The following is a 142,109-nucleotide window of genomic DNA, read 5'->3' as shown; positions in this document are numbered from 1 at the left end:
ATGGTGGTGGTAATGATGACGGTGGAGGTGGTGATGATGACGATGGTGGAGGTGATGATGACGATGGTGGAGGTGATGATGACGATGGTGGAGGTGATGATGACGATGGTGGTGGTGATGATGACGGTGGCGGTGGTGGTGATGATGACGGTGGTGGTGATGATGACGATGGTGGTGGTGGTGATGATGACGATGGTGGTGGTGGTGATGATGACGATGGTGGAGGTGGTGATGATGACGATGGTGGTGGTGATGCAAAGCGGTTGGCTACACTCGCACTTTGATTCCCGCTCACGTCCAACACCGGTGACGATTACCCGAACCGGTCCTGGGACTCCACTTGGGTCGAATCAGCCTCAAATTACTATCTGGTGCGACATGTACACATCTCCACTCGGGAGACAAAGGCGGCCGGGCGCGGTTCTCGACGCCCATCCTCCTCGTGTGCCGTTGCCGAATTCCGGCTAAGGGCACTTGCCCCAACAGTCTGTTAAAGGCTACACGAGGCGTGGATGAGGCGGTGGATCTTTGATCTTAGCTCGTCTCCTCTCGTCCCCCGGCCCGGCTGTTGTCGGAGCCGCGTTGCCGGACACCGCGTGCTGCTGCCGAGCAGGACGACGAGGAGGAAAGAGGTGGTGGTGGTGGTGGTGCGGTGTGTGCCGAGGCTGACGGGTGTTGGATGTGTGGGGGGGGGGGGCGGGGGAGGTTGGACCAGGCGGCAGGGAGCGTGCCAAACATATTGGCGGCGCGGATTAGCGCGCAGTAATAGGCCTATAAACTACAAAACCCGCATTGAATCCCGGGCCCGGCCGGTTCATTATTGGGACTATTATTCCCGAGTGAGAGAAGCGCTTTGGGCCCGCAGCACACACGCGCGGAGACCCACAAAGCCTTGAAAGCGCCCCCCCCCATCCCCCCCCCCCACCTGCCCCACCCCCCCTAATCGGATTAGGCGGCGGGATGGAGCGAAGGGCATTTCGCGCACCCGGGCTGGGGTCGCGTTCGGAGTTTAGATCCCCGGGTCGCAGGGAGGGAGCCCGGGGGAGAGTGGTCGAGTGGCCGAGTGACCGAGTGACTGAGTGGCCGAGTGGTCGAGTGGCCGAGTGGTCGAGTGGCCGAGTGACCGAGTGGTCGAGTGACCGAGTGACCGAGTGACTGAGTGGTCGAGTGGCCGAGTGGTCGAGTGGCCGAGTGACCGAGTGGTCGAGTGACCGAGTGACCGAGTGACTGAGTGGTCGAGTGACCGAGTGGTCGAGTGGCCGAGTGACCGAGTGACTGAGTGGCCGAGTGGTCGAGTGGCCGAGTGACTGAGTGGCCGAGTGACCGAGTGGTCGAGTGGCCGAGTGACTGAGTGGCCGAGTGACCGAGTGACTGAGTGGCCGAGTGACCGAGTGACTGAGTGGCCAAGTGACCGAGTGACCGAGTGGCCGAGTGACCGAGTGGCCGAGTGACCGAGTGGCCGAGTGGCCGAGTGGCCGAGTGACCGAGTGACCGAGCTGACACGGAACCCGCGGTGGGTCTGAACGCCAGCGTCTCCTTATGAATCAATGTGAATGCAGTGATCCCCCAGGTTACGTCTCTCCCCCTCCCTGCACACACTCAAGTCGCTGACAGCATCCATACGTCACTTTCTGGTTATCCGTCGTCGCCTCCACCATCACCAACTACTACCCTGTCGATCGCTTAGATTTCACCTCGTTTCGACATACGTCGTCGCACTTTTACAGGAACGCATCCCCGACGCAATCCGGGGTATTGTCGTACCAATTTGCAGCCCTTTGTCCAACCACTGATGGATGAATGCGTCTCCGACCCGCATCTCCGAGTAGCACGGTTGGCTACGTACGGTGCGAAAGAAGTTCAACATACATACATACATACAGACCCTCCCACCCCCAGTGCAGGTCAAGTGTCCATACTTCACCACGACTGTCAGTTCCCGATTGTTGTAGTGAATAGAAGAGTGGGGGGTGGGGGGTGGGGGGGTGTGGGGAGAGGGAAGGGTGGGGGGAGGAGAGGAGGTCCAGGATCGGTAGAGATATTTCTCACCACACCGATGTCAGCCCCGTGCTCAGGAATCGAACTCAGGAAATCGGGGCCAATTGGGCATGGGCACCCGCAGCTGCTGCTGCTGCTGCTGCTATCGCTGTGGAGCGGAGGGAATCCGCCAGCTAAGCTCGCAATCGCGCGCGCAGTTTGCGAGTTCAAACCCGCCCCGGGTTGGCGGTGGTTCATCCCAGCCGAGCGTCCACCCCTCCGAGGCTGATTCAACAGCGGTTGTGTGGTCCTGTGGTAGGGACTTGCCCCTGTTATGCTAACGTGGAATGCCCACCTCTGACTCTGAGCACCCCCCACCCCACCCCACCCTCGCCACACGCTCGTGTGAGCTGCGAGACCTCCCGATGAGATCATCAACGTTCGCTCTTTCATGGATCTCCGCTACATGAGCGCCCTTCGTGGCGATGACTCCGCCGAGCCGCCTTCCTTGGCCCAGCCGGACTCAGGAGCACCACGTGCCTCACCCACTGCGTGGTGGTGACGTCACCACGGCGTCTGTGCCAGGCCAGGTGCACGTTGAGGCCCGCTGGCAGGAGCTCACGGGGCAGACCCAGGCGCCACGGGTTGACCGACTGACATGACTGGCTGATGCACCACCTTGTGCTCCCCACTGTGCAGACTTGCTGCGTTTTTTTAGCCACCCGGCGCTCTGCTCGTGGTTGTGAGCGCGCCCTCGGTCGCTGTTGGAGGTCGACTGCCTCCGAGTTTCACACACAACACACGTGTTGGTGCATTATAGAAACAACAACAACAATAATAAACATCGGCAGTTCCTATAGAACTGCCATTGCGGTCCCTCTTGACTTTAAACACACGTTTTGAGAAAATGTGGCATCAGCGGCAGCGGCGGTGACGGCGGCGGTGACGACGCAGTGATGATACAAACGGCGTGTGGGCTGGTATCGCCACATTTGGGGCTCGTCAGCGCAGTGAAGTCACCGCTGCAACGTCTGCCTCGGACCAACGGGCACTGGTGACTACGCCGTGCTGATGAGTCCTAACTATGACAGAACCGGCCCATCACGGTGTGTCGATCAACGCATCGCCGCCGCCGTCATTGTCTCGGCATACATTTTGAGAGTGGCCGTAGGCAAAGAGGAATCGCAATGCGATTCTCCAGGAACTGCTGATGGCTTTGTTGCTCATGCGTCTTGTTTTAACCACGTTGTTGACCCCTCTGTTACGATGACGTTAGGGGGGGGTGGGGGGTTTCTCGTCATCTAAAGATTTCACTCGTGTGTCATGGCGCGCCGCCAAATCACTTTCCCGTGGACAGCTCCGTCACAACCCCAATCACGTGACTTTCCGTGTGCGGCCACGCCCACTCTGAACTCCTCCCCTATCTCCCCGCGACCGCCCACTGTGAAAACAGACGCCGCTGCGCACCCGTGCAGCAGCAGCGGCGGCGGCGATGCCCCGGTGCAGCCTCTTCCTCCTCCCTTTCCTCATCTCCCCTGACCCCTCCGCTCCCGTTTCTCCGCAACCTTCGTCACCATTTTCCTTTTCGTTCCCAATTCCTTCCCTTCTCTCTACCCTCTCCCGTTTCTTCCTTTTCCCACAAGGTTACATCCGTGACTCTACCCCCCCACCGCCGCCCCGCCGCCGCCCCCCATTGCCGTTAGGCGTTGCCACCAACGTTGCTGGTGATAACAACAACATCAACAACATCAACGACACGTGTCTAATTCACAGCCACGCGTCAATTCAGTACGGTGTGCCATTCCCCGTGCCGTGTCGGTCGCCAGGGTCGCCTGACCATACTTCGCCACGCCGGAGCGGTTTGCCGTTAGCATCACCGCAGCGTTAGCCACACTCGCCCGAGACAGCGAATTCTGCATTCAGCACCACAGCCTTCCCCTCCTCCTTCCTCCTCCTCATCCTCATCCCTGCCCCCTTTGTCAGTGAGCCCGGCGTCACGCGAGCGCCGCCGCTGTTCGCACGAATGGGTTTCACTGCCCCGCAGCTGCCCACGTGCCTGCCCCGTGTTCCTGCTGGGGGGTGGGGGGGGGGCACCTCGCCTGCCTCAACACCTCATCGCGTCTTCTCCGCCCAGCTCACGACACCTCTCCCCTTCCACCCTCCTCCTCCGCGTCATTTGCACATTCATGAAGTGGGCCGCGTTTCTCCGCTTTCGTGTTTCTCTCCTGACCACCTCCACCATCTCCCTCTCCATCACCTCATCTTCCACCTCTTCATCCTCCTCCAGCACCTCCATCAACCACCTCCTCCACTACCTTCTCCTCCACCACCACCACCTCCTCCTACACCACCACCACCACCACCTCCTCCATCACCTCCACCTCCTCCTACACCACCTCCATCCGCTACCACCTCCTCCTACACCACCACCACCTCCTCCTACACCACCACCACCACCACCTCCTCCATCACCTCCACCTCCTCCTACACCACCTCCATCCGCTACCACCTCCTCCTACACCACCACCACCTCCTCCTACACCACCTCCACCACCACCTCCTCCATCACCTCCACCTCCTCTTCCACTTTCTCCTCCACCACCTCCTCCTCCACCACCTCCTCCTCCACCACCACCTCCTCCACCACCTCCACCACCACCTCCTCCTCCTCCAACACCACCACCTCCTACACCACCACCTCCACCACCTCCTCCACCACCTCCTTCACCACCACCTCCTCCACCACCACCACCACCTCCTCCTACACCACCTCCACCACCTCCTCCTCCTACACCACCTCCATCCACCACCTCCTCCACTACCTTCTCCACAACCACCTCCTCCTACACCACCTCCACCACCACCTCCACCACCACCTCCTCCATCACCTCCACCTCCTCCACCACCACCTCCTCCACCACCACCTCCTCCTCCACCACCTCCTCCTCCACCACCTCCTCCACGCCTCCTCCTCTTCTCTGCTGCTGCTGCTTCTCACCTCGCGTGGCTTCCAGCCACTTTGGAATTCCCTCCTCCCACCACCGTCTCGAACTCCAGGAGCATAAAAACCGTCACGCGGACTCCGCTCATCCTCGCAGCAGCGGCGGCGGCGGCGGCGACGGCGGCGGCGGCGGCTTTTGGGCTCTGGCCTTCGAACGACGGTCGCCGCACACAACGCCTTCGGACGCGCTTCTGCGGCACGCGACATTTCTAGCCGTGCAACCCAACCTGCCTAAATTCCAGCCGCGGCCACCGATTTCGCTCGCAGCGGCAGAGCGCGTGGGGAAAGCGCCCGCCCCCCCCTTACGCAGTGGGCCGGAAGTCACTTTATTTTCGGGGGGGGGGGGGGCTCGCCGTCGAACGGAGGCGGCGGTCACCACGTCGCGCGCTTTCAGACGCGCTGTCCTGCGGCCGTATGGAACGCGCTCTTCCTTCCGATATTAGGAAGCCGCTGGGCGCTCTGCACTTTTAAATGATCTAGATTGAAAACGAATTTCTTGAGAACTGTTTTTTTTTGTGTTCAGTTTGTTGTCCTTCCCCCCCCCCCCACCCCCGCACCGCACCTCCGATTAGCACGATTGGCTACGTACGGCGCGAAAGAAGTTCAACATCCATACAGCTGTAAAGACTGTGTCAGCAAGTCCCGAGGTGAAGACAGGGTGTCAGCGAGGCTGGATGCAAAGAGAAGGCGCCAGCAAGTCTGGAGCATCTTGGTTGGGAAATTCCCCAGAGTGTCCAAAATAAGACAGCTGGGGAAATTCCCCCACGAGGATAAAAGCATGGGCAAGAAGGGATGTTCAGGGCTGTCGAGAGGGACTCGGGCCATTGTCGCTGTCTTCATGTCGTCGCTGTCTGCTCGGTCATACGATCTCCACGTCTGCATTATCCCATGACGACGTGGTCCTAAGCTACGTTACGTGCAATAAAAGAAACCTTTCAAGTTCGAGCCCGGAGTCGTTACGCGTACATGCATACGTCTCTTCAATCCCACGGCTCTCAGCATGCTCTACAGTATTATTTAACAAAAAAATATAGTTTGGCCGGATGGCTGGATGACTGGCTGGCTTGACGTTTTGTGGAGACCCGGTGCTCAGCCAGGAAGGAGGAGCGGGAGGATGATCGGATCCCCGCTCTGTGCCTACGCGATTATCGCGCCCATTGCTTTGGTGTTGCTTTGGCAGCCACTCAGTAAGCCGCTATCGTTGAGGGTATTAGGGTTAAAAATAGGCTGCCCCGTGTAATGTCACACGACATTAAATACACATCGCACAGAGGCCCGGGCCGCGTCGAGCGTCTCGCCACAGCGATGTGGACCTGGTGACCCGAGTTCGATTCCGGGCCACTGCGGTAATATCAGTGGGCGAGTGACATCGGAACTGGCTCTGACTCCCCCCCCGAACCCCGTTCCTCCTCCAACACACCCTCTCAAAGTCAGTGCGCATTCAAATCATCCCGTACTGAGCAGCGCGGACGAACGATGGTCAAACAACCCCCCGCGTGACCGACATGGCAGATGAAGGCCTCCATCCAGCAGTGGATGGACACAGCGCTGTGCCGCGTGTTTGGGCCGAACCCTAACCCGGCTACTCCTTTTTTAACACGTAGGCTTTCGCGATCAATATCATCCATGACGCAGGGGTTTTTTGTGCGGCTTTTCTCTCCAACACACCGGTGTGCTGTACTAGTGCACTGTCTTTACGCCAGTGTGGTGGATTCAAGGGCGCCACCACGGTGCAGAGACAGTGCCGTGTGTGGGGTGGTACTGTACGGCTTGTGCACCAGATCTTATTTATGCACGATGTACTTACAAAAAAAATCCGCAGACTACCTGCTGGATCTCCTCTCTGTTTCAAAGAACAAATTTGACCTCAGGTCTTCGCTCATTTACCAGCTTCACATTCCCTATTGCCGTACAAAAACCGGAGGAAGGGCCTTTGCTATCGATGCCCCCAGGATCTGGAATGCTATTGCCAATAAACTGCAACTTGAATCGCTACCAATGAGATTTTCACTCAAAACTGCTCTAAAGGAGTTGTACACCCCTAGCTGCCACTGCTAATTCAGTGGCCTAAAAAAAATGTTTCGCTCCGGATGACCGCTGCAAAGTATTATCTGTATTTTGATTTAGTGTGCTGATCTTAAAGGTGCATTGAAAAATGTGATACTCCGACTGATGCTCCTGTTGTTGTGGAGTGACTCATGCAGCCAGCTATGGCTCTAGGGTTTGGTGTTACATGTTATTTATGTAGTTTATTGTAAAAAAATTCGGTCACAGTCCCTGTTACATTGCATTTATGGCTTTATTTTGGTGATTTCTAAACGTTTTTTGGTTTGGCCATGTTTTTGTTTATTGTAGTACGGAGTTAGACTGATGGCCTTAATCTAAGTTTTCTTGTTGTTGTTTGACTTGCATCCCACTGGGATTTTTGCACACAGCGTTGATGTACGGTGCTATTTCAGGAATATTTTGATGTTTTTTCCTGGATTTTCTGTTTGCACATGCACAAAATCACTTTAAGATGTTTTCTTGTTCATGTTTTTGTTTTTTTGTTTGTTGCGGTTGCACCCGATTCAAGAGCCGAATGGCTCACAGGGCTATACCAAATAAATTAAACTAATGAAATGAAACCGTAGGGGCGGAGCACAGGCGTCGCTGTGAAGGGGGTCAGACCAGGACGTGACCGCGAGGTGAACCCGGGGGGACACGTGACCGGACGAGAGGTGGTAGGAGGGCCCCAGTCCGGGGTGAGAGGATCACGTGATGGGGATCCAGAGTCCCCACGAGGGTTCTGGAAGGGAGGCGTGGCCAGGGGCGGAGCCAGCCAGGCCAGGGGAGATATAAGCGGGGTCCCGAGAGGGACCGGGGTGGAGCCCTGGGAATTAAGTTGCCGTCCTCGGTCTCCACGTGTGGACCAGGCAGCCCGTTGGCTGTCCGGGTCCGGTTATAGAATAGTCCGCGAGTATTAGTGTAGTTAGCCGTGGTGGTCACCACCCTATGTTATTATCCTGTTGGAGTTACCCGTTGTGTTCAATTAAAGTGTTGCCTCCAAGTACAAGTCTGGGTCTAATTGACGCACTACACTCGTAACGAATTGGCACGTTCTCTTTACGTGACAAACCTTAGTAATTGGCTGTGGCGGGTGGTGGCAGCTTTAACAACACATTTATGTTCATGCGATCTAACTTTTGAAAAAATGGGAACTCCTGCTATTGTTACTGCTGCTACCGCTGATGCTACCACTGATGCTACTGCTGCTACTATTGCCTCTATTGCTGGTGGTGCTGCTGCTGCTGCTAATACTACGCTTGCTACTGCTCCTACTGCTCCTACTGCTGCTCCTGCTGCTCCTGCTGCTGTTGCTTGTTGCTCCTACTGCTGCTACTGCTGCTGTTGCCTATTGCTCCTACTACTGCTCCTGCTTCTACTGCTGCTGCTCCTGATGCTACTGCTGTTGTTGCCTGTTGCTCCTACTGCTGTTACTGCTGCTGTTGCCTGTTGCTCCTACTACTGCTCCTGCTTCTACTGCTGCTGCTCCTGCTGTTACTGCTGCTGTTGCCTGTTGCTCCTACTGCTGCTCCTGCTGCTACTGCTGCTGATGCCTGTTGCTCCTACTGCTACTACGACTGCTACTACTACTGTTGCCACTACTCCTGCTACTACGACTGCTACTATTGCTGGTACTTCTACTAAAGCTGCAACTACTCCTGCTACAACTCCTGCTGCTGTTCCTGCTGCTACTTCTGCTTTTGCCTGTTGCTCCTACTGCTACTAACTCCTGCTGTTACTACTACTGCTGCAACTACTCCTGCTACAACTCCTGCTGCTGCTCCTGCTGCTACTGCTGCTGTTGCCTGTTGCTCCTACTGCTACTAACTCCTGCTGCTACTACTACTGCTGCAACTACTCCTGCTACAACTCTTGGTGCTGTGCTACTTCTGCTGTTGCCTGTTGCTCCTACTGCTACTATGACTGCAGCTACTACTACTCCTGCTGCTACTACTACTGCTGCAACTACTCCTGCTACTACTCCTGCTGCTGTTCCTGCTGCTACTGCTGCTGTTGCCTGTTGCTCCTACTGCTACTACTCCTGCTGCTACTACTACTGCTGCAACTACTCCTGTTACAACTCCTGCTGCTGTTCCTGCTGCTACTTTTGCTGTTGCCTGTTGCTCCTACTGCTACTAACTCCTGCTGCTACTACTACTGCTGCAACTGCTCCTGCTACAACTCTTGGTGCTTTTGATCATGCTTCCCCACGCCGGTGTCCATGGCGGTCTCTGGGGTGGCGTCTGTGGTTGCTGGGGGGCTGCTCAGCCCCCCACCCCCTCCCCTCGCCCCCCTCCCCCCCCGCCCTCTCCCCTCGCCCCCCTCCCCCCATACTCGCTGTGAGCGAGTAGCTACGAAGGCCAGGACGGCACACAAGGCGGCGGCAGCGGCGCCACGCCCGGCCGCCTTTGTCTCCCCGAAATGTTAATGCAAAAACAAAGACAAATATTCCTCCATATAACCTCTACGGCCTGTTGGGGCAAGTGCTGTTAACGAGTGTGTAATGGGGAGCGATAGTGTAGCGGTTAGCGCTACGCTGCGCTACGAACCTGGCGACCCGGGTTCGATTCCCGCTCACAGCCAACACCAGTGACGATTATCTGAACCGGTCCTGGGCCTCCCCTAGGTCGACTCAGCCTCGAATGAGTACCTGGTGCGGTGCGTAAAAAAGATTGCCACTGGGGAGACAAAGGCGGTCGGGCGTGGTGTTCGCCCACCCACCCCCTCGTGTACCGTTCCGGACTTCATAGGTGCTCGCTAACAACACTTGCCCCCTACAGTCTGTTAAGGCTATACGGGGGATCATTGGTTTTTGTTCGTGTGTGTATAATCGTGTGTGTGTGTGCGTTCGTACATGTGTAATCGTGTGTGTGTGTGTGTTCGTGTGTGTATAATCGTGTGTGCGTGTGTTCGTGTGTGTATAATCGTGTGTGTGTTCGTGTGTGTGTAATCGTGTGTGTGTGTGTTCGTGTGTGTATAATCGTGTGTGTCTGTGTGTGTTCGTACGTGTGTAATCGTGTGTGTGTGGTGAGCGCGCTGCGCTACGATTACCGTATATCTGCACCGGTCCTGAACGTGACTCAGCTTCAAATGAGCACCTGGTGAGATGTGTAAACGTCGCCACTGGGAAGACAAAGGCGGTCGGGCGTGGTTGCTGGTCACCCACGCCCTCGTGTACCGTGCCGGCCCTTCATAGGTGCTCGCTAAACAGCACTTTCCCCAATAGTCTGTTAAGGCAACACGGGGAGCCTTTATCTTTGTGTTCGTATGGGGAGAGTGGTAGTGGAACGGATAGCGCGCTGCGCTACAAACCCGGCGACCCGAGTTTGATTTTTGCTCAGGGCCAACAGCGGTGACGATTATTTGAACCGGTCCTGGGCCTTGTCTAGGTCGACTTAGCCTCAAGTACCTGGGGCGGTGTGTAAACATCACAACTGGGGAGACAAAGGCGGCCGGGCGTGGTGCTGGCCACCAAACTCTACCGCGGTGGCCTGGAGATGTTAACTCGCTCGCCTGGTACGCAGGAGGTCGTGGGTCCGATTCCGACCCTGACGCCTGCTGCTGCTGCTGTACATTTAGAGTCTGCGTGTTCTCCACGTGGTCGCGTTGATTTTTCTCCGGCTCCTCCAGTTTTCCCCGACGCATGTAGAATTAACATCGCACCTTTTTAGAGTTTCCTGGCTTCTGCTCTAACATTTCCACGTGTTAAGCCACTCCGTTGAGCGATCATTTGCGGCCAGGTCGCTTCTGATAAAAAGAGCTGTCTCGCTCAGTGGGCCTTTTACCTGGCCAAAATGAAAACAGTAGTTTCGTTTTGAGCTTTAACTCCCTCCGTGCTCACTTAACAGCACTTGCCCGAACAGTCTGCTTGATGCCTCACGGGGCATCTTTATCTTGTGTGTGTGTGTCGCCTATCTCCGCGCGTGTCGGTGCGCGCGATACAACCGCACCCGGGGTCCTGTCGCTGTCGCACGGCGTTAATGGAGCCGGATTAATCCGCGACACCTCCAAGCCGATCGGCGTGCCCGGGCGCCGTGGCGCGGCGTGGGGGCGCCGTTCCGCGGTCTCCCTACGGTGTCGCGTCGCACACAAAGCCATGCATTTAGATGCCGTAAGCTGGGGGACGTGTAAATAGCCTCCGCAACCGCCTCCGCTCGTTACGCATCATCCCTCGGCCGAGTCTCGGCGCCGCCCTTTGCGAGAGGAGGCTGCGATCGCCCTGCCCGTGCTTACGACGGGCAGGGCGAACGCGCTCGCATACACGAACGGAACGGATGCGTTCGTGCACGCGAAACGAGTGGGAATTGTAAATGACATGAAACGTATTCTTGGTGTTTTGACATTATGAGACCTCCTTTGCCAGTAACAAGATATAGTGATCGGTTTTACCCTTTTAACCGGCACAAAAATTATCAGAGTTGTCTCTTTTTGTTTGCATTTTGACTGTTTGTGTTGTGGTTATTGCAGACATGATGCCTTGAATATAGGTGTTAATTTATTTGTGCCAGTTACAAGGGTAAAACCTATTACTGTACCGTATTCTTGGTTCTTTCGTTAAAGTCACGTAGAAGGGGAAACAATAAAATTATACTTTTTTATTGTTTTATTTATTATTTAAGAATATGAATCCCTGCAGTCACGAAAGCTTTAAATCAAGACATGAAGTGTATTGTATTGTTTGGGTCTTTCGGTAAAGTCACGTAGAAGGGAAACAATAAAATAATAATGAAATAATCATAAAAAAATGTATTTTATTGTTTCCCTTCTACGTGGTGACTTTGCCGAAAGAACCAAGAATATGAATCCCTGCAGTCACGAAAGCTTTAAATCAAGACATGAAGTGTATTATATCCTTTGGGTCTTCCGGTAAAGTCACGCAGATATGCCCAAAGAAAATGACAGCAAAATGACTACGACGTTTCGATCGCGACACAAGCGATCGTCATCAGGAGAGAAAAAAGCATAGCTGGAGAGCTGCTGACGCAGGCTGTTTTCAAGGTGTGAAATGGGTGTAGCCCAAGGGTCATAAGCGACGTGGGCGGAAACTAGTGATGTTTAAGTGAGAAATTTGCATGTCAATGTAAGGTCGGAGAGCTACCTTCACGACGACGAAGCTGCAGAGGTGGCCATTGTATTGTGAGAGATTAGCATGTCAGTGTAAGATCGCAGAGCCACCGCCACATCGAGGAAAACGAGAAACGGTGGCTGTGTTAGTGAGATATTGAACCTGTTAATGTAAAGACATTTAACCTCTTAATGTAACACCGGAGTCGAAAATAACTACTAACATCGGCAGGTATGACGGAAACGTCACAGCCAGTTATGACTTAAATTGGTTAATAACGTCCTTCCAATGATTGCTCAGTTTGTACCCATCTTCTCGGTTGAAATTGTGTCTGTGTCTATATATATGGATGGCTTCATGAAGGAATTCGTTCATGAAGCCACCTGCAGTCACGAAAGCTTTAAGTTAAGATGAAGTCCATTTTTTTTATCCGGAGACTGTCCACTGCTGGATGGGTCTCGATAAACGCCCACTGCTGAGTGGATTTCGAAGATCTCTTACTGCTGGATAGATCTGGCTGTCAATGTCCCTGCGTGAAGCCGCGTTGTGCGGCTCACGCGATGTGATGTCACGGTGATTTGGGTCCAATCAGAATTCGAACGAAATCCGTGGACCGTGTCCACTCCATCCCTACTCCCCCACCCGATGGGTTCGGCACCCACTTAGCGGCGCCACTGATCTATCCGGAGATGCCTCGCTCAGCCTCGGGACTCGTTCTACGGAGGGTCCTGCGACATTGACAATGCGTGGCAAATTCAATCGATGGTCGTTTGACCTCTGCGTGCAGTAGGCGACCGGGGAAACCCCCACGTCGCGTGGTACACGTATAGACGTAACAGACTGTTGGGGCAAGTGCGGTTAGCGAGTGACACCTCTGAAGGCCGGCACGGTAAACCAGGGGGTGGGTGGCCAGCACCATTCCCGGCCGCCTTTGTCCCTCCCGCCCCCCCCCCAGTGGCGATGTTTACACACCGCACCAGGTACTCATTTGAGGCACCGGAGTACACACACACACACGAGTACACACACACAGTGTACACACTACACACAGTGTACACACACACAGGAGTACACACACAGTGTACACACAAACACACGAACACACACACACAGAGTACACACACGAGTACACACACACAGGAGTACACACACAGAGTACATACTACACACAGAGTACACACACAGAGTACACACACACACAGTGTACACACTACACACAGTGTACACACTACATACAGTGTACACACTACATACAGAGTACACACACACAGAGTACACACACACAGAGTACACACACACAGAGTACACACACACAGAGTACGCACACACAGAGTACACACACACAGAGTACACACACACAGAGTACACACACACAGAGAGTACACACACGAGTACACGCACACACACACAGGAGTACACACACACACTACACACAGAGTACACACACAGAGTACACACACACACAGTGTACACACTACACACAGTGTACACACTACATACAGAGTACACACACACAGAGTACACACACACAGAGTACACACACACAGAGTACACACACACAGAGTACACACACACAGAGTACACACACACAGAGTACACACACACAGAGTACACACACACAGAGTACACACACACAGAGTACACACACACAGAGTACACACACACAGAGTACACACACACAGAGTACACACACACAGAGTACACACACACAGAGTACACACACACAGAGTACACACACACAGAGTACACACACACAGAGTACACACACACAGAGTACACACTACATACAGTGTACACACACACCGTGTACACACACACCGTGTACACACACACCGTGTACACACACACAGGAGTACACACACACAGGAGTACACACACACACAGTGTACACACTACACACAGTGTACACACTACACACAGAGTACACACTACACACAGTGTACACACTACACACAGAGTACAAAGACCCCCCATATAGCCTTAACAGACTGTAGGGGCAAGTGCTGTTAGCGAGCACCTATGAAGGCCGGAATGGTACACGAGGGGGTGGTTGGCCAGCACCACGCCCGACCGCCTTTGTCTCCCCAGTGGCAATGTTTACACACCGCACCAGGTATTCATTTGAGGCTGAGTCGACCTAGGGGAGGCCCGGGACCGGTTCAGATAATCGTCACTGGTGTTGGCCGTGAGCGGGAATCGAACCCGGGTCGCCAGGTTCATAGCGCAGCGCGTTAACCGCTACACTATCGCTCCCCACAGAGTACACACACACACAGTACACACACAGAGTACACACACACAGAGTACACACACACACAGTGTACACACACACACAGGAGTACACACACCCCGTGTACACACACACAGTGTACACACACACAGAGTACACACACACAGTACACACACAGGAGTACACACACAGAGTATACACACACAGAGTACACACACACAGTGTACACACACACATGAGTACACACACAGAGTACACACACACAGTACACACACACAGAGTACACACACACACAGAGTACACACACACAGAGTATATATACACACAGAATACACACACACAGAGTACACACACACACACAGAGTATACACACACAGAGTATACACACACACAGAGTACACACACACAGAGTACACACACACAGAGTACACACACAGAGTATACACACAGAGTAAACACACACAGAGTACACACACACACACACAGAGTACACACACACACACACACAGAGTACACACTACACACACAGTACACACACACACAGAGTACACACACATACAAAGAGTACACACACAGAGTACACACACACACAGTACACACACACACACAGTACACACACACAGTACACACACACAGAGTACACACACACACAGAGTACACACACAGAGTACACACACACAGTACACACACAGTACACACACACAGAGTACACACACACACAGAGTACACACACACACAGAGTACACACACAGAGTACACACACACAGAGTAAACACACACACACAGTACACACACACACAGAGTATACACACACAGAGTACACACACAGAGTACACACACACAAGGCCCCCGTGCCGGGACGTGCGCGTTAGTTGTTCCCAGCACCCCACTATTAATTACAGGGCACAAAACACGTCGCGTATCCATACGCTGAGCCGCTTAGCAGCATAACCCTATTATTATATTATTATATAAATCCGCGCGGAAAGAAATCCCCTTTGGGAAATCACGCGATGCCGATGTTTCTGTAATCTCCTCCCGTCACTGTGTCTGTGTGTGTGTCATGGCTATCTGGTCTTGTGTGTGTGTGTCATGGCTATCTGGTCTTGTGTGTGTGTGTGATGGCTATCTGGTCTTGTGTGTGTGTCATGGTTATCTGGACTTGTGTGTGTGTCACGGCTATCTGGACTTGTGTGTGTGTGTCACGGCTATCTGGACTTGTGTGTGTGTGTCATGGCTATCTGGACTTGTGTGTGTGTGTGTCATGGCTATCTGGTCTTGTGTGTGTGTGTGTCATGGTTATCTGGACTTGTGTGTGTGTCACGGCTATCTGGACTTGTGTGTGTGTGTGTGTCACGGCTATCTGGACTTGTGTGTGTGTGTCACGGCTATCTGGTCTTGTGTGTGTGTGTGTGTGTCACGGTTATCTGGACTTGTGTGTGTGTCACGGTTATCTGGTCTTGTGTGTGTGTGTGTCACGGCTATCTGGTCTTGTGTGTGTGTGTCATGGCTATCTGGACTTGTGTGTGTGTCATGGCTATCTGGTCGTGTGTGTGTGTCACGGTTATCTGGTCTTGTGTGTGTGTGTGTCACGGCTATCTGGTCTTGTGTGTGTGTGTCACGGCTATCTGGACTTGTGTGTGTGTGTGTCACGGCTATCTGGTCTTGTGTGTGTGTGATGGCTATCTGGACTTGTGTGTGTGTGTCACGGCTATCTGGTCTTGTGTGTGTGTCACGGCTATCTGGACTTGTGTGTGTGTGTCACGGCTATCTGGTCTTGTGTGTGTGTGTGTCATGGCTATCTGGTCTTGTGTGTGTGTGTGTGTGTCATGGCTATCTGGACTTGTGTGTGTGTCACGGCTATCTGGACTTGTGTGTGTGTGTGTCATGGCTATCTGGACTTGTGTGTGTGTGTGTCATGGTTATCTGGTCTTGTGTGTGTGTGTCACGGCTATCTGGACTTGTGTGTGTGTGTGTCACGGCTATCTGGACTTGTGTGTGTGTGTCACGGCTATCTGGTCTTGTGTGTGTGTGTGTGTTACGGCTATCTGGACTTGTGTGTGTGTGTGTGTCACGGCTATCTGGACTTGTGTGTGTGTGTCATGGCTATCTGGACTTGTGTGTGTGTCATGGCTATCTGGTCGTGTGTGTGTGTCACGGTTATCTGGTCTTGTGTGTGTGTGTGTCACGGCTATCTGGTCTTGTGTGTGTGTGTCACGGCTATCTGGACTTGTGTGTGTGTGTGTGTCACGGCTATCTGGTCTTGTGTGTGTGTGATGGCTATCTGGACTTGTGTGTGTGTGTCACGGCTATCTGGTCTTGTGTGTGTGTCACGGCTATCTGGACTTGTGTGTGTGTGTCACGGCTATCTGGTCTTGTGTGTGTGTGTGTCATGGCTATCTGGTCTTGTGTGTGTGTGTGTGTCATGGCTATCTGGACTTGTGTGTGTGTCACGGCTATCTGGACTTGTGTGTGTGTGTGTCATGGCTATCTGGACTTGTGTGTGTGTGTGTCATGGTTATCTGGTCTTGTGTGTGTGTGTCACGGCTATCTGGACTTGTGTGTGTGTGTGTGTCAGGGCTATCTGGACTTGTGTGTGTGTGTCACGGCTATCTGGTCTTGTGTGTGTGTGTGTGTTACGGCTATCTGGACTTGTGTGTGTGTGTGTGTCACGGCTATCTGGACTTGTGTGTGTGTGTCATGGCTATCTGGTCTTGTGTGTGTATGTGATGGCTATCTGGACTTGTGTGTGTGTCACGGTTATCTGGACTTGTGTGTGTGTGTGTGTCACGGCTATCTGGACTTGTGTGTGTGTGTGTCACGGCTATCTGGTCTTGTGTGTGTGTGTGTCATGGCTATCTGGTCTTGTGTGTGTGTGTCACGGCTATCTGGACTTGTGTGTGTGTGTCACGGCTATCTGGACTTGTGTGTGTGTGTGTGTCACGGCTATCTGGACTTGTGTGTGTGATGGCTATCTGGACTTGTGTGTGTGTGTGTCACAGCTATCTGGACGTGTGTGTGTGTGTCATGGCTATCTGGACTTGTGTGTGTGTGTGTCACGGCTATCTGGACTTGTGTGTGTGTGTGTGTCACGGCTATCTGGACTTGTGTGTGTGTGTCACAGCTATCTGGACTTGTGTCTGTGTGTGTGTCACGGCTATCTGGTCGTGAGTGGCCAGGACCACGCGCACATTCTCTCACTCTTTCATACTCTCTCACAATCACTCTCTCACACCCTCACTCACTCACTAACTCTATCTCTCTCTCACTCACTCACACTCTCATTCACTCACTCAATCACTCTCTCACACCCTCACTCGCTCACAAACTCTATCTCTCTCTCTCTCACTCTCCCACTGGCTCACTCTCTCACACTCTCCCACTCACTCTCTCACACTCTCTCACTCGCTCACGAACTCTCTCACACTCTCCCACTCGCTCACACTCTCACACTCGCTCACTAACTCTCTCACACTCTCCCACTCGCTCACACTCTCCCACTCGCTCACACTCTCACACTCACTCTCCCCCACTCGCTCACACTCTCACACTCACTCTCCCACTCACTAACGCTCTCACAATCTCCCACTCTCTCACTAACTCGCTCACTCTCTCCCACTCGCTCACTCTCTCCCACTCGCTCACGAACTCTCTCACACTCTCCTACTGGCTCACACTCTCCCACTCGCTCACGAACTCTCTCACACTCTCCCACCCTCTCACACTCTCCCACTCACTCTCCCACTCGCTCACTAACTCTCTCACACTCTCCCACTCACTCTCTCACACACTCTCCCACTGGCTCACACTCTTCCACACTCTCCCACTGGCTCACACTCTTACACTCTCTCCCACTGGCTCACTCTCTCCCACTCGCTCACACTCTCACACTCACTCTCCCACTCACTAACTCTCTCCCACTCGCTCACTAACTCTCTCTCTCTCACTCTCCCACACACTCTCCCACTCGCTCACACTCTCACACTCACTCTCCCCCACTCGCTCACACTCTCACACTCACTCTCCCACTCACTAACGCTCTCACAATCTCCCACTCTCTCACTAACTCGCTCACTCTCTCCCACTCGCTCACTCTCTCCCACTCGCTCACTCTCTCCCACTCTCTCCCACTCTCTCACTCACTCTCTCACTCGCTCACGAACTCTGTCACACTCTCCCACTGGCTCACACTCTCCCACTCGCTCACGAACTCTCTCACACTCTCCCACCCTCTCACACTCTCCCACTCACTCTCCCACTCGCTCACTAACTCTCTCACACTCTCCCACTCACTCTCTCACACACTCTCCCACTGGCTCACACTCTTCCACACTCTCCCACTGGCTCAGACTCTTACACTCTCTCCCACTGGCTCACTCTCTCCCACTCGCTCACACTCTCACACTCACTCTCCCACTCACTAACTCTCTCCCACTCGCTCACTAACTCTCTCTCTCTCACTCTCCCACACACTCTCCCACTCGCTCACACTCTCACACTCACTCTCCCCCACTCGCTCACACTCTCACACTCACTCTCCCACTCACTAACGCTCTCACAATCTCCCACTCTCTCACTAACTCGCTCACTCTCTCCCACTCGCTCACTCTCTCCCACTCGCTCACTCTCTCCCACTCTCTCCCACTCTCTCACTCACTCTCTCACTCGCTCACGAACTCTGTCACACTCTCCCACTGGCTCACACTCTCCCACTCGCTCACGAACTCTCTCACACTCTCCCACCCTCTCCCACTCTCCCACTCACTCTCCCACTCGCTCACTAACTCTCTCACACTCTCCCACTCACTCTCTCACACACTCTCCCACTGGCTCACACTCTTCCACACTCTCCCACTGGCTCACACTCTTACACTCTCTCCCACTGGCTCACTCTCTCCCACTCGCTCACACTCTCACACTCACTCTCCCACTCACTAACTCTCTCCCACTCGCTCACGAACTCTCTCTCTCTCACTCTCCCACTCACTCTCCCACTCGCTCACACTCTCCCACCCGCTCTCGAACTCTCGCTCTCTCTCTCACTCTCCCACTCACTCTCCCACTCGCTCACGAACTCTCTCACACTCTCCCACTCACTCTCCCACTCTCTCACTAACTCTCCCACTCTCACACTCACTCTCCCACTCGCTCACGAACTCTCTCTCTCTCTCGCTCTCTCACACTCTCACTAACTCTCCCACTCTCTAACTCCCTCTCGCTCTCCCACTCTCTCACTAACTCTCCCACTCTCTCACTAACTCTCCCACTCTCTCACTCACTCTCCCACTCTCTCACTAACTCTCTCTCTCCCACTCTCTCACTAACTCTCCCACTCTCTCACTAACTCTCTCTCTCTCGCTCTCCCACTCTCTCACTAACTCTCCCACTCTCTCACTAACTCTCCCACTCTCTCACTAACTCTCCCACTCTCTCGCTCTCCCACTCTCTCACTAACTCTCCCACTCTCTCACTAACTCTCCCACTCTCTCACTAACTCTCCCACTCTCTCACTAACTCTCCCACTCTCTCACTAACTCTCCCACTCTCACACTAACTCTCCCACTCTCTCTCTCGCTCTCCCACTCTCTCACTAACTCTCCCACTCTCTCACTAACTCTCCCACTCTCTCACTAACTCTCCCACTCTCTAACTCCCACTCTCTCTCGCTCTCCCACTCTCTCACTAACTCTCCCACTCTCTCACTAACTCTCTCCCACTCGCTCACTAACTCTCTCTCTCTCACTCTCCCACACACTCTCCCACTCTCTCACTCACTCTCCCACTCTCTCACTAACTCTCTCTCTCTCACTAACTCTCCCACTCTCTCACTAACTCTTCCACTCTCTCACTCACTCTCCCACTCTCTCACTAACTCTCCCACTCTCTCACTAACTCTCCCACTCTCTCACAAACTCTCCCACTCTCTCACTAACTCTCCCACTCTCCCACTATCTCTCTCGCTCTCTCACTAACTCTCCCACTCTCTCACTAACTCTCCCACTCTCTCACTAACTCTCCCACTCTCTCACTCACTCTCCCACTCTCTCACTAACTCTCTCTCTCCCACTCTCTCACTAACTCTCCCACTCTCTCTCTCGCTCTCCCACTCGCCCGCGACCGCCCGCCACGCCGAGCCGCGTGCGCGCACGCGCCTCTGAACCCCGCGGCTCCGCGGGCCACTTGACCCGGACACGAACATCGCCGGTCGCCGTTTCGCTTGCCACCTCTCAAGTACACAAACCGGGACGCATCGTGGGCAGCAGTACGAAGGATCTCCCGCAACAGCGGACGAGGGGAGGACTACGTGGACACGCAATCGGCTCGAGTGGTCTCGCATCATTGTTATCGGTAGCATTATTACTCGCAGGCATTTGGCGATAACCGAAAGGTTCCAAGGCCCGCTGAAGACTGCACCGAGATTTTTCCCAACACGGCCGTTGAATGATGTTGGCAACCCACCCTGGACAGGTTTCATGTCACGGGTCCGTGACGTTCCCTTCTTGAGCTCAGGGGAGCCCTCGCAGGAGGGTCCTGCCAAGTTTTCGCGGTCGTGCGTGGTCGGTGGTGGTGGGGGTAAGACGATCGCTACGTGTGTACAACTTTAAACGATACAAGTAATTTTTTTGTGTTTAACCGGGGCAAGGCCCGCCGAGCTCCACGGATTTTTTTTTTGTTTAAGACACAAGTGAAAGCTCTACGAAGCGGGATTATCGTCGTCAGGTGGGAATGTACAACCACCACCAGCAGCAGCAGCCAAATGCTCGAAACGCGTGGCGATGTTGATTCTAAATGTGGAGGTCGCAATAACCGGAGGACCCGGAGAAAAAATCCACGCGACCGCGGGGAGAGAGGGAGAGAGAGAGAGAGACAGAGAGACGCAAAATAACATCGATTATGTATAATATTGTTCGCGAAAACCCACGTGTTAGACCATCTCCAGAAGCGACCTGGCCACAAATGAAAGCTCAACGAAGTGGCTTATCACGCGGACATTTATAACAACGAAATCAACTCAAAACGCGCGATGTGTGATTCCCAATATGGAGGGAGAAATTCGAAGGACACGGAGAAAAAAATCCACGCGACCATGGGGGAGAGAGACACGCGAAACTCCAAATATACAGCAGCAGGCGTTAGTGTCGGGATCGAACCCACGACCTCCTGTGCACCAGGCGAGGTAGTTAACATCTCCTAGCCACCGTGATGATGATGATGAGAGAGACACGCAAACTCCAAATATACAGCAGCAGGCGTCAGGGTCGGGATCGAACCCACGACCTCCTGTGCACCAGGCGAGGTAGTTAACATCTCATAGCCACCGTGGCGAGATGTTGACTACCTCGCAACGTGACAACTCACACCACGTCTCCTCCGAAACTCGAGTTGCACTTAAACTCGAATTCTGGGAGGGACGCGTTTACAACTGTGAAGAAGGGCCATTGCCTGACATGTCGCTTAAAATAAAATATGTATTGTAAGGCTGCACACACTGTGTTATTGACGAACGCGTTGAGATGGTTTGTGTTGTCAACTGTATGATTGTTGAACTTCTTTCGCACCGTACGTAGCCAACTGCATCTCCCCGGTGCGCCCCCCCCCCCAACGCGTCTCCCCTGTGCCCCCCTCCCCCGTGTCTCCCCCGTGTCTCCCCTGTACCTCCCCGTGTCTCCCCTCTGTCTCCCCGTGTCTCCCCCGTGTCTCCCCTCTGTCTCCCCGTGTCTCCCTGCGTCTCCTCGTGTCTCTCCGTCCCTCCCCCGTGTCTCCCCTGTGTCTCCCCGCGTCTCCCCCGTGTCTCCCCTGTGTCTCCCCGTGTCTCCCCGCGTCTCCCCTGTGTCTCCCCGTGTCTCCCCGCGTCTCCCCTGTGTCTCCCCGTGTCTCCCCGTGTCTCTCCGTGCCTCCCCTGTGTCTCCCCCGTGTCTCCCCTGTGTCTCCCCCGTGTCTCCCCGCGTCTCCCCGTGTCTCCCCGTGCCTCCCCCGTGTCTCCCCGTGTCTCCTCGTGTCTCTTCGTGCCTCCCCCGTGTCTCCCCTGTGTCTCTCCGTGTCTCCCCGCGTCTCCCCCGTGTCTCCCCCGTGTCTCCCCTGTGTCTTCCCGCGTCTCCCCGTGTCTCCCCGTGCCTCCCCCGTGTCTCCCCGTGTCTCCTTGTGTCTCTTCGTGCCTCCCCCGTGTCTCCCCTGTCTCTCCGTGTCTCCCCGCGTCTCCCCGCGTCTCCCCGTGCCTCCCCCGTGTCTCCCCGTGTCTCCCCGTGTCTCCCCTCTGTCTCCCCCGTGTCTCCCCCGTGTCTCCCCTGTACCTCCCCGTGTCTCCCCTCTGTCTCCCCGCGTCTCCCCCGTGTCTCCCCCGTGTCTCCCCGTGTCTCCTCGTGTCTCTTCGTGCCTCCCCCGTGTCTCCCCTGTGTCTCTCCGTGTCTCCCCGCGTCTCCCCCGTGTCTCCCCCGTGTCTCCCCTGTGTCTTCCCGCGTCTCCCCGTGTCTCCCCGTGCCTCCCCCGTGTCTCCCCGTGTCTCCTTGTGTCTCTTCGTGCCTCCCCCGTGTCTCCCCTGTCTCTCCGTGTCTCCCCGCGTCTCCCCGCGTCTCCCCGTGCCTCCCCCGTGTCTCCCCGTGTCTCCCCGTGTCTCCCCTCTGTCTCCCCCGTGTCTCCCCCGTGTCTCCCCTGTACCTCCCCGTGTCTCCCCTCTGTCTCCCCGCGTCTCCCCCGTGTCTCCCCCGTGTCTCCCCGTGTCTCCCCTGTACCTCCCCGTGTCTCCCCTCTGTCTCCCCGTGTCTCCCCGTGTCTCCCAGTGTCTACCCGTGTCTCCCCGTGTCTCCCCGTGCTTCCCCGCGTCTCCCCGTGTCTCCCCGAGTCTCTCCGTGTCTCCCCGTGTCTCCCCGTGTCTCCCCGCGTCTCCCCGTGTCTCCCCATGTCTCCCCGCGTCTCCCCGTGTCTCCCCGTGTCTCCCCGCGTCTCCCCGTGTCTCCCCGCGTCTCCCCCGTGTCTCCAGCGCGTGTTGCTGTGGTCCCGCTGACCGTGCACCACTGCGAACACAGAAGCAGCAGCATCACCAAATAGTCTGGTCAACTCGTGTGCCATTGTGCCGGCTTTCATAGCAGCATTTGCCCTAACAATCTGTTAAAGGCTATTGGTGGCTCTTTGTCTTCGTGTGTGTGTGTACGGGTGCATTAGCGCTACAATCCTAACCACATGAGTTCCATTCCAGCTCATGTAGCGGCATCAAGCTGGAAAAAAAAACTATTATACGAGCCAATCTCAGACACTCTATAGGTAGACTCAGTCAGTACGCTGTAGAGATGTTGACTATTTCGCCTGGTATGCAGGAGATCGTGGGTTCGATGCCGACCCTGAGGCCTGCTGAATATTTGGAGTCAGAATATTCTTCCCGTGGTCGCGTGGATTTTTTTCACCGGGTCCTCCGGGTTTTCCCTCCAATATTTCGCATCAACATCACGCGTTCAGAGCATTTGGCACCTGATATAGATGTCCACGTGATCATAAGCCACTTAGTCGAGCTGTCATTCGCGATGGCCAGGTCGCTTATGAACAAAGAGCTCTCTAGCTCAGTGGGGCCTTGCCTGGTAAAATAATAAACGTTGTTCAGTTTGTAGTTGTACATGCGCGTGTTTTAACCCCGCAATGCCCACACGTGCCCCCTAGCGGTGGCACCAGGTCCTCTCACCTGCCCCCCCCCCACCCCCCGCATCACCCCCCCCCCTCAACCCCCGCTCCCCCCTCGTCACGTGTGCACCGCCAACCCGAGCTGACGTGACTAATTACAGCATCGATTTCAATTAACAAGATCTGCGCAGAAACAAACACCGCTACGCCGGGGTCACGGGGGAGCCCACGGTCACCCCCCCCCCCACACTCGCCCCCCCCCCACACACTCGCCCCCCCCCTCCCCACTCACACCCCTCCCGTTGGCCGCACGACGTCCACAGTCAGCCCAGTCAAAGTTTTAACAACAAAAATTACAAACGGATAAAGGCGCAGTCCCTGCAACTGCTCGCTCAAGCCACTGCCGGCGGAATGGCCTCCGCTCGAGCAGGAAGCTTCAGAGAGCCCCTAATTCTGGAGGGCCTTTGGCCTACTCTTCCACGCTGGTCAGAGGCGTGGTAAGAATAGCTGGGGAGTGCCCACTCCTTGACCGGGTAACTGCGGATTATCAGAATCTTTGTTACTCTTAAGAGAAATCCGATGAGCTATGAAGCTCTTTATTTAATCACAGATGTCCAGTAGGGGCGGGTCAGAACGTGAACATTCTGATCGGCTCTCCAACGCGTGCTCCAGCTGCGCCGCGTGTCTCTCGGTATGATGTCCGACGTTTCGCTTCCCGGACGTTGCATACTACACGCATTTCTGAGTTCCTGAAGAAATAACTTCCGGCACGTACAGCAAAACGTCGGACAACAGGTGGCACAAAGCGAAATATGTTTTTTTTTTTTATCTACGTCGAATTAGGCCCCCGTATCGTAAAGAGAGCGGCCTCGCCCGTAACTTTGGCAGCTCCTCGGCATTGATTAAAGCAAAGCTTGACAACTGCTGATGAGAGACCGCGTGTCGAAGCGGTTCCAGATTCTTGCTTGTCTCGAAACCGATGCTGCTGCAGCAATATCGCACTCCCGCGAAGGCCGTGCGGCTGATGGGATGCGTAAAAAAAAAGAGAGTTGACGTTTTTGTTGCTGTTGTTGTTGTTGCGTGGAGACACGGAGATGCGTTTACTTGTTGAGTTACTTTCCCGAACGTCATTAACCTGCGTTCCGAGGGTCGCGCTCGAAACTCAAGTTTGTTTATTCTGGTCAAGGTCACGGCTCCTGGTTGTATTCGGCTGTCCTTAAACTGAAGCCACTTCGAGCGTAGGGGGAGAGAGGATCCCCCGGTAATTTGACGGGTGCTCGACGTCGCTGACTAAGGCATTGCGGTCACCAAAGTACACCGCTCACGGAGACATCATGGTGTTGCAAAGAGGCGATCTTGAGTCACCTGTAAATATGAACAGATTACATTGCGGCGCCGCGGTGGCTAGGAGATGTTAACTACCTCGCCTGGTATACAAGAGGTCGTGGCTTCGAACCCGACCCATGACACTTGCACATTTGGAGTGTGCGTTTTCTCCCCGTGGTCGCGTGGGATTTTATCCGATTCCTCCGGTTTTTCCCTCCGCATTTAGAATCAACGTCACGCGTTTTTTTTTTTTACAAGACGCGGCCTGGCCACAAATGATAGCTCACACGAAGTGGCTCATCACGTGGAAATTTAGAGCAGCCAATTATTCTAAAACGCACGTTGTTGATTCTAAATGTGGGGGGGGGGGGGGGGAAACCGGAGGACCCGGAGAAAAATCCACACAACCACGGGGAGACAGAGAGAGAGCGCACGTGGAAACTCCAAATATACAGCAGCAGGCATTGTCAGGGTCGGGATCGAACCCACGGCCTCCTGTATACCGGGCGAGGTAGTTAACATCTCCTAGCCACCGGGATGATGATGATCAGAGAGAGACACGCAAACTCTAAATATACAGCAGCAGGCATTGTCAGGGTCAGGATCGAACCCACGACCTCCTGTATACCGGGCGAGGTAGTTAACATCTCCTAGCCACCGCGTCGCTCATTTACGGGAACTTAACCCAAAAAGAAATCAACGATCAATCAGATTGAAATGAGATTCTCAGCTGGTGACTTGAACAAGAAAATAATAGGGGAGTGATCCCAGAGAGACGTGAGACTTCACTTGTCCAAATGCATCTCGAGTGGGGGCCCCCCTATCGCGTACGTTACCCGGATCAGTGCGCTGGTTCTTCCCTCGCGTCCGTATCCGTCTCTCGGTGCAATTCCAGGCGTGCATCTTTGGAATATTTCCACACGGCAGAGAGATGAGAGAGAGAGAGAGACACGGGGGCGATCTCTGAGCCAAACTTAATTATCGGCGGGAGGAGCCCCTCGTGGCAAACACGGATGTTGGGATGAGATGGGCCCTCCACGGGATAGGCCCTCCTCCACGGGATGGGCCCTCCACGGGATAGGCCCTCCTTCCCGGGATGGGCCCTCCTTCCCGGGATTGGCCCTCCTCCACGGGATGGGCCCTCCACGGGATGGGCCCTCCTCCCCGGTATGGGCCCTACCCGGGATGGGCCCTACCCGGGGGCCCTACCCGGGATGGGCCATCCACGGGATAGGCCCTCCTCCTCGGGATGGGCCCTCCCCCCCCCCCCCACCCCGGGATGGGCCTTACCCGTGCATCGCGCGCCGGGGCACGAAAGAGCCGCACCGGCCACGGACAATGGCCCGGCTAAAAGGACTCATTTAGAAATCAATGCTGGTGGAGGAGAGAGAGGCGGCGCGAATTGAAAGAGATGTTTGATTTTCAGAAGATGTGTGTGTGGGGGGGGGGGGGGGTGGTAAGATGGGTGAATGGAGGCGCTTTAGGGAAAATAATGGCAGGGTTATTGTCAGGCGAACGTGAGCAGTAGAAGGCGGCTGGAGAACACTTTTGCTCTCGACGCCTCAAGCAGCACCGCCGCCACCGCCGCCGCCGCTCGCCTCTCTAGAGCTCCCCACGTGTATCCGCCTCACCGTTGTCTCTCTGTCTCCATGTATCCTGTGTGTCTGTTTATATGTATCGGTGTCTATCTTACTCGATGTGTGTGTGTGTGCGTATGTTGAACTATCTTTCGCGCCGTGCGTGGCCAAAGGTGTCAATCGGAGGGTACGTGGGAAGGACAACAAACTGAACACAGAAATCAGTTCTGAAGAAATTCGTTTTCCCGTGCATAGCTCCAGTGGCTTCCTAATATCTGAAGGAAGAGCGTTCCAGACGGCCACAGAAGCGCATCTGAAGCGCGCGATGCAGTGGCCGTCTTTGTCCGATGTCGGGCCAAAAGCCGCTGCTGCGAGGATGAGCGGGGTTCGCGTGATGGTGTCTGCTCTTTGACGAGATCAGCGAGGTATTGTGGTTCATACGTGGCATGAACTTTGTGTAGAATGAGTGCGACCTTTATCTCCACATATATATAAAAAGGCAAAGTTGTGATTATGTGTGTCTGTTCAAAATGTTTAGCGTACTTCCCGACATGCAACAAACTTGAAATTTGCCATGTGGGTACTTTCCAGACTGTACACCATGCACAAATTATTAAAATACACTTTTGTTTTTGTTTTTTTTTGGGGGGGAGCTCAATAATGCATTTTTTTTTTTGCACGGCAAGTGAGCTGTGACGTCAAATCTGTCACGTGACCCGCGCATGTGGAAGCGTAACGCATTGTAGTGTAGCGGTTAGCGCGCTGTGTATGTGTCTGTGTGTGTATGTGTCCGTGTGTGTGTCTGTCTGTCTGTGTGTGTGTCTGTGTGTGTGTCTGTGTGTGTGTCTGTGTGTGTGTCTATGTGTGTGTGGAAGCGTAACGCATTGTAGTGTAGCGGTTAGCGCGCTGTCTGTGTATGTGTCTGTGTGTGTCTGTGTGTGTGTCTGTGTGTGTGTGTCTGTCTGTGTGTCTATGTGTGTGTGGAAGCGTAACGCATTGTAGTGTAGCGGTTAGCGCGCCGCGCCACGAACCCGGCTACCCGAGTTCGATTCCCGCTCACGGCCACCACCGGTGACGATTATTTCAACCGCTCCTGGGCCTCCCCTAGGTCGACTCAGCCTCAAACGAGTAACTGCTGTGGTGTTTGAACATCGCCACTGGGGAGACAAAGGCGGCCGCGCGTGGTGGATCCAAGTCCCGGGCGAAGCCGGGGTAGTACAGCTAGGAACGTGCATTCGTTAAGCAACTGGAAGCCAATGGAGCTCAGGGTGCATTGGACGGACGCAGTCGGATCTTGCAGCACCCATCACTCTTTGAGTGAGCGGCCTCCTGTCTCTCTCTCTCTCTCTGATGGTGGCAACGCCTACTGCCCATGGGCCTCACTCAGCCTAAACAAAATGAACGGGGACAACATTTTCCGATTTTTTGCACAAACACCTCGGGAGGCTGGAGGGGGGGGAGGGGGGAACCCACCGGGACAGCCTTCCCTAAAAAACACAGCCACCGTCCCGGCCACCACAGCCTCGCTGATCACGACGACGATGATGATGATGATTCTCTATACGCCGCAGTGACCGACGCTCGCTCGCTGCTCGGGCTTTTGGCCGCCGCCAGCTGGAATCACTCACGCGGCCTCGACAGAGACGCGTTGGGGGGGGGGGGGAGATGGCACCGCTGGTGGCAGCCGGTTGCCAAGTGGACTCGGGCTCCGAGTCCTCATCCTGCATCATCATCATCATCGCCATCACCACCGCCGCTCATCCATCCCACTCCGTTCTCGCCCAGGGTGCGTCTCTCTTCCTCATTTTGTGTTCTTACATGGCCCCAAATTTGACCCTGATTTCAAACATCCTCAACAATTTTTATTTTTATTTCAGCAGGCATAAGGACCACTGAGCTAAATGAGCTCTTTTTCAAAAGTCACCTGACCACAACTGATTGCTCACACAAAGTGGCTTATCGTGCAGAAATGTGTCGTAGCCAAATACCCTAAACGCACGTTGTTGATATTATACGTGGAGGGGAGAACCGGAAAACCCGAAAAAAAATGCAAGCAACCACGGGAGAGAGAGAGAGACACGCAAACTTTCAAATATACAGCAGCCGCCAAGGTTTTTGGCTCGAACCCCCGACCTCCTGCGTACCAGGCAAGGTAGTTAACATATCTCCACCGCGGCGCCCTCTGCATAAACATCTCTTTAATATCGCGGTGAATAACGCAAGGCAGGGGGAACGTCATTCGGTGACGATGCTGCGTTGGCGGTGATGCACAAACTAAAACAACAACACATTCGGAAAGAACACGGCCTACGGCCTTCAACAGGACAAGTAAATAACGGGCGACGTTCCGGGCGACGGTCCTTCTTCATAGCACGTACCTATCTGGCCCCGTCTATGTGCTGTGAAGCAGGGTCATTGCCCGAAACGTCGCCTGTCATGTACCCTTTCTGTTTTCAGGACCTAGCACGGTGCTGTTGTAACGCAATGTGTTGGGGTTTTACATGAAGTAGCACGGTGCTGTTGTAGTGCAATGTTTTGAGGTTTTACATGACGTAGCACGGTGCTGCTGTAGTGGAATGTGTTGGGGTTGTACATGACGTAGCATGGTGCTGCTGTAGTGGAATGTGTTGGGGTTTTACATGACGTAGCACGGTGCTGCTGTAGTGCAATGTGCTGGGGTTGTACATGACGTAGCACGGTGCTGTTGTAGTGCAATGTGTTGGGGTTTTACATGACGTAGCACGGTGCTGTTGTAGTGCAATGTGTTGGGGTTGTACATGACGTAGCACGGTGCTGCTGTAGTGCAATGTGCTGGGGTTGTACATGACGTAGCACGGTGCTGTTGTAACGCAATGTGTTGGGGTTTTACTTGACGTAGCACGGTGCTGCTATAGTGCAATGTGTTGGGGGTTTACATGACGTAACACGGTGCTGCTGTAGTGCAATGTGTTGGGGTTTTACATGACGTAGCACGGTGCTGTTGTAGTGCAATGTGTTGGGGTTTTACATGACGTAGCACGGTGCTGCTGTAGTGCAATGTGTTGGGGTTTTACATGACGTAGCACGGTGTTGTTGTAGTGCAATGTGTTGGGATTTTACAGGACGTAGCACGGTGCTGTTGTAACGCAATGTGTTGGGGTTTTACATGACGTAGCACGGTGCTGTTGTAAGGCAATGTGTTGGGGTTTTACATGACGTAGCACGGTGCTGTCGTAGTGCAATGTGTTGGGGTTTTACATGACGTAGTACGGTGCTACTGTAGTACAATGTGTTGGGGTTTTACATGACGTAGCACGGTGCTGTCGTAGTGCAATGTGTTGGGGTTTTACATGACGTAGTACGGTGCTGCTGTAGTGCAATGTGTTGGGGTTTTACATGACGTAGCACGGTGCTGTTGTAGTGCAATGTGTTGGGTTTTTATATGACGTAGCACGGTGCTGTTGTAGTGCAATGTTGGGGTTTTACATGACGTAACACGGTGCTGTTGTAACGCAATGTGTTGGGGTTTTACATGACGTAGCACGGTGCTGTTGTAGCGCAATGTGTTGGGGTTGTACAGGCGGGGGCAGTCATTTTCAACCGCCCTGACACTCTGAGAATAAATGTTCGTCACGTGACAATCAACCCGATGTAATTGTTTTTGAATCTCAGAGTTGGAATTTAGCCATAGGCGGAATTTGACCTCTATATTCGGGGAGGGGGGGGGGGCAGAGGTTCGCATTGTCCCTCACATTCGGAATCGCGAGTGCATTTAATTAAGTTATTTTTTTATCTAATTGCAAACTACTGAAAATAAATTAATAACGGTGGCCAGTTTGGGAGGGACGTTGCCCCCCCCCCGCACCACCACCACCGCAAACTCCGCCAATGAATTTAGCCAAATTTGATTGACAAACATCAACTCGCCACGCGCGTGAAACCCACGTTAATCACGCTCTTCACTAAAGTTGTTGGCACACAGGTCACGGCGGAAGGTCACGAAAAAAAGTGGTCACTCTGGATCGAGTCCGAAAGTGTAACGGGTGGATATGGCTGTAGGAACGCACCTAAATTTGGGCGATTCCGATGTTTAAACAGAACAATCGCGGTGGGTGGGTGGGGCGGTGCCGGCGACGCAGCGGCAATGGAGGGTCGACAGGGGGGGGGAGATGGGGGGTGGCTCAACCGCCCCCCCCCCCCCTTTTAGATTGTTGTTTTAATCGATTCGATCGACTGACGAATTTGGTGAAATTGGCCACAGTTATTTAATTTTTTTATTTAATTTAACAAACAAAAATGGTGTTTGTTTCAGAAAAAACGAATTACTCGTTAGGAAATCAAAACTAATGTTGGCCTTGTCCCGCGACCTGCAGCCAAATCGTCGTCGCGTGCCTTCACCTCGGCCGCTGAATTTCACGACAACGGCGAAGATTCCCCGTGGCAGGGTGCCTGTGTGTGGTGTCTGTGTGTCTGTGGTGTCTGTGGTGCCTGTGTGTGGTGTCTGTGTGTCTGTGGTGTCTGTGGTGCCTGTGTGTGGTGTCTGTGTGTCTGTGGTGTCTGTGGTGCCTGTGTGTGGTGTCTGTGTGTCTGTGGTGTCTGTGGTGCCTGTGTGTGGTGTCTGTGTGTCTGTGGTGTCTGTGGTGCCTGTGTGTGGTGTCTGTGTGTCTGTGGTGTCTGTGGTGCCTGTGTGTGGTGTCTGTGTGTCTGTGGTGTCTGTGGTTCCTGTGGTGCCTGCGTGTGGTGTCTGTGGTGCCTGTGGTGTCTGTGGTGTCTGTGGTGTCTGTGGTGCCTGTGTGTGGTGTCTGTGGTGTCTGTGGTTCCTGTGGTACCTGCGTGTGGTGTCTGTGGTGTCTGTGGTGCCTGTGGTGTCTGTGGTGTCTGTGGTGCCTGTGTGTCTGTGGTTCCTGTGTGTCAGTGGTGTCTGTGGTGCCTGCGTGTGGTGTCTGTGGTGTCTGTAGTGTCTGTGGTGTCTGTGGTGCCTGCGTGTGGTGTCTGTGGTGTCTGTGGTGTTTGTGGTCTCTGCGTGTGTCTGTGGTGTCTGTGGTGTCCGTGGTGTCTGTGGTGTCTGTGGTGTCTGTGGTGTCTGTGTGTGGTGTCTGTGTGTGCCTGTGGTGTCTGTGGTGTCTGCGTGTGTCTGTGGTGTCTGTGGTGTCTGCGTGTGTCTGTGGTGTCTGTGTATGTCTGTGGTGTCTGTGGTGCCTGTGGTGTCTGTGGTGTCTGTGGTGCCTGCGTGTGGTGTCTGTGGTGTCTGTGGTGTTTGTGGTCTCTGCGTGTGTCTGTGGTGGCTGTGGTGTCCGTGGTGTCTGTGGTGTCTGTTGTGTCTGTGGTGTCTGTGTGTGGTGTCTGTGTGTGCCTGTGGTGTCTGTGGTGTCTGCGTGTGTCTGTGGTGTCTGTGGTTCCTGTGGTGTCTGTGGTGTCTGCGTGTGTCTGTGGTGTCTGTGGTGTCTGTGGTGTCTGTGGTGCCTGTGTGTCTGTGGTTCCTGTGTGTCTGTGGTGTCTGTAGTGCCTGCGTGTGGTGTCTGTGGTGCCTGTGGTGTCTGTGGTGTTTGTGGTGTCAGTGGTGTTTGTGGTGTCTGTGGTGTCTGTGGTGTCTGTGGTGTTTGTGGTGTCTGTGGTGTCTGTGGTGTCTGTGTGTGGTGTCTGTGTGTGCCTGTGGTGTCTGTGGTGTCTGTGGTGCCTGTGGTGTCTGTGGTGTCTGTGGTGTCTGTGTGTGGTGTCTGTGTGTGCCTGTGGTGTCTGTGGTGTCTGTGTGTGGTGTCTGTGGTGTCTGTGCTGTCTGTGTGTGATGCCTGTGGTGTCTGCGTGTGTCTGTGGTGTCTGTGGTGTCTGTGGTGCCTTTGTTGTCTGCGTGTGTCTGTGGTGTATGTGTGCGGCTGTGGTGTCTGTGGTGTCTGTGGTGTCTGTGTGTGTCTGTGGTGTCTGTGGTGTCTGTGGTGTCTGTGTCTGTTGTGTCTGTGGTGTCTGTGTGTGGTGTCTGTGTGTGTCTGTGGTGGCTGTTGTGTCTGTGTGTGTCTGTGGTGTCTGCGTGTGTCTGTGGTGTCTGTGGTGTCTGTGTCTGTGGTGTCTGTGGTGTCTGTGTGTGGTGTCTGTGTGTGGTGTCTGTGTGTGGTGTCTGTGTGTGTCTGTGGTGGCTGTTGTGTCTGCGTGTGTCTGTGGTGTCTGCGTGTGGTGCCTGTGGTGTCTGCGTGTGTCTGCGGGTGTCTGTGGTGTCTGTGGTGGCTGCGGTGGCTGTGGTGTCTGTGGTGGCTGTGGTGTCTGTGGTGTCTGTGGTGTCTGTGTGTGTCTGTGGTGTCTGTGGTGTCTGTGGTGTCTGTGTCTGTTGTGTCTGTGGTGTCTGTGTGTGGTGTCTGTGTGTGTCTGTGGTGGCTGTTGTGTCTGTGTGTGTCTGTGGTGTCTGCGTGTGTCTGTGGTGTCTGTGGTGTCTGTGGTGTCTGTGTCTGTGGTGTCTGGGGTGTCTGTGTTTGGTGTCTGTGTGTGGTGTCTGTGTGTGGTGTCTGTGTGTGTCTGTGGTGGCTGTTGTGTCTGCGTGTGTCTGTGATGTCTGCGTGTGGTGCCTGTGGTGTCTGCGTGTGTCTGCGGGTGTCTGTGGTGTCTGTGGTGGCTGCGGTGGCTGTGGTGTCTGTGGTGGCTGTGGTGTCTGTGGTGTCTGTGGTGTTTGTGTGTTGCTGTGGTGTCTGTGGTGTCTGTGGTGGCTGTGGTGTCTGTGGTGTTTGTGGTGTCTGTGGTGTTTGTGGTGTCTGTGGTGTCTGTGGTGCCTGTGGTGTCTGTGGTGTCTGTGGTACCTGTGGTATCTGTGGTGTCTGTGGTGTTTGTGGTGTCTGTGGTGCCTGCGTGTGGTGTCTGTGGTGTCTGTGGTGTTTGTGGTGTCTGTGGTGCCTGCGTGTGGTATCTGTGTGTGGCTGTGGTGTCTGTGTGTGTCTGTGGTATCTGTGGTGTCTGTGTGTCTGTGGTGTCTGTGTGTCTGTGGTATCTGTGGTGTCTGTGGTATCTGTGGTGTCTGTGTGTCTGTGGTGTCTGTGGTGTTTGTGGTGTCTGTGGTGGCTGTAGTGTCTGCGTGTGTCTGTGGTGTGTGTGGTGTCTGTGGTGTCTGTGTGTGGTGTCTGTGGTGTCTGTGTGTGGTGCCTGTGGTGTCTGCGTGTGTCTGTGGTGTCTGCATGTGTCTGCGGGTGTCTGTGGTGGCTGTGGTGCCTGTGGTGTCCGTGGTGTCTGTGTGTGGTGCCTGTGGTGTCCGTGGTGCCTGTGTGTGTGTCTGTGGTGTCTGTGGTGTCTGTGGTGTCTGCGTGTGTCTGTGGTGTCTGCGTGTGTCTGTGTGTGTCTGTGGTGTCTGTGGTGGCTGTGGTGTCTGTGGTGGCTGTGGTGTCTGTGGTGTCTGCGTGTGTCTGTGTTTGTCTGTGGTGTCTGTGGTGTTTGTGGTGTCTGCGTGTGTCTGTGGTGTCTGTGGTGTCTGTGGTGTCTGTGTGTGGTGTCTGTGGTGTCTGTGGTGGCTGTGTGTAATGTCTGTGGTGGCTGTGGTGTCTGTGGTGTCTGTGGTGTCTGTGTCTGTGGTGTCTGTGGTGTCTGTGTGTGGTGTCTGTGGTGTCTGTGGTGTCTGTGTGTGTCTGTGGTGTCTGTGTGTGGTGCCTGTGGTGTCTGTGGTGTCTGTCTGTGGTGTCTGTGGTGTCTGTGGTGTCTGTGTGTCGTGCCTGTGGTGTCTGTGGTGTCTGTGGTGTCTGTGTGTGGTGCCTGTGGTGTCTGTGGTGTCTGTGGTTCTAGGGAGCGATAGTCGGAGCGGTTGGTGCACTGCGCCACGAACCCGACGACCCGAGTTGAAATTCCCACTCACGGCCGACGCCGGTGACGAGTATCTGAGCCGGTCCGGGGTCTCCCCTAGGTCGACTCAGCCTCAAATGAGTACCTGGTAAAATGCGTCCGGGCGTGCTGCTGGCCACACCACCACCACCTCGTGTGCCGTGCCGGTCTTCATGGGTGCTCGCTAAACGCACTTGCCCCAACAGCCCTGTGGAGGCTACAGGGGTGATCTTTGCCTTTGTGCCCGCGTGCACGCGCGTGTGTAATCCTATATGACTCCAGCTCATGCATGTGCAGCCATGTGTGCGCGGCCTGTGTCTGCGGGTACAATCTGTGTGTCCATTGTGTGTGTCTGCGCGTGTGCGTGTCTGTGCACGTGTCGGTGCCGGGAGCGGTAGCGTAGCGGTCAGCGGCACTGCGCTCCGAACCCGAGTTCGAGTCCCGCTCACGGCCGACACCAGTGACGATTACCTGAACTGTTGCCGGTCCCTCTTAGCGCCGTGCCGGCCTTCATAGGTGCTCGCTAACAGCACTTGGCCCCAACAGTCTGTTCACATTACGCGGTGGATTCGTCTTTTTTTGTTGTTGTCTGCGTGTGTGTCTCTCGATGTGTGCCGGTGTGTGTCTCCCTGTGCCTCTCCGTGTGTGTCCCCATGTGTCTCGTCGTGTCTCCCCCTGTCTCTCCCCCGCATGTCTTCTCCCTTGTCTCCCCGTGTCTCCCCGTGTCTCCCTTGTGCCCCCCCCCCCCGCGTGTCTCCCACGTGTCTCCTTGTCTCTCCCCTGTACCCCTCGCGTGTCTCCTCTGTGCCCCCCACCCGTGTCTCCCCCGTGCCCCCCCCCGTGTCTCCCCCGTGACCCCCCCGTGTCTCCTCCGTGCCCCCCCGTGTCTCCCCCGTGCCCCCCCGTGTCTCTCCCGTGCCCCCCGTGTCTCCTCCGTGCCCCCACCCCCGTGTCTCCCCCGTGCCCCTACCCGTGTCTCCTCCGTGCCCCCCCCGTGTCTCCTCCGTGCCCCCCGTGTCTCCCCCGTGCCCCCCCCGTGTCTCCCCCGTGCCCCCCCCCCGTGTCTCCCAGCGAGTGTTGCTGTGCTCCCACTGACCGCGCAGTAAATGAGCCGCGTGGGGGATTTAGCGGAAATCCATGGAGTTTAATTGAGAAGCCGCATCCCGAGTTAATAGCTATTAGGCGCGCATGAGCGCGGGGACGGAGCGATGGGAGGGGGGGGGTCAGGGGGGAGATGAGCGGGGGCAGCTGGAAGGGGGGCAGCCGAAAGGGAAAGGCAGCTGGGAGGGGCAGCTGAGAAGGGAGGCAGCTGGGTGAAGGGCAGCTTGGTGAAGGGCGTGCGCCGAGTCCCATGGCGCAATATCGCGATATTATACCGTGCGATATATCGCGATATTATACCGTGCGATATATCGCGATATCATACCGTGCGATATATCGCGATATTATACCGTGCGATATATTGCGATACACCGTGCGATATGTGGTGCGCGATAATCACGTACAGTATTTCAAAATAACAAAAGTGAACACATTCCTCAATAATGACAGCCCTGTGTGCGCCCCCCCCCCTCCCGTGCCCCCCAAAAAAGTACACGATAGACAACGTTTCGGGCAATGACTCTTCTTCATTGCGACATGATTACTTACAGATGTTATGTGTCTCTCCCCTAAGAATACAATCCCGTTTAATCTCGGCGTGTTTCCATACACACCTGCAATGCATTGCACGTGAACACGCCATCATCGAGACAAATATCCCCCGTGTAGCCTTCACAGACTGTTGGGGCAAGTGCTGTAGGCCAGCACCTATTCAGGCCAGAATGGTGCACGAGGAGGGTTGGTGAACAACTGCACGCCCGGCCGCCTTTGACTCCCCAATTTATAACACCCTTGATAGGTACTCATTTAAGGCGGAGTCGACCTAGGGAAGGCTCAGAACCTGTTTCGATATTCGTCACCGATGTTGGCTGTCAGCGAGAATCGAACTCGGTTCACCGGGTTCGTAGCGTCGTGCGCTAACCACGACACTACCCCCCCCCCCAAACCAGTGCGGAAGATGAAGATGCCCCCTATAGCCGAAACAGACTGTTGGGGCAAGTGCTGTTATCGAGTATCACTTATGAAGGCCGGCAGGGCGACTAGGGGGGCGGGGGGGGGGGTTGGTAGTCAGCACCACGCCAGGCCAACCTTTATCTATCAAGTGATTATATTTTACACACCGCGATAGGTACTCGTTTAAGGCTGAGTCGACCGAGGGGAGGCCCAGGACCGGTTCGTACATGCATATCCAATGTTGGCCGTGAGCGGGGACCCGCCGAGTGACCGCACGCGGCCGCGTGTCGCCCCCTCGTGGTGTCTGTTAGGTCGGCACACGGCCCTGACACTTCAAAGGCACGCAGGCACAGATGCCCCCCGTTTATAGCCTTACGAGACTCTTTGGGGCAAGTGTCCTTAGCGGGCAGCGCCTATGGAAGCGGCAAACGGCACACGTGGGGGTCGTGCACTCTCTCTCAAATTCTGATCGGTGGTGGTCAAAGACAAAAACATTTCCACAGAGCAGTTCTTCCCGACACGTGGTTTCGCATTGACGCGTGAGGCTGAGAGCGTCTGTCCACGAAGCGCGCGTCTCAGCCGCGTCTCGCCGCGTTCGCAAAATCCACCTCTCACGCGTCGTCCTCGCCTCGAATTCGTCGCCTCCCTCCGCTCCCAGTGCCGGCGTCCCACCATCGCCAGCCCGTAGGGCCCAGCAACTTAGTTCATAGTTTCATAGTTTCATTTATTTTTGGTATAGCCCTGTGAGCCATTCGGCTCTTGAATCGGGTGCAACCGCAACAAACAAAAAAACATGAACATGAAATAGCAACTGCCTCCTGTGCCGCCAGCGCCACTTCTCCTAAGTTTGACCCCGATTTTAAAAGATCAAATTATACACGACAGTATTTTTGTTTCACCGGGTAAGGACCATTGAGCTATGTAGCTCTTTTTACAGAAGCGGCCTGGCCATCACAAATGATAGCTCAAAAAAGCGGCTCATCACGTGTAAATGTATAGCAGGCAAATACTCTAAACGCGTGCGCTGTTGATTCTAAATGTGGAGGGGAAAAAGCCCCCCGAAGGACCCGGAGAAAAGTCCACGCGACTACGGGGAAAGAGAGACACGCAAACTCCAAATATACAGCAGCAGGCATTGTCAGGGTCGGGATCAAACCCATGACCTCCTGTACACCAGGCGAGGTAGTTAACATCTCCTAGCCACCGTGATGATGATGAGAGAGACGCAGACTCCAAATATACAGCAGCAGGCGTCAGGGTCGGGATCGAACCCACGACCTCCTGTACACCAGGCGAGGTAGTTAACATCTCCTAGCCACCGTGATGATGAGAGAGAGAGAGAGACACGCAAACTCCAAATATACAACAGCAGGCGTCAGGGTCAAGATCGAACCCACGACCTCCTGTACACCAGGCGAGGTAGTTAACATCTCCTAGCCACCGTGATGATGAGAGAGAGACACGCAAACTCCAAATATACAGCAGCAGGCGTCAGGGTCGGGATCGAACCCACGACCTCCTGTACACCAGGCGAGGTAGTTAACATCTCGCCAATGTGGGGCCCTCAATCCTCGGCCGTCCACCGCCTTGTCTTCTCCTCGCTGCTGTCGCCCTGCGCTACAGCTCAAGCTGTGGAACTCTCAGCACCTCTCTACATCAACGTGCGGGAGGAACCGTGGCCATTGCCGGAGGTCATTTCTCATCAGCAGCAGCATCACCCCGCTGCTGTTGCGTAAATCACAGCAGCAGCATCAGCCTACCATCCACACCGACTCTTCAGAGACACTTTAAGGCCCCACCTCTTTCTTAAAGGCGCCACATCTTTCTGAGAGGCCCCGCCTCTTTCTTAATGGCCCGCCTCTTTCTTAAAGGCCCCCATTCTTTCTGAGAGGCCCCGCCTCTTTCTTAAAGGCCTCGCCTTATTTTAGAGCCCCGCCTCTTTCTTAATGGCCCGCCTCTTTCTCAGAGGCTCCGCCTCTTTTATAAAGGCCCCCATTCTTTCTGAAAGGCCCCGCCTCTTTCTTAATGTGCTGCATTTCTTAGAGGATCCGCCTCTTTCTTAAAGGCCCCGCCTCTTTCTGAGAGGCCCCACCTCAGACTTAATGGCCCGCCTCTTTCTTAGAGGCTCCGCCTCTTTCTTTAAGGCATCGCCTCTTTCTTAGAGGCTCCGCCTCTTTCCGAGAAGCCCCGCCTCTTTCTTAATGACTCCGCCTCTTTCCCCTGGGCTGTCCTGCGACACGGGAGTTTGGCTGCCGCTATTCAGTCTTTAATGTCCGTGAACTGTTGTTGTGCGCGTTATAAGTTGCGTCATTATTTGCGTGCTGTTAAATTTTAGCCCAGTTAGAGTGACCCAACCGTTCCAACCACACATTGCCAACTTCGATTATTCGTTGAGCCCCCAACCGTTCCAATCACACATTCGAGCGCGACGTTCAGTTTCGCTTGCGGACTTTGCTGGGACAACAGCGGGCCCATCGATCAAAGCGTTAGCCCATCATGACTCATCTCGCCGCAGTGGCGAGACGTTAACTACCTCGACTGGTAATAACAGGAGTTCGATCCTGAAGTCTGCAGCTGTATATTTGGAGCTTGCGTGTTCTCCCCGTGGTCGCGTGGATTTTTCGCCGGCCCCTTTATGGTTTTTCTTCCCCCTCCACATTTAAAGAGAATTCGTCTGCTGCTATACATTTGCACGTGATAAGCCACTTCGTTGATAGCCAGGTCGCTTCTGAAAGAAGAGCTATGTAGCTCAGTGGGCCTTACCTGGTTCACATTTTAATTGCTTAGTTTAAGATGACTACAGTGTGCTAATATGCAAACGCGTTTTTTTTATTCCTGGCAGCTACCCGTCGGCTTCCGTACTAAAGATTTTAATCCTGCACGGTGTTCCAGATGTCTTGTGACCCCCCCCCCCCAGTTACTTGTGGCCCTAACTTTTGTACTCCCCCTTCGCTGATTAAATTCTGTTTTCAATAAACCGTACTTTTTTAAACGTGTATATAATTAAGTTGTAGATAATTAAATGGGGGGAGGGGGGATCACAGGACATCTGGACCACCCCTGTAACTTCTAAAGATGAGCGCACAATAGGGAGTGGGGTTTGCTGATGGGTTATTCCGAACGTGAGTTCACAGAGTTGCTTACCCAGGGGAGAAATCAAGACTCGGATATGTTCTCGCTCTGGGTGGGACAAACACTGCCTGGTCGATGTCAGATTATTGATACTGGAGGAATCCGATGAGCTATAAAGCTCTTTTTCCCCCCGCTGTTGCGCTAGCAGTGATGCAAACGGACGAGGAGTGTTAGCGAAAGGACTCAATTCGTCCCGTCAATAACAGTGGCCTTAAAAATAAAACATATGCAGTGCTGTAATGGGCGACGTTCCGGGCAATGACCCATGAGTGTGCATGTAACGTATGTTGAACTTTCAGAGTTTGAGAGAGGGTGAGACGGTGAGTGATGGCGAGTGTGTTTAGAATGTAATGGTGAGTGTGTGTGTGCCATTGTGGGGAGCGGTCGTGTAGTGGTTAGCGCGCTCCGCTACGAATCTGACGACCCGGGTTTGATTCCCGCTCCCGGTCAACACCAATACCGATTATCTGATCCGGTCCTGGGCTTCCCCTAGGTCGACTCAGCCTCAAATGAGTACCTGGTGCGGTGTGTAAACATCGCCACTGGGGAGACAAAGGCGGCCGGGCGTGGTTGCTGGCCACCCACCCCCTCGTGTACCGTGCCGGTAGCCTTCATAGGTGCTCGCTAACAGCACTTGCCCCTACAGTCTGTTACAAGCTACACGGGTGGTCTTTGCCATTGACAGAAACGTCGCCTATTGTAAACGTTTTCTGTTTAAGGCCACGGTGTTATTGACGAACGTCTTTGACGATGATCTGTGGGTTATTTACCCACTGTACTCTCCTAAGGGGCCGTCCATAAATGACGTCACGCGATTTTGGACGATTTTTTTACCCCCCCAGTCACACGGCGTCACAAAAAGTCAGACCCCCTCCCCTCAAATATGACGTCACAAAGCTCTGCCCCCCCCCCAAAAAAAAATTAACAAGCTTTGAAATCGCTTTAAACTATTGTCATTGTAGTGTGTATTTAATGTGGCGCTGCACTCTGATGTTGTAGGAGAAAACATTTTTTTAAAGTATATTTAATTAAGTAGAACGTTTTGATTTAAAGCTTTCGTGACTGCAGGGATTAATATTCTTGGTTCTTTCGGTAAAGTCACGTATATATTTACATATTATATATTTATATATATATTATATATATTTATATTTTTTATGTATTTTTATTATTTTATTGTTTCCCTTCTACGTGACTTTACCGAAAGAAACAAGAATATAAGTAGAACGTGTTGTCTATATTAAAGTTGCGCATTTTAACATGACGTCACATTTCTCAAACCCCCCCTCCTCGTCACACATCGTCACAAATGTCTGACCCCCCCGCACCTAGGTGCGTGACGTCATTTATGGACGGCTCCTAACAGACTGTTGGGGCGTTTGCTATCAACGAGGTAACAGCACCCATGAATGGCCCGAGTCGGTGGTGTGGCCAGGACCACGCCCGGCCGCCTTTGTCTCCCCCCCAGTGCAAAGCGCTTCCCACGCACGAGATGTTATTCATCGAAGGCAGCGATTCTTAACCCGGGGTGCACCTCGCACCCACTGGGGGTGCCAGGTGCCCTTTTCTGAGCACCAAAGGGGGTGCACAAGTCTGCAGTAAAGGTTTAAGAACCACTGATCTAAGGCTTAGTCGACCTAGTGGGGCCAGGGGCTTCAGCAGACCGGTTCAGATTTGACCACTGACGTTAGCCGGGAATCGGCTGCGCTAACCGCTGTCCCACCGCTCCTCCCACCCCCCCCACCCACCACCGCGCAACCACGTGTGTATCCTCCCCGCCCGTCTCCACGACGATTGGCTCGACCTGCGCCACGTGGACGTGACGTCAGACGTGAACTCGGCCAATCGCGGTGCGCTTCCCGAGACCGCGCACACAATGGCGTCCGGTAACCGGTGAGTTCCGCAACCTCACCTCATCGTCACGTCCTCACCACCTCATCCTCACCTCACCACTACCTTCTCGTCATGTCCTTACCCACCTCCTCATCTAACCGCCGTCTCCGCTCCCCACGTCTCCTGTGTCTCATGCTGCTCGTCACCGAGTCTCCCGTATCGCCGTGCCTCCTCACCTCGTCTCCTGCGTCACCTCGTCTCTCCGTGTCTCCTCACCTCGTCTCTTCGTGTCTTCTCACCACTCATCGTCTCCTCACCTCGTATCCTGCGTCACCTCGTCCCTCCGTGCCTCACCTCGGCCCTCCGTGCCTCACCTCGTCCCTCCGTGTCTCCTCACCTCGGCCCTCCATGCCTCCTCACCCCGTGTCTCCTCACCTCGTGTCTCCGTGTCTCCTCACCTCGTGTCTCCGTGTCTCCTCACCCCGTGTCTCCGTGTCTCCTCACCCCGTGTCTCCTCACCCCGTGTCTCCTCACCCCGTGTCTCCTCACCCCGTGTCTCCTCACCCCGTGTCTCCTCACCCCGTGTCTCCTCACCCCGTGTCTCCTCACCCCGTGTCTCCTCACCCCGTGTCTCCTCACCTCGTGTCTCCGTGTCTCCTCACCACGTGTCTACGTGTATCCTCACCTCGTCTCACCACTAATCATCTCCTCGCCTCACCACTCATCATCTCCTCGCCTCGTCCTCCGCGTCTCCTCACCACTCATCATCTCCTCGCCTTTCCTCCACGTGTCACCTCACTTCGTCTCTCCGTGCCTCCTCGCCTGACGTGTCCGCCGGTACCTCCTCACCTCGTCCCCCTTTGTCGCCCCCCCAACCCCCCCACCTCACACCGCCGTCACGCATTGTGGAGTCTTTGACGACCCCTAGCCGAGACCCCCATCATCCCAATAAAGCAGCCTCGTTATCAACGTGCCATTACTTTCACGTGCGCGGCGATGCTCTTACCTTGCGCTCATCATGCCGTTCTTCATTGTTGTTAATTACCGTGTTGAATAAAAAATGGTGTGCTCATCTTAATTATGGCCTAAGCTGTTTTCGTAAACGGTCACTGCGTTGGATAAACAAACACGGTCACGGTGGTGGCAGGACACGAGGAGGATCTACAGCACGTTGTGTTGTTTTGTCAACAACCTTGAACCTTGCCGCTGTTACTCTGCCCTCATTGTTGTAACCCGGGCCTCCCCATGAAGAAATATAATTTCTGGTCTCAACTCTGGTCATATAGAGGTCATCAGATGAGATGACTCATCGATATGAGATCATCGCACCTGTAGGTCTGTGTATATGTCTGCGGGTCTCTATGTAAGTCTGTGAGTCTCTATATAAGTCTAAACTCTGGGTGGCTGTGTGTGTATGCTTCTCTGTGTAAGTTTGTGGGTCTCTTAAGTATCTGGGTTTCTGCAATTCTATGGGTCTGTGTGGGTGTCTTAATTCTGTGGGTCTCTTGGTAACTGGGTGTATGTGTGTCTTCATTATAAATCTGTGGGTATTTATGTAAATATATGGGTCTTTGTAGTCTGCGCCTAGTCTGTGGGTTTCTTATGTATGTGGTGGCGGTTGTTATGTTATGTCTTTAACTGGATATCTGTGTTCTTTGATGCTTGGGTCATTGTCTTCACATATATGGGTCCATGTAAGTCTGTATAGGTCTGGGGGTCATCATTTAAGTCTGAAGTTCTATATTTTTATGCGATGGTTTCTCTAAGTCTACGGGTCTCTAAGCATGGGTGTCTGTTTATTTGTTATTATCTATGTGAGTTTCTAGGTCACTATGTATGTGAATGGTTCTCTAAATCTGTGGGTCACTATATGTTTCCAATGACATGGGTCTGTAAGTGTTTTCTCTGTATCTATGATGTTTTTAATCATACTTAATGAAATCCAGGTCTCCCTTGATTAAAAACAGAGCCCTCTTGACCTCACTGAGCTCACCTGGTCGTTAAGGTAACCTGATATTAATAAATTGTGGTTATACGGCATTGGCAGTGGTACACGACCACAGATAACCAAACAAACTCAACACATTTGTCAATAATACAGTGTGGCCTTAAACTAAAATTTATATAATAGGCGACGTTTTGGGCAATTACTATTTCACTCTTTTTTATTTACTATTTTTATTTTACCAGGTAAGGTCCGCTGAGCTATGTAGCTCTTTTTTCAGAAGCGACCTGGCCACAAATTCTAGCTCAACGAAGTGGCTTATCACTTGCAAATGTAGCAGCCAAAATACAGTAAAACCTTGGATTGCGAGCATTATTCCTTCCAGAAACGTGTTTGTAATCCAAAGCACTCGTACATCAGTTGTGATCACGTGACGCTCGGCAGACAAAGCGTATACGTACACTACTCGTATTGCAAGACCTCGCTCGTTTATCAAATTAATATTTATTTTCAAAAAATGTTGCTCGTCTTGCAAAACACTCGCAGACCAAGTGACTCGCAATCCAAGGTTTCACTGTACTCTCAAATGCCCCCTTTGCACAGCAGCACGTAGGCCAGAGAGAAAGGCGTAATACGAATACATCACAATAGTAACCGCAGTAAACGCACAGGGTGCCGCCTGGTCTCGACCGCGACCACTGGCCATCGCCCCCCTTTTTTGTCCGTTTCATGGAGAAGCTCTCCGATATCTCTGTCATCGCACGGGCAGGTAGCATAAGTTGGGGAAGTGCCTGGGCGCCGAGCCTCCGGCGTCCTACGGCGATGAGAATCGGGATGTGAACCACAAACCCTTCGGAGCCGGCAAAGTCGACTGCCGTCACCTCGATGACCCAAGTCGTAATCGGCGTGAGTGCCCCACTGTTTCGGTTCTTTTGCATTGTGTGAAGCACATTTATTATAATACATCCATTATAATAAATTGACTTGGGACAATAATAATTAATCCACAAACGTTTCTATTTTTTTTTCTATCCATCAGGTTCGTGTTTTAAAGCTAATTTGTTTACCCGTATATCGGTAAAAACATTTTTTTATGAAGGATTTCGATAACAAACGGTCCATCACGCACGGGAAAATCGACATCAATGATCCCTGTGCAGCCCTATTGTCCTCCGACTACTGCTAAATGAGGGCCTCTCCCTACGTATCGCTTGACCATACTTCAACAGTACGGATAGCGAAAGTGGGGGGACAGAGGCATGAGAGCGTGGTAGTTGAGTGCAAAAAATTGTGTTGCCGCACTGCGCTGCCCCCGGTTGCCTACGACGTATGGCCCACAGCCTGTAACGACGTGTTGTGTGGTGGTCACCCATCCTAGCACCATCACACGGCCTACACTATCCACGCTCATCCCGCTTGGCCTCCGAGATTCGACGAGACGGGTGACTTGGTTGCAGGTGGTTCCCTTTCGTGTTTGTTTAATGATATTGTTTTTTCAGTGACTCACCTGTGAGTCGCAGGCACGAGCTAGAGCTAGAAGCCCTTGCTCGAAGCCGCTTGTGTTGGCAGTCGGGCATCGTCAAGTATGTATGTATGTTGAACTTATTTCGCATCGTACAGTGCCAACCGGAGTAGCGGGTGTAAACAGATTGGTCCTTGCCATGACAATGCGGAATTTCCACCACTGCCTCAGTGGCTGCCAGTTGAGTTGAGCCCTGCTTCTGTGTCCCTTCGAGCGGGGAGTTAGTTACCACTGCCTGTGAATAAGTGGTGTCACATATTTTAGAGAGAGTGGGGGGGGGAGGAAATCGTCGCATTTTGGCAACTGGCTGAATAAGGCGGTCACAAGCGCCATCAAGAGTCACGGCGACCTTCCGCTGTATACAGAGCAAACACTCTGGGGGACTCGCAGGACGATCCAAACTTTACACACGACCAGGGTAGAATGAAATGCCTGTGTGCGCTGACACAGAGTAGTTGTTGCGACGGAGCTGTTGTGCGCTCTACCGTGAATCTTCAGAGGGGGTGCGGCTGCGCTCGTTCCGTCATTGTCATCGTCGGTGTCCCGAGGTGTTAACCACCTCCAGGGGGAGAGAGACACCGCTCTTACTGCTCCACATGCGGGCTCACTCGCAGTTCGCGTGAAATCGTCGTCGCTCGAAAAATTGATTTCACCGCGCGAGTGACGGCTCGCCCTGTTGGAGAGTCGCGTGGCACTGGGAGCCCGGTCTAAAGGGAGTAGTGGGTCGTGTCGCTGGGTTTTCCGTTGATGGTTTCCTCCAGACTTGTGTGGGGTTTTTTTTTATATTAATTAACCGCGCATAGTCAGCGAAGGACCATTGCGCCTAAACGTGTTATCTCTTGCGACAGCATTTGCGTAAACTGCTCTTGCTGCCATACCAGTGTCTCGAGTGATTCGTTTGATCCACAGGTCACGGGACAGGGGGGTAACTAAGGGGGCAGCGCTGTTCCTTTGAGAGGGTGGCAGTCCACTTTGAACGTTGACCGCCAACTAAAGTCTGCAATTTGCTGGAGTTTGCGCACCAATGTTTTAGGTTATATGTTGATCTGAGCTCGACCTGTGTAGTAACAAGTTTACAATTGTTAAGATTCCACCTGAAATTATGTTTAGGTGGATTGGGCCTTGTTCTCACGGGACCAGATCTTCCCACCATGCAATGTGCCAGCAACATTTAATGCTTGTACTTGTAATATCAATGAGTTTATTTAGTAGTGATACATTTTGATAATTGAAGGGTTTGTCTGTTACTCATTAACTCATATAGCAATTCAAGAACCGGTCATCAGAATGTTTTTGTATTAAATTATCAGGCCCCATGTGTGTCGTGCAGTCTTCACTGCTTATTATTCACTCTCTCTGGCCCTCTCTAAAAATGTGCTATGAATAAGGGCCATTGCCCGAAACGTCACATATCATTTTAAGGCCACAGTGTTATTGATGAGTGTGTCGAGTTATTTCACATTGTGAGGGGCGATTGAACGCTAGACACTTTCAAGAAGGGAATACTCGCACTCACTTAGACCTGGCTCCCAGTGCCTTCCACATGGCGACAGTGCTGAAGAATCACTCGCAGTGGAGAGGAAAGCAATTTCTCTCGTGTCGATATAATAGGGGGCCTGAGCTGTAAGCTCCCAAGTGATTTTGCAGAGTGGACAAAGGGCTCTTCTAGGCAGCAATTAAAGTCTTGGGTCATCGATGATGTTGATGAAGCTGTGTAGAGAAATAAACTCTGCATCATCACCACAGTCACTCGCTGCTGTTCGTGTCAGGACAGCCTGTTGCATCACTTCTTGTGAATCCGCACTCTGCAAATGTAACCTGTCCTCCTTGACGGTGTGATGGATACGTGTTTTCTTTGTGGCTGAGTAACCACGTGTGTGTGTGTGTCCCGTGTGTGTACGCACAGTGGGGAGTAGTGGCGCAGCGGTGAGCGCGTTATGCTGCGAACCCGGAAACGAGTTAAATTCACGGCCAACATTGGGGACGAATGTCCGAACCATTGCTGGATCTCCCTGAGGTCGACTTGGCCTTAAAGGAGTACCTGGTACAACATCGGCTCTTGGGATTCACAGGCAACTGGGCGTTGTCCTGGCCAGCCACCTTTTTCTAGTGCTGTGCCAGCTTTCATAGGTACTCGCTAGCAGCACTTGCCTCAACAGTCTGTTGTTAAGGCTATCCAGTAGATCTTTATCTTTTTTTTTTCAGTAGGGAGCAGTGGCACAGTGGTTTAGCACAATGCTCTATGAACCCGGCGACCCGAATTTGATTCCCCGCTCACGACCAACATCGGTGACGCACATCCACACACTGATCCTGGGCCTCCCCTAGGTCGATTCGGCATTACGCAAGTATCCAGCACAGTGCGTAAAACAATCATCGATGGGGAGAAAAAGGTGGCCGGGCATGGCTGCTGGCTACATCACCCCCTCGTGTGTGCTGTTTGAGCTTCACGGGTCCTGCTCTCGCTAATAGCACTTGTCTCCCCCAGCGTAGCCTTGCCAAGGCTACGCAGGGGGGGGATCTTGTGCGGGGTGGAGCGCATTGGAACTTTTGCAGCGACGCGTGTGGCTCTCGCCCACGTGTGTGTGTGTGTGTGTGCGATAGTGTAGCGGTTAGCGCGCTGCGCTATGAACCCGGCGACCCGGGTTCGATTCCCGCTCACGGCCAACACCAGTGACGATTATCTGAACCGGTTCCCGGCCTCCCCGAGGTCGACTCGGCCTCAAATGAGTACCTGGTGTGGTGTGTAAACATCGCCACTGGGGAGACAAAGGCGGTCGGGCGTGGTGCTGGCCACCCACCCCCTCGTGTACCGTTCCGGCCTTCATAGGTGCTCGCTAACAGCACTTGCCCCTGAAAGAGGAAGTAAGGAGCGACGAGCAAAAATTGTCGAGGGTTCGAGCCTCTTATTTTCCGAGCGGTTTCACTGCTTAGTCATTTGGGTTCACGAAATTGAGTCATTTCAGGGTTCGCGCAGTGAAGACTAACATGACAGTGATCATAAAAATAATGGTGATGGTAATCATTGACATCCCATTGTCAACACACTGCTGGATTCAGGCCCCCGCACACCGTGGCAATCACGGGGTTCGGTTCGGATATCACTTGCCACTGCTTTTAACCACGGTCATGAATCAAATTCGAATTGCTGGGTTAGTAGCGTATGAGGCGTCGGCCTCACCACATTTGTCTTGAGCCACCTGTCCTCTGGAGACCCAAGCTTCTGGCTCGGTTGCCCTCGGTAACTTCACGAGTGTTGGCTCCGCCCGCCGGTTTATCGTGGCGCTGCTTGACCGAGGAAAGTCGAAAGCTAGGCTGCTCTCCCATCTCCACCAAGCGCAGGATGCCCCCTCATCTCCGGGGCGCTCCAGTTTGCCGCGCGTAAATGCTCGTCAGTTGGCCGATAACACCTTTGTACAAAGAAGATGCCAGAGCTGGGGGGAGGTGGCCACTGCCTCGTCCCGCTGTCGCCTGTGGTTCCTCCTTGCGCCTCTTGAGTCGTCCTCTGTCTTCGGGAGCGGAGATCCCCTCCTCGAGCAGCTCGTTACAAAGTATAAATTATTACAATCGTCGTCTCCGCTGGTGAGGCTCCTTTAATCAACTCGGCGTGATAAGGGGTGTGGCGCCGCATCAGGCTGTTGCGTCGAATCGTGTGCTTACATACATATTTGTGTTTTATATTGATGCGCGTTGTATACCGCCGGGCACACTGCCGTGGTGAAATGGTCAGCACACCGGACTTGCATTCCAGAGGTCGCCGGTTTCGATTTCCTGGCACGACGGTTGTAACAACGGTGCGAGTCTCTTAAATCCCTGCCGCCACTGCCTCTATCCACCCAGCCGGTCGGCATTTTGCGTGCAGTTGAGTAAAGAATCAGAGAATGGAGGAATTCGATGATCTATAAAGCTCTTTCACAGATGACCAATCAATGCCAAAAACTCTGTAGGAGTGCAGAGTTTAGGAAAGGTTAACAAACCACTTGACAAAAATATACAAATACAACTAAATTATTTTTTTTATCTTGCCAGGTAAAGCCCACTGAGGTATTAACTATTTTTTTCGAAGCTCAACAAAGTGGCTCATCGCTTGCAAAGTGTCGGTACTCAGACCTATTCCAGGACGACTGGCCCACATGGAAGAGTAGGCCAAATATTCCCTCTGGAGGGGCTGTCTAGAGCTCCCTCTAGTGGTGAAGGTTGCCACGGTGGCGGGATGTTAATTTTACTCACCTGGAATACAGGAGGTCGTGGGTTTGATCCCAACCCTGTGACGCCTGTATATTTGGAGTTTGCATGTTCTGGATTTTTCTCCCAGTCCTCCGGTTTTTCCCTCCAAATTCAGGAACATGCATTTAGATTTTATGATTTGACGGCTATAAATGTCTTCATAACAAGCCACTTCATTGAGCTATCATTTGTGATAGCCAGGTCGTTTCTAAAAAAAAGGGATGTATATCGCTCAGTGGGCCTTATTTGGTCAAATTAAAATAGTTTAGTTTTCTGCCAGCATTGGCGCCAGCGAGCAATAGCAGGGCCGCAAACGTTGAATTTTTTTAAATTTGCAGATGATGCACTAACAAAACTGCATCTGTTCTTCTAAGGAGGGACCCCTCTCCGCACGTTCCCGTGAACGCTGCGGAGCCCACAAGCCGGCCGTGAAACTCTGCGCTTAACCGCCGCCCAGATTTGTAACGTTTTCTGGGCCACACTGGCGTGAAGATCCTTAATGGAAGAAAACCGTTAAGGATATTTTTGAGGTTTTTTTTGAGTCGTAACGTCACGCTGCGAACTAGCGCCCGCGTGTCGGTGTGTGGGCGGCGTTGCGTCTGACACGTGCGTGTGCGGTTCCATGGTTCCGTTGAATTTTTTCTGTACTGGCAAATCTCTCTTTTTTCCCCAACAACCCCCGAACCCTCGCCTCCAACGAAACAGAGAGGCTCCCTTAATGGAGTGGCTTTCGGCGGCTCGGTTCACTTCAGCGGCGGCTGATGAAATGAGATAAAAATTGCGTTTGCTGCATGGCGTGGAAAATTTCGAGCTCCCACAGGTTTTTCTCAAACACTAAAATAACTGGAACTGGCAGCTGGTATTAAAGCTCGAAATGGGATTTGATTTTTTTCTTTGTACCATTACACCCAGGCATGTACGGACGCGTAGATTCCAATTAACGCTTCCAACACCTTCGGCTGGTTTAAACTATCAATGTTATTCATTGCTGACAGATTTACCCAGTCCCGAGACTTGTGTTTTTTGAGGTGGGGGGAGGGGCGCGGTTTGTGTTAGGTGGGGGGGGGCTGATTGGTATGATTGGCCGAATCTTTTCAGAGTATTTTATTGAGTGGCAGGAAATCAAAGTGCCCAGAGAACCCCCCACAGCCGTAAAGCGATGACGGGAGAGCCATCGTTAATCTGCGCACAAGGGGCAAATTGGCCTGATTGCTTGTGCAGCCGCTGTAAACCACAACGTACATAATACACGTGTGTATTTGCTGCGCGTTGTATGTGCTCATGCGTGTGTGAGAGTGAATCTGTCCTGGACCTCCTCCAGATCGCCCCGGACATGAATGAGTACCTGAAACATTGGCTGAGCTTCGGCACTTATGGAGATGAAGGTGGTTGGGCATTCTGCTGACCAAACCGCCTCATTGTGTGCCACGTCAGCCTTAATAATTGCTCACTTACAATGTTTGCCACGATATTATATGAGGTGTAACGATGGATCTCTGTGCGTGTCCCCCCCATTATTGTGTCTGTCCTTGTATGCATGTCTATGCATGCATGTTTCTCTGTGCATCTATTTTGTCTGTGCATGCATGTGTCTTCATGACTCTGCGTGTCTCTGCACGTCTGTTTGTATGTGTGTGTGTGCAGCATTCACTGTCCGTACCACCCGGAGGCGGTGTTGATTGAAGATTACCGCGCGGGGGACATGGTGTGCCCCGAGTGTGGAGTTGTAGTCGGTCAGTAATCACCTCGGTGCCACGGTTGCTAATGCGGTTGCTCCTGCTACTGCTGTTGCTGCTGCTGCTGTTGCTGCTGTTGCTGCTGCCACTGTTGCTGCTGGTGCTGCTGCTGTCACGTCAACCTGCAGTGATTCATGATGCACCCCATCACCACCGGTCACCACTGCCCTCTCCCGCAGTTTGGTGAATTCACACGATTCAGTCGAACAACCGCTGCTCCACTGGGGGCCTCCATGATTTGTATTCTCGCTTGTGCAGTCTGCCTCGTGTGTTCCGTTCCTATCGCCGGGCCTCCGTCTGTGTGCTCCACGGGCCTAAGTCTATAACGATTTCCGGTTGATATATTCGCGAGTCAATAACGGCGGCGGCTTCTCTCGTGCGTGCGCGCCGTTCAGTGGCCGTATCGCGTGCGATTCTACGCACGAAGAGCCGCGCGCGTTGATGTCAATCGCAGTGCCCGCTTGACTGCCAGCCCTAGGTTGCCGCCGGCGATGTTAAAACACCAAATAGACACCTGTCGCAAGGCGTCAAGAGTGCACCAGCCGCACACATGCTTGTGGTAAGACATGCAAACGAACAACGCTTTGAACGTGTACGAGTGCCATGTACCCTGCTGCCAAGGTGCTGCCCACCAGCAGTTTCACCAAACCCCACCTCCGCGGAACAAACAAAAAAAACTCGACACGTTCTCGTCAGCAATGCTGCGTGCGACCTCGTAGCAAGGCATCGTTGCAGGCATTGGCCATTCCTCACAAGCGCACAAGACATGCCAGAGGGGGGGGCACGTGCGGATAGAGTTGTGAGGCTGCACTTTACACCACGCGTGCCCGATGAGAATGAAATGAAACAATCCTGGTGAGCGGTGTTTAAATTGGCGTGTGGTTCCCTCCGAAGAGGCACCGTTACTGAGCGCACGCCCTGACGCCCGGCGGAGGCCACGGCGCCGTGGCCGATGCTTAAATGTGGATGGCGGCGCAACAGGTTGACGCGGTTTGGCAATTTCCCACGCAAATTAGCGCCCTGCTGCGTTTCGGTGTTTTTTGGCACCGCTTCGTTAGCCTCAAATACCGCGTGACGCGTCGCCGATGACGCGATAGCCGGCGTGTGCTAGCAGGCCACCGTGATGAATTCCCACAGTGGAATGGTAGCGGCTCCCAATCGATTGAAATGGGCCTTCAGGGGCCACTGTTAGCGTCTTGGGCAAAGCCCTCAATCGGTTCAATTTCCCTGAGAACGATTGTTTAAGGGCACTTTATACATTTAAATGATTTTTTTTCACCAAGTCCCTCATCGGCAAGCGTTAATACGAATTAAACGGCAAAACGATGCCGCCTGGCTCATGGTGGAGCAGATGCGATGGAACTCAACGAGGCAGACGCTACACAAACAACCGTGCGAGCGAGAACAAGGGGGAGGGCAGGTGAGGGCAGCTGAGCCCATTCTTGAATCGATTTCGCGGCCCGGAATTGCGCCGCATGTCACCACAGAGCGCCGAGAAAGACTTCCCCCCCCCCTGTGCAGAAACTGGGCTCTCGTTTGTCTTGGTCGTGAAAGCCTCAAACGCTTGCGTCGGACAGCCCAGGGCGCAGTGTAGTGTTTGCGACCGCGGCGCGCGGTCCACGATGGCAGAGCAGACGTTTCACTGGTTGCCACCGCACCAGGTGGCAAAAACTTTAGCGGGTTGTAATTTTCTCTGCAACAGCCAATAACGGTGAGCTGCGCTCGTAATTAGCCACGCAAATGCATCCGTTCTACGAAAGTTTTGCTCCCTTAGGCGGTACCGAGGTCTGCTCTGATCCTGTGGATTAATGGCGCGTACCTCGCCGAGTATACAGGAGGTCGTGGGTTTCATCCTGACCCTGATGCCTGCATGTTTGGTGTTTGCATGTCTTCCCTGTGGTCGCTGGGATTTTTCTCCGCGTCCTCCGGTTTTACCCCCCACACTTGCGTTTTAGAGTATTCGGCTGCTATTAAATGTCCACGTGATAAGCCACCTCGCTGAGCTATCATTTGTGGCCAGGTCGCTTCTGATCAAGAGCTATATAGCTCAGTGGGCCTTACCTGGTAAAGTAAAAAATTGTTTGGTTTTAGTGTAGATACCACACTGGGTGTGTGGGCGGTTAGTTGGTTGGTTGGGGGGGCGCGGACGTATGATGGTCAGATATGCGATGATTGCACTGCACGTATTTTTTTTTTTAAAACATCCCCCCCCCCTCCTCCCCCCACCAGCAGAGCGCCCGCGTTGTTGTTGTGGTGGTGGCGGTGGTGGTGCGGCGTGTCTATTGTGTCTTGGCGGCGCGGCCCCCGCCCCGGTGGACTCTGTAATGCACGCCGTGTCCCAGGCGACCGCGTGGTGGACGTCGGCTCGGAGTGGAGGACCTTCAGCAACGACACCAACTCGAAGGACCCGTCGCGAGTGGGCGACGCGCAGAACCCTCTGCTCAACGGCAGCGACCTCACCACGCTCATCAGCAAGGTGACGACGTTGCCGGGGGGGGGGGGGGGGGGGGGGCGCTGTGCAACGTTCTGACCCCGCGCCCCTACTGGACGTCTGTGGAAAAGAGCTTTTATAGCTCGTAGGATTCCGCCAGTGTAAATAAATATTCCGATGCAGAAAAATGGAACGCCCTCCGAGGTGGGCGATCTGCCCCAGTATGTGAAAGTGTGGCGCGGAGCGTTGTCCATAGGGCCATGGCTCTGCCCATATACGGTCTTGTGGATAATTAATCGAGGTGTCTATCGCATCGATCGATTCTGCTCATAGTCGATCCGACAGCCTTGTTGGAGTATCGATTCGGCGAGGGTTAATCACTGCGTCCGATACATTGGTATGGGATCCATAGATCGACTAATCCCATTGGTTAGTGCATAAGCGTCGTGTGAAACGCCCACCCCCCCCCCCTTTTTTTCGATTGGCTAATATCTGCACGATCGGCGATCCGTTTTCATCGCATTGAAGCGCCGCTCAGATCCCAAGCGTGGCGGAGCGCGGGCGATCCTCGGGATGGATGCTCGCCGTGCCGAGTCGTACACGTGTACGCATGCCCACGTGTATGTTGGGTATATTTACATTTACCATTTCTGCAGACGTGATTAGGTTCTAGAACACCATACATGGTGTCACGGTGGGTGTAGAACAGCAGTGAATACTGCTGAACCTCCTGGATTCCCATGATGATGATGATGAGTGAGTGAATTCATTTAATTTCCTTAATATTCTTGCCGCGCGCACCTCCCACCATTTGTCGTACGAGTGATGCGTACCCTTCTGTGAGCTCTTCACGCCCATGTGAATAGTAGTGATGTGTACACTTCTGTGAGCTCTTCACGCCCATGTGAATAGTAGTGATGTGTACACTTCTGTGAGCTCTTCACGCCCATGTGAATGGTAGTGATGTGTACACTTCTGTGAACTCTTCACACTCGTGCTAGTAGTAGTGATGTGTACACTTCTGTGAGCTCTTCACGGCCGTGCTAGTAGTAGTGATGTGTACACTTCTGTGAGCTCTTCACGCCCATGTGAATAGTAGTGATGTGTACACTTCTGTGAGCTCTTCACGCCCATGTGAATAGTAGTGATGTGTACACTTCTGTGAGCTCTTCACACCCGTGCTAGTAGTAGTGATGTGTACACTTCTGTGAGCTCTTCACGCCCATGTGAATAGTAGTGATGTGTACACTTCTGTGAACTCTTCACACCCGTGCTAGTAGTAGTGATGTGTACACTTCTGTGAGCTCTTCACGGCCGTGCTAGTAGTAGTGATGTGTACACTTCTGTGAGCTCTTCACGGCCGTGCGAGTAGTAGTGATGTGTACACTTCTGTGAGCTCTTCACACCCGTGCTCGTAGTAGTGATGTGTACACTTCTGTGAGCTCTTCACGGCCGTGCTAGTAGTAGTGATGTGTACACTTCTGTGAGCTCTTCACGGCGTGCTAGTAGTAGTGATGTGTACACTTCTGTGAGCTCTTCACACCCATGTGAATAGTAGTGATGTGTACACTTCTGTGAGCTCTTCACGGCCGTGCTAGTAGTAGTGATGTGTACACTTCTGTGAGCTCTTCACGGCCGTGCTAGTAGTAGTGATGTGTACCCTTCTGTGAACTCTTCACGCCCGTGTGAATAGTAGTAGTGATGTGTACACTTCTGTGAGCTCTTCACGGCCGTGCTAGTAGTAGTGATGTGTACACTTCTGTGAGCTCTTCACGGCCGTGTGAATAGTAGTGATGTGTACACTTCTGTGAGCTCTTCACGGTGTGCTAGTAGTAGTGATGTGTACACTTCTGTGAGCTCTTCACACCCGTGCTAGTAGTAGTGATGTATACACTTCTGTGAGCTCTTCACGGCCGTGCTAGTAGTAGTGATGTGTACACTTCTGTGAGCTCTTCACGGCCGTGTGAATAGTAGTGATGTGTACACTTCTGTGAGCTCTTCACGGCCGTGTGAATAGTAGTGATGTGTACACTTCTGTGAGCTCTTCACGGCCGTGCTAGTAGTAGTGATGTGTACACTTCTGTGAGCTCTTCACGCCCACGTAAATAGTAGTGATGTGTACACTTCTGTGAGCTCTTCACACCCGTGCTAGTAGTAGTGATGTGTACACTTCTGTGAACTCTTCACACCCGTGCTAGTAGTAGTGATGTGTACACTTCTGTGAGCTCTTCACGCCCGTGCTAGTAGTAGTGATGCGTACACTTCTGTGAGCTCTTCACGGCGTGCTGGTAGTAGTGATGTGTACACTTCTGTGAGCTCTTCACGCCCGTGCTAGTAGTAGTGATGTGTACACTTCTGTGAGCTCTTCACAGCCGTGCTAGTAGTAGTGATGTGTACACTTCTGTGAGCTCTTCACGGCCGTGCTAGTAGTAGTGATGTGTACACTTCTGTGAGCTCTTCACGGCCGTGCGAGTAGTAGTGATGTGTACACTTCTGTGAGCTCTTCACGGCCGTGCTAGTAGTAGTGATGTGTACACTTCTGTGAGCTCTTCACACCCGTGCTCGTAGTAGTGATGTGTACACTTCTGTGAGCTCTTCACGGCCGTGCTAGTAGTAGTGATGTGTACACTTCTGTGAGCTCTTCACGGCCGTGCTAGTAGTAGTGATGTGTACACTTCTGTGAGCTCTTCACGGCCGTGCTAGTAGTAGTGATGTGTACACTTCTATGAGCTCTTCACGGCCGTGTGAATAGTAGTGATGTGTACACTTCTGTGAGCTCTTCACGGTGTGCTAGTAGTAGTGATGTGTACACTTCTGTGAGCTCTTCACACCCGTGCTAGTAGTAGTGATGTATACACTTCTGTGAGCTCTTCACGGCCGTGCTAGTAGTAGTGATGTGTACACTTCTGTGAGCTCTTCACGGCCGTGTGAATAGTAGTGATGTGTACACTTCTGTGAGCTCTTCACGCCCGTGCTAGTAGTAGTGATGTGTACCCTTCTGCCTTTTTGCATCGTTGCTGTACATTATTTGTTTTGCTTTTGTCAATTTGGTGACCCGGCTTCACGCTCGCTGATGACGAGACTTCACCTGTTTAAACGAAATCCACCTCGACTCCTCTCGCCCACACCGACGTTTTTCCGTGTTGCCCTCCTAGGGCACGGGGGCGGCGAGTTTCGACGAGTTCGGCAACGCCAAGTACCAGAACCGCCGCAGTCTCAGCTCCTCCGACAGGGCCATGCTCACGGCCTTTCGTGAGATCAACACAATGTCCGACCGCATCAACCTGCCCAGGAACATCGTGGTGAGCATTCGCGCTTGCACACACACACACACACGTGTGATCCTGTGCCACGTGTGTGTGCGCGCACTCACCCCAACAGTCTTTTAAGGCTAACGGGGGATATTTATCTTTTTTTGCTTGTCTGCGTGTATGCGCTTGCCTCAGAGTCTCTTAAGGCTATACGGGGGGATCTTTGTTGGTTTTTTTTGGTGCGGGGTAGTGGACGTGTAGTGGCTATCGCACTACAATATGATGCGGGCAGCCCGAGTTCTATTAACAGCCGTGGATAAAATCAATGGTCATTATTTGAACCAGTGCTGGCCTTCCCCTGGGTCAACCCAGCCTAAAATTAGTCACTGGTACTAGGTCTAAAAAATCAGCATTGGGGAGATGGAGGCTGCCAGACGTGGTTCTGGTCACCCACCCCATCGTGTACCTTTCCGGCCATCATAGATGCTTGCAAACAGCGCTTGCCCTAACAGGCTGTACGGAGGGATCTTTGTCTGTGTATGCGCATGTGTGTACGCGTGTATTCAAACGCGTGTGTAATGCGCACGCTTCAACGCTGAACGTTGCTCCTTGCTCTGAGTGCTGCACGCTGCTCACGGCATGCGGTATGCGTGCCCCCCACCAGGACCGCACAAACAACTTGTTCAAGCAAGTGTATGAGCAGAAGTCCCTCAAGGGCCGCAGCAACGACGCCATCGCCTCGGCCTGCCTCTACATCGCCTGCCGGCAAGAGGGCGTCCCGAGGACCTTCAAGGGTAAATCACCCTCACGCGCACGCGCACGCCAACAAAGACGGAGATCCTTTTAGCCTAAACAGACTTGGGGCAAGTGCTGTTAGCGAGCACCTTTGAAGGCTGGCATGGCACACGAGGGGGTGGGTGGCCAGCACCCACACGCCTGACACGCGCATGCACACACACACACGCGCACGCGCCAAGACCCCGCTCGTGTCCAAACCGTACAGACCCTTGCCCTGCTGGTTCCGCCCTGAGGCCTCTTTCCCCCCCCCCCCACTGCCTTGCACAGCCCTAGCCGTGTCATAGCTGTAATCGAGCCACAGGTGCTGACGTGCGTGCGTCCTGCAATGGGCCTGGCAAGCCTCGTGAGATCTAACCGATGGCACGAGACGCCGGGTTGGGTTTCCCTCCTCCACCTAAGCCGCTCTAACACTCTCTGTGAATGAGAGTGGTTGAGTGCCTGCTGGAAATTATAATTGTTCAATGCCCCATATCAGAATGAGAATATTTCTTTAGACTGGAGGAATCCGATGGGCTGTAAAGGTCCTTTTCACAGGCGTCCAGTTGGGGCGAGTCGGAACGTTACAACAACAAACAATACAAAAACACGATATTGGTCACCTCTGCGGCTTGTGTTAACCGCAGAAATACTCCGCGCCATCTACTTCAGTAGTGGATGTTGAAGATCCCCCTGACGCCCTTCGCAAGAGCAGGCCACTCTGCTTCAAATTTGAAAAATTGCACTGCAAATGACTCCCGTTGGAGTTATGCCTAGTAACCACAGCGTTCCACTCCTGGCGAATACTTGGCAGGACCCTCCTGCGAAGAGATTGTCTCGAGACTCAGCGAGGCTTCGGCTGGCTTAACAAACGGAATCGTAATTATGATTTGGGCCGCACGGCAGCAATCGAGGCCTCTTGTCACAACCCGTAGTCAACTTAGCATTGAGTGGCCGCAGTGCCGGATTATCCTAGGAGCAAAGGTAGCATATGTAGCTACTACTACTACTACACGTGTAGTAGTAGTAGCTACTACACGAGTAGTAGTAGCTGCTACTACACGAGTAGTAGTAGCTGCTACTACACGAGTAGTAGTAGCTGCTACTACACGAGTAGTAGTAGTAGTAGCAGCTGCTACTACACGTGTAGTAGTAGTAGCTGCTACTACACGTGTAGTAGTAGCTGCTACTACACGTGTAGTAGTAGTAGTAGCTGCTACTACACGTGTAGTAGTAGTAGTAGCTGCTACTGCACGTGTAGTAGTAGTAGTAGCTGCTACTGCACGTGTAGTAGTAGTAGTAGCTGCTACTGCACGTGTAGTAGTAGTAGTAGCTGCTACTGCACGTGTAGTAGTAGTAGTAGTAGCTGCTACTGCACGTGTAGTAGTAGTAGCTGCTACTGCACGTGTAGTAGTAGTAGTAGCTGCTACTGCACGTGTAGTAGTAGTAGTAGCTGCTACTGCACGTGTAGTAGTAGCTACAGGCCCCGCACTTTCAAGGGGCCCGCAGTAAATGCTTTCAAGCTATCAATTCCGGTTCAGTGATTCTGCACTTGCTCTATTACTAAAGTACTATACCGCCTTCAACTTTTATGAACGACTGGGTGTTCAAGGTTAGCGGTGTGTCGTATTATCTGGCTGTATAGCAAATAAAAAAATTACTTTACCATGCAAGTAAAACATTTGTGTTTTTTGTAATTTAGGACCCCTTTATAACATGCTACAGGCCCCGGACTCGCTGAATCCGGCACTGAATGGCTGGGCTCTGCTTCCCCGCCGCCGCCGCTGCTGCCCCCATAGTCAGGGGTCTCCCCTCCCCCTCGTGCAGCGTCCACAATCGGGACCGTTTCTTCGCGGTCTCGGTGCTGCTGCTGCTGCTGCTGATCGCCGCTGCGTGTCACCGCCGTCGCGCATTGCAGAGATCTGCGCCGTGTCGCGCATCTCCAAGAAGGAGATCGGCCGCTGCTTCAAGCTCATCCTGAAGGCGCTGGAGACCAGCGTGGACCTCATCACCACCGGGGACTTCATGTCCAGGTTCTGCTCCAACCTCGGTCTCCCCAAGGCTGTGCAGGTTTGTCCTCGTGTGTGTGTGTGTGTGTCAGTTGAGGTTGGGGAGCGGTAGTGTAGCTGTTAGTGCTACGCTGCACTACAAACCTGGCAACACGAGTTTGATTCCCGCTCACGGCCAACACCAGTGACGATTATCTGAACCGGTCTTGGGCGTCCCCGAGTTTCACTCAAATGAGTACCTGGTACGGTGTGTAAACATCGCCATGGGGGAGACAAAGGCGGATGGGCGTGGTGCCGGCCACCCACCCCCTCGTGTACCGTTCCGGCCTTCATAGGTGCTTCATAGGTGCTCGCTAACAGCACTTGCCCCTACAGTCTGTTAAGGCTATACAGGGGATCTTTGTCTTGTACCGTGTGTACAAAATGTGTGTATACCGTGTGCGTGCACCGTGCGTGTACCATGCGTGTGTGTACAATGTGCGTGTGTGTACCGTGTGTGTACCTTGCATGTACCTTGCGTGTACCGTGTGTGTGTGTGTGTACCTTGCGTGTACCGTGTGTGTGTACCTTGCATGTACCTTGCGTGTACCTTGCGTGTACTGTGTGTGTGTACCTTGCGTGTACCGTGTGTGTGTGTGTGTACCTTGCGTGTACCTTGCGTGTACCGTGTGTGTACCTTGCGTGTACCTTGCGTGTACCGTGTGTGTGTGTGTACGCGTGTACCTTGCGTGTACCGTGTGTGTACCGTGTGTGTACCGTGTGTGTGTGTGTACCTTGCGTGTACCGTGTGTGTGTGTGTACGCGTGTACCTTGCGTGTACCTTGCGTGTACCATGTGTGTGTGTGCGTGTACCTTGCGTGTACCATGTGTGTGTGTGCGTGTACCTTGCGTGTACCGTGTGTGTGTGTGCGTGTACCTTGCGTGTACCGTGCGTGTACCTTGCGTGTACTGTGTGTGTACCTTGCGTGTACCTTGCGTGTACCGTGTGTGTGTGTGTACGCGTGTACCTTGCGTGTACCTTGCGTGTACCGTGTGTGTGTACCTTGCGTGTACCTTGCGTGTACCGTGTGTGTGTACGCGTGTACCTTGCGTGTACCTTGCGTGTACCGTGTGTGCGTGCGTCCAGGCTGCGGCCACGCACATCGCGCGCCGCGCCGTGGAGCTGGACCTGGTTCCCGGGCGGAGCCCGATCTCCGTGGCCGCCGCCGCCATCTACATGGCCTCGCAGGCGTCTGCCGACAAACGCACGCAAAAAGGTAGCACGCCGCCACCCTCTCTCTACCATCCCCCCCCATCCCACCCACCCATCACGCTGCACGCTCCTCCGTTCCCACGATCCGTCTCGTTCTGGCCACGCACGTGCCGGTCTCGCCGCGCAGCCTCCCGCGGGCAGTCGGTCACCCCCAGGCGCGATGTTTCGCCGCTCCCCCCCCCCCTGCTCCGCGATCGTTGGTTCACAACGTCCCGTTCCAAGGTCACGAACACGTACAGAAATTGACTTTGTGGATTTGAAAGTCAATGATTGTTGTTTATCAGTCTAGGCCAGGGGTCGGCAAACTCGCAGCTCCAGAGCCGCGCTCGGCTTGTTGAGGGCTGCTTCGTGACGTTGTTTATTAAAGGGGCTCACCATCTCGCTGCTTCGTGACGTTGTTTATTAAGGGGCTCACCATGTCGCTGCTTCGTGACGTTGTTTATTTAAGGGGCTCAACATCTCGCTGCTTCGTGACGTTGTTTATTAAAGGGGCTCACCATGTCGCTGCTTCGTGACGTTGTTTATTAAGGGGCTCACCATCTAGCTGCTTTGTGACGTTGTTTATTAAGGGGCTCACCATCTCGCTGCTTCGTGACGTTGTTTATTAAGGGGCTCACCATCTCGCTGGTTCGTGACGTTTATTAAGGGGTTCACCATCTCGCTGCTTTGTGACGTTGTTTATTAAGGGGCTCACCATCTCGCTGCTTCGTGATGTTGTTTATTAAAGGCGCTCACCATCTCGCTGCTTCGTGACGTTGTTTATTAAGGGGCTCACCATCTCGCTGCTTCGTGACGTTGTTTATTAAGGGGCTCACCATCTCGCATTTAAATGCGTTGCGGCTCTTAAAACGTTGATTTTTTTTCACCGACCCCTGACCATGGAAGTCCAGCTAACCATGGCAGTCCAGTTTACCATGGGAGTCCAGTTTATCATGGCAGTCCATTTTACCATAGCAGTCCATTTTACCATAGCAGTCCATTTTACCATGGGAGTCCAGTTGACCATGGGCAGGAGTCAGCAACCTGCAGCCTTGGAGTAGCATGCAGCTCTTTAAGGGACTGCTTTGTGACATTATTTATTAAGAGCTCGCCATCCGATATTTACATGGTGTTACGGCTCTCGAAAGTTTTCTTTTTTTTACACCGAATTCAACAAAAATGGCTCCCCTCGTTATTTTTGGTTGCCGACTCCCCTAGTCTAGATGCTGCGGAGAAGTTGCAGGGTGGTGATGGAAACCTCTTACCCGCGGAAAGTAGCGTGGTGACGTGGCGCCACCGGTGGAACGTTCATCGCTTGTTTCGCGGTTCGAATCCAGCAGCCGCCCTGGTTATTCCTGCAAAACACACGCCGTCTCTTTTTTGGGTCTTCCGGGTAAAGCCGCGTAGGTAGGTTCAAAGAAAATAACAAACGAAAAAAAAACGCACGACGTTCGGATCGCTGAAAAAAGCCTGATGACGACCGCTTGCGTTTGCGATCGAAACGTCGTACGTTTTTTTTCGTTTGTTTGCTATTTTCTTCGAACCTATCCACGCGACGTTACCGAATGACCCAAAGGGTATGAATTCCTGCACGCACGAAAGCTTTTAAGTCAGGATTTACACGTAGCCTCCTTCGCAGCGAACGTCAAGAGAACCCGCAACGCCATTCGCAAGAGCAGGCCATTACCTGCCAGCGTCACGGTCCACATTCGAGAAACGATACAGCAAATTGGTCAATTTGGATCACAAACGCGCAGCGGCGATCATCGCCCCCTGCTGGCGGACGGGCGTCCCAGGTCACTCTTGCAAATGAGACACATCCTGGTCTCTTGGCTTCTCACCTGGTTACGCAAATTTAACTTGAAAGAACAATCAATACGTAACAATAATAAAACTAAACTATTTTTTTTATTTTGCCAGGTAAGGCCCACTGAGCTACGTAGCTCTTTTTCGGAAGCGACCTGGCCACAAATTATAGCTCAACAATGCGGCTTATCGCGTGGAGAATGTGTATTGCAGCCAAATACTCTACACGCGTGATGCTGATTCTAAATGTGTAGGGGAAAACCAGAGGACCCGGAGAAAAATCCACTCGACAACGGGGGGGGGGGGGAGAGACATACGTGCAAACTCCAAATATACAGGTGTCAGAGTCGGCTATCGAACCAACAACCTCATGTATACCAGGCGAGGGAGTCAACATCTCTCCACCGTGGCGCCCACGCTGTATCCATCGGGGTTTATTTGTCATACTTCACCTCTCCCCCCTCAGTGCTGGGTTACGGGCATGTGCCGTCAACGCCGCCACCGCCGCCGCCGCACCTGAGGGTGGAGATCCCAGAGAAAACCCATGGGGTGTTAGAGGAGATACCCCCACTGTGCCCTGAAGCTCCACAAAGCCGGGGTGGCTGCCCTTGATAGGTTACCCCCCCCCCCTCCCATGAGCGACTCCCGTATGTTCAGTCAGAAACCGCTGTCGAGCCCGGTTGGTGTCGATCTGCCTTCGTGTGAACGGGCCAACCGCAGCAGGGCAGCTGCTATCGCAGGAACCAGTTGAGGAGCGCCCACTGTGGTAGCCACTCACCTACTGTGGTAGTCACCCACTGTGGTAGTCACTCACCTACTGTGGTAGCCACTCGCCTACTGTGGTTTCACCCACTGTGGTAGTCATTCACCCACTGTGGTAGTCACCCACTGTGGTAGTCACTCACCCACTGTGGTAGTCACTCACCCACTGTGGTAGTCACCCACTGTGGTAGTCATTCACCCACTGTGGTAGTCACCCACTGTGGTAGTCACCCACCCACTGTAGTAGTCACCCACTGTGGTAGTCACGCACCTTCTGTGGTAGTCACCCACTGTGGTAGTCACCCACTGTGGTAGTCATTCACCCACTGTGGTAGTCACCCACTGTGGTAGTCACCCACTGTGGTAGTCACTCACCCACTGTGGTAGTCATTCACCTACTGTAGTAGTCACCCACTGTGGTAGTCATTCACCCACTGTGGTAGTCACCCACTGTGGTAGTCATTCACCTACTGTGGTAGTCACCCATTGTGGTAGTCACCCACCCACTGTAGTAGTCACCCACTGTGGTAGTCACTCACCTACTGTGGTAGTCACCCACTGTGGTAGTCACCCACTGTGGTAGTCATTCACCTACTGTGGTAGTCACCCACAGTGGTGGTCACCCACTGTGGTAGTCACTCACCCACTGTGGTAGTCACCCACTGTGGTAGTCACCCACTGTGGTAGTCATTCACCTACTGTGGTAGTCACCCACTGTGGTAGTCACCCACCCACTGTAGTAGTCACCCACTGTGGTAGTCACTCACCTACTGTGGTAGTCACCCACTGTGGTAGTCACCCACTGTGGTAGTCATTCACCCGCTGTGGTAGTCACCCACTGTGGTAGCCACTCACCTACTGTGGTAGTCACTCACCCACTGTGGTAGTCACCCACTATGGTAGTCATTCACCCACTGTGGTAGTCATCCACTGTGGTAGTCACTCATCCACTGTGGTAGTCATTCACCTACTGTGGTAGTCATTCACCCACTGTGGTAGTCACTCACCCACTGTGGTAGTCACCCACCCTCTGTAGTAGTCACTCACCCACTGTAGTAGTCATTCACCCACTGTGGTAGTCATTCACCTACTGTGGTAGTCACCCACTGTGGTAGCCACTCACCCACTGTAGTAGTCGTTCACCCTCTGTAGTAGTCACTCACCTACTGTGGTAGTCACCCACTGTGGTAGTCACTCACCTACTGTGGTAGTCACCCACTGTGGTAGTCACTCACCTACTGTGGTAGTCACCCACTGTGGTAGTCACTCACCCTCTGTAGTAGTCATTCACCCACTGTGGTAGGCATTGACCCACTGTGGTAGCCACTCACCCTCTGTAGTAGTCACCCACTGTGGTAGTCATTCACCTACTGTGATAGTCACTCACCCACTGTGGTAGTCACTCACCCACTTTGGTAGTCACTCACCCTCTGTAGTAGTCGTTCACCCACTGTGGTAGTCATCCACTGTGGTAGTCACTCACCCACTGTGTTAGTCATTCACCTACTGTGATAGTCATTCACCTACTGTGGTAGTCACTCACCCACTGTGGTAGTCACTCACCCTCTGTAGTAGTCACCCACTGTGGTAGTCCCTCACCCACTGTAGTAGTCATTAACCCACTGTGGTAGTCACTCACCCACTGTGGTAGTCACTCACCCACTGTGGTAGTCACTCACCCACTGTGGTAGTCACTCACCCACTGTAGTAGTCATTCACCTACTGTGGTAGTCACTCACCCACTGTGGTAGTCACTCACCCACTGTGGTAGTCACTCACCCTCTATAGTAGTCATTCACCTACTGTGGTAGTCACTCACCCACTGTGGTAGTCATTCACCTACTGTGATAGTCATTCACCTACTGTGGTAGTCATTCACCCACTGTGGTAGTCACTCACCCACTGTGGTAGTCACTCACCCACTGTGTTAGTCACTCACCCACTGTGGTAGTCATTAACCCACTGTGGTAGTCACTCACCCACTGTAGTAGTCATTCACCCACTGTGGTAGTCACTCACCCACTGTGGTAGTCACTCACCCACTGTGTTAGTCACTCACCCACTGTAGTAATCATTAACCCACTGTGGTAGTCACTCACCCACTGTGGTAGTCACTCACCCACTATGGTAGTCGTTCACCCACTGTAGTAGTCACTCACCCGCTGTGGTAGTCATTCACCTCTGTAGTAGTCACTCACCCACTGTGGTAGTCACTCACCCACTGTGGTAGTCACTCACCCACTGTGGTAGTCACTCACCCACTGTGGTAGTCACTCACCCACTGTGGTAGTCATTAACCCACTGTGGTAGTCACTCACCCACTGTAGTAGTCACTCACCCACTGTAGTAGTCACTCACCCACTGTAATAGCCACTCACCCACTGTAATAGCCACTCACCCTCTATAGTAGTCACTCACCCACTGTAGTAGTCACTCACCCACTGTAATAGCCACTCACCTCTGTAGTAGTCACTCACCCACTGTGGTAGTCACTCACCCACTGTAATAGCCACTCACCCTCTATAGTAGTCATTCACCCACTGTGGTAGTCGCTCACCCACTGTGTTAGTCAATCTGTGGCGGTAGCGAAGGCAGCTCCGCTGGGACAAGACGGCGCCTGACAGCTTCCGGTGTCTCTGAAGGATGGCGTTAGGGGGCGGCGGGGTGCCCGGCAACCGTTACCCCAGAGCCGAGAGGCGTCGTGTAGCCACATGCCAATTCACCGGTGAAAACCGACTCTTGGGCTTCCAATGGGTGCGTCGGACAGCGTTCGTGCGAGCTTCGCTTTCATGTATATGAGTGTATAAACAGTTTTTTTATTTTACCAGATAAGGTAAATATAGCTCTTTTTCAGAAGTGATCTGGCCACAATTGATAGCTCAACGAAGTAGTTTGCCTCATGGAAATGTATAGCAGCCAAATACTCCATGAACGCATGGCGATTCTAAATGTGGAGGTAAAAAGCGGAGGAGCCGGAGAAAAATCCATGCTACCGCGGGGAGAGAGACACGCAAACTCCAAATATACAGCAGGTGTTGGGATTGCAATTGAACCCGCGACCTCTTGCATGCAATGCGAGGTATTAAACATCTCGCCACCTTGGTGCTGCTTCGTCAACACGTCCGAGAGGATCCACGCGGCAACATTTGAGAATGGATGGATGTCGATTCTTAAATTTAAGGGCAGCCCTGAATCGTAACGATTTGAGGGCATCGATTAATTACTTGGTGATGCTGCTTGCCAAGCGGGCAGCAGTGCGTGGAATATAAGCAATGTCAAAATGCGACACGCTCGTCAACAACGCTGCGCTTACGTGCTCTTAAGAAGGGCCATTGCCTGAAACGTCACTCACCGTACACATTTCCTGTAAGTAGCCACGGCATTTTTAACTAATGCGTTGAGTCCGTCTGAGAGGTTGCATGGTGAGGTTGCGGGGGGGGAGGGGGGGTGGCTTCCCGAGAGATGCGTGGGCATTGCCCTCACCCCCACCGCCCTGTCAGTCCAGAGGGGCGCCAGCGATGGCCCCAACGTTCGTCAAGACGATTAGCATGGGGGGGGAGGGTGGTGGCACAGAGTTCAGACAGGGCGGTGAGCCGGAGCCACTGACATGATGCTGTGATTTAATCTGGGTTCCGAGTTGATGGCCTCGGTTTTGTCACCGGTGACTGCGGGCACGACCGTAGCTCGTAAAATGTTAGTCTGTAGCCCGTAAAATGTTAGTCTGTAGCTCGTAAAATGTTAGCCTGTAGCCCGTAAAATTTTCGTCGTGCACTCAATCTGGCTGAATTTCCAGCCGCGGGCACGCATTTCGCTCACGGTGGCAGAGCACGAGGCGGGGGGAACTGCCGCCCCTTACGCAGTGGGCCAGAGGTCACTTTATGTTGGGGCTAACCTTGGAGCGAAGACGGTCGCCGCATCGTGCGCTTTCAGACGCGCTTCTGCGGCTGTCTGGAACGCTCTCTTCCGATATTAGGGAGCCGCTGGAGCTGTGCATTTTTAAAATCTGAATTGAAAACTTGTTTCCTCCGAACTGCTCTTCGTGTTTAGTTGGTTGTCCTTCCCTCCCCCACGCCTCGGATTAGCACGGTTGGCTACATACATACATTTATCTTTCTTGGTGGGTGCCTCTGTGATATCCACTGCCACTGGCCTTTCTCGAACATAGAAGGCTGCACTGCTCTGCGAGAGATGGGATTGCTCGCTTTGCCTCCTGACGCGACCGGTCACGGGCCCAATCGGTAATCTTTAAATAGTAAAAGACAATTCGGGCATGAAGCTAAAACTGCGAGCGTGAACCCGATTTGGTAATTTATTGACTCGCCTTTGCCGATGTTGCGGCAATGCTGCCCCGACTGAAACTTGCTCGCCTTCTCCTCGCATGGATCCCGAGACGGAGCCCGCAGGCAGCCGTTGCCCCGGAGGCGCTCGTCCCCCGTACCACCGCACGGACGGCACCGCCGCCGCCGCCGCCGCCGCCGGTGGCACCGCCGGCGACGCCGCCGGTGGCACCGCCAGCGACGCGGGTTGCGGCTGCCCCGCGTCGCCGGCACGGTCCATCGGTTTTGCGCCGGCGGCTCCGTTTCACCTTGGGAGAGAGGCGATTGTTAATCAGCGAGGGGGGTGCGGCTATTTTAGGCGACGTCCGTCACGTGGTTGGTGGGGGGTGGGAGGAAGCGGTGAAGCCGGGAGTGTCTCGCGACGCATCGTCACGCGGGGGGCGAGCAAGCGGAGCGCCCAGGGAGGGAGGGCGGTGGGGGGGGGGCTATGGGCGCACTCGCACCTTCTCACCAAGAAGCTGCTTGGCAATGGTCTTGTGGCCCATTGCAGCCTTGTGTAGGCCTACGATCTTGTCCCTGACACCCTTGGAGAGCTCTGTGGTCTTGGCCCATGGTGGAGAGTTTGGAATCTGATTGATTGCTTCTGCGGACAGGTGTCTTTTATACAGGTAACGAGCTGAGATTAGGAGCACTCCCTTTAAGAGTGTGCTCCTAATCTCAGCTCGTTACCTGTATAAAAGACACCTGGGAGCCAGAAATCTTTCTGATTGAGAGGGGGTCAAATACTTATTTCCCTCATTAAAATGCAAATCAATTTATAACATTTTTGACATGCGTTTTTCTGGATTTTTTTGTTGTTACTCTTGTCTCTCACTGTTCAAATAAACCTAGCATTAAAATTCTAGACTGATCATTTATTTGTCAGTGGGCAAACGTACACAAAATCAGCAGGGGATCAAATACTTTTTTTCCCTCACTGTAGGTCCTCACAGCACTTGCCCCAACAGTTTGTTAAGCTATACGGGGGGGGGGGATCTTTGTCATTGTTGTGTGCGTGTGTGTTACCGTCGACCGTATTGTGCGCGGCACATTTAGCCAAAACCAATCGCGCTTCGCACGCGGTTCTGATGATTGCTAAACGGCGAAATGCGTGCCGCGGCGGAGAGTGAGGACTCGCGTTTGCGAGGCGCCGCTCGACACAGTCCGGGGACCTTGGCACGTGCGTGTGTGTGCGTGTGTGTGTGCGTGTGTGTGTGATAGTGTAGCGGTTAGCGCTACGCTGCGCTATGAACCTGGCGACCCGGGTTCGATTCCCGCTCACGGCCAACACCAGTGACGATTATCTGAACCGGTCCCGGGCCTCCCCTAGGTCGACTCAGCCTCAAATGAGTACCTGGTGCGGTGTGTAAACATCGCCACTAGGGAGACAAAGGCGGTCGGGCGTTGTGCTGGCCACCCACCCCCTCGTGTACCGTTCCGGCCTTCATAGGTGCTCGCTAACAGCACTTGCCCCTACAGTCTGTTACAGGCTCATACGCGGGGGATCTTTGTCTTTGTGTCCGCGCTCTGCCTCAACACAAGTGTGCGTGTGCATAAATGTTTGTTCAGTGTGTGTTTGTGTGTGCGTGTTCATGGTTCGTGTGTGTGTGTGTGCGAACACACGTTTAATCACGAATGCGGTGTTCCGAAATACGTTGGCGATGCGGCACTGGGTGTGCGAGCAACAGGCAGTGTGCACTAGCCAGCCATCCTCGGTCACTTAACCCGGAACACCCTGGTCTATCCCGTGACCAACGGACCCCTTAAGTGCACCTAGCCCGGCACATTCGCCGCGTCGACGTCGTCGCTTGGTGTCAAACGGAAGGCTAAGCGGAGGATGGGTGCGTGCGTGCGTGCGTGCGTGCCCGCGTGTAGAGATCGGCGACATCGCCGGCGTGGCAGACGTGACGATCCGCCAGTCGTACCGGCTCATCTACCCCAAGGCGTCGCAGCTCTTTCCGCAGGACTTCAAGTTCGACACCCCCGTGGAGAAACTACCTCAGCTGTGACGGACACGCGGGGAGCGGTTGCGCACGCCGACAGCGCACCTGCACCCGTTGGCACCTTCCTCGGGACCCCGACACTCGCACGCGCGCGGTGCTCGGAAAATTCGTTTGCGGTGCCGTGACGGGTGTGCGGGGGCGCGTGCGCGGATCGGCTCATTAAAACTGCGAGCGGCAGACGTTGTGAGAAGATTCCGCTGGATGTGGGAACGGGACTGGAGGCACCGGACGGGACGGGGGACGGGGGAACAGAAGGGGGAGACGGGACGAGAGACGGGACGGATCGACGGGACATAGACTGGACGCAGAAAGGGACGGGGAGATGGGACGCAGAGAGGAACGGAAGACGGGAGACGTGAAGTATCAGACGAGCATGGTGCAGGCGGAGACTGCACTGCGACTCGCTGGGACGGACGGGGTTGTGGGCGCCTGCGGCTGAAGGAACGATTTGTGTTTATTTAATTACCGCGAGACGCCGCCGGCGCTGACGGGGACTGTTTTTTTTTTCGTAATTATTTCGGCAGTGAGGTTTGCGGGGGAGGGCTTGAGTTTACAAGTGGCTTCGAGGCAGCCATTGTTTTTTTTTTTTTACGAACTCCGGGGTCCTTTTACCCATTTTTGTATTTTCGGCAAAAAGCGGCTCCGGTCGTGCCGCGGGGGGGCAGCAGCGTCCGCTCAACGGCGCGGCGTCTCCACGCCTTAGCCGGGCGGGGCGGGGTGGGGTGGGGTCTCGTGTCAATCGCTCGTGCAATAACCACACTATCGCGAGCGAGCGAGGCAGTGTAGCCCCTCGAAGTAAGCGACGGCTGCACGCGCACAAACGGCCGCTCAGCCGGCGGTCTCCCCGCGCCACCGACCGCCCGGCCGCGGCAGTGGCGTTGTTGTTGCTGGAGCGGTAAACACTCGGGACGCCGGGACCAACGCGCAACGTCAGTGGGCGCGCGAGGAGGACGAGAAATGCTGCCGACGTTTAGGCTGTGCCAATTCTTGTTGATACGTGCTCGTGAGAGTCGCGTCCTTTGTTTAGCCAGTGAAGCCTTACTGCTGCTTGCCGCTTGCTGCACCTCGATTACTCGGGAGTCATCCTGCTTGGGAGTGTTTGGCCACTCGCCCACTATCGCCCGCTAGCCCACTTACCCGCTCACCCACTAGCCCGCTCGCCGCAGCACACTGCCATCGAATCCGGCATCTCGTACCCCGCTACGTGTTTGGAGCGTCCACCACCTCTAAGAGGCGTGCACCGCCCACGCAGCCCTACGTTTGCAGGAATGTTTGTCTTGGTGATGCTTCGACGGCACTTGCCGTCCAATATGAAAGTTCCAAGTTCGATTCCCTGTCGCGGTTTATAAATCGGGTACCGCTTTGTGGGAAGTCGCCAGTCGTCACCCGATGGACAGACTGGCCCCCCGCGATAGATTTGTGGAATTTCCACCGCTGCCGATCGGGATGAATGCCCACCCCATGCTTTTTGTGCATGCGATGCCGAGCTTGTAGGCTCTTCTAGATTTGAAGCTTTCGTGACTGCAAGGATCCATATACTCTTTGGTTCTATTCGGTAAAGTCACGTAGGTAAAAAATAAAACAACAAAAATCACGACGTTTCGGCCACAACACAAGTGGCCTTCTTCAGGTGAAGGAACTGAACTGTCGGAACGACAGCGCTTCAATGACCGCTGCTAAGATTCGCAGCGTCTTTTTAACCTCGGTGGGAGGAGCAGGGCGCCTTGACAAAGGAGTTTACATATCAGAAATAGCTGTGATAAAGTGCTGAAACAGCAGGGTGTTAAAGTCAGAAAATTAGCTGGGGGATCAGCATGTTTTTGTTGTGTAGGGGGTGCGGAGGATGGGTCACTGTGTGTGTGCAATAGAAACGGAAAAAATTGAAGATTGGCAAGAATGTGCTGTCAGGGGAGAGTAGAAAAAATGGTTTAATAGAAAGTTCGGAAATAATATGCTTGGTATACCATTACTTGAAATTGCTGTTAGAAATTAGTTGACGTTTGGTATGATTTAAAACGTCTTTCCAATGGTTGCTTAATTTGAAACCATCCTCTCGGTTGAAGTTATGTCTGTGTTTGTATATCTGAATGGCTTCGTGGACAAATCTCTGGTGATAACCTGTAGGTTTACAGAGAACCTTGGTATCGGAGAAGACAATCTCATGATCACCCGTAGCGTTGTAACAATGATCAGTCACAGCAGATGAATTCGAAAGACGTTTTAAATCATACAAAACGTCAACTAATTTCTAACAGCAATTTCAAGTAATGGTATACCAAGCATATTCCTTCCGAACTTTCTATTAAACCATTTTTTCTACTCTCCCCTGACAGCACATTCTTGCCGATCTTTATTTTTTTTTCCGTTTCTATTGCACACACAGTGACCCATCCTCCACACCCTCTACACAAAAACATGCTGATCCTCCAGCTAATTTTCTGACTTTAACACCCTGCTGTTTCAACACTTTAACACAGCTATTTTTGATATGTAAACTCCTTTCGATTTAAAGCTTTCATGACTGCAAGGATTCATCTTCTTTGGTTCTTTCGGTAAAGTCACGTAGAATGAGAATAAAATAATAGATTGATAAAATAAAATAACAATAATATTCTCACTTGTGAGAATAATATTCTCACTTGTGAGAATATTATTATTTTATTTTATCAATTTATTATTTTATTCTCATTCTACGTGACTTTACCGAAAGAACCAAAGAAGATAAACTCCTTTGTCAAGGGCGCCCTGCTCCTCCCACCGAGCTTAAAAAGCCTCTGCGAATCTTAAGCAGCGGTCATTGAAGCGCTGTCGTCCCGACAGTTCTATTCCTTCACCTGAAGAAGGCCACTTGTGTTGTGGCCGAAACGTCGTGATTTTTGTCGTTTTATTTTTTACCTTGTAGGCTCCCTTGGCTTTTCCGCTTGCCTGCGATCCCTCCTCACGCCTCCGAAGTCATTCCGTCTCTCACTCGTCGAGAGCGAGCGAACAACTGCGCAACGCGTTACAAGTTTTTTTTTTATTGTTATCGCGAGGTATTGCAGCTGTACCGACGATCCCCAATTGCGATGAAACCGGTTTGCAAATTGCCTGCGCGCTTCGCTGCCACTGCAACGTGCAGAGTTGAGAGCTGTGAAGCCGAAAGCTGCCCAGGTGGCGGCGGTGGTGGTGGTGGTGGCGCTGATGGATGAACAAACCTCCAGTTCCCGCGGTGCCCTCGGGAACTTCGCGTTGTCCCGAGCGTAGCGGTCACGAATCTCCCGCGGGGCCCTGTAGCCTCGCGGCCCTTCCGACGCGTGAACAAGCCGTTTTTTTTCCCGGAGCTTCGCGTACATGGCCATTAACTCGTCGCAACTAGGCTTCGTGTGGCGTGGTTCCCCCCCGGCGTCACGTGCGAGTTGCCCGCGTTTGTATTGCATGGCGTGAGTTGAAGATGTAGTCATCCCCCCCCCCCCCTCAGGGACAAGGCGAACACTCTTGGCCCCGTGTTACCAAATGCCCCACCCCCTTTTGGCCACCCACCCATGGTCAACCACCAAGGTTACAATGTGGCCAAGTTCATAATTGTGGGCGATGGTTAGCAGATTCGGTTTTCGATGGCTTTGGTAATGGGATTTCCATCAGGATTGGGGCTATGGCCGGAGCCGTCCCTGGGGTACGGCGAATCGGGACGACCTCCCCCGGGCCTCGCAATTTGGGGTACCTTGCGCTGCAACGTGACGCTGTCGGATGTAATACTTCTGGTTTAGTTTGAAGGCGTCGGGGAGGGGGGGGGGCCCACACCCCCTATGGACGGCCCTGGGCTATGGCTGTAGCGAGTGTGGAGCTAGGGCCATGTTAGAGCAATGTTCACGAATATTGATGTGGCTGAGGGCGGGGGGGGGAGTGTGGTTTTAGTTTTACTGAGGCGACTTGCCAGAGATTACGTTAAGGGTAATGAGCCTTAAAGAGTTTTTTTTGGCTAAGTGTTAGGATTGCGGTAAGATTTATGGTTGTTAGGGCTGGGGTTAAGTTAAGGATAAGTTGGACAAGTCACCAATTGCATAACGGAGCACAAATGATTGCACATTTATCCTGCCCCCTCCCCCTGATGAGATGCGTTACCGCTTCGGGCATCACATCCCCTGGGAAATCTGCGGTGCGACGGTGCACAAACACGCCAGGTACCCGAAACGATTCCCTGCGTCATGTCGCATCGAGTCGCATTAATTCTCCCACACGCTCAGGCGGTGCCCAGGGTTCACCAACTGGGTGGGCTTTCTGCCAGCTTCCGACCAACAGCATCGCAGGCTCTGCCAAGCAGTTCCCCGTTCTCCGACCCTTCACTCGGCGTTCGGGCGAAATCTTGTCGCAGAGCCCCTCTGTGCTCAAACGAGATCAAACCCAGTGCCCATCGTAATTGGTGCCAGTGAGCCCCGCGGTGGAAATTCCACGTTCCTATGGCGGGGTCTAATGGACACTCGTGTGCATGGTACCAAATAAGTGACGCATGACAGAATAAAGCATTTCAGGTGCTAAACGTGGATTTAACTAAGCCGGATTAAAATCAAAATGTTATTTTACCAGGTAAGGCCCACTGAGCTATGTAGCTGTTTTTCAGAAGCGACCTGGCCACACGTGATAGCTCAAAGAAGTGGCTTACCGCGTGGAAATTCACAGCAGCCCAAATACTCTCTAAACATCGGCGGGGGGAAAAAAGCGTTTGAAGATCTAAATGTGGTGGCGTTAGGAATTCTTGTTTTAAGCGACTGCTGCCAACTTACAGAAATTTCCCCCACCCCCCCCCCCTACCCACTGATTCGAGGGTTCACCCCCACAGCACCAAAACCAAAACCGTGTTCCAAGGGGAAATTATTCAGAGGTTGGACGCCCCAGTATTACTGCTTTACCTTCTCTTCCACTGGTCGGCACATGGGCGCGGACCCAATATTTCACTTGGTGGTGTGCTGCCACCCGAGATGGCTAACCTTGAGGTTGTACCAACGTTTTCGGATAGATGTAGTTTGAGAACGGATCTGCTTCCCCGCAACCAAAGGCACTCGATGGACCGAATGGGGGGCCCGGTCCTCACGACTGCAATCGTCGTCGTGTGAAAGTGAATTACGCCACTGCATTTCTTTCATTATCCTGTCGCACAATCCACTCCGCCCATTCATTCGTAGCCGTTCACGCAAACCGGTGTTGGCTCAATATTTGCCACCTCGAACCGAGTACCGAATTTCCACTCTGGCCCATGGACAGAGCCCTTGTGACGAGCCGGTGTTTTGCGTCCCGTCCGTCCGTCCGTCGGGAAACACCAAGGCTCTGTAACAACGTCGCAGACGCCCACGTTCCTCTACAATGCAAAGGTGTGGCCTGAGGCATCGTAATTGGTAAATATACCAAAAAAAACATTACAATTTAGTACATTTGGTTTTTGCGCCACGCGTATCGCACAAGGCCAGCGTCAGCCGAAGAGCTCGTAACTCAACCCGCACACTATCCGTGTGTGATGGGGGGGGGGGGGACGCTCAGCGTGACGATGAACAATCCCCACGGCCCACGGTTGATTTGACATCTGTGCAACGCGGGAGGCTCGACCGACTGCGGTCTCCTGCACGGAGACGCCGCCGCCCGTGATTCCAAGCCAGCTCATTCCGGTGGGTCGCATCAAATGAGCCCTGTCCACCCACGCCAACCCTCCCGCCACATCCCACGCTGACCGCTCCGCTCGCGTGCCTCGCCCGCTGTGGTCGCGCTTGGGAAGTCTCCGCCCAGGGGACATCACTGCAGCCCGGACGCCCACCGTTCGAGATTTAACGCGGCAGCGCCTGGAGTCTTGTGTGGCCGTAATTACGTTTTATTTACGACAAAATACTGAACTTTTTTTGTTATTTTTGTTAAAACGCAAAATAAATGGATTCCTGCATGCCAGTGTCCGCGTGGTGAACGGGGAGGGGGTGGCCCACGAGGGCCCAACCGAGAAGGGAGTCTTCGGCACGAATTTCCCACCAGTGGCCACCTTAAGCCAATGGCATGAACTGCAGTTCCGGCGAGGCCCTCGCGTCCCCGTGGGCCAACAGCTGGTCGTCCAGGGACGTGTGCGTGTAACGTAAATTTCGAGATGGCAGGCGCCACGGTGGTGGGATGTTGACTACCTCGCCAGGTCCGCAGGAGGTCGTGGGATCCATCCCAACCCTGACGCCTGCCGTAAATTTGGATTTTGCGCGTGTCTCTCCCCGTGGTCGCGTAAGATTTTCTCCAGATCCTCAACGAAGTGATGAGCCACTTCGTTGAACTTTCATTTCTGGCCAAGTCGCTTCTGAAAAAGAGCTACATAGCTCAGTGGGCCGAACTTGGTAAAATAAAGTTTTTGGAGTTTTCAATGCATATCGGAGGCTCTCGTCCAGCATAGTTGTACACGAGTGCCTGATGCTTTGTATACATAGGCTAAAAGGATAGTTGGTTGTGATATAATTGATAGAAAGTGTTGAATTAACTTGTATAGATGTATAAAGCGCCTTATTCGAAGGCGCTTTACAGCAATTGTTAAAAGTGGTGGTGGTGGTGTAGTTATGGTGGCAGAATTGGCGGGAGATGTTAAAGAGGTGGTAGTGGTACGGGAAGTGATGGGGGCAGTGAGTAGCAGTCGCAGGATGGGCTCGGAGGAGAAGAGGTGCGGGTTGATATTCTTAGCTCTTTCGGTAAAGTCGCGTTGCTTTGACGGGAGGGACGGAAGCTGCAGCTCGGTGAAGGAGATCGTTGCATTGCGCCGATGGCCAACGACGGCTCGTCTGGAGCACGCTCCCGACGCAAGTCGCGTACCGCGTGTGAAGCGCTCTTCTTGAGATGCTGCCCCGGCGTACGCGATGGGTGGCTCTTCCGATAAACGACGGGGCGGCGTTACGTTTCCGTCCCGCGCCATCGCCGGATCGTAGACTCCTTGCGCCGCACGGGAGAGAGACCCCGCTTTTCTCCGCGTCCCACTGCGAACATGCCATCGCCGTGAGTTGCGAACAAAATTAAACACGAGTCGTACTTGGCGTTCGCGCTCCGCTTCAGAAGCCTGCGAGGCTGATGGGACGGAAACATTAAATTTTTCGATCGCGAGACGGACCTTCCTTCGCCCGCTATACGTGGCCCTTCATCCTACGTACGCCGCTCACAGGCAGTCGGGAATCTTAAGTGTGCGCCCTCGATCCACCGTTCACTTCCCGGGCGCACGTGAATGAAAACGCCAAGGTCGCTATCGTCCCATCCTCTCAGCCGCCGTCGAGGCGATTGGTTGTCCTTCCCCCACACCTCCGCTTAGCACGGTTGGCTACGTAGAGTGTGAAAGAAGTCCAACGTACATGCTCGTGTCTCCTTGCACACCGACTAGTGCAGGGGTCGGTGACTAAAGCAGCAAGCCATTTCAAAAGCCGCATTGCACTGTGGTGCACTTCCACGGTAAACTGGACTTCCAAGGTGAACTAGACTTCCACGGTAAACTGGACTTCCACGGTGAATTGGACCTCCACGGTAAACTAGACTTCCACGGTGAATTGGACTTCCACGGTAAACTGGACTGCCACGGTAAACTGGACTTCCACGGTGAACTGGACTTCCACGGTGAACTGGACTTCCACGGTGAACTGGACTTCCAAGGTGAACTGGACTTCCACGGTGAACTGGTGCTTCCACGGTGAACTGGACTTCCACGGTAAACTAGACTTCCACAGTGAACTGGACTTCACGGTAAACTGGACTTCCACGGTGAACTGGTGCTTCCACGGTGAACTGGACTTCCACGGTAAACTGGTGCTTCCACGGTGAACTGGTGCTTCTATGGTCAGGGGTCGGCAATCAAAATAACGAGCTATTTTTTTTTCAAGTTTCAAGACCCGCACTGCAGTCCTGAAAGAGCCGCAGGTTGCCAAACCCTGGACGAGTGCAAAGCCTGACCACCACAACCTCCATTCCAGCACACCAGTCGACTCTGGTCCATTCAGAATGCAGCTGCTAGGGTCCCGAGCCGCCACTCCTCATTGGGAACACCTCCCTGTTATTGCATCGTCATCACTCGCTGCTGCCAGCTAAATTCCATATTGAATTCAAGGTCATCACATTTAAGGGCCCTGATTGATCGTTCCCCCCCCCCCACCCACCCACGTATACATTCTGGAGCTACTACGCCCCCCACATTCCAATAAGAACTGTAAATGTTGTGGGTTTACTCTCGAACACACCGCTGCACTGTACTAGCAACTTGTTTACGTGGCAAACCTTACTAATTGGCCGTGTCGCGCGGTGGCGGGTTCAGCGACAACGTTCACAACCACGTGATCTAACCCCAAAAACAACCTTTATTATGGATCACATCAGTCGCGAAAACCTACGACTACTACGTGTTAATGAAGAACCCTGGGGCCGACGGTGCTGGATCTCCTCGTCCCCAGAACGATGCTCAAGTCCACGGACGGTGATCTCCAGGGCCTTCGCCTCCGTTGCCCCTCGACCGTGGAAGTCTCTGGCGAGGGCCGTCAGGGAGTCCGCTTCGGGTTGCGATATTCAAAGTCTCACCGGCAACTGTTCCTCTTTATCAGGAGGCTTTTTCGTCACTTTAACTCGGAACCACTTCTTAACTCAAATGCCACGAATGTAAAAAAAAGCACCTTGTATGTAAGTTAAACTACGCAGCCAAACCGCGCTAATCGGAGTTGTGGTGCGGGGGGGAAGCACCGACGTTATGATGCAAGGCGCGCTGCAATTTCTGTTATCAGAATCCGAATATGAACATTTCAACTGATAAACCATTCCGGGTCTTAATTGATTGTTCACGCTTACGGTGGCTTTCAGACCGCATCCATTAATTTCGTCTCCCCCCTCCTCTTTTCCGAACATAGATGGACTCGTCCATCTGAACAAACTGTCAAAATCGCTCTCCGTGGTGCTAACGTTAAAAAAAAACCGCCACTTTTTTCAAATTTTCTTGCTGTGGTTTTCACACCTGATGATGATTGCTTGTGTTGCAGCCGGCAGTCGAAACGTCGTGAGAATTTTCTCGTTTTATATTTTTATTATTTTATTGTTTCCCTTCTACGTGACTTTACCGAAAGAACCAATAACAGGTCCCCTGCAGGGTGGGGGCTGGTAGGAACATTGGAATTTTGCGCAATTTTATTTTTACACCCCAACAGCACGAGATTTCACTTCGTTAAAGTATTGAAAGGGGACGGACGGACGGACACATTAATCTATTGCAGGCTGGTACACTCAGTTTACAACTTCGTTCCTACCAGTATCATTTCAACTGTAGTAGTTCTGCAGGCGGGGTTGGCGCATCCCCCGGGGAACATCCCTGCGAGGTGGCCAGCAGATGGCAGTACAGCATGTGGGCTGTCGACCACGTGACCTCGCGTCGTCTCGACGTGCGTTCCCCTCCGGGCGCCGCGCCCATCTCCATCCCTCCTCGCAGAGCGACAGTCATCGACGTCGCACGCAAGGGCACCGTGGAAAATCCTCAACCAAGTTGGCGTCTACTCCCGCCCAGTTCACCCACGGCGGCATGGGGTGGGGGGGTCGGTGGAAATTCCCACACTCCCATAGTGGTGCCTCCACTGTCGTACGAGACCAGCTGAGCTTCGTTTGGAACCGGGAGGAGACTCGGTGGTGCCGCCCGGTCCTGAGCCAGGAGCCGCCACCGCCGCCGCCCGGGGGGATCGCCCGCCACCCTCACGCCTCGGGGGGCGGCGGCTTCAGAGCGGGCAGCTGCCCCTGGCCCGACTGGCCCAGGGCGAAGATGACCCTGGCGCCGCCCCTGAGCCGGCGCTCGATGTTGGGCTGGAACAGGAAGCCCGAGGCCCGCTCCAGGCTCTCGAGCGGCACGAGAAAGCGCTCGCGCGGCACGCTGCTCGGGATCGGCTCGTTGGGCATCACGAACGCGCGCAGCTCCACGTCGCCCCCCTCCGCGTTCTTCTGCAGGATGAGCAACTGTGGGGGGGGGGGGGAGAGCAGAGAGAGCAGAGAGAGACGGAGGTGAGGAAGACAACAGGGAAAAGAACGGAGAAGGGGAGAGAGGCAATGAGATGACGGAGAGAGAGAGAGAGAGGCGACAGAGGGGGGAAAGATAGGGGAGGAGGGTGGTAGAGATCGAGGGGATATGGAGAGGGGAGAGAGCAGAGAGCTGAAGAAGGAGCGAGAGAGACAAAAGGGAAACAAGGAGTGAGGGAGAGGAGAGATGGTAGAGGGGAGAAGAGGACGGGACAGAGAGAGAGGAGAGAGGGCAGAAGCGGTTTATTTGGAACAAGAAGTCTCATTGAGCCGTTTTATTTTGTCTCAACTGCATCCCGTTCGTGCTCCCAGCGTCGCGTCACGAGCCGAAAGAATCCATCCGAAAATCTCACGCAGCAGTGCGACCCCCTGTGTGTGTATGTGTTCGAGAGGGGCCCACGGAAGCAGACGCCACAGAGCTAACCCCGAGATCCCCTCAGGTGACCTCCGGTCCACACATTAGTGGGTGGCACTTTCCCACCAGCTCTGCCACGGGAAGCAATGTTCGTCACGTGACGGTCAAACGTGTATTTTGAATTCTCAGGGCTGAAATTCAACAAAAGTTAAGTGGCGAATTAAAATAAAGATTTTTGCTTACGCAGTTATTGGTCGCCCGGGGCTCAGTGCATCAACTCGCTCCACTTCAGAACCCGGTTTCATCACAGGCAGATGCTGAGACCCGGATTCAAACAGCAGGTTCTCAGCGGTGCCGGCTGACCTCTGTAGTTGTTGTGCTATGAACAAGCACAGCCGGAACCCTCCCTCCACGAGCAGATTTGAGATAAGCCGGCGCTACCCACAATTGCCCAAGCTCTCTGATGGTCCTCTCTGGTAAGATGTTATCAGCCAATTGATTAATATTTACACGCGGGAGGAAAGCAGGGCACGTGGAGAAAACCCACACACGTGCGAGGGGGAAACACTCTGTCCCAGTAACACGTGGCGTCCACATTTTGCCGTACCGGCTTGTGGCGAGCCGTCTTACAGCTCCCTCTTCAATGCCCACGGGCCCGTAGGTTCGTAACGTCTGTGTGCGATCCACCTAAACCCTCGCTGCCGACTCCACACAGCGCTGGGTCACAGGCAACCACGTGCGGCGTAGTCTCCGCCACCGCCACCGCCCGGCTCGTAGAGCTCTCCCTGCGGAAGCGGCTGGAAGGTGCACGGGAGGGGGGAGGCCATCGCACCTTGAACAGGTGCGTGGGCACGGCCACCGTGTTGGGCCCGATCACCTCGTAGCGCACGTAGGTCTTGCCATCCACCTCCCTCCTGCACGCCGCACGCAGCCGTCATCACTCACCACCACCGGCACCACCACCGGCACCACCACCGGCACCACCACCATCGCCGGCACCACTACCGCCGCCACCAAAGACAAAAAGATCCCCCGTTTAGCCTTAACAGGCTGTTGGGGGGGCAAGTGCTGTTAGCGAGCACCTATGAAGGCCGGCACGGCACACGAGGGGGTGGGTGGCCAGCACCACGCCCAACCGTCTTTGTCTCCCCAGTGGCGATGTTTACACACCGCACCAGGTACTCATTTGAGGCTGAGTCGACCTAGGGGAGGCCCAGGACCGGTTCAGATAATAATCGTCACTGGTGTTAGCCGTGAGCGGGAATCGAACCCTGGTCGCCGGGTTTATAGCGCAGCGCGCTAACCGCTACACCACCGCTCCCGCCACCACCACCAGTGCCACCACCATCGCCACCGCCACCACCACCACCAGCGCCACCACCACCACCACCAGCGCCACCACCACCACCAGGGCAGTTGTGGAGAGAGTGGAGAGTTTCCAATACCTTGGCTCGTGACCGGCTCCGGTTTAACAGCAAAGGCCTCACTCCAAATCAGTCGAGAGGCATTATCATTTCATCGGTTGCGTAACGCTGTGTGGAAGCTACCTGGTCTCTCGCTCCACACGAAGCTTCGGGTCTTCTCGGCCATGGTCATTACCTCCCTTCTCTACGCTTGCGAAACGTGGACCCCCCTTATGGAACATCTTCGCCGGTTAGAAACATTTAGGCTAGCCTGCCTATGATCTTTCCTGGGTTTAACCAGGCTGGATTGTGTGAGGAGCTCACAAATCCTTGAAAGATCTGGGCAAGGTCCCATCGGTGAGCTCCTCCGGCAGGCAAGGCTGCGTTGGCTGGGTCATGTAGCCCGCATGCCCAGTCACCGCATGCCTAAACAGCTTTTGTTCGAGCCGGATAGAGGGGGCTAAGTGGGCGCAGCACGGGCTAGGGGAGAGATGGAGTGATGTGGTACAGGAGGACGTGGAGCTGAGTGGACTTGCCGATGACTGGTACCAGCGGTGTCAAGATCGGCCTCTGTGGAGGAGGCTTGTGAAGGACGCTACTGGACAGTAGGAGGCAGTCGCCCTCCAACAACAACGGAGGGCGGAGGAGCGACGCTCACAACAACGAGCGGAGCGCCGGGTGGCTAAAGCACAGCAAGTTGGTACAGTAGGGGGCACAGGTGGTGCATCAGTCAGTCGTCTCAGTCAGTCGACCTGTGGCATCTGGGTCTGCCCCGTGACCTCCTGCCAGCGGGCGTTTGACACTTCACGTGGCCTCAAGGTGCACATAGCCTGGCACAAGCGTCGTAGTGACGTCACTACGACGGTGTATGTATGTCACTACGACAAGCGTCGTAGTGACGTACACACACCGTACACACACGTGTGTGTGTACAGTGTGTGTTTATGGTGTGTGTGTGTACGGTGTGTGTGTGTATGGTGTGTGTATGATGTGTGTGTGTGTGTATATACAGTGTGTGTACGGTGTGTGTGTACTGTGTGTGTACTGTGTGTGTGTACGGTGTGTGTGTGTGTACAGTGAAGGAAAAAAGTATTTGATCCCCTGCTGATTTTGTACGTTTACCCACTGACAAAGAAATGATCAGTCTATAATTTTAATGGTAGGTTTATTTGAACAGTGAGAGACAGAATAACAACAACAAAATCCAGAAAAACGCATGTCAAAAATGTTATAAATTGATTTGCATTTTAATGAGGGAAATAAGTATTTTACCCCTCTGCAAAACATGACTTAGTACTTGGTGGCAAACCCCTTGTTGGCAATCACAGAGGTCAGACGTTTCTTGTAGTTGGCCACCAGGTTTGCACACATCTCAGGAGGCATTTTGTCCGACTCCTCTTTGCAGATCTTCTCCAAGTCATTAAGGTTTCGAGGCTTACATTTGGCAACTTGAACCTTCAGCTCCCTCCACAGATTTTCTATGGGATTAAGGTCTGGAGACTGGCTAGGCCACTCCAGGACCTTAATGTGCTTCTTCTTGAGCCACTCCTTTGTTGCCTTGGCCGTGTGTTTTGGCTCATTGTCATACTGGAATACCCATCCACGACCCATTTGCAATGCCCTGGCTGAGGGAAGGAGGTTCTCACCCAAGATTTGACTGTACATGGCCCCGTCCTTCGTCCCTTTGATGCGGTGAAGTTGTCCTGTCCCCTTAGAAAAACACCCCCAAAGCATGTTTCCACCTCCATGTTTGACGGTGGGGATGGTGTTCTTGGGGTCATAGGCAGCATTCCTCCTCCTCCAAACACGTCGAGTTGAGTTGATGCCAAAGAGATCCATTTTGGTCTCATCTTACCACAACACTTTCACCCATTTGTCCTCTGAATCATTCAGATGTTCATTGGCAAACTTTAGACGGGCATGTATATGTGCTTTCTTGAGGAGGGGGACTTTATGGGTGCTGCAGGATTTCAGTCCTTCACGGCGTAGTGTGTTACCAATTGTTTTCTTGGTGACTATGGTCCCAGCTGCCTTGAGATCATTGACAAGATCCTCCCGTGTAGTTCTGGGTTGATTCCTCACCGTTCTCATGATCATTGCAACTCCACGAGGTGAGATCTTGCATGGAGCCCCAGGCCGAGGGAGATTGACAGTTCTTTTGTGTTTCTTCCATTTGCGAATAATCACACGAACTGTTGTCACCTTCTCACCAAGCTGCTTGGCAATGGTCTTGTAGCCCATTCCAGCCATGTGTAGGTCTACAATCTTGTCCCTAACATCCTTGGAGAGCTCTTTGGTCTTGGCCATGGTGGAGAGTTTGGAATCTGATTGATTGATTGCTTCTGTGGACAGGTGTATTTTATACAGGTAACAAGCTGAGATTAGGAGCACTCCCTTTAAGAGTGTGCTCCTAATCTCAGTTCGTTACCTGTATAAAAGACACCTGGGAGCCAGAAATCTTTCTGATTGAGAGGGGGTCAAATACTTATTTCCCTCACTGAAATGCAAATCAATTTATTACATTTTTGACATGCGTTTTTCTGGATTTTGTTGTTGTTATTCTGTCTCTCACTGTTCAAATAAACCTACCATTAAAATTATAGACTGATCATTTCTTTGTCAGTGGGCAAACGTACAAAATCAGCAGGGGATCAAATACTTTTTTCCCTCACTGTGTTATGGTGTGTGTACAGCATGGTGTGTGTTTGTGTACGGGTGGCGAGCGTGTAGTGCGCGGTACGGGGGCCAGGCCACTGTGCTCACCTGGGCAGGTAGAGAGGCCCAGTACACACGTAGACGTGGGCGTACTGCTTGGTAAGGCCGCGGCAGTACTGCTCCAGGTCATTCCACGCGTTTTGGTTCATCTGAGGGTTCTGCAGCACGCACACAAAGAGCAGCTATCATCATTGTTGCCGCTCCGCTCGTTTATCCAACAAAAGTCTCGCCGAGTCTCAAGACTCGTTTTCGGGAGGGTCCTGCCAAGTTTTCGCAGTCGGGCGGCGATGATTTCTGTCCCTTTGTGTAATCCCGATCGAGGGACCCGCAGTGTGATTCTTCGGCATTCCGGGACGTTGTTCGGCTTTGCGTTAACTGCGTGTCAGCCGACTCTGCGTTGCATGACATTACATTTACAAAAGATTTGCTAAATTTCGTTTTCTCAAACTATTTCTCTCTCTTAAAAATGTACCAGCCTCTCTTAGGGCCATTCGACCATCTTCTTCTTTCCCTCGGTTGCTTCGGGATGGATTCGTTGACATGCTAATTTCTCTGCTCCAGCAGCAGCCACCAGCAGACACCCACCTCTCTCTCTGCCCAACCCCCTCCACCCTCTCTCCATTTAAGGCCTCGACACAGAGGCATTGGGTCTCTGTGTGTCTATGTTGTGTGTCTCTCTCTGTGTGTCTCTGTGTTTTCTCTCTCTGTGTCTGTGTTGTCTCTCTCTGTGTGTCTGTGTTGTCTCTCTCTGTGTGTCTGTGTGTGTGTCTCTCTGTGTGTCTATGTTGTCTCTCTCTCTGTGTCTATGTTGTGTGTCTCTCTCTGTGTGTCTGTGTTGTCTCTCTCTGTGTGTCTATGTTGTGTCTCTCTCTCTCTGTGTGTCTCTGTGTTGTCTCTCTCTCTCTGTGTCTATGTTGTCTCTCTCTCTGTGTCTATGTTGTGTGTCTCTCTCTGTGTGTCTGTGTTATCTCTCTCTGTGTGTCTGTGTTGTGTGTCTCTCTGTGTGTCTGTGTTGTGTGTCTCTCTCTCTGTGTGTCTGTTTTGTGTCTCTCTCTGTGTGTCTGTGTTCTCTCTCTGTGTCTATGTTGTGTGTCTCTCTCTCTGTGTCTGTGTTGTCTCTCTCTGTGTGTCTGTGTTGTCTCTCTCTGTGTGTCTATGTTGTGTATCTCTCTGTATGTCTATGTTGTGTCTCTCTGTGTCTATGTTGTGTGTCTCTCTGTGTGTGTCTATGTTGTGTGTGTCTCTCTCTCTGTATGTCTCTGTGTGTGTCTCTCTCTGTGTGTTTGTGTTGTGTGTCTCTCTCTGTGTGTCTATGTTGTGTCTCTCTCTCTGTGTCTCTGTGTTGTCTCTCTCTGTGTGTATATGTTGTCTCTCTCTCTGTGTCTATGTTGTGTGTCTCTCTCTGTGTCTGTTGTCTCTCTCTCTGTGTCTGTTGTGTGTCTCTCTCTGTGTGTCTGTGTTGTCTCTCTCTCTGTGTGTCTGTGTTGTGTGTCCCTCTCTATGTCTTTGTTGTGTCTCTTTCTGTGTCTATATTGTGTCTCTCTCTGTATGTCTCTGTGTGTGTCTCTCTGCTTGTGTGTCTCTCTGTGTGTCTCCGTGTCTGTGTTTTGTCTCTCTCTCAAATTTAGTTCGACCTGATGACGGTTGCTTGTGTTGCAATCGAAACGTCGTACTCTGTTATTTAATTTATTTTCTTTCTATGTGACTTTACCGAAAAAACTAAAGAGTTGTTGTTGTTTTAGCTACGGGTGTAAACCGGAGAACCCAGACGAACCCCACGCAGAACGGGGAGAAAACATTCAAACGCCACACAGAGAGGCGCCAGAGTCGGGAGTCGAACCCAGGTCCATCATGCTCCGAGGTGCGTGGGTTCCATCCTGACCCTGACGCCTGTATATTTGGAGGACGCATGTTCTCCCCATGGTCACGTGGATTTTTTTTTCCGGGTCCTCCGGTTTTCCCTTCCACATTTATAATCAACGTCACTCGTTTAGGGTATTTGCCTGCTATAAATGTCCACACGATAAGGCCGCAAATTTGAGCGATCATTTTGTGGCCAGGTCGCTTCTGAAAAAGGGCAATACAGCTCAGTGGGCCTTACCTGGTAAAATAGAAAATAGTGTAAGTTATGAGACCTCCTTTGCCAGAAACAAGATATAGGAATAGGTTTTACCCTTTTAACTGGCACAAAAACTGACACCTTTATTCAAGTCATCATGTTTGCAATAACCACAACACAAGCAGTCAAAATGCAAACAAAAAAGACAACTCTGATAATAATATGCACTGTCCTTGAATTTGATTGGTCCACACCCGAGACAGCTTTTCTTAGAGCCTAGTCTCCATTGGTGTTGGACCAGAAGACGCCAAAAGGCGTACAAAGTTGTACAAAGTTGGAGACTAGGCTCTAAGAAAAGCTGTCTCGGGTGTGGACCAATCAAATTCAAGGACAGTGCATATTATTATCAGAGTTGTCTTTTTTGTTTGCATTTTGACTGCTTGTGTTGTGGTCATTGCAAACATGATGACTTGAATAAAGGTGTCAGTTTTTGTGCCAGTTAAAAGGGTAAAACCTATTCCTAGTGTAAGTTGTGCCTTCCAGTACAAACAGTGCAGTGAGAACAGGCAGTACAGGCGAGCTCTGATCCAGCAGGGGATGGACAATGGCTCAGCGGGTGATTTTGGACCATTTTCTAGTATTTCAACCATTCGGTTCAATTTCAGACCATCATTCCAGGCACTATAGAATGAGTACCACTTGGCAGCCTTTGAAAAGTGGAATTTTTCACCGCTGCCTCAACGACGCCGGCACCACGCACTATGCAAGTGCGCCGGGTGTGCCATTAGCCCGTGTCAAAAACAATTATTGCCTTTGTACTGTTTGCTTTTTGGCCTTCTCTTGTCTAACACTGGCGACAAATGGTCTAGGCCAATCAATGTCAAAGGCAGTTGCATATATTACCAGAGCATTTTTTGTTTGTTTGCATGTTCACAACAAGTACCTGTGGTTAATGTAAACTTGATGCCTTGCAAAAGGTTTTTTTGTTTTTCGAAAGGGTAAAACCTATACCGATACTCGCAACAAGTTCCCATAGATGCATCACCCCGTCACCCAGTCATCGTGTCACCGCGTCACCACATCGCCGTTACCCCGTCACCATCACCCCGTCACGGTCACAGCGTCACCACGATACCATCACCCCGTCACGGTCACAGCGTCACCACGTCACCATCACCGCGTCATCGCGTCACACTCACCGTACTCCCCCCCACCCCAACGGTGTACCTGTGGCACAATGTTGGTGAGCAGGAAGGTGTCCCGCATGGCCTCGCGCGATGCCTTGTGGTTAGCCGCGGCCGCCATGTGTCCCCGGTCGTAGCCGCTACCTCGGAAGTCGATGTTGGTGGCGCGGTGGAATGCGTGCACGCTCTCGTCCTCTGCCAGACACACGCCACGCTCCACCGCTAGACACGCCGCTCCCAACCAACTCGAGGGGCATAGCTGTAGGGGTCGGCTCAGGACTATAGGGGTCAGTACAGAGCTACAGGATTCGGGTCACGGCTATAGGGGTCATGCCAGGATTACAGAATTCCGGACAAGGCTATAAGGTTCAGGACAGGGCTACAGGATTCGGGTCAGGGCTATAGAGTAGAGGACAGGGCTACAGGATTCAGATCAGGCCTACAGAGTTCGGAACAGGGCGGCAGTATTTGCGTCAGGGCTATAGGGGTCAGGGCAGAGGTTGGGCTGAAGCTACAGAAGCCTCCGGGTTAGTGCCGAGGCTCTTCCAAGCCACCGCCATCACACCCCCCCCCGCCCACTCCCCTGCTCACCGAGGAACTCGCAGTCCTGCCTCGTGGCGTCTCCCCGCAGGCCGGCCGAGTCGAGTTTCTCCAGCACCCAGGCGGGCGTGCGCGTACGCGCGTCGTACGACACCAAGTAGGCGGTGCGGGAGCGCAGCTGCGCCACGCCGGGCAGCCCAAACGTGGACAGCTCCGCCGCGGTGCTGGGGACCGCGCGGCACAGGGGGCACACGGGACGCGGACACACGAGACGCTCACTCAGCGCGAGATGCGGACACACGAGACGCTCACCGCGTGTGACACCCCCGTAGTGCACCCTCCCGTGTGGTACTCACCACGTGACACCCCCGTAGTGCACCCTCCCGTGTGGTACTCACCACGTGTGACACCCCCATAGTGCACCCTCCCGTGTGGTACTCACCACGTGACACCCCCATAGTGCACCCTCCCGTGTGGTACTCACCACGTGTGTGACACCCCCATAGTGCACCCTCTCGTGTGGTACTCACCACGTGTGACACTCCCATAGTGCACCCTCTCGTGTGGTACTCACCACGTGTGACACCCCCATAGTGCACCCTCTCGTGTGGTACTCACCACGTGTAACACACCCATAGTGCACCCTCTCGTGTGGTACTCACCACGTGACACCCCCATAGTGCACCCTCCCGTGTGGTACTCACCACGTGTGTGACACCCCCGTAGTGCACCCTCTCGTGTGGTACTCACCACGTGTGACACACCCATAGTGCACACTCCCGTGTGGTACTCACCACGTGTGTGACACCCCCGTAGTGCACCCTCTCGTGTGGTACTCACCACGTGTGACACACCCATAGTGCACCCTCCCGTGTGGTACTCACCACGTGTGACACCCCCATAGTGCACCCTCCCGTGTGGTACTCACCACGTGTGTGACACCCCCATAGTGCACCCTCTCGTGTGGTACTCACCACGTGTGACACCCCCATAGTGCACCCTCCCGTGTGGTACTCACCACGTGTGACACCCACTTAGTGCACCCGCCCGTGTGGTACTCACCACGTGTGACACCCCCATAGTGCACCCTCTCGTGTGGTACTCACCACGTGACACCCCCATAGTGCACCCGCCCGCGTGGGACACCCACATTAGACACCCGCGTTGGGACCACCCGCGTGTGACACACCGCGTGCGATACACCGTGTGCATTGACAGTGCTCGGATGGACGTGCGCGTAACCGGTGCCGTAGGGCTATTTTTTACAGCAGAGGGCAGTCCAGCCGAAGCCATCATCGTCTTACTGCACTCCGCCCCGACATCTACGGCCACCCGCCGCCTTCACCGCACCGGCAAGCGTGGCGGACTCTGCTTAAGTAGTCCCCCGTAACCTGCACGGCATGGCGAGGCCCTCATCCAGCAGTGGATCGACAGAGGGGCTGTACGGCACGTGCTCGCGCGCCTCCACACGACGACCCGACGCTGCCCGCTCGCCGCAGCGGCGACGACGCTCGCGCGCCTCGCGGCACGAGAAAGCCGCCCGGGTTTGATTCCTGACTCGGGTGCCTCTCTGTGTGGGCCGTTTGTAGGCTCTCCCCCTGTTCTGCATTGGATTCCTCCGGGTTCCCCGGTTTGGCATTCGTAGCTAAAAACAGCGGCACACAATGTGGCCGGCATTGGACAAACAACATCCCAACGCTGTAGAAACTACACTGCGGTTTACTCAATTGGAATAATACAGCGGCAACTCCGAATAGGCACGGTGGGCTACGTATGGTGGGAAAGAAGTTCAACAGAAACATGCGTACGTATGTCACGTCGCCCCCTACTGCGAAAAAACTTGGCAGAACCCTCCTGAAAAAGTGTCTTGAGACTTGATGAGGCTTCTCTGGGTGACCAAGCGCAATCACCATTATTGATAATAACGTTCGTCGCCGCCGCCGCCGCCTCACCGGCTTGCCAGCTGCCCACCGCCAATGGTTGCCGCGTGAACGCTGGGCACGGGGAGCACCGGGCACTGCCAGAGGTCATCCTAGGGGTCACACGGGCACGCAGAAACACATGCGAGCGGTGGCGCAGAGGTTAGCGCTACTAACCCAGCGACCCGAGTTCGATTTTCACTCGTGACCAGCTCGGTGTCGAATATCTGAAGCGGTCCTGGGCCTCCCCTAGGTCGACTCGGCATTAAATGAGTATCTGGTGCAGTGTGTAAACATCAGCACTGGGGAGACAAAGGCGGCCGGGCATGGTGCTGGCCACCCACCCCCTCGTGTGTTGTGCCAGCCTATATAGGTGCTCGCTAACAGCCCCAAAAGCCAGTCCAAGGCTACACGGGGATCTCTGTGGACACAAATTCTCCATGTTGCTCTACATGGTACTTGGCATATCATCTTGTCTATTTACAGATCAGTACAATAGCCTGCCTCTGTATATTTCACGTTTCTGTAACTTCATTTTGTGGCCGTGCTAAAAAATATTTTTTCCAAGCCGACTTATGCTAACAGAAATAATTTTTTAAACATTTGATTTTCGTTGGTGCAATATTTTCGATTTCTGATTCCTGCTTGCTTCGTTGCTGGACTTTTAACACGCACGCTTTCGTGAGCAATATTTGGGGCGGCAAAGTGCGTGTCGTACGCCCTCCCTCCACCCGACAGCCAACTGGACCATCTGTGCAAAAGAGCTTCACAGCTCATCGGATTCCTCCAGTATAAATACAATTTTCTGATTCTCATGAAGCCGCCACGTGATAAAAACGTGCCAAAATTCTGCCTACTGCCCGATAACGCTGTCTGCAATCCCGCCGCTGACCGCGGCAATAAATCGGCGTGTTTTTGGTCGCACGCGGAAACTTTTTATTTAGTCGCCGAACTTTTGTTTTTTTGCTTCTTCGTCACATCGGTGACCCAGGTCGGCTCTTGCAAAACGCGACTCCATCCTGGTCTCTTGCGTTGTCGCCTGATTACACAAAATCAACTTGGAACTTGCATTTGTAATGTGCTTGCCCTCGTATCTATTAATCAACGTAATTATTCAGCCCCCCCCCACTAACCACCACGACTCAATGAATTGACTCGTTGCTCTTCCACCATCTCGTTTTGTATTGCTCCACTGCCGCCCTGTGGGTGACGGAGCCCCTACCCACAGGGCCCTCACTGGCGCCCTGTGTGTGACGGAGGCCCTACCCACACAGCCCTCACTGCTGCCCTGTGTGTGACGGAGCCCCTACCCACAAGGCCCTCACTGCTGCCCTGTAGGTGTGACAGGGGCATTACCCACAAGGCCCTCACTGCCGCCCTGTAGGTGTGACAGGACATTACCCACAAGGCCCTCACTGCTGCCCTGTGTGTGACGGAGCCCCTACCCACAGGGCCCTCACTGCCACCCTGTGTGTGACGGAGCCCCTACCCACAGGGCCCTCACTGCCACCCTGTGTGTGACGGAGCCCCTACCCACACAGCCCTCACTGCTGCCCTGTGTGTGACGGAGCCCCTACCCACAGGGCCCTCACTGCTGCCCTGTGTGTGATGGAGCCCCTACCCACAGGGCCCTCACTGTTGCCCTGTGTGTGACGGAGCCCCTACCCACAGGGACCTCACTGCCACCCTGTGTGTGACGGAGCCCCTACACACAGGGGCCTCACTGCCACCCTGTGTGTGACGGAGCCCCTACCCACAGGGCCCTCACTGCTGCCCTGTGTGTTACTGAGCCCCTACCCACAGGGCCCTCACTGCCGCCCTGTGTGTGACTGAGCCCCTACCCACAGGGCCCTCACTGCCGCCCTGTGTGTGACGGAGCCCCTACCCACAGGGCCCTCACTGCTGCCCTGTGTGTTTCGGGACCCCTACCCACAGGGGCCTCACTGCCGCCCTGTGCGTACGTGCATGACGGGGGCCCCTACCCAGAGGGAGGCGGTGGAGCCCGTGGGCCCTGCGTCCACGCTCCCGTGCCCTGTGCGCCGTCTCCGCCGCTCCAGCCACGTGCCGAGGACAGTGCCCAACGCCACGGACAGCGCCGTGCCGCCCAGCGTGGCCCAGCGCCTCAGGGCTCCGTGCATCATGTCCGCGACTGCTCCACACACAGAAGACGGTGGCGGTGCCATCAACGCCTGCACCTTGCTCTGAGCGAGCAGTGTGACACGTGTCCTACGTGTGACACGTGTCCTACGTGTGACACGTGTCCTACGTGTGACACGTGTCCTACGTGTGACACGTGTCCTACGTGTGACACGTGTCCTACGTGTGACACGTGTCCTACGTGTGACACGTGTCCTACGTGTGACACGTGTCCTACGTGTGACACGTGTCCTACGTGTGACACGTGTCCTACGTGTGACACGTGTAACACAGCTCTGTCGTTGTTGGCGTTAGCCAACAACCACGCCCGGCCGCCTTTGTCTTCCCACCGGTGACGTTTACACCACCGCTACCAGGAGTCGAACCAGAGGGACCGGTTCAGATCTCATCGTCGCTGGTGTTTGACCGTGAGCCGGAATCGAACTCGGGGGGGGGGGGTGGGGGAGAAGGGGCCGGGTTCGCGGCGCAGCGCTAACCACAGCGCCACCGCTCCCCACACGTGAACACTCACGCGCACTGTACTCACGCGCGCGTGCACTGTACTCACGCGCGCGTGCACGTGCACTCCGCGTACCGCAGCAGCGAGGTTTCTCAACGGATACACTTTAATTACGGGTGTTTAATGATGATGGAGTGGTGAGTAACGAAGTGATGGTGAGTAACGAGGTGGTGGTGAGTAACGAGGTGGTGGTGAGTAACGAGGTGATGGTGGTAACGAGGTGATGGTGGTAACGAGGTGCTGGTGAGTAACGAGGTGCTGGTGAGTAACGAGGTGATGGTGGTAACGAGGTGATGGTGAGTAACGAGGTGATGGTGGTAACGAGGTGATGGTGGTAACGAGGTGGTGGCGGTGACGAGGTGATGGTGAGTAACGAGGTGATGGTGAGTAACGAGGTGGTAGCGGTGACGCGGTGGTGGCGGTGACGAGGAGGCGGTCGCAAGATGGGGGCAGGGCCGACCTTGACCCACTTCCGGCGTGACGTCACGAAAGGGCGTGTTCGATTTGTGCGTGACGTCACGCGGAGGGCGTGCACAGCGAGTCCTCGTTTAACGCGGTAGATGCGTTCCTGAAAAGTTCCGCGTTCAGCAAAAACGATTTCCCCCATAAATAATGTAACGAGAAACGATTTGTGGTTGATACAATGTACTACTGCTCACACACAGTAAGATGGCGGGACAAATATCGTAGGGTACGCCGCCGCGTTACCGTATCATTCCGAGTATTGCTCGGCTCAGCCGTGCAACTCAAGAAAGTAGTCCGTCGTCGACCGCTCAGGAACTCCGTTATAGCGGCACGCGTTATAACGGGCATGTTATAACGGGTGCGTTGTGCATTGTAAGGGGTGCGTTGTGCGTGACGACGGGCGCGTTCCACGTTGCGTGAAAAGTATTCCCAAATGGAAGTTCCGCATTACTTACCGGTATACGTACATACATACATACAAACATGCATGCTTGTTTGTATTTATGTTGGGGGAACACACGGAGGAGCGAACATCCCCGATCTGTTAAGAAACAATGAGTGGCCTTGGCCAACACACCCCGCTAGAAGGGATGGCCTGAGGTCGTGACTGATGTCGGAGTGGCAGCTAAGGAGCGTGAACCATCACGCGAGCTCCGGCCATCCTCGCACGGCTAACCATCGAACAACGGCGGTCACCGCATCGCGTGGCGCTTTCAGATGCGCTTTTGCGGCCATCTGAAACGCTCTTCCTTCCGACATTAGGAAGCCGCTGAAGCTGTGCACTTTTACATCTCGAGCGAAAACGAATTTCTCTCGAATTGCTCATTGTGTTTAGTTTGTTGTCTTTCCCCCGCACCTCCAATTCACACGGTTGGATACGTATGGTGCGAAAGAGGTCCAACATACACACAGCTAAGGAGTGGAACACGTCTGAGATGGCATCTGCAGAAGAGACGGAGCGATGAGATCAGCTTGCATGCCTGCGTGGATCGTTACATCGCAGGACATTGAGAGGTGACGTCAAATTGATGAAACCTTCATCCAGCAGTGGATTAACCATGGCTGATGATGATAAAACACAGCTGTGCGTAGAGCCGAATGCAATTGTAGTGTCAGTGACTTCGGAGATGAGGTTTGTAGAGGCACACACTCTATGGTCGCTAGCCTATAACACAACACGAGCCGTCTAACAGCGACAGCGCTGACGAAGAAAGCTAACAGGCAATCTCGCAGCACAATGTCGAGCGAAGACGGCAGCGATGATGGCAACGAGACGACAGCAATGACGAAACAAACCAATTCCCAAAACCGGCAGCCTCGAGCTCCCCGCTCTCGGCCCCTTTTATGCTACCAGCGTGGCCCGGCTCCGCCCTGGCCACGCCTCCCTTCTCGAACCTACCAGCAGGTTCCAGGGGCTTCCAGATGGGGCCCTCCATGACCCTTGCCCCAGTTCCTCCGCCCTGCCGACACAGCCGTGTATATGTTCACCGGCGTGTGTACTGTTTGTCCACCACAATTGCTGGTGCTGGTCACCAGCCGGCACTATTGCACTACAAAATCGACGTCATTTCCGATGATGTCAGGGATGAGGTCGCGGATTAAATGAATTGCATGTGCCTTGCTCCCGTGTAGCCACATCATAAACAAGGAGTCCCTGCCACATATCACCGATATTTTAAACTATTTACTACTACTACTTTTGTCGTGTCTTGTAAAATCACTCCGACTGACACGTTGTAACAGGTCATCTGCTTACACTTTATTCGCCTATTCTTGCACCAGTTGTAGGCACTCCTATCACTGTCGCTACGGTCACTTCTGTTTACCAATTCCCACTCCAATCTACGCTACACCTCACTAACCTGCACACAGCAGCTCTTGCTCTCAGCAGCTCCGCACTCAAGGCTTTGCACACAGCTTTGCTCACACAGAGGCTTGCAGACAGCTTTTCTCACACAGAGGCTTGCACACAGCTTTGCTCACACAGAGGCTTGCACACAGACAGCAGCGCTCACACAGAGGCTTGCACACAGCAGTGCTCACACAGAGGCTTGCACAGCAGCACTCACACAGAGGCTTGCACACAGCGGCACTGACACAGAGACTTGCACACAGCAGCGCTCACACAGAGGCTTGCACACAGCAGCGCCTGTCAGGCCATCAATCACCCCTTATCGCACATCTCCCTGGCAACACCTCCGGTGTCAGCGTGCAACCCCGGGCCGACCCGGTCTGCACCTGCTTCTCTTCCAAATTAGGTGGCGGTTTGCCCGTGCAACGTTATGTTGCACACGTGCCCGTGTTTGTCCTTGGTTGCCCTCGGCCAACAGTGTGCGCCGCGTGTTTTACCACACTGCACTCATATTCTACCAGGTAAGGCCCACTGAGCTATTTAGCTCTTTTTCATAAGCGACCTGGCCACAAATGATAGCTCAACGAAGTGGCTTATCACGTGGAAATGTATTGCAGCCAAACACTCTAAATGCATATTTCTAAAACGTGGAGGGACAAACCGGAGGACTCGGAGAAGAATCCGCACGACCACGGGGAGACAGACACGCAAACTCCAAATATACAGGTGGAGGTGTCGGGATCGAACGCACGTGCTCCTGCAAACCAGGCGAGGTAGTTCACGTCTCGCCACCGTGCCCGCCCCCATATAACGTGCTCAACACGAACCGGGTGGGCTGGCGGTTTAATGGCCCCGACAGAAGCGGGGGATCCCAGCGCGCCCCACCGTGTCTCCGCAGGACATCCGAGTTGCTCCATGCAACCCTCACCTCCCCGGCTGCCGGGACCTCACGGACCCCATAAACGACGCCGCCCACGCCCTTCGTCGCACGCCGCCACCGCGCGCGTGCTGTTGAAGCGCACGGTGGCGGCCGGATCGCGCGCGCCTCCATCGCCACCTGCAGCCCCGCCGTGAGGACCGGGCACGGTTTCGTGGCGCGGTTGGCCATGGGCGTTCCGGTGCCAGGAATGATATCCCCGTCCCAATCGCCCACGCCCTTCGCGAACCTGGGGGCCCCCTCTGGCCCTTGGGCCCCGGTGCAGTTCAACCACGTGCACACACTTGATAACTGCACCTCCGTGAAGTGTAAGGCTCGTCTTCTTCTTCTTCCATGAGGTATATTCAGAGCAACAATTAGGGATTCGTTTTACAAGCGGCTTAGCCATTCAGTTGTTGTTTTTGCCCGGCAGCTGGGACGCCGCCGTGGCGAGATGTTAACTACCTCGCCCGGTATGCAAGAGGTTCGTGTATTTGGCTGCCGTTACGTCTCCACGTGATGCGCCACTTCGTTGAGCTGTCATTTGTGGTGAGGTCGCTTCTGAAAAAAAATTATAACTAAATAGCTCAGCGGGACTTACGTGGTAAAGTAATAATAAAGAATGGCACACCCAGCCACGTGAGTATTTAGGGTGGTGGCGCAGCTTTCTGGTTCATGGCTTGGAGCTCGCAGAAGCAGCGATCCCACCGCACAGGAGCAGTGCCAGATTATCCTAGTAGCAAAAGTAGCTACGTATGCTAACGGGCCCGCACTTTCAAGGGCCCTGCGCTAAGGGTCCGTCCATAAATGACGTCACGAACCTAGGGGTGGGGGGGGGGTCAGCCATTTGTGACGATGTGTGACGAGGAGGGGGGGGTGAGAAATGTGACGTCACGTAAAAATGCACAACTTTAAATAAATATAGACAACACGTTCTAATTATATTCTTGGTTCTTTCGGTAAAGTCACGTAGAAGGGAAACAATAAAATAATAAAATATAAAAATATATATTTTATATATATTTTTTTTTTATATGAATCCCTGCAGTCATGAAAGCTTTAAATCAAAACGTTCTACTTAATTAAATATACTTTTTAATAAATGTTTTCTGCTGCAACATCAGAGTGCAGCGCCACATTAAATACGCACTACAATGACAATAGTTTAAAGCGATTTGAAGCATTTTTTATTTATTTTTTGTGGGGGAGGGGGCAGAGCTTTGTGACGTCATATTTGAGGGGGGGGGGGTCTGACTTTTGTGACGCCGTGTGACGAGGGGGTGGGGGTCAAAAATCGTCCAAAATCGCGTGACGTCATTTATGGACGGCCCCTAAATGCTTTCAAGCTATCAATTCTGGTTCAGTGATTCTGCACTTGCTCTATTACTACAGTACTATACTACCTTCAACTTTTACGAACGACTGGGTGTTTAAGGTTAGCGATTTGTCGTATTATCTGGCTGTATAGCAAATGAAACAATACAGTTATTTTACTATGCAATTAAAAAAATGTGTTTTTATATTTACGTTTTTTTTTTAATTTAGGGCCCCTTTATAACTTATGCTAGAGGCCCCGCACGAGCTTAATCCGGCACTGCACAGGCGACGCGGATCTTTGATCTTGGGAGCGAGGGCATCCTTAAGTCGCGTCATCTCAACTTCAAATCTAGATTCAAACTTCCAATCTAGATCGAGGCTACCTCGTGTTTGGCCTCTTGAGCCGCAACGCGGGCGGACTGCTGCCTCGCCCCGCAGAGACGCATGGGTCGGACGTTGTTTTAGAGATCCCCCGATCCGGAATAAGCCAAAATAGGTGACGACGCAGATGTAATGCGGGACGGGTTTACTTGGCGCTGTCACGGGCGACCGGGCCTGATGCGAGCAACTCGTGCGGCGGACACCGGCAATCCTTTTTAATCACGGGCCGCTGGAAACCTGGATGCCAACCCAGGTGCTCGTGATGACCGACACGGCCGTCACGAGCCCAAGGCATTCCCCTGCCTCCCACAAATCTCATTTCACGCCACGCTTTCGCGACCGCGCGATGCCGTGGATGTTACGGCAGCCGCTAAACCGCGATAGGAAGGAAGAAAAAAGAAATGCGGTGACGTCAACACGGCGCGTGTGCCAGGCTAGGTGCGCCTTGAGCATCCGTCACGCACCACTCGACCGGCGCCACCGCTGGAGGCTGGCGTGAAACGTCACGAAGGTCCCGGGCTTGTGGTCGGCGTGGCGGCGTTGTTCAGGTCGAGCCGCCCCTCGGGTTTCGGCGAATCGGGGCGACCGCCCCGGGCCCCGTGGCGTCGCCCCAGTGCCGGATTATCCTCGTAGCAAAAGTAGCTACACGTGTAGTAGTAGTAGTAGCTAGTAGTACTACACGTGTAGTAGTAATAGCTAGTAGTACTACACGTGTAGTAGTAGTAGATACTACACGTGTAGTAGTAGTAGCTAGTAGTAGTACTACTACACGTGTAGTAGTAGTAGTTAGTAGTACTACACGTGTAGTAGTAGCTAGTAGTAGTAGCTAGTAGTACTACACGTGTAGTAGTAGTAGCTAGTAGTACTACACGTGTAGTAGTAGTAGCTAGTAGTAGTAGCTAGTACTACTACTACACGTGTAGTAGTAGTAGATACTACACGTGTAGTAGTAGCTACTACACGTGTAGTACTACACGTGTAGTAGTAGTACTAGCTACTACACGTGTAGTAGCTAGTACTACTACACGTGTAGTAGTACTACTACTAGTGTAGTAGTAGCTACTACACGTGTAGTAGTAGCTAGTAGTACTACTACTACACGTGTAGTAGTAGCTACTACACGTGTAGTAGCTAGTACTACTACACGTGTAGTACTACTACTATTGTAGTAGTAGCTACTACTACACGTGTAGTACTACTAGTGTAGTAGTATAGTAGTAGCTACTATACTACTACACGTGTAGTAGTAGTACTAGCTACTACTAGTGTAGTAGTACTAGCTACTACTACTAGTGTAGTAGTAGCTAGTACTACTACACTAGTAGTAGTAGCTAATACTACACGTGTAGTAGTGTAGTAGCTAGTACTACTACTAGTAGCTACAGTAGCAGTAGTAGTAGCTTCAAGGGCCCCGCGCTAAATGCTTTCAAGCTATCAATCCCGGTTCAGTGATTCTGCACTTGCTCTATTACTATAGTACTATACCGCCTTCAACTTTTACAAACGACTGAGTGTTTAAGGTTAGGGATTTGTCGTATTATCTGGCTGTGTAGCAAATGAAAAATACAATTACTTTACTGTACAAGTAAACAAGAAAAAAATGTGTTTTAATATGTACGTGTTTTTTTTTTAATTTAGGGCCCCTTTATAACATTTGCTACAGGCCCCGCACTGGATCGCCTGGTGGACTCTCATGGGGGAGGGGGAGGGGAGAGAGCGCCACGCTCCTGGGCAAGCGACTGACGATGTTGTCGACGATGACGATGATGGTGGTGGTGGTGATGGTGGCTCCACTGCTAGGGCGTCATCGGGGTCTTGTGGCGTCACGTTCGCCCTCCGTTTGAAAACCATCCACCCGCGGATCGGGGCGCGCGGGTGGTTTGGAGGACGAAGGCGCAGCGTCGCGGCCCCGGGTGTGATCTGCAGACAACTCTCCAGCGCAGTGGCCTTCGTTGTGAAGGCCCGCGCGGTCCACTGGTGGACTCCTCGTGGCCTTTAGTGCGGCGCCCCGCCGATACACAAAAGCGAACACACCACCCCATCATCATCGTCGTCGGCATCATCATCATCGTCGTCATCGTCGTCGTCATCATCATCATGATCATCATCGTCTTCATCATCATCGTCATCATGATCATCATCATCGTGGTCATCATCATCATCGTCGTCATCATCATCGTCATCATCATCGTCGTCATCATCATCATCATCGTCGTCATCGTCGTCGTCATCATCATCATCGTCGTCATCATCATCATCGTCATCATCGTCGTCATCGTCATCATCATCGTCGTCATCATCGTCGTCATCATCATCGTCATCATCATCATCGTCGTCATCGTCGTCATCGTCGTCGTCGTCGTCATCATCATCATCGTCGTCATCGTCATCATCATCATCGTCGTGGCGCCGCTGTCAAACCCCCAATGGTTACAAAAATGTGTGGCGGCTCTCACACTGATTGATCGGCGAAAGCGTCCCTCCTCCACCTCCTCCACCTCCTCCACCTCCTCCTCCTTCACCTCCTCCACCACCTCCCCCGGGAATGTGTGCTGCAGCGTGACCTTGTTCAGAGGGTTTAACAAAGCTCAGTGCGTGGGGTGGTGGAGGCGCGGCACGACACACTGTTAAACAAACTTTCGTCACGGATGTCAAACGCCGAACGCAGCGAGTCTAATCAATAGGATCTGCTTCTGTCGATCGTGCGTCCGGCTCTCGATGAAAGGTTGCGTGTCTCGTACCAAACGTTGTTTGCCCTGGGTATAAGAACGTCGAATGCGGTAAACTAATCCTTCAGCAGGGCGGGGTGGGCGGGGGGGGGGGGGCTCAGCCCCCATTCCCAACCCCCACCCCTCTCCCCCGATGCGGGTAATAAGAAAACAGGAGAGGGGAGTCACGCTGCATCGACTGGGAGATATTGGGGTTTTTTTACATGGGGCGCCACGGTGGCTATGAGATGTTAACTATCTCGCCTGGTGTACAGGAGGTCGTGGGTTCGATCCCGACCCTGACGCCTGCTGCTGTATATTTGGAGTTTGCGTACCAGTCTCTGTCTCATCATCATCACGGTGGCTAGGAGATGTTAACTACCTCGCCCGGTGTACAGGAGGTCGTGGGTTTGATCCCGACCCTGACGCCTGCTGCTGTATATTTGGAGTTTGCGTGTCTCTCTCTCATCATCATCACGGTGGCTAGGAGATGTTAACTACCTCGCCTGGTGTACAGGAGGTCGTGGGTTCGATCCCGACCCTGACGCCTGCTGCTGCTGTATATTTGGAGTTTGCGTGTCTCTCTCATCATCATCACGGTGGCTAGGAGATGTTAACTACCTCGCCTGGTATACAAAGGCGGCCGGGCGTGGTGAATCCAAGTCCCGGGCGAAGCCGGGTAGTCAAGCTAGTAACGCCATGTTAGAGTAGTGCGATCCGTTACACCATGCACCGAATTGTGTGACGCACGCATTTTGCCCTATGATGATGCTCGCACAAATGTCTGCCAAGTTTACATTTTTTTGCAGTAGGGGGGGTGGCGATGGTTGCGACGCGAATTCACGTAAAAATGTGGACAAATGTGTATACTGTGGGCGCGTGCCAGACGGAATGAGATCGATGATCGATGTTCAGCAATGCGAGTTCAACCCCCGATGATGGCTTGGAGAGCTGAACGGAGTAAAAATAAAGAAGACACAGCTTGTCGCGAAAGAGCCCAACGCAGAAGATCCCTGGCTTTCATCTTCCACGAAGCCGCTGCTCACGGTCCACCCCTAAACCGCATCCACTGCACGAACAAACTGTAGCAGATGCGGCTACCTGATCCACAGGTGGGAAATTAATACACAAAAAAACCTCTCAAAGTACGCAATGCCCTGATAATACGAAGGAGACGATCACTGCGGTGGTACAACTCTGCTGCTCCTCGCGCGGTGACCTGCTGGCTAGACCACGTGGATGCGAAATTGTCGTGGCTCTGCATCGACATCAGCAGCCCTTGGGACAATAAGACGCTCACGATGTTCTGTCTCCTCTTGAAACCGACATGAATGGGATGTTGAGCGGCCAGCTCTTTGGCAGGCGGCGGCGGCGGCATCGTCGTCGTATTATCGTGGTCATTAACACCCAGAGTCGGGATCGGAAGCCTTTATTTAGTCTGGAGCAATCATCAGGGCGGCCGCTTGATTCGAACCGTGCACCTCTGCAACAAGGCCATGCGTGCACCCGCTTGCTGTGCTGTGAATAGAAAACAGCGCACGTGAGCGCACTGCACACACCGGATAGTGCCTACACTGCAGTATACGCTGTGTACACGAGTGTGAGTATACACACACTATACGCTGTGTACACGAGTGTGAGTATACACACACTATACGCTGTGTACACTAGTGTGTGTACACACTATACACTGTGTACACTAGTGTGTGTACACACACTCTATACACTGTGTACACTATTGTGAGTACACACACACTATACACTGTATATACTATTGTGTGTACACACACACTATACACTGTGTACACTATTGTGTGTACACACACACTATACACTGTGTACACTATTGTGTGTACACACTACACACTGTGTACACTAGTGTACATAGTGTATAGTGTGTGTATACACTAGTGTGTGTACACACACTCTATACACTGTGTACACACACTCTATACACTGTGTACACACACTAGTGTACACACACTATGTACACTAGTATGTGTACACACACAATGTGTGTGTACACACACACATTGTGTGTGTACACACACAATGTGTGTGTGTACACTGTTACGACCACGTGTGTAATGCTGCAGTAAAGTGTCGCTCATGGGGCTGTGACGCGGTGGGAGGGGCCCGGTGTCGGGAGGGGGTGGAGCTGCCTGTTACCATGGTGACCGCTACCCCCCTCCCACTCCGGGCGTGCCCCTCCCCTCGGAGCCCCGCCCCTCGCCCTGCTGTGGAAGGATGAGTGCGGGCGAGGGGGGGGGTGATGGTGAGGGGTGGGGGTGAGGGGGGGACAGAGAGCGCGCGTGCGCTCGCGGGGATCAACACGGAGAGGGGGGAGGGGTGGGGGGTGAGGGGTGGGGTGAGGCGAGGGGGGAGGGGTGGGGGGAGGGGTGGGGGGAGTGAGGGGGGAGGGGTGGGGGGAGTGAGGGGTAGGGGGTGAGGGGGGGAGTGAGGGGTAGGGGGTGAGGGGAGGGGTGGGGGGAGGGGGAAGGGGTGGGGGGTGACGGAGCCCGCGCGCCCTCTCAGCGTGTGCCAGGGAGACGCGGGCGAGCGAGCGGGCGGCATCACCCACGCGGCGGCACCATCCACGCGGCATCATCCACGCGGCGACAGCGCACGCGAGGGGCGATAAGAGACGCAGCAGCAGCGGCGGCGGCGGCGGCGAGAGAAGGACGAGGAGGAGGGGGGACGAGGAGGGAGGAGGAGGAGGGAGGAGGCGGCGGTTGCGAGGGATCACAGCAGCCGCTGCCGCGATGTCGCCGCGCTGATCGCGGGAGAAGATGGACGCGTCTCTGCGCTGCGAGCCCGGTGAGGGAGCGTGGTGTGGGTGGTGAGGGTGGTGTGGTGAGGGTGGTGTGGTGAGGGAGCGTGGTGTGGGTGGTGAGGGTGGTGTGGTGAGGGTGGGTGGTGTCGGTGGTGAGGGTGGTGTGGTGAGGGAGCGTGGGGTGGGTGGTGAGGGTGGGTGGTGTGGGTGGTGTGGTGAGGGAGCGTGGGTTGTGTGGGGTGGGTGGTGTGCGGAGGGATGGGACGGAGTGGGGGTGTTATGATGAGGGGCGGTGGTGTTGGGGGTGCATGGTGAGGGACGGGGTGAGGTGGGCATCAGAGGGGGGGGGGCAGTGGTGATGGAAGGGGGGCCATGGGAAAGGGTGAGGGCCCATGGTGATGGGCCCCATGGTGATGGAGCGGCCCCCCCCTCTCCGTACACGTGCCCTCTGACACAACGTGTACACAGCAGTGTGTGTGTACGTGCGCATACACGGCGTGTAATACGGCGTACAAAGACACAGATCCCCCCTCTAGCCTTCATTGACTGTTGGGGCAAGGGCTGTTAGCGAGCACCTTTTTAAGGCCGGCACGGTACACGAACGGGCGAGTGGCCAACACTACGCCCGACCGCCTTTGGCTCCCCTAGTCCTGATGTTGTATACACACCGCACCACGGTTGAATATTCGCTGCCAGCCTGCCACCGATGATGTTGTTGGCCGTGAGCGGGAATCGCAACTCTCTGGTCTCTTGCCAGGATCCGTAACGCAGTGCGCTAACCACTGCGCCACCGCTCCCCCAGTGCGCTAACCACTGCGCCACCGCTCCCCCAGCGTACGTGTAAACCACGCGTGTTTTGCACCACGCACCGTGATACACGGCGCACGGCGTGTTCATTATGCGCGTGTGCACACAGTCGACACCGCGCGTGTGTAAACACGTGTGTGTCTGTGCGTAAACACGTGTGTCTGTGTGTGTAAACACGTGTGTGTCTGTGCGTAAACACGTGTGTGTCTGTGTGTAAACACGTGTGTGTCTGTAAACACGTGTGTGTCTGTAAACACGTGTGTGTCTGTGTGTAAATACGTGTGTGTCTGTGTGTAAACACGTGTGTGTGTGTAAATACGTGTGTCTGTGTGTAAACACGTGTGTCTGTGTGTGTAAACACGTGTGTGTCTGTGCGTAAACACGTGTGTCTGTGTGTGTAAACACGTGTGTGTCTGTGCGTAAACACGTGTGTGTCTGTGTGTGTAAACACGTGTGTGTAAACACACGTGTGTATGTAAACACGTGTGTGTCTGTGTGTAAACACGTGTGTGTCTGTGTGTAAATACGTATGTGTCTGTAAACACGTGTGTGTCTGTGTGTAAACACGTGTGTCTGTGCGTAAACACGTGTGTGTGTAAACACGTGTGTGTGTAAACACGTGTGTGTAAATACGTGTGTGTCTGTGTGTAAATACGTATGTGTGTGTGTGTAAACACGTGTCTGTGTAAACACGTGTATGTGTGTAAACACGTGTGTGTCTGTGTGTAAATACGTGTATGTCTGTGTGTAAACACGTGTATGTCTGTGTGTAAACACGTGTGTGTCTGTGTGTGTAAACACGTGTGTGTCTGTGTGTAAACACGTGTGTGTGTAAATACGTGTGTGTGTAAACACGTGTGTGTGTAAACACGTGTGTAAACACGTGTGTGTCTGTGTGTAAACACGTGTGTGTCTGTGTGTGTAAACACGTGTGTGTCTGTGTGTAAACACGTGTGTGTCTGTAAACACGTGTGTGTGTGTAAACACGTGTCTGTGTGTAAACACGTGTGTGTCTGTGTGTAAACACGTGTGTGTCTGTGTGTAAACACGTGTGTGTCTGTGTGTAAACACGTGTGTGTCTGTGTGTAAACACGTGTGTGTGTGTGTAAACACGTGTCTGTGTGTAAACACGTGTGTGTCTGTGTGTAAACACGTGTCTGTGTGTAAACACGTGTGTGTCTGTGTGTAAACACGTGTGTGTCTGTGTGTAAACACGTGTGTGTGTAAACACGTGTGTGTCTGTGTGTAAACACGTGTGTGTCTGTGTGTAAACACGTGTGTGTCTGTGTGTAAACACGTGTCTGTGTGTCTGTGGGGGAGCCGTAGTGTAGTGGTTAGCGCACTGCGCTCCGAACCCGGCAATCCGGGTTCGATTCCCGCTCACGGCCAACACCGGTGACGATTATCTGAACCGGTCCTGGGCCTCCCCTAGGTCGACTCCGCCTCAAATGAGTACCTGGTGCGGTGTGTAAGCATCGCCACTAGGGAGACAAAGGCGGTCGGGCGTGGTGCTGTCCACTCACCCCCTCGTGTGCCGTGCCGGTGTTCATAGGTGCTCGCAAACAGCACTTGCCCCTACAGTCTGTTAAGGCTACACGGGGGATCTTTGCCTTTGTTTGCACAGCGGGGAGGGGTAGCGTGGTGGTTAGCACGCTGCTCTTATCAACTCTTATTGTCACGATTATCCTCACCGGTCCTGGGCCACCCCCTAGGTCGGCTCAGCCTCAAATGACCACCCTGTCGCGGTGTGTAAACACCGCCGCTAAGAGAGACAAAGGCGGCCGGGCGTGGTGTTCCGTGCCGGCCTTCGTAGGTGCTGACTCGCTCACAGCACTCATCAGTCTGTTCAGGCGACACGGGGGTGGGGTTGGGAAAGAGATCTTTGTGCTCATTGTGTGCACAGTCGACGGCACACGCGCAAACAATGACAAAGATCCCCCGTGTAGCCTGTAGCAGACTGTAGGGGCAAGTGCTGTTAGCGAGCACCTATGAAGGCCGACACGGCACGCGATGGGGATGGGTGGCCAACACCACGCCCGACCGTCTTTGTCACCCCAGCGCACCAGGTACTCGTTTTGAGGCTGAGTCGACCTAGGGGAGGCCCAGGACCGGTTCAGATAATCGCCGTCACCCGTGTTGGCCGTGAGCAGGAATCGAACCCGGGTCGCCAGGTCCGTAGCGCAGCGTAGCGCTAACCGCTGCACCACCGCTCCCCACACACAATAACAACAACCACCGCCATTCGCCACTGTGGCGGTGACGTCACCACGGCGCTTGTGCCAGGCTAGGTGCACGTTGAGGCCACGTGAATTGTCGAACGCCCGCCGGCAGGAGGTCACGTGGGGGGCAGACCCGGCAGGTGCCACGGGTCCACTGACTGAGACGAGTGGCTGATGCGACACCAGTGCCCCCCTGCTGTGCCAACTTGCCGCGCTTTATCCGCCCGGCGTTGTTGTGAGCGTCGCTCCTCTGCCCTGCCAACGATTCAATCGCGCGATCTCGGAAGCTCAGCAAGTTGTGGGGGGCTTTTGAGCCTGGCGAGCAACTCCCCTTCCCCCCCCCCTCTCTCTAATATAGTGCCCCATCAGTGCGGTACAGAAGGTGCTGAACTCATGTTGTTGGCAGCGGGTGATATTGCAGCCACGTCCATTGTTGTACCGCACTATGTATGCCCCTCGGCTTCACCAAACCCGCACTGACCAGCGCGGTGAAGTATGGTCAAATGACCCCCCCCCCCACCACCACCATGCCCACTCCCCCTGCGACGTGCGGTGCATTGTTGGCATAAGGGCTGCAACACACAGTACGCGTCGTGCGTGTACTTCGTATGCCACGTGCACGGACTTTGAATGCATATGCAGACTACAAACAGTTCGGTATGACATGTATCATGTGACATGCGTGTACATGACATCGTCGCAGTAAAATATGCCAACGTGGGGCCAACGTGATGGTGCATACACAGTGTATTCTATTGCACACGTGTACGGTACAATCTTGCACGTACTGCAGTATACTACAACACACGTGTGCTGTACACGCTACACGTATACTACATACGCGTTATACAACGCTGCACGTTCTGCACGTGTAATACAGTGCCATATACGCTACACGTGTATGCGATACACGCAGCAGATGTAATACACATCGTGCTGATTACATAAATACGCACGTATACTTAGTCACGCACGTAGACGTTTCAGCAGATACAGCGCGTATATTAACTAAACTATTGTATTATGTTGTACCAGTGGGTAGAGGCCCCACTGTGCTGTATCGCTCTTCATCAGAAGCTTCAGTTTCAGTTTTCATTTTCATTTATTTGGTATAGCCCTGTGAGCCATTCGCCTTTTGAATCGGGTGCAACCGCAACAAACAAAAAACATGAACAAGAAAACATCTTGAAGTGACTAGGTGACTGTGCAAATAGAAAATCCAGAGAAAAAAACTGCAAAATATTCCTGAAAAAGCACCGTACACCAACGCTGGCAATCACAAATGAAAGCTCAACGAAGTGACTCATCATGTATCCATTATAGAGGGTTTTTTGGGGGGTTATATCGCGCTGAGTGGCACAACGCGTGGCGTGCAGTGCCGACCCCTACAGGATAGGGTGTGAGAGTGCCGGCCATGGGAATGGGGTTACTAAGGGCCATGGCACTTTGGTTGGCCCCGGAGGACACGTGACCGGTTAAGTCTACACAGGGCCCCCAAGTGGGGGCTAGGGGTAGTCACGTGTCAGGGCCGAGATCCTGCTCGAAATATGAGTGTGTCGTTGAACCCACCACCACCCGACATGCATTTAGTAAAGGTTTGTCACGTAAACAGAACATGGACAATTCGTTACTAGTTCAGCACACCGGTGTGTTGGAGAGTAAGGCCACAACATTTACAATTGTGCAAAATTCATAGCAGCCAAATACTCTAAACATAAGCATACATTGCACGCTAACCCCTATAAGAAATACACAACTAATATATCTACATAATTATGTACAGTGCACGGATAACCCACATACACAAACATGGTATACACACAGCATGATAACCACGCGTATGTTAGCGGAGAGTGCATTGTTACTATTCACACACGTGCAGCGTAGCTACGTGCTGTTAGTGAGGGGGGTGATGTGGCCACGTACCACGCCCGGCCGCCTTTGTCTCTCGCCACTGCTCATGTTTTACACATCGCACCTGGTTACTCGTTTCAAGGCCGAGTCGAGCTAAAGGAGCCCCCCAAAGACCACTTCTAATATTCGCTGCCACCGTGATGCGAGTGGTGAGCGGGAATTTAACTCGGAACGCCGGGTTCCGGGGCAAAGCACAGCACGGCGCTAACCACTGCGCCACCGCTCCCCCCCCCTCTCCAGACATCTACACATTCAATACGCACGCCATTAATGCGCAACATACTATGTAAGCAGGCAATGACAAGTTTTGTACGGCCACCAACACCAGCGACGATTATCCAAACCCAGTCCTCGGCCTCAAATTAATACCCGCTCCTATGTGTAAACATCGTCCACGAGGGAGACAAAGGCGGCCGGGCGTGGTACTGGCCGGCCACCCCCATCGCGTGCCGTGCCGGCCTCCATAGATGCTACCCTCTAACAGCACTCACCGCCCCAACAGCCTGTTAAAGGATTCACGGGGGATGTTTAACTTTTGTTCTAGTGCAGTAAGCGTACTGCGCACGCACGTGTTATGTACAGTGCGGCACGTGTTACGTACAGTGCGACACGTGGCGCTTCACATCGCAAAGCCTCCCCACGCGCATATCGATACGCCAAACCCATACCTGTCAACCCCTTATCAGTGCCCTACCTTATTAGAGACCAATTCAGACTTTGTTGGTCACCCCGCGGTACCCTTATAAATCTCAACGTTCATCCTACAAACAAATAAGACAACATGTTGTTGTTTTTGTTGCCCGTATTGAAACGTCTTCACGCCGTATGGATCTGACAACGCAATTTCCCCGTACAAGCATACGGGGTAAACACGGGACGGGTCGACAACCATGCAAACCCCCACCAAACCGCTTGATCGATGAACGTGCGTGGTGAGTGGTCTTTGTCAGTTCCCGCGATGGCACTGGACGAGAAGGGAAGACCTTCGACTCAAGATCGGTGTGTACACGCTATGACGGGTGATCACAGACTTTAGGACCCCCCCTCCCCCAGTGCCGGATTAAGCTAGTGCGGGGCCTGTAGTATTCTAGTCCGTGGCCCTATCCTCTATCCCTTTTTACAGAAGACTCCTATTATCCTTCATACAGGTGTTGGTGTTTTTTTTTTGGTGGGGGGGGGGGGGTGTTAGATATAAATGTGTCGTTAAACCCGCCACCACCCGACACAGCCAACTAGTAAGGGTTGTCACGTAAACAGAACGTGACCAATTCGTCACTAGTACAGCAGCACCGGTGTGTTGGAGAGCAAAGCCACAACATTTACAATCTTGAGTACGACGTTTCGCCAGTAATTACAACGAGATTCATCAGGCGACAGCCAGATCTTTTTGTAATTCCTATTAGCCACTGCGGCTTGGCATGGGTCAGCGAGAACTTCTTGTATTTTTGGTATTCGCGACTCTATTATCCTCCTATCCGCGATTTCACGCAGACCCGATGGGACCACTTCCTAATTCGCGATTTTTATCGCGGACAAGAGGAAGTCGTGCGGCTAATGCGTCCGATAACCCGCGGTTCCTCACCCCACCCTAACCCCTGCCCGCCCCCCCCCCCCCCCCGGATAAGAGGAGTAAAATCGCGGATTGTCAGATGATTCGAACATATTCGTCTCCCGTATCGCCGCAGATGAGAGGAGATGTGTGCATGTATAACGCACGATGCGCTACTGTGTACGTGTGTACGGCACACAGTATGTACCGCAATAAGGAGAGGACACGGTTTATAAGCTCATAGGGGCCGTCCATAAATGACGTCACGCACCTAGGGGGGGGGTCAGACATTTGTGACGATGTGTGACGAGGGGGGGGGGGTCAAAAATCGTCCAAAATCTCGTGATGTCATTTATGTATCGCCCCACACCTGCCAACCCCTTACCAGTGCCCCACCTTATTACAGACCAATTCAGCCCTTCTTGGTCACCCCGTGCCCCTTATAAATCCCAACGTTCATCCTACAAAGTCCCATCGCAAGGGGAGAAACACAAACACAAATTCGACAAACAATAAACATTTGTTGCCCGTATTGAAACGGCTGTATGCCGTATGAACCTGAGGCAGCTCAATTTCCTTGCACAGGAATACGGGGTAAACCAAAGGGGTTTACAGCTATGTAAACAGTGTACACGTGTTGTGTGGAAGAATCGACATGGAGACATCTCTTCTGGTAAGGGCTCACGCCAGGTTTATTTAGGGGCTTACGCCTAGGAACTAAGTAGGGGCTTACGCCTAACAGTTAACACATTCTCCTGCGGAGGGAGCTGGTAGGAACGTTGGGTTGCTCGGTCAATGGCCAGGGTCAACGGCAGCACCACGTGGTGTATTCCACAAATATGCCCGACTGTGAGGGCGGGCACAAGCCGGCGTGAGTAGGTTAAACGTTGAGTTTTATAAGGGCACCACGGGGTGACCAGCCCCTTCCCACCCAGCCCCACCCCTCCCAGCCCCACCCTCCCCACCCCCCACCCAGCCCCTCCCCACCCTCCCCAGCCCCTCCCCACCCTCCCCACCCAGCCCCTCCCCACCCTCCCCTCTCCACCCAGCCCCACCCCTCCCATTTTATCCGGGTGTCCGGATACACGTGGACAGACATCCGCAGACATACACAATTAATCCCCTGCCTCCTGTGATAATCCCGGTTGAGCTTCCAGTCCACTACGTTTCCTTCCAGTATTATGTACTACCATACAACTCCCCAGGGAAAGGGTACTGGGAGGTCCCTAGCACCCACCCAGGCTATTCAGGCTCTTCCCTTAGCACCGACCTAGGGATCAGCCAACTCAGTTGGCCGGGTGAAGTAGCCCCCCCTAGCCTGGTGCTAATTTGCCCCTACCCTGGGTCCCCACGTCTAACCTCTCTGTTCCCGGCCCCTCACGACGACCTCGTTCACGTCACCCGTCTCCGCTTATATATCCCCGGGTGACAAGCCGTCATCCATTCTACACCCCAAGGTGACATGACATCATCAACTACTCCACAACACACGTATGGCAACATTGTACAGCAGCAGATACGGTACACCATGCTACACGTGTGTCTGGGGAGCGGTGGCCCAGTGGATAGCACGCTGCGATATGCACCCAATTTCGATTCCCGCTGACAGCAACTAACACGGGCGACGGATTACCTGAACTTAGAACCCAGTGCTGGGCCTCCCCAAGGTCCACTGAGCCTCTAAATGAGTACCTGGTGCGGTGTGTAACCGTCACCTCTTGGGAGAAAAGGGCGATGGGGCGTGGTGCTGGCCACCCCCCCCACCCCCCCACACGTGTGCCGTGCCGACCTTCAAAGGTGCTCACTTACAACACTTGCGCCAACAGTATGTTTGAGGCGATACGGGGGATCTTTGTGTGCACACGTGTATGTATGTGGAGTGATATCACGGGACGTGGCTGCGTGATGCCGGCTCGAGAGAGGCACGGCGTGCGGTGTCGCGACATCGCGGGCACCACGTGGATGTGGGTGCGGCACCGGCCCGAGAGGGGCTCGGTGAGCGCTGAGTTATGGCGCTGAGTGGCACCACGCGTGGCGTGCAGTGCCGACCCCTACAGGATGGCATGCGAGAGTGCCGGCCATGGGAATGGGGTTACTTTGGTTGGCCCCGGAGGACACGTGACCGGTTAGGTCTACACAGGGCCCCCAAGTGGGGGGGCTAGGGGTAGTCACGTGGCAGGGCCGAGATCCTGCTCGAGGATTCTAGAAGGTGGTCGTGACCGAGGGGGCGGAGAGAGCCACGCCACGGGGGATATAAGCCGGGTCCCCCAGAAAGACGAAGCTTTCTTCAGGATGAAGAAAGCTTCGTCTACGTCCTACGTCCTGCAGAGTCTCCAACACGTGGACCTGGATCCAAGCTGTGGTCCGGTCCGTAGTAGCTAGTTGCGGTGTAATTGGTGTAGTTAGCCTGATGGTCACCACCATAAGTTGTTATCCTGTTAACTCGAGTGTTGGTAAATGTGTTGCCTCCTAAGAGTACGTCTGCGACTCAGTTGAACTCGCTGCAATATGCATGTACCTGTGTGCGCTCCCTACGCGTCTATATTGCCATGCCTCTTCTATGTGAATGAGTCCCGTACACACAATTACGTACGCTGCATGTACAGTGCTTTAATACGCCGTGCATTCTCTACATTGACTGTCTAGCGATCCATTTATAGAGACCCCGCTATAAACGCCATCCATTCTTAATAACAGGACCTTAGGGGAGAGAAAGAAAAGAAACGTAATCGATTGACGTTTCGGGCAATGTGTCCCCTCTTCGCGGCGCACACGCGTCGAGTTGTTTGTGTTAATTGTGCACCAACGCCAAATGCAGTCGCAGCAGCAGCATCACCGGAATATTTTGGAGACATTTGGGTGCATTAGCATTTAGGTTTCAATTGCCTCTTTCTTAACACACCCCCTCCTCCTTCCGTCTTGCCTCCTCCCTCTCTGCGTTGCCACCACAGGACGAGAGCCATCGCCGTCACAGTGTTCAATCACCTGTTGAGAAGTGCCGTGGGCCATTAGTTATCAGTGGGGGCATCCATACACGGATCACCTGTATCCACACACGTTGCCATGGGCGACGCCGTGGCGAGATGTTTACCCCCTCGCCTGGTGTGCAGGAGGCTCGTGGGTTTGAGACCAATCCTGACGCCCGCTGTGTTTTTGGAGTTTGCATGTTTTCCCCCCGTGGGTCGCGTGGACATTTCTCCGGCTCTTCCGGTTTGATCCCTGGCAAATTTAGAAACATGCGTTTGGAGACTTTGCTATAAATGTCCCTACGATAAGCTATCATTTGTGGCCAGGCCGCTTCAGAAATTGAGCCGTATAGCTCAGTCGGCCTTACCTGGTAAAATAACAAAAATCTACGGCAGAAACAGCACTTGATGATAACCAAATCACTCAGAATGGGCCCGATCTTGTCATACATATCTCGCAAGCTAAGTAGAGGTGAGCCTGGATAGTGCTTGGATGAGTGGACCACCTTTCACAACAGGTGTTACAGGCTGTCGCCAGGCTACGTGGTGGGCAGTCGAGAACAAATACGTACAGCAACGTCGATTGTTGTAGTGTACTATGCTCCAGAGTTGCGTGCGCCTGCCTGCCGTCTTCACTAACCAGCACGAGCCAGTGTGGGGCTACTGTAGGGTTTTAATTGCCTTCACGTGACCCACACCGTGTGTGTGGGGAGGCCATCATCCAGCAGTGGATTGACCAACGGCCTGTACGGTTTAAACAACACGCTTGACAGAAACGTGAAACATGTACACGAGACTTGCACAACACTCGCAACGCACGCATCTACATTGCAATTTGCGCTGCCGTGGGGGATCGTGGCGTCCGTGGATAAGAATTTTGCAGATAAGAGCTCCTTTGGTTCCCATGAAGCTACCCGCGGGCTGTCGAGCTGCTGTGTAGCCGCAGTGTTTCCTCCTTGTGCTGTCTGCTGTGGCGCTTGAGAGGGACGGGGTGGGGGGGGAGTGGTGGCGCAGTGGTTAGGAACACTGCTTGACGAGTCCGTATTCATGTGTTTCCCTGTTGGATTCCCGTGTTTGATTCCCGCCCGTGGCTCAACTTCGGTGATGAATGTCTGAACCGGTTCTGGGCATCCCCGAGGTTGACTCAATGAGTACCTGGTGCGGTGTGAAAACAACAGCACTGGGGAGACAAAGGCGGCCGGACGTGGTGCTGGCCACCCACCCCCTCATGTGCCGTGCCAGCGGCCGGGCATGGCTTTTATAGGTGCTCGCTAGCAGCACTTGTCCCTCACAGTCTGTTTAAGGCTAGATGGGGGGATATGTATATGTGTGTCTGTGCATCACGGTAGACTGCAGAGTCGTGTTTCTCCAAGCCACCCAGGGCTGGTTGGTGAGGGCAGGGAGCACCAAAATGACCTCAATGCAACATTGGAGCAGCTCCAAGTTTCAGTGAACACAAAGATACGCGGTGCTCATCCAGCAGTGGATTCACGGGAGAGACAAGGCGAGCGGCAAATGCACTCCCCCCCCACCCCCCCCCCCGGGTGTCACATGACGGCCGCCTTTGACGGCCACCGCGGAATCGGAGCTATGAAATCGACTCGCGCACAGCCGGTTCGGTTCAACCAGCTCGGACAAATTCCCACGATCGAAGCGATGTGTGGAGGCCTTCATCCAGCAGTGGATTGACTCAAGGGCCGTTTGGCGAGCTTGACTGATCACCGCGTCAAAATATCACGAGTGATGGCGACGGCTTGGGAAGGCCTTCGGCCAGCAGTGGATAGATCAAGGGTGACTATGATGCTGTGCCAGGCTTGGCTGTCTGTGATTGGGGAAGGAGGGGGCTGTAGGCTGCACCTCATTGGGCCATGGAGCGACTGGCATTGGAGACCTTCCCGCGCTCGGGTCACGCTGACGGCAGAAGCGGGCTCTGTGGTTACACGAGATGAATCACTGTCATCCTCCCCCCAGATAACAGTCTGAGACTGGCTGTGGCCTGGCTCTTCACGTGCGACGCACCACGCATGCCTGCCTGCCTGCATGCTTACTCGTCGAAAGAGATTATCCACTCAAGTCCATCTGCTCAAGTTGTACGTCTCCTAGTGGGTGGGGGACGGTAGTCTCCCCATGGCCCCCACCTGCGTTGTTGTGTCGCCTTAAACACGAATATGGATACCGTCAATCCAGATTAAATAGACGTCGTTAATTCCCGAATATATATTGCCATATGCAAGACTCTGGTATAATATCCCCTGTAGACAGCCAACGTGGCCTAGGTTTATTTTTTAAAAGGAGGTTGGATGCTGCGAAGCCACATGTTTGAAAGAATACGATGTGTTGACAATCGTCTTCTGAGTTTAGAAAAAGCGCCAGCATCTCGCCTTGCCACCAGGATGCTTAACCGCATGCGCTAAAATATAGTGGCCCTGTTCAAATCCTTAATATGTTGTCCAGATCATTAAGAAATCCTGCGGTAACCATTGATCATGTAAGTACTGACAGATTCCACGACGTCTGTTGTAACATAATTCCCTTGTAAGAGGATTGAGAATATAATGAGTTTTTTCTGTATATAGCCTACATCGGTTGTACACGGAATGAAACTGGTGCTGAGGCACTTTCCCGTCTGATTTTCGTTTGTGCTTGGGGCCGAGTTGGTCCATCTTCTGCAGATCTTTGAGAATTTGTAGACACGATGTATTCGGACAAGACACTTCATTGTGATAACAAAATGTGGGTTGGCTGTTGCCAGAAGGCCCTGGGCCTTTTGTGTGAAGTAATGGGCTGTGCATCTCCCGCAAAACCTTACACACTCAATTTTTTTAAGTGTTTCTCCCGTCCATAGAATACAGAAGGATAATTCGGTAGTGTTCCCGGAGTCTGGCATAGGCAGACGCCCAGGTGTCGAAACCCATTCACTGTCCCAGTGACTTCCTTAAGTGGCTCGCTGTGAGTAGAGCGTGACACGGGAACGAAATTTGAACTCTCGTCCCACCCCACCCCGTTGGAACGTCTCTCCCCCCCCTCCCCATAACGTGAGCCCAGCGCTCGCACGCAGAGCGAATTTGAGGCTGGCACAAGCGCTGCATGGGCTACCGAACGATCACACAAAACGTTTATTGTTGTGAAAATGAAACCAGAAATGAAAGGATTGCATTGGCAGTGGTGTCTATGCACAAATCAAAACCTCACAATCTCCCAACGTGTCGCTCCCCTCTCCCTACCTACCCCTGTTCTCTCCCTTCTGAAGAAGGACCTTTGCGTCAAACGTTAGCCCATCGCATTGTTTCCATTTAAGAAGCCAGCGTTGTGCTGTTCTCATGGACTCAGTTCCTGTCGCCATCCCTTTTGCGTTAGCGCCCCACGATCGTGGATTCCCCGTTCCCGTTCGTTCCCGTGCCGTTTACGTTGGCTGCCGGTTCCTGTTTTTTTATTTTTTAATCATCCACGTCCCCTCCGTGGGAATCCCACGGGGAATGTCACTCTCACTCCCGGAGAGGAGGGGGAGGCCAGAGAGCGCCAAGGTGTCGTCGTGTCATGGGGACGTTGCTTTGTCTCCGTGTACCAGATGGCGAGGCCCTACTTCATCACGGGCCCCCCCAGTGTGTAGAGCGCACACATACACACACTGCATTCCCTCTGGGGAATAAGTTTACATTAATATGCATTTTGTGGCTCATTTATACAGGCAGCCACCCCGAGGCATCAGCCGGCCCTCTGTTGAAGATGTATGATGCGAGATGTCATCGCCATCATCATCATCATCGTAAACGCCTTCCCATAGCCATTGCGACTGCTAATGGTTCTGCGTTGTGACGCTCTCCAACACGCCTTTGTCCGCGGACGCGTGTAATTAGCGATGGCAGTGGTGTGCGTCGATGAGAGAAGACATCGCAGCCTTACGATGTAATCACCTTGCCCGACAAGGCCTTTCCTTTTGGCACTGTTTTTTTTTTCCCGCCAAGCCTTGCGCAACGCTTTGATACATTTGGCCAGTTTCCCCAATATCAACACAACGTTACGCAATATTTGTAATATATTGTATATAAATTGGATGATCATGTGCGAGAGCTATCATAATACATGAGCCCGGTAATCACAATCGCACGGGAGTGTTCATCGTTGGTTGTTTATCTCCTGCAAAGAGTCTGCATGCGTGATGTATATTGAATTAATTTCGCACTGTACGTAGCCAATGGTGCTGATCGGGGGAGCAGGGGAAGGACAATAAACTAAATACAAAAAGCACTTCCTAAGAAATTAGTTTTCAATGGAGATTTAAAAGTGCTTAGCTCCAGTGGCTTCCTAACAACGATGCAATGGAACCCTCCCGGATTGGGTGGGTGACATCGCTTGTATACTGTCACAGTGTCGTCCTGGGAAAGCTTTGCTAAGTCACAAGACGACTACTGCGTGTTGTGTTATCAGGAGGGTTCCTGCAATGGGCTGTTCGGGCCAGTTCCTCATTGTGTTTGGGAGGCGTCTATAGCGCCTTGAGCAGATCCACGCTTGTAGGGCACTAACACTCGCAGATCCACACTTGTAGGGCACTAACACTCGCAGCGCTGCCGCGTACTCGTGGATCGGCAGCATCCAGCCTGCTGTAACCGCATCTCAGGTAGCTGTTTCACGCGCAGGATGATCTCTGTGCAATCTGACCGCAACACCTCCGCCGCCGTTCGCCGGATGGCAGAATCCGCCGCTCACGTTTACGCTTGTCCTCTCCAGCCTAGCGCGCTGAAGCTTTGCGTGAGGAGTACCAAGAGGGAAGATTCTTGAAGAGGAGGTGCCAGAGGCCGTTGCTTGTCAACTCCCGTGACCGCGCGATGCTCCGCTGTCCATAGAGTGGCTGGCACGGGCACTTGCTCGATAGCCACGGGTGGTTTAATATACATGTACATCACCGTGTTTAAATTAAAACCTCGTAGAAACCCAGCGGTCGTGCGGCGCGATGACGCGACTCGAGTTTTGGTGCATGGCCCCCGTCAGCAGTGAACGTTGGCCCGCCAGGATTTATTAAGCACGAAAACACGCGGCATCGTTTTTTATTACTGCGATTTTGCCAAAACCTTTGCCCCCCCCCTCTCCACCGCCTGCCTGCCCACACGGTCGCGGCGTTAAATTTAACCTCTTCCGCGCCGTGTTCCAACGGGCAGTGGCTGCATTCGGGCGAGCCGTGCGGGGCAGGGTTGGGGGGGGGGATGGAGGCGGGAGGCGGAAGATGCCGCGCCGCCGATTCTGCGCCAAAAAAGCGCCGAATCTTTGTGCCGGTGCAGGCTGCGTTGCCGGTGCCATGCCACAGGCAACGAGCTATCGTTTATTGCCGCAGGATTCCTCCTTTGTCGTCCGGTTTATCCCTCCGCATTTAGAAACATGCATTGAGATCGTTTGGATTATTTTTCTGCTGTAAATGTTCAAGTGATAAGCCACTTTTGAGCTACTGCTTGCGGCCAGGTTGCATCTGAAAAAGAAGTTAATACCTCAGTGGGGTTTGCCTGGTAGGATGGCGACTACGGTTGAGTTGTATTTGTGTGTGCCTGGGTGAGTTGTTTACCTTTCTTGTACTTTGCACTCCGATCGTGTGTTCGTATACTGTTTCTTGTTGCAACGTCCTTACCTGCCCCGGATTCCTCCCAGTATAAATAAATATTCTGATTCTTATTCAATGACGAACGCTCTGGTGTGGCATCCAGAGACGAGGCGCCGTTCGTCTGCGCCAGTGGCATCGTTTTTTGACGACGTCTCTCGACGGTGGCTTTTTTTTGCGGAGATTCGTTCTCAAATGAGCCCTGCGTGGGCGGTGTGCGGACGAGTGGTGAAACTTGACGATGCGAGTGATTGGTCAGTGATGGAGCGTGCCACCGGTTGAGTTTCGGATGCGACCGAACAAGTAATCGGTTGATGTCTCCTTCACGTGCTTACTCGTTTTGTTATCGTTGTTTGCGTTGGATTAAATTTATCTTGTTATTTATATTCCCCACGCTAAATATGATTTGAGTTGTGTAACACGATATCATTCCATGCCGAACTGGAACCAACCCGATAGTGTAAAAGGGAGGGTCCTTGCCTATAACATCTGCCAGTTCATCTGCATTGTTTCAAATGGGCCTGTCTCTGCTGACGAGACACTGTATGTCAAAGTCCCTCCAGAGTTTGCTTTTCACGAATCGATGCTGCTGAATTGGTGCACTTCCAGAAGGCTGTGCGGCTGATGGGCCGACTAAGCAATACAGTAAAACCTTGGATTGCGAGTCACTTGGTCTGCGAGTGTTTTGCAAGAAGAGCAAAAAATTTAAATAAATATTAATTTGATAAACGAGCGAGGTCTTGCAATACGGGTAGTGCACGTGTACGCTTTGTACTGCCGAGCGTCACGTGATCACAACTGATATACGAGTGCTTTGGATTACAAACACGTTTCCGGAACGAATTATGCTCGCAATCCAAGGTGTTTTACTGCACGCTTATTTTGTAAGTGGCGACACACGGAGACGTGACGGAGACCCAAATGCGTTTGCTTATTTATTTTGCGGTTTACATTCTCTGCAACGACAGGTAATGATTGCCGTAGTGTTTCAGATGTGGTGATTTCAGCACGGCGTCTTGGAGTAGGTTTATTTTTTTCCCTTAACGCCAAAAGCGCTATCGCCGCGTGTCTCATGGATTCGCTGTGCTGCACTCGCTTGGATCGGAAGCACAGATGTCGGCGAAGAACGCGGACCAAACGCTTCGGAACGTGCAGCATATAAACAGTTGTGCGCTGGAAATTATAATGAGAGACGGACAGAGGGACAAAGTGAATCTCTTACTTGGCGAAGAGAGCCACACTGAGTCCTAGGACTCTTTTTTTTCAGGAGGGCCCAGCATTGGGTTTTAATTTTAAACAAACAAAAAACTAAACTTTTTGTAACATTTTACCAGGTAAGGTCCACTGAGCTGTATCGCTCTTTTTGCAGAAGCGACCTGGCCACACACGATAGCTCAACGAAGTAGCTTATCACGTAGACATTTATAGCAGGCAAATACTCTGAATGCACGTTGATTCTAAATGTGGAGGGAAAAACCGGAGGACCCGGAGAAAGATCCACGTGACCACGGGGAGAACACGCAAACTACAAATATACAGCCGCCAGGGTCGGGATCAAACCCATGACATCCTGTATAACTGGTGAGGTAGTTCACATCTCGTCACCGTGGCGAAATGTTTTGCACACAGCGTTGATATGCGGTGTTTTTTTTATGGAAGACTTTGCTGTTTTCTCCTGGATTTTTGTGTTGCGCCTAGTCACTTTAAGATGTTCTTTGTTCATGTTTTTGCTTGTTGCGGTTGCACCCGAGTCAAGAGCCGCATGGCTCACAGGGTTATACCTAATAAATTAAACTGAAATGCTAATTGGTGTTTATTAAACAAATGCGAGGAAACCAGAGCACCCTGAGAAAACACACACGCGCAAGGGGCCAACACTCTATCTCTGTACAGATGGAAACGGATGGCGATTAGTCCATTTTGCTGTACTCCCTTCTCCTAGGGAGCCAGGGTATTGCACCTCGTAGACGTCCAGGGGAAGGGAGATTCATAACATCTCCGGTGATCCACCGACCCCGCTGCTGCCGCAACAGCACTTGACTACAGGCAGCCAGTCACGTGCAGCGTAGTCACCACCACCACCCGGCTTAACGTGCGTACGTACGCCGAAGACGTCACGTGGACTGCTGAGGAAACTTAAGTGGGTCTCGGCAGTGCAGGTCATCAGATGGGAAATTGGCCGGTGACCGTATGTGCGTATGTTGAACTTCTTTCGCACCATACGTAGCCAACCGTAGTAACTGGAGGAGCAGGAGAAAGACAACAAACTAAATGCTAAAAGCAGTTCTAAAGAAATGAGTTTTCAATCTGCATGACTTAAAAGCGCACAGCTCTGGTGGCTTCCTAATATCGGAAGGAAGAGCGCGTTCCAGACGGCCGCAGAAGGGCACCTGAAAGCGTGCGACGCGGCGGCCGTCTTTGTTCGACGGTTAAGCCAAAAGCCGCCGCTGCGAGGTTGCGGCCGAGACGAACGATGGGGGTGACGACCAGAGGAAGGGATGCGCCAGAGAGGATGTCGCCCCCCACGGAAGCGATCCGCTCGCGTTGCAGAACTGTTATCATACTCACCGTGAGAGACGGTGACAGCTTGGGGAGCCCTTCATCCAGCAGCGGATGGATCATTAACCGGTGAAGATGATGACCCTGCAGTGTTTATTTTCTTTGAAAATCTTGATGCTGTGGTGGACATTCCATATTATTATGGTGGGGACCAGTCTACCCATAAGAAGAATACTGTTGAGCTACGAAGTGTTAGTCAAATACAAACCAGGATGGTAACAGGCACTCCTGATTAAAGTGCCGGGCATAGAGATAAGGGCATGGTATATAGCCTCTTACCTCTACTTAACAGAGTAATAGCCGGGCAAAAGGAGACTGCATGTACTGTATGTATGTTCAACTTCTTTTGCACCGTACGTGGCCAACAGTGTTAATCGGAGGTGCTGTGGAAGGACAACGAGCTTAGTATCAACTTGTAAAAAATATACACCCGTAATGAGACTTGGCGAAGGCAGGGAGAAGCAGACGCTAAGACAGAAATGTACAGAAATGTTACAGTACACGGCGAATGTGGAGGGAGGCCTCGGGAAAACCAATTGCAAGCAACGGCGAGTTAAAGCCACGCCGAGTCTCCGCGCTCGTTTTCAAGAGGACTGCTGCTTTGGGATATTTGACCAACGCCTGCATGTTAAAGGAAACCAAAGTAGCGTGAAAAATCCACACGTTTCGGAGAGAGTATAGCGCTCAAAAGAATCCGTACAGACGGGTGTAAGAACCCACTTGCCGTACTTCCTCCTGCTCGCCACGTCGGGAGCCTCTCGCACACACACAATGACGCCTGTCCTTCGTGTAACGTGAACGCGAGTCGCGTTCGCTCGACAACTCGCAAGGTCCTCCGCCGGAGGGTTACGGCTGGAAAAAGGGAGCGGGAGCGCATGAACCTGGGGGCGAGCCGTCGGAACGCGGCCCGGGGTCAAAACAATGAAATAAAGAAGCGGATGGGAGTTGGGCGGAAGAGTTGATAGCGCAAAGTAACGTAGCAAATGCGGATAAAAGAAGACGGCGCTCAATGATCACCGCGTACTGCGAAATGTTAACTACCTCGCCTGGTATGGAGGAGGTCGTGGGTTCCATCCCGACCCTGACGCTTGCTGCTTTATATTTGGAGTTTGCGTGTCTCTCTCTCATCATCATCACAGTGGCTATGAGATGTTAACTACCTCGCCTGGTATGGAGGAGGTCGTGGGTTCCATCCCGACCCTGACGCTTGCTGCTTTATATTTGGAGTTTGCGTGTCTCTCTCTCATCATCATCACAGTGGCTATGAGATGTTAACTACCTCGCCTGGTATGGAGGAGGTCGTGGGTTCCATCCCGACCCTGACGCTTGCTGCTTTATATTTGGAGTTTGCGTGTCTCTCTCTCATCATCATCACAGTGGCTATGAGATGTTAACTACCTCGCCTGGTATGGAGGAGGTCGTGGGTTCCATCCCAACCCTGACACCTGCTTTATATTTGGAGTTTGCATGTCTCTCTCTCTCCCCGTGGTCGTGTGGATTTTTCTCCGGATCTTCCAGGTTTTCCCTCCGCACTTAGAAACATGCATGTAGATGATTTGGCTGCAATACATTTCCACGTGATAAGCCACGAAGTTGAGCTATAATTTATGATAGCCAGGTCGCTTCTGAAAAATGGCTATATAGCTAAGTGGGCCTTGTAAAATCAAATATTTTAAGTGAGTTAGAGACATCATTATTGACTGCTATTTAAGAAGAGCGAGTGAGCTGGCTTGGGCAGTAAACGTCGTCGGAAGGGGACGGTGGTTGGTGGTCGAGGCTCACGAAGGAGGAGCAGCGGCAGCGTGACGATAAGAAAACGCTATCCTGCATTTCAAGGACCTTGGTGAAGAAGAGGGAGGACGTTTCGTTCGGAGAGCCAAGTTGGCCGCCAAGACCACGACTTTGAGAGGATGTGTATGCGGCCGCTGCTGCACACGTGAAATGCGGGGGACGAGCGGTGCGAGGATCCTGGGTGTGATGGGGGGGGGGTGAGAAGGCGGGGCGACATCACTCCCGGCGTAACAATCTCGTCTTGGTTTCACCGCCGTGTGTGTGGAGACGCGCGCGCGAGAGAGAGAGGCCACGTTGAGAACCGGCGAGCGTTTGGCCGCGAGTCGTGGAGCTGCCGCCGTCGACGGCGATGAATCGATCTTCCAGGCCGTGTGCCGTGCGTGGTTGGGCGGGAGTGGTGTTGTGGCGTGGTGGCGCGCGCGCTGTCCCAGCAGGCAGTCGGGGAGCCATGGAGCAGCAGCAGACGCACCAAAGTGAACAACTTTAAACTTAACTTGTTTGAAAGCCGTTTTAAAACTTCCTTTCACGTCCAGCCAAGTCCTTTTAAATTATTTCTTGCGGTTGAGTTTAGAAACATCCCAGTAAACGTGCCAACCTTGGGTGAACGTTGGCATGTGGTTGGAATCATTGGCCAAATGTTGGCCCGATGTTAACTGGGCCCAGACCGTTGTAGCATTAGTCCCATGGGCCACCTTTCCTATTCATTAATCAAAGCTGATAACGTGTATCCCATATTCTCGAGTGAATAAGACGCTCCCGAATGTTAGACGCACCACAAACCTTGATCCCTGTATCATGCAAATCTCGTCAGCAACAACAACGGCTGTTCCCCACTAAGTGATGGTGACGTCATCACGGCGCTTGTGCCAGGCTAGGTGCACCTTGGGGCCACGTGATGTGTCGAAGGCTCGCTCGCAGGAGATCACGGAGCAGACCCAGGTGCCACGGGTTGACTGACTGCAGTGGCTGGCAAATGCACCACCTATGCTACCCACTGTGCCAACAAAGATAGATATCCCCCATTTAGCCTTTAACAGACTGCTGGGGCAAGTGCTGTTAGCGAGCACCTATGAAGGCCTGCACGGCACATAAGGGGGAGCATGGCCAGCACCACGCCCGGCCGCCTTTGTTTCCCTAGTAGCGATGTTGAGCTTGAGTCGATCTAGGGGCAGGCCGTGGACCGGTTCAGGTATTCGTCACTGGTGTTGGTGGTCATGAGCGTAAATTGAACTCTGGTGGCCGGGTTCGTAGCTTGGTGCTAGCCACGGCACTACCGCCAACATGCACAGACTCGCACCCCGACCGGAGTAGAAGATGCAGCCTCAACAGCGTGAAGTGCTGTAATAATGCGGAGCATCCGGCATGGCAGTTACCACTGCACATTGTTGTGCTTGTTTTACAACTGTCGGCGGGCTCCACCAGAGAGAACCACCGAGTCGACGCTCCACCCCAGCAGGCAGTTCCTCGTCAGAGCCTCCGTCTCATCTCCTGTTTATCGCCCTGAGCCAGTGGAGGAAATTCCACATTTCTATGCCGGGGGCCCACTGTTAATTTCTCACAGAAAGTGGTACTTATTCTCATCAACCGCGTAGGGATGATGGGGTTGAGTCAGTCCTCCCCAACCGGGATTTGAACTTTGAACCTTCCGATTGGGAGCTGCTCGCACGACACCGCTGAGCCATGAGTGATGCGGAGTGCGTGCCTGCGTTAGTAAGAGGGTGGGCGCCGCGGCCATGGGTGTCCTGTGCGCTTGTGTTTGCAGGCAGACTGGAGGGGTGCCAATGGGGGGTGCCAGCAGGATGGGGCAAGGGGGATGAGTAGACCTCACACGTGGTGAAAATGGGCTTGGGCTGATTGCCGGTAGTGGGTTAGGGCTCTGCTCTCGGTTAGCCTCTGGTTGGCAACTTTCATCAGAAGTGCGGTTCGTGGCATGTGTCTGTATGGTTAGTGTGGTTAGGTATGTGGGTAAGTAAAGGGTGTCCATAAAGTCCCCATCTATTTGATTGAACTCATGGTGTGTGTGTATATATATGTTTCTTTGCAGGACCCCATGACTACGAATGTACAAGAACGTGTGATTGCAGTCGAGGTTCTCCCGAACGTCGTTCGGGAGAACCTCGGCGAACATTTTACCAATCGCAGGACTGGACGCAGCGGCAACAGGCCCTGGACGGCTCCATCTGCGGATTTAATGTTCTTTGGATTTCTCTTTGCCATGGGGCTTTATCAAGTCAGAGGTGGTATCAAACACGAGGTACAGATCTCCAAGGTTTACGGGGGCTGACGTTACGTAAATAACTCCACAGATGCTGCAAAATGTGTTGCGCATTGAACTGTGCAGAGACATTGACGGTGCTCGTGTAGAATCCAATGGTTAAGTGTCATTCGTAAATATCCCTCCGATTATATCTTTTGCATAATTCACCCTAAATTGCTTTGATTTCAATAAAATAGACAGGGACTTTATGGGCACCTTTGTAAGGGTCTGGTTGGCTTGTGTGGTCAAGGTTACGGGTAGGGATGGTGCCTAGTTGACACGTTTAGTTATGGTTCTAAGTAAGGCCGTTGTCTGATTTGCTAGTGCCGGTTGGGGTTAGGGGTCCGCTTGGCCCGAGAAGCAGTGCCAGGGTTTGCTTTGCCATCTTGCTACAGAGTCAGGGGGACCAGGGGAGGCCTGATCGGTTCGATTGCTCAGCCTTCTCACAGTTTCTCCCCGCCCTCCCCTCTCTCTCGCTCATCGCCCAAGTGTGGCCCGCCTCACTTGGTGTTCCCTTGCGGGCCCGCGATTCCCAGCTTTCTCTTACGGCCCCCTCCCCCCTCCTCTGGTCGCGGACTCACGGAAGTCGGCAGCAGGGCAGGTGGGAGCCAGCGTGGGGAGGGAAAGTAATTCGTGTATCGATGTGGAAAGTCAGCAAGTACGTGTGTATGTATGTAGAACTTAATTCCCACTGCACATAGCCAATTGTAAGCTAATTGGAGTTGTGGGGGAAGGACGACAGACTAAACACATGAAGGAGCTCTAAAGAAATGAGTTTTTAATCTCTCGTGGCTTCCTAATGTTGGAAGGGCAGTTGAACGTACGCGTTTCTATGCGTCTTTGTACAACACATCCGTACTTGCGAGCGTGTGTTTTGTGTGCACAATTGGACGTGTGTGCATTCGTACCGTTGGTGTTTTTGCATGCGTTTGAGCTCAAGGTTGTACGGTGGTAATACCCCCGATTTTGTGTCGATGATGCGTCCCTGTAGCGGTGCGACGACAAATATCGAAACGACGTCAATCAAATCGATTTACAGGGGAGGCGGTGGAGGAAGAGGCTGAGAGGCGATAGATACGAGAAAGGACAAGGGATGCTGTCAGCCACGTGAGTGTGGGGTTGAGGCGACGCAAATCGGGTAGTCGCGGTGTTAATAATAAAGTGACGACGTATTTGCAAAACGAAGTCAAATGGGGAGACGTAAATCGGCGTATTTCTGTGTTTGCACATGGGTGTACGCAGGGGCGGAGCCAGGGGGGGTGACGGGGGTGACATTCTGCGTATAAGTGTACGACACTCGGTCTGGCGGAACTCCGTGCAACTGCATTGTCAGAGTGTATCGCCAACCGATGGCGTCTAGTTCAACAGCCTGACTCTCTAATAAATTCTTGAAATTAAAATTAGTTGAATGTCACCCCGGCCTGAAATCCTGGCTCCGCCCCTGGGTGTACGTGTTTGTACACACATCTGCGTCCATGCGTGCTCTTTGATACGAGGCTGTGCTCTTACCTGTGTGCCCGTGTGTGCCCGTGTGTGCCCGTGTGCGCGTGTCAACCTAGGGTTGGCCCGGTGGCCGGCGACGATGGCGCTGACGCGGAGGCTGGAAACATCGCCGTGTAAGCGTGCTCCCCCGTCTCCCCGTGTTGTCCCTGCGTCCTCTCCGCGCTCCGCCGCCACTCGCCGCCCGCTCGCGCCCTCCCCGCAGCACGGGCGGCCGCCCTGCCCGGCGCCGTGCGGAGCCGACGCCGCCGCAGCCGGCGCGGAGAAGGACTGCGTCACCGCCGTCGCCTCACGGTCCCCGTCCAAGCTGCTGCGGCACGGCGCGGGAGCCGGCAGGGCCGCCGACGCCGGCTGCACGTGCGGCGTAGCGCCCGGCGCTCCTCAGCCAGGCTCGGCGCCGCACAGAGGCGCGGTGCCGGCTCACCGGCTCCCGCCCGCCGCCGCGGCCGCCACCAAACCCGCGGGTGCCTCGCCCAGAGCCGCCGCCAGCCCCAGCAAGGGCGCCGCCAGCGCCGCGAGAACCGTCGGCAGCCCCTGCAGGATCTCCGCCGGCGCGGGCAGACCACCGCCAGCGGCGGCAGCAGCAGCAGCAAGCCCAAACAAAACTGCTGCCGCCACTTCCAACAAATGCACGTCGGCCACCAACAAGTCGCTCTCCAGTCCCAGCAAAATCCCGGCAGGATCGCAGAAGCTGGGCTCCGCTAGAGCGGCTGTCCCCGTGGCGCCTCACTCTGCTGTGCCGGCGGCGGCGGCGGCGGCGACGACGTTGTCGCCCACGGCTGGGTCCCATCGGCACCGGGGAGACGGCAACGCGGACGCCTCAAAGAATCGCGCGCCATCCGAAGCAACCAAAACCAGGAGCGGAATCCTGCCGCGAAGTGGATCGAGACCCGGGAGCAGGAGCGGAAGAGACAAGGTCGGGACCGGGGTCGCGGGCGTCAAAACGGTGTGCGGACTCGGGGTGGATTCTGGCGCTGGATCGACGAACAAAACCGGGAACAATCCTGAGACCAAACCCGGAGTTGTGGTGGTGACCAAGCCTGGGGATGGGGCGGAGACAAAGCCTGGAGGTGGAACGGAGACAAAGCCTGGAATTGGAATGATTACGAAAGCGGCGAGTGGTGTGATGATGAAGCCTGCGGGTGGATTATTAATAAAACTTGGAATTGGATCAATAACAAAACCAGGAGATGGAGCGTTGACAAAACCAGGAAGTGGATTGATTACGAAAGCAGCAAGTGGAGTGTTGACACGGCCTGCAGGTGTGGTGCTGACAAAGTCCCGAGGTGGAGCCATAGCAAAACCTGGGGATGGAGCGCTGACAAAACCCGGAGGTGGAGCGCTGGTAAAAGCGGCAGGTGGAGCGGGAGCCAGAACCGCTGCCCCGGTGTCGCTGTCTCGCAAGCAGGAGAAGGAAGCTGCCAACGCACGATTGGCCGAGGCGGTCACACGGGCCGAGGGAGCAGCAGCCAATAGGAGGACGGCATCGAGCGTCCAATCGGCAGCAGGTAAAAGGGGCAGACGTACAAGCACAAACACGCGCACGTGTGTACCCCCGTCGAGCCATAAAGACCTCGGTAAAGTGCTGTTAGTTAGCACCTATTAAGGCCACACATTGCACGAGGGGGTGGGTAGCCAGCATTACACCCAGCTGCCCTCGTCTCCCCAGTGCTGGGTACTCATTTAAGGCTGAGTCGACCTTGGGGGACAGCAAGGATAAAATAGTAATGACATCGATGTTGCTTGTGGCTGGGAATCTCATCCAGAGCACTGGGATCGAAGTGTAGTCTGATAACCACTGCACCACCGCTCCCCCAATGCACGCATCTCTGTTGGGATTTCATCGTCTACCCAGAGGCTACAGCTGAGTGCTTTAGTCCAATTCCTCTTTCCTCTTACTTTCTCCCACTGGGCCACACTCGCACGTACCCACCTACCCCAAACTGAGTCACACTCACACCTACCCACCCACCCCAAACTGGCTCACACTCACACGTGCCCACCCACCCACACCACACTTGGTGACACTCACACGTACCCACCTACTCGGCATTGGGACACATACGTACCCACCCACCCCACACTGGGTGACACTCACACGTGCCCACCTGCTGGGAATTGGGACACACTCGCGCGTACCCACCCACCCACCCCACACTGGGTGACACTCACACGTGCCCACCTACTCGGCATTGGGACACACACGTATCCACCCACCCCACACTGGGCCACATTCGCATGTACCAACCTACTCGGCACTGGGTCACACGTGTCCCACTCCGTGCCCCACGTGACGCTCGCGATTGTGTGCCTGTACGCTGCTAGCATTGCGGTTGTTTCATAATTCGTTTTTTTTTTCGTGTGATCAATGGTGACCAGGCCGAGGTTGGCACCGAGGCACCGAGGCATCGGTGGTTTAATCCTGCCAAGTTCTCAGCTCGGTGCTATTTGACACCTGCGCGTACCCATGGTGATGTGGCAGGCATCTGGTTGAGTCGAGGATATTGGATTGACGATGAAACGTGGAATCGTCATGGCCAGCCAGGCAGAGCCCGGGGCTCGATTCACGATCAAAAGTTTGTGAGTTAGAAAGTGTACATCCTATGGATAAAGTAGCTCCCGCCATGGGAATGTGGAATTTGCACCACCCGCTAAGGGGACACCAATTGGGGCGAGCGCCGCTCGCTGGAGCGGCGAGACAAATTTGCCCGTTCTGGTGAGGACAGCAGAAGGCAACGCAACAAAACACGCCGCTGTACCATTACACGCTGCCACGTTTGCGAAGTACGGTCACACGAACCCCCTCGCCGCCGTCCCGGGCAGTGGAGGTGCATGGCAGTGACCGTCATCGTTGTCCCCGTGTCACACAGGGCGGACGTGGAGCGGCACCGCTCCGCTCAGGACCGCGGGGCCCGCGACCCGCCCTCCGACGGGATGCGCGACGGGAGGAGCCCCCAGAGCGCCGAGGAGGAACTGTAAGGCCGAAGCCCTCGCTGCGGCCAGGGCCCAGGGTACGGTGCACGCAGCGAAACTCCTCCAGGCGAACGGCGACGTGGCGGACGACGCGGACACGGGGGACGGGGAAACGAGGGCAGCGGCGGCGGCGGCGGAGGAAGATGAGGAGACGGCACAGGGCGCAAGCGCGGAAGGGAAGGCCGAGCACGACTGGAGCGGGCAATCGAAGGCCGAGCGTGATGAGAGCGACACGAAGACCAAGCGTGACGAGAGCGAGGATTCGAAGGCCGAGCGTGATGAGAGCCACATGAAGGCCGAGAGCGACGAGAGTCACATGAAGGCCGAGCGTGATGAGAGTGGCACGAAGGCTGATCATGACGAGAGCGGGGAAATGAAGGCCGAGTGCAATGAGAGTCACATGAAGACCGAGCGCGATGAGAGCGACACGAAGACCGAGCGTGCTGAGAGTCACATGAAGACCGAGCGCGATGAGAGCGACACGAAGGCCGAGAGCAATGAGAGTCACAGGAAGATCGAGAGCGACGAGAGTCACAGGAAGACCGAGCGCGATGAGAGTCACAGGAAGACCGAGCGTGATGAGAGCGACACGAAGGCCGAGAGCGACGAGAGTCACAGGAAGACCGAGCGTGATGAGAGTGGCACGAAGGCCGAGTGCAATGAGAGTCACGTGAAGATCGAGCGCGATGAGAGTCACGTGAAGGCCGAGCGTGATGAGAGTCACGTGAAGACCGAGCGCGATGAGAGCGACACGAAGGCCGAGTGCAATGAGAGTCACGTGAAGATCGAGCGCGATGAGAGTCACGTGAAGACCGAGCGCGATGAGAGCGACACGAAGGCCGAGAACGGCGAGAGCGGTGACATGAAGGCCGAGAGCGACGCGCGTGAGCAAATAAACGCACTGCCTGATGAGCTTGGGGCACCGAAGGCTGCGCTCGAGTTGAGCGAAGAAACTAAATCCACATACAAGACCGGTGGAGGCAAGAAGGCCGCGCGCGACTCGCATGAAGGAGAGACGGACGACGTTGATGCGAGTGGCACGACGGAGGCCACGTGTGACGCGAGCGGCAGAGGGAAGACTTCACGTGACCTGAGCGGCGAACTGAACGCGTCGCGCGACCTCGGCGGTGGAGCGAAGACTCCGTGCGCAGGCCTCGGGCAGGCTCGGGCCACGCGCCGAGCGGGCGAGCGAACAACGGCCGGATTTGACGCGGGCCAGGACACGAAGCCCCCGGGTGCCGACGCGGGCGACGCGGGGCGTGGGGTCCCCCCGGCCGCGGGCGCCGCCGGCAGGCAGCCGCTCCCCCCGCATTCCGGCGCAGAAGCAATTTCTGACGTGAGCGTCTTCCCCGGAGCGATTCCTGAACTGAACGGGGTAGGAGAAGCGCTCCCCGGCGCAGGAGGGGTGGAGGACGGATCACCGCTGCCACGGCCGAGCACAACAGACGCCGGCTCCGCCGCGGCGGCGGCGGCGTCTGGGATGACCGACTTGAGAATGTCACCGGTGGCAGAGGGCAACGGCGCGAAGGGAGACGACGTTTCGCGCGTGGGAGCTGGTGCCCGCGCCAGGCCCGGTGCGAGCCGCGAACCTGCGGCGGACGTCCGGGCGGTCACCTCGCGTGCCGATTTGGTGCGGGTCCAGGTTCACTCGCACGCGAACGTCGATGACGCGTGCGGGGGGACCGGGTCCGACACGGAAATCAAACCCGCTGTGAGAGCCGACGTTGACAAGAACAGAGCACTCTCCAAGGACGTCCACGGCACGAAGTTCACCACGGGTGCCGGGCCCGGCGTGCGCCTCGCCGAGCTCAGCCTGTGTGAGATCAACCTGTCGGAGGCGGCCGACGGGGCCTCCTCGCCCAGCCTGGCGGACGGTGGGGGGGCGCTTTCCGACGACAGGTCCTTCCGGGAGACGGTGAGCGTGGGGGTGATGTCGGAGGCGCACCAGCTGGGAGATGAGCTGTGGGGCTGCGGGGGCACCCTGGGTGATCTATCGACTCCCAGCTCCATGGGCCTGTGGGAGAAGCTCGACTCGAAAACCAGCAGCCCCACCAGCACCCCCGAGGAGCTGAAGGACACGGGCAGCCTGGCCGGAGGCGCCTCCGCGTCCGGCTCTACGCTGGGAATGAGTCCAGAATTTGGTCTTAAACTCAAAATGCTGTTGGAGTCCAGACATGCGCCCATATACGAGCCCCGGGACAAAACCGAACGGACGCTGGCAGAGAGACTCAAGCGAGACACCGGAAATAATAATAACAATGTTGTTGAAGGCGGCGACGACGACGACGACGAAAAGGAAGATGACGAAGATGGCGATGATTTTGATAACGATTACTACGTCAATGATGTGGAGAAGCATCGGACGCGGGTCCTCTGCGGCATCGAGAACCCCGCGTTCCGGGACTACGCGGCCGAGCCCGACTCGAGAGCGGTGCGCGAGGCCGAGCCGCGGACCGGGAGAGTGAGCGGGGACGCCGGCGTGACGGCTCAACCGGAGCTCGCGCACGTACGGGGAGGCGACCCGCACCCTGACTGCAGCGGCAGCGTCGACCTAACCCCGGGGCGGCCGCGAGAGCCGCCCCTGACGGCCGAGCGGCGGCCCCCGGAGCGGAAGCCGCAGGCCGAGCCAGCGGCCACGAAGCTTGGGCACGGGTGGACGCCGGATGACTTCGAGGACGACGACTGCGACGACGACGACGGCAGCGACGGCAGCGACGGCAGCGACGCGGACGGCGACGACTTTGAGGTCTCCGCGCTGACGGCGAGACGCGCCGGGGCAGCGCTGTCGGCCGACGCCCCTTCCCACTCGCACTTCTCGTCCGGCAAGCCGCTCTCCCCCATCCTGGAGCTGGACGCCGATGACCCCGCTGCCACCGTCCCGACCGCCGCCGGGGCCTTCGAGGTCACGCGGGACCCCGACGGGCGCGACCTCGCCGACCCCCGGGCCCGTCGCGACGACGGAGGCGGCGCCTCCCCCGAGCCGGCCCTGCCGCCCGCTCCGCCCGCTCCGCCATCCCGCCTCGCCGCCTCCCCCGGCCGCCGCGTTTCCGTGCCTCCGCCGCGCTCCCTGTCGGGGCTGCGCGAGGGCGCGGCCGCTCCGTCGTGGCCCGCTCCGGGCGAGGGGGGGGTGGCGGGGGAGGGGTCGGTGGCAGGGGGCGCGGCTCCACGTGGGGAGCAGGAGGGGCAGGAGGAGGAAGAGGCGCTGACGCGGATGAGCGAGGTGCTGCCGCGGGGCCGCGTGCGCCCCGTGCAGGGCGACGCGCTCACGCGCTGGAGCGAGGTGCTGCTCTCCCCGCTGCGCTGCGAGGCCGACGCGTGCGTCACCGCCGTGGCGGCCTTCTCCCCTGACGGACACCACGGGGGGCAGCCGCCCACGGGGGGCCCCGCAGGCGAGTGGACGATCGTGGAGCTCGAGAGCCACCACTGACGGTGGGGGGAGTGGACGGGCATTGGGGAGAGAGGGGGGGGGGGGGCGGCCGTGGTGGCCCCGGCCGGAACGGCGGCTTTGCCCGCGGCGTCTCTGCGGGTGATGGTCGAACAGCCCAGGCGGCGTCCTCCTCCTCCTCCTCCTCCTCAAAACCAGTTCTGAGACTTGGTCAAGATTTCCAGGGTGAATATAAGCCAACGGGAGTGGCGCGCTCATCTCCCCAAAGGCCAACTCAAGCCGGCGGAGCAAATTCGACGGTCCCATGGCGAGGGCCGGTCTCCCCGTGGGACGACCGCCGTTGAGGGAGTCTGCAACGCGGTGCTCGTTTCATTGAGCCGGGAGGGATGATCGGCCGAGTCGACCCTCGCCACCGCCGACGGATTTTCACCCGCGGAGTTGCGAGCGCGACCGGGGTTGCGGGCGCGAGCGGAGTTGCGAGCGCGAGGTTAGCGGAGGGCCCCGGAAGGAGCGGATCGTCGCACTTTGGCCTCGACCGACGCGGCACCGGCCTGAACCCTCGCCCGCCGCGCCACCGTGAGAGCGTGGCTGGGAATTCGTGCACAACTACTGAAGCCGAAGCGGCAAAGAAAGTCGCTCGGTTCGATTTGACCTCGTCCGATCCACCGTCGGGGATTATATGATGCGGTTAGACTGTAAAATTAGATGGGGCGGCCTCGGTGGGGTGGTTACCAGACACCCCTCGTACGCGTACTCACACCTCGCCAACGCCTGGCTCCCGCCGCTAAACAACGGAAGCGCATGTAGCTGGCTAATGTTTCGGCCCTTAATGACCCTTGAGCCACACGATGTGTACGCGCCTAAGTGCTCCTGTCAGAAAGCGGCCTCCACGGCCAGCGGCGGCGGGCGGCGGCGGTGTCGTCTGGTCTGTGCTCGGTTCCTGGGTCGTCCTCACCGCCAGGGCAGTTGCCCCCCCCCTTCCCCCCCCCCATGGGTTTTGTTATTCACGTCAGGGATGCTGACGCCAAGGGCGGTAGGCGACAGCGCAGTGGTAATACTAGCACCTCGGAGCGCGAAGCCGATCGGTTTGTTTGCCTGCTCGGGCAACTTCCCGCGTGTGGAGTTTGTATGTTCACCACCTCCCTGTGCTTACTTGGGTTTCTCCCGGGTTTCCTCCTCCTCCTCCAGCTAAAGTAAAAGAAACGCACGTGCAACGTCAATCTCGCGCAGCAATTATATCGCCCCTGCTGGGAGGCCTCGTGCACAGCGACAGCTGCCGCGCGGGGTGCCCCGAGGCCAAAGCACCCAATCCTGGTGAAGAGTCGCTTTGTGCCGCACAGGGGACAGCCGCCGTTAGGGAAACCTGCGCTCGTGAGACGTGTCGTTACGTGCTAGTGAGGGCACAGTACGAGTACAAGTTCATTAATTGTTAATAGGGGTTCCTCCTTTTTTTTCTGGCAACAAAACAGGTGTTAAGATGTTAAAACACCATTAATTTATTCGATAAGCTTGCTTCAACACTGAGCCCGGCTCGGCTGAGACCCTAGGCTCGATTCCCGGCCTCTCAACTAGGATGAAATCGGGTCCTCCGGTAGAGTCAGATCGATCAGATCGATGGTCTCAGCCCAGCCGTCGATGATGGCACAGGAAAAAGAAAATATAACACCGACGTAAATAATTTATTTCACGATCGATTCGTCCTTTTGCAGTTGTGAAAGGAACACGAGGCAAACAGTGCACTCGTCTGAAAATCTGAAGAACGTGCAATCTTGTTGAGGTCGAGTTCGCAGTAAAAATAGACCCTTGAAGGATGCCCAGCCGGTGCCTGCAACATCACAGCTATTCCACTTTAGGCCCTCTGCAGAGAATTCAACACCGGAAGCACCCTTCGCTCAGACTTGCCTGCGAGCGGCTCCCAATTGATGGGAAAACCGGACGTGTAAACAGAATCAGAGTCGTCATGTATACTGGAGGAATCCGATGAGCTAAAGAGCTCTTTGTCACAGGTGACGCTGATGCCATGGAATTGAGCTCGGGGAGGGTGGGAGTGTGCAGTGCTGGCTCAGTGCTCCAAGTCGGGAGCAGCCGCGTCGGCCCTTGAGGCCATGTGACCGCCCCCGCGCCGGCGATCCCCTTCTGCCGCCGGCGTTGGTGTGAGCGGTGAGCGGGGCCGATCTCGTTGGCCGACGGCGTTTTGCTCCGCTCGCGTGCACGCAGGCGAAAGCCTATAGGCGATGCCGATCCGTCGATGGAAACAAATCCCTGAGCGATGCGCGACGTGCACGCACGTCGAAGTGTGCGCGTGCAATGACCGCGAGCGGGCCGGCGAATTGAACACCCTAGCATTGCAGCGAGGTTCACGGAACATTCGGAAACGCGACGAACGAGGCGGTGAAAACGAGCCTAGAAACACGACTCGACAAAGCTGGCTCGGTTCTCTAACGCGTCGAGTGGCTGGGGGCCGCAACGACCGCCCCACTGTGTGGTGTGGGTGCGCCGATTGCAGCGGCAAGGCGGTGCCAAACCATCATCGCAGGTAACCGGGAGGCTCCCAAGCAAGTCTGTAGCGCATTACAATTACCACAGCTACCTCGTGTGGGGCACGGTGATCGATTCACGTGTAAAGGGTTTCCCGTTGACACGGCCAAGAGAGCGTACGCCGGGATTGATATCGCCTTGCTGGTGTGCTGCCCTGAGCGAGACTCACACGGGGCAGGGCTCGGTGTGTTTGTGCTGCCCTGAGTGGACAGCCGATGTTCTCCGTGCGTGAAGCCAAATGCTCCTCGAAAAGCAACTGGCCAACTATCCCAACGCAGCAGCGCCCTCCTCCAAAGGGGCCTTGAGACTCTCCGTTAGGCTTTCCTGGATGAATCGAGAACGTTTATTGTTATCATTAAACCTAAAAAGGAACCTGCGTTGGCAGGGATTTATAAGCACAGCCTGGAAACACTCCGGCACCATCGTCATCGACACTGCCTCGCCTGGGTGAAAACCACTGCGGTTGTCCTGCTGAGATGTTGGCCCTTGCCGTGGGATTTCGTGGAATTTCCGACAATACGGGTCTGGGGCTTGCGGGAATCAATGAGCGCCATTCAATGTTCCCCTAAGTAAAGCGAGGACGCACTCGTGAGTGGAGGACGTTTTGTAATTAGCCAAGAAGGGAGGCCGTCTTGTCAGTTGTCCGTCCCACTACGCGCCGCTAGATGTTTGTCTGACCTGAGACTAAACACGCTTGACAGCTGGGAGACGCGGAGAGACGCGGAGAGACGGGGAGGGAAAGAGCCCTCTCTTGACGTCCCCACGGACGGCAGATCCCGGCGCCACAGCGCAAGGGACGCCGTGGAGCAAGCAGCCGTGCGGTCTCTCCCCACGGTGGTGACGCTCGGAGCCTCGCAGCAAGAAAAGGGGGGGGGGGGCCCTGGGTTCGATTCCTGACTCGGCAGCCTTCCTTCCTGCGTGCGATTTTTGTGTGTTCTCTCCCCTTGTTCGGCATGGGTTTCCTCCCATAGCTAATTTAAACGTGGAATGTAGCGCCTCCGATTAGCACGGTTGGCTACGTACGGTGGGACAAAAGTTCAACATGGGTACATAATGTTACCTGTAAATTACTCATTTGGGATTACACAGCAGCAGCAGTGGCAGCAACATCACCACCCCTGCCCTACTATAAAAGGCTTGGCAGAACCCTCCAAGAAAATGAGCCTCAATTATTACGCGCGGGTAAACTCGCGCGTAATAATACAAAATTCACATTGTCATTGCAGAGCGGCATCGGGGTGTGAAAATCCAGATTCGGCAGCTTCTCCATCACTGCGCTTCCAGTGGATATGCATGGTGGTCCATTTAGGGATGCCCCGCTCAAATAATTGGGGACGGCTCACGGCGCGGAGAAGAATGTGTGTCGTAGCGAAGCCTCTCTCCATATAAGCTTAAGACGCCGATTAATCTTCAGCAACGCTGTTGCCTCGCGTCGCCTTCCGCAACTTTTTTTCAATCGCCCGTTGAGAATAAAGAGGGTCGTTAACATTATGAGACCTCCTTTGCCAGTAACAAGATATAGGAATAGGTTTTACCCCTTTTAACTGGCACAAAAACTGACACCTTTATTCAAGGCATCATGTTTGCAATGACCACAACACAAGCAGTCAAAATGCAAACAAAAAAAGACAACTCTGATAATAATATGCACTGTCCTTGAATTTGATTGGTCCACACCCGAGACAGCTTTTCTTAGAGCTGTCTTTAAGAGCTGTCTTTTGTTTGCATTTTGACTGCTTGTGTTGTGGTTATTGCAAACATGATGCCTTGAATAAAGGTGTCAGTTTTTTGCCAGTTAAAAGGGTAAAACCTATTCCAATAAAGAGGGTCGTTTGCCATTTTTTTCCCTCCTCTCTCTCTCCAAATTTGCAGCGGTAAACAAAAAAAACCAGCCTCGACGTTCCGTAGAGACGCGACGCACCGCGAGTCCTTAACGAGGAACGACGTCACGAGCTAGCGGGGTGTCTATAAATGGATCGCACTGCATTTTACTTCACAGCTGACCAGGTCCCCCTGCTTTTGGTGAAAGCGCCCAAAATGTTCCCGTTGGTGGTTCATTATATATTTTTTTTAAAGTGTCCTTTCAAAAGTGGCGCGCCGGCTGAGACGACCGCCGCCAGGGCGCTTGAGAACGCGGTTTCATCGCGCTTGGCCGAGATGGGGGATTTAAACTCGTGGTCTCGGTAGGGCTGGCTCAGACCTTGTTTTACAGAAGCATCCACAGTCATTACCCCGGTTTACGTCGGGGTCGGGGTCGGGGGGGGGGGGGGCACGTTCCTGTAGAGGTGCGGCGAGAAATATCGTAAACGACGTCAATCGAAGGGATTGACGGTGGTGGTGGTGGAGGTGGTGGTTGTGGTGGTGGTGGTGGTTGTGGTGGTGGTGGTGGAGGTTGTGGTTGTGGTGGAGGTGGTGGTGGTGGAGGTGGTGGTGGAGGTGGTGGTGGAGGTGGTGGTGGAGCTGGTGGTGGTGGTGGAGGTGGTGGTGGAGCTGGTGGTGGTGGTGGTGGAGGTGGTGGTTGTGGTGGTGGTGGTGGTGGTGGAGGAGGTGGTGGTGGTGGAGGTGGTGGTGGTGGTTGTGGTGGTGGTGGTGGTGGTGGCGGAGGAGGTGGTGGTGGTGGTGGCGGAGGAGGTGGTGGTGGTGGTGGTGGTGGAGGAGGCTGAGAGAGGCGATGGAGAACGAGAAACGACGGTGACGTGGAGTGGGGGGGGGGCTTGAGGCGACGTGAATTGAGTAGTTTAACACGTGGGAGGCTTTCGCGACCAATATCACCCAGAAGACGTTTCTGTTTGGGTTCGATCGATCGCGTAATTAGTAGTAAGGTTTGTCACGTAAACATAACGTGCCAATAATCCGTGACGAGTGCAGCACACCGGCGTGTTGGAGTGTAAATACGCAACGTTCACAATCTGAGCACGACGTTTCGCCCGGTAGTAGCGGTGTTAATAATAAAGTGTGTGAGGGTGAAGCCGGCCTCTCTTTGCCAAGTCAGATGCCAGCTTCACTCCTGCGTGGCCCCACGGCCTTCGTTGAAGGGGTGACCCCCCCCCCCCCCCCCCCGGAGAGTAATTAACACGGCCCAGCCCCTTCTGCTGTCCGTTCGCGTTCACGACGAGTCCGCCTGCGAGTCACTCGCGCGCCAGCTGAGCCGGACAGCCGCGCGGATTCATCCGCGCAGCGAGCAACCTTCACGGGGGGCGGGGGGAGGGGGGGCACCAGTTGGGCCCCCAATTCGCCCCTCTGTGGGCCGGTGTCGACTGCAAAAGACAAAGGTCCCCCCTGCCCCCCGCCCCCCTGCCCCCCACGTGTAGCCTGTAACAGACTGTTGGGGCAAGTGCTGTTAGCGAGTAGTAGCGCCGATGAACGCTACCGGCACTGCGGAACACGAGGGGGTGGGTGGCTGGGTGGCCAGCGCCACGCCCGACCACCTTCGTCTCCCCAGTGGCAGATGTTTACTGCACACCGCGCCATTTCAGGCCGAGTCGGCCTAGGGGAGGACCAGGTACCGCTTCAGATATTCGTCCCTGATGGTGTTTGTGGCCGCGAGCGGGAATCGAACTCGGCTGGCCGTCGCGCTGCCCACTACGCTGTCGCTGCATACACCAACAACAACAACAACCGCCTCCGCCGTTCGCCACTAAGTGGCGGCGACGTCACCACGGCGCTTGTGCCAGGCTAGGTGCCACGTTAAGGCCACGTGAAGCGTCGAACGCTCGTCGGCAGGAGGTCATGGGGCAGACCCTGCGCAGGTGACTGAGACGACTGGCCGGTGCGCCACCTGTGCCCACCCCCCTACTGTGCCAACCGCTGCATACTCACACTCGCCCACCCAACCCCCACCCCCCGAATATAAGTTTAAACTTTAGGTTAAAGGTCACGGTTTTCAGAGCCCGGCGTCGTCGCGCGTCCCATCGAGGAGGCGGCGGCCAAAATCACGTCGCGGCTTCCGCACGGGACGTTTGCAAGTCCCAAGCAAACGAGAAGGCGGCAGCTTGACGCCACCGACGGCGGTTTGAGCGCGGCTTATAAATGAAACGGTCACCGGTCGCAGTTGGCATCTCGTCGACCCGAGTGTCGCCCCGACCCCACTCAAGGTGGGGAGACGGCACCACGCTTTCGTCGTTCCGGCAGGGATGTGCGGTGGTCGCAGGGCCCCGGGATGGATTCGACAACGCGGAATCTTAAGTTGGCTGGCCTGGACCTTGCCCGAATGCCCCCCCCACCACCACCACCAACGCGAACGCGACGGGAATCTCGTTTGAAATAGCCCTCCGCGTTTATATTCGTGGCGTGGCTGCAACATGGAGAACGCTGCTGTTGTAACAGCTGTCGGATGCCGCCGCGTCTCCCGATTATTTTCGTGTGTATGTTTGACATTGACAAGCCACCCACCCACCCACCCGTGAGGGCCTAGCAAATGACCCGAGTGAGGTGCGCCTTTCTCGGCAGAAATATTCGGTGAGGCAGGGGGTGGACGTCTCGTAGGAAAGCCGTACGTTTTTATTTAAAGTCGTCCATTTAACAATATTGTTGGAACCACTACTTTTGGAGAAATGTTTGTAACTAAAATTATGGTGGGGTAGGACAGGGGGTGTTTGTAATTTGGCCCGAAATTATTCCAAAAGTGTGATATTTATTTGTGTTAAATTCCAAGGTTACCATTGCATTGGTATCTGTAACCTTTAACCACCGTCATCCTTCTTTGTCATCATTCTTATGAAGGTTAGAAACAGCGGAGCCGCATGCCACCATAGGGAACAACCTTAACTTGCTTTTGACATTTATCCGACAACACCACAGTCCCCGTGGCTGAGCTCTACAAGTATTGGGAGCCTAAGGGATGGCTCCTCTGTAGGCCAGCTCATAGCTCAGTGTGCTGACCTCTGTGTAGGCCAGCTCATAGGTCACTGTACTGACCTCTGTAGGCCAACTCATAGGTCCGTGTGTTGACCTCTAGGCCAGCTCATAGGTCAGTGTGCTGACCTCTAGGCCAGCTCATAGGTCACTGTACTGACCTCTGTGTAGGCCAGCTCATAGGTCAGTGTGCTGACCTCTAGGCCAGCTCATAGGTCAGTGTGCTGACCTCTAGGCCAGCTCATAGGTCAGTGTGCTGACCTATGAGCTGACCTCTAGGCCAGCTCATAGGTCAGTGTGCTGACCGATACCCATCCTGTCAACCCCTTATCAGTGCCCCACCTTATTAACAAACCAATTCAGACCTTATTGGTCACCCCGTGCCCTTATAAATATCAACGTTAATTCTACAAAGTCCCATCACAAGGGAGAAACCCAAACAAATAAACAAAAATGTCCATGTTGAAATGGCTGTACGCCGTATGGACCTGAAAACTAAATGTTGAACCATCGGTGAGCTTTCAGCCAAGTGGGGAAAATTCCCCATTCCTATGGTGGCGGCGGTGGAGACGGGGTCTCTCCGCAGCACAAAAACTGTTGACTCGCCGCAAAGTGGTACTTATTTTATGGACACTGATGGAGCTGATGGGCTGAACCGAAACCCTGGCTGGGATTTCAATTCGCAGCCGGCTTGCGCGCGCGAGAGAGGAAGCGAGCGGGGTGGTTGGGGGGGGGGGCTAACCGCGGCTCCGCGCGGTCACAGTTTTACGAGATGTCGGTGAAATAGTTGGAACCGTAAACCGACACGTGGATTATTATAAATCGACGGCGCCGTTTACTGCCGCGAGCTATTTGCGAGACCAGTGACCCCCCCCCGCCCCCCCCATCAGCACCGCACGGCGCAAATGTTTGCGGCACCGCCTCGCCAACAAACGTCCAGCCCAGTGGCCGCACACGGCGCCGAGACTCCCTCGGCGTCACGACCGGCCCCGCGGTGATGGTGACGAGGTGGAGAGACAACGCGCTCGCTCGCACACACACACACGCGCGTGCGTGTGTGTGTGCGTATGTTCTAGCCCCGGGCCAATTCACGGCCAAGTCGGACTCGAAAGTTGCGTGCCGCCGGGCTGGACCCACGGCTAAAAAGAGGAATCGATGGCAAAGCCAACGGCGATTTCTGGACGGATTTTTGACCACTAGATCCGTGCTGCCATCATCCCTGCTCGCATGTGGCGGGACATTGGCGTGCCGCACAATGCCAATGCCCACGGGCGTGTGACTCACAGCCCCCCCCCCCCCCCACAGCTCTTGGTGCGACTGGCGAGTGAGATTCGCCGATGTGGTTTATATTGAAGTGGGGGCGAGGGCTCGGTGTGACGACGCTGTGTTTTCTTGACCGGGCATTTAATTCAGAAACATTCGGAGCGTCTCCCTGCCGAATCGAGCGTGGGGGCGATTTTCACTTGTGTCACCGGAGTTCGCGTGATGATGGTTCCTCAAGGATCATAAAGCATCATCACGCATCATACTCTTTGTTTCTATTCGGGGTCATCCTCTCAGCAGCGGCTTTTGGCTAACCATCGAACGAAGACGGTCACCGCATCGCGCGCTTTCAGACGCGCTTCCGCGGCCGTATGGAACGCTCTCCCTTCCGGAAGAAGGAAGGCACTGGAGTTATGCACTTTTAAAATTTCTCAATTGAAAATAATTTATTTCGGAACTGCTTTTTGTGTTTAGTTGGTTGTCCTTTCCCGCACCTCTGATTAGCTCTGTCGGCTACGTACGGTGCAAAATAAGGTCAACATACATACTGGGCCAGTGGTGGAAATTCCACGTTCCTATGGCGGGGGCAGTCTGTGCACAGGACAATGTTGATAATCTAATAAACAGATACAACAGGATGATTCACCCAGAAATTATGAAGTAAAACACATCAAGCAAGCAGCCGCGTTTTCCAAACTAAAAACGAAACTTTTATTTCAGCAGGTAAGGCCCACTGAGCTATGTAGCTCATTTGCAGACGCACCTGGCCACAAATGATAGCCAAATGAAGTGGCTTATCGCGTGGAAATTTATATCAGCCAAAATACTCTCAACGCGTGTTTCTAAATGTGGAGGGAAGAACCAGGAGAGAAAAAAATCCACGCAACAACGGGGAGAGAGACACGCAAACTCGAAATATACAGCAGCAGGCGTCGTCAGGTTTGGGATCCAACCCACGACCTCCTGCATACCGGGCGAGGTAGCTAACATCTCCTAGCCACCGTGGCGGCCGATCGCCATTCAAGGGGAAAGATAACTTGGCCGGCGCTCTCACACTTGAGTGTC

General features: G+C 54.0%; 3 protein-coding genes and 2 long non-coding RNA genes across 6 annotated transcripts; 3 read left to right on the top strand and 2 right to left on the bottom strand.

The window, feature by feature from the left end:
• Positions 1–39,175: 39,175 nt before the first annotated feature.
• Positions 39,176–75,536, top strand: GTF2B (general transcription factor IIB). Of its 2 annotated transcripts, XM_032946754.2 has the most exons (9): positions 39,176–39,194; positions 41,615–41,678; positions 50,957–51,045; positions 53,391–53,524; positions 56,635–56,781; positions 57,395–57,524; positions 59,423–59,574; positions 60,640–60,769; positions 69,504–75,536. In XM_032946754.2, exons 2-9 carry the CDS (start codon positions 41,662–41,664, stop codon positions 69,635–69,637), a joined length of 933 nt encoding a protein of 310 aa, XP_032802645.1. In that variant the 5' UTR covers positions 39,176–39,194; positions 41,615–41,661; the 3' UTR covers positions 69,638–75,536. The 2 variants fall into 2 exon arrangements, with proteins under 2 accessions (XP_032802645.1, XP_075917242.1); XM_076061127.1 differs by lacking the exon at positions 39,176–39,194 and having other exon boundaries at positions 41,596–41,678.
• Positions 75,537–77,929: 2,393 nt separating this feature from the next.
• On the bottom strand, positions 77,930–92,953 carry ENDOG (endonuclease G). The gene is made up of 8 exons (XM_032946753.2): positions 92,931–92,953; positions 91,797–91,963; positions 89,848–89,927; positions 87,947–88,119; positions 87,399–87,550; positions 84,161–84,270; positions 80,827–80,908; positions 77,930–79,579 (listed from the first exon to the last, which is right to left on the bottom strand). Exons 2-8 carry the CDS (start codon positions 91,953–91,955, stop codon positions 79,322–79,324), a joined length of 1,014 nt encoding a protein of 337 aa, XP_032802644.2. The 5' UTR covers positions 91,956–91,963; positions 92,931–92,953; the 3' UTR covers positions 77,930–79,321.
• A 9,669-nt stretch (positions 92,954–102,622) lies between these two features.
• LOC116938966 (uncharacterized) lies at positions 102,623–133,603 on the top strand. The gene is made up of 3 exons (XM_032946750.2): positions 102,623–102,926; positions 126,091–127,539; positions 128,902–133,603. The coding sequence occupies exons 1-3, from the start codon at positions 102,899–102,901 to the stop codon at positions 132,429–132,431; spliced, it is 5,007 nt and encodes a 1,668-aa protein (XP_032802641.2). The 5' UTR covers positions 102,623–102,898; the 3' UTR covers positions 132,432–133,603.
• A 3,954-nt stretch (positions 133,604–137,557) lies between these two features.
• On the top strand, positions 137,558–141,714 carry LOC116938965 (uncharacterized). Its single transcript, XR_012935052.1, has 2 exons — positions 137,558–139,830; positions 139,865–141,714. It is a non-coding gene; the product is annotated as an uncharacterized LOC116938965 (long non-coding RNA).
• LOC142914082 (uncharacterized) lies at positions 139,541–140,636 on the bottom strand. The gene is made up of 2 exons (XR_012935050.1): positions 140,087–140,636; positions 139,541–140,042 (listed from the first exon to the last, which is right to left on the bottom strand). It is a non-coding gene; the product is annotated as an uncharacterized LOC142914082 (long non-coding RNA).
• Positions 141,715–142,109: the final 395 nt, after the last annotated feature.

This window comes from Petromyzon marinus, chromosome 5, assembly GCF_048934315.1.
Source record: "Petromyzon marinus isolate PM22_M1 ecotype Great Lakes invasive population chromosome 5, UKy_Petmar_22M1.pri1.0, whole genome shotgun sequence".
NCBI lineage: Eukaryota > Metazoa > Chordata > Hyperoartia > Petromyzontiformes > Petromyzontidae > Petromyzon > Petromyzon marinus.
This window is presented reverse-complemented; position numbering and strand designations above follow the sequence as displayed.

Coding starts and splice junctions, on each gene's coding strand:
- GTF2B (XM_032946754.2), top strand. Junction 56,782..57,394: donor ACCTGCCCAGGAACATCGTG/GTGAGCATTCGC, acceptor GCCCCCCACCAG/GACCGCACAAACAACTTGTT. Junction 59,575..60,639: donor GTCTCCCCAAGGCTGTGCAG/GTTTGTCCTCGT, acceptor GCGTGCGTCCAG/GCTGCGGCCACGCACATCGC.
- LOC116938966 (XM_032946750.2), top strand. CDS start 102,899: ATGGACGCGTCTCTGCGCTGCGAGCCCG. Junction 102,927..126,090: donor GTCTCTGCGCTGCGAGCCCG/GTGAGGGAGCGT, acceptor GTGTCAACCTAG/GGTTGGCCCGGTGGCCGGCG. Junction 127,540..128,901: donor GAGCGTCCAATCGGCAGCAG/GTAAAAGGGGCA, acceptor CGTGTCACACAG/GGCGGACGTGGAGCGGCACC.
- ENDOG (XM_032946753.2), bottom strand. CDS start 91,955: ATGATGCACGGAGCCCTGAGGCGCTGGGCCACGCTGGGCGGCACGGCG. Junction 89,928..91,796: donor GCTCCACCGCCTCCCTCTGG/GTAGGGGCCCCC, acceptor TGTGACCCCTAG/GATGACCTCTGGCAGTGCCC. Junction 88,120..89,847: donor GGTGGGCAGCTGGCAAGCCG/GTGAGGCGGCGG, acceptor CGCGGTCCCCAG/CACCGCGGCGGAGCTGTCCA.